The sequence below is a fragment of the Pelophylax lessonae genome (assembly GCF_965119305.1).
Source record: "Pelophylax lessonae genome assembly, chromosome: 5".
Taxonomy (NCBI): Eukaryota; Metazoa; Chordata; class Amphibia; order Anura; family Ranidae; genus Pelophylax; species Pelophylax lessonae.
In genome coordinates, this window is record NC_138772.1 from 2,168,343 (window position 1) to 2,312,521 (window position 144,179).

A 144,179-nucleotide genomic window follows, 5' to 3' on the forward strand; every position below is an offset into this window, starting at 1 on the left:
AAATAACATTACAGGCAATTTTTAGTCCATAACCACTTGACCTCCGGAAGGTTTTACACCCTTTGTGACCAGGCCAGTTTTCTGCTGTACAGCACTGCACTACTTTAACTGGCAATTGCGCAGTCATGCAACACTAAACCCAAATAGAATAGATATCATTTTTCCCACAAATAGAGCTTTCTTTTAGTGATATTTGAATACCTCTGTGGTTTTTATTTTTTGCGCTATAAACAAAAAAAGTGCAGTTTTTCTAACTGGAGTAAGGCAGAGATCCCGTTCTCTAAAAATGACGACATGATTGTTTTCAAGTTGCCAAGAGGTCGGTAACCGAGCCAATCTAGATTTATTTGGGGGAGTCTTTCCAGTGCCATCTTAAGAGCCTTATAGGCCCCTGGGCAATGCAATGCACTGGGGCCCCCTGCCTACACAATCACCCACGAGAAAGAATACACATTACAAGGAACACTATATACTACAAGAGACTCTTGTAGTATATAGTGTTCCCTGTAATATGTATATAGACTATATACACATCCATCGGTGCTCTCAGTGTGGATGGAGGAATCGGATTTCTTTTGATCAGCCCACAGACTTAAGAAAATAAATCTATATTGTACAGACAGTGTAAGGGCCCCATGATATTTACACCCCAGCCTCTGACTTATCTTCAGCTGACCTCAAATCAATCTCAGATCTTTTTTATACCATTGACTGCCTTCTGAGTCTGCAGCCCATGTACACTGCCAGCCCCAGTTGAATGATGCAGGATGCTCTCGGGTGCACTTGGGCCATTAGACTGAATAAAGGTGTCATGGTGACACACGCTGGGCATACTTAAGTTACCTTGGTGGCACAAGAAGTTCCAGGGTCACTGGTGGCACAGAATGCTCTGAGGTCACTTGGTGTCATTGGATGTTCTGGGATTACTGAGTGGCATTGGATGCTCTTGGTCATTGGGTGGCATAGTTACATACAGTAGTTAGTGAGGTTGAAAAAAATACATCATTCCATCCAGTTCAACCTATGATGTGTGTGTGTGTTTGCTGCTAACCATACATTGTATACCCCTGTATGTTGTACATTGTATACCCCTGTATGTTGTACATTGTATACCCCTGTATGTTGTACATTGTATACCCCTGTATGTTGTACATTGTATACCCCTGTATGTTGTACATTGTATACCCCCTGTATGTTGTACATTGTATACCCCTGTATGTTGTACATTGTATACCCCTGTATGTTGTACATTCTATATCCCTGTATGTTGTACATTGTATACCCCCTGTATGTTGTACATTGTATACCCCTGTATGTTGTACATTGTATACCCCTGTATGTTGTACATTGTATACCCCCTGTATGTTGTACATTGTATAACCTCTGTATGTTGTACATTGTATACCCCTGTATTTTGTACATTGTATACCCCTGTATGTTGTACATTGTATACCCCCTGTATGTTGTACATTGTATACCCCTGTATGTTGTACATTGTATACCCCCTGTATGCAGGGCCGGCGCTAAGGGGGGGGCAAACTGGGCAACTGCCCAGGGCCCCGAATGTCCAGGGGCCCCGGGCCCCGTGCAGGGCCTGACTGGCCTACCGGGACCGCTTTAAGGGCCGGCGCAGCCGCAGCGCCGCTTTAAGCATTGGGGCGGTGACGGTCCGTCCATCTTATAGTTATTCGCGTCAGCCGCTGTGAGCGGCATGACGTCACAACGCCGACGGTCATGGGCGGGCTAAACTGAGTGACTGTCTGTGGCTGGAGCTGGAGGGTAGGAGGCTGAGCCTGCGAATGACTATGTCACGGGCGCGCCGACGCCGATGATGATCCCTCCCACTGAGTGTGCACGCGGCCGGCACTGTGTCCCGACTCCCGACACAACACACTACACAGACTGAGAGTCACACGCCGCGCCAGCCAGCCAGTCAGCATGTGATGGCACTCAGTGAGGTGAGCCTGAGGTCAGTCAGACAGTCAGTGCACTGCAGAGAGCAATAAAGATTGTGCTGCTAGTTGCTCCTGTAACATGTCCATACAGCCCCTGACCTCTCCTGTAACATGTCCATACAGCCCCTGACCTCTCCTGTACCATGTCCATACAGCCCCTGACCTCTCCTGTAACATGTCCCCTGACCTCTCCTGTACATGTCCCCTGACCTCTCCTGTACATGTCCCCTGACCTCTCCTGTAACATGTCCCCTGACCTCTCCTGTACATGTCCCCTGACCTCTCCTGTACATGTCCCCTGACCTCTCCTGTAACATGTCCCCTGACCTCTCCTGTACATGTCCCCTGACCTCTCCTGTAACATGTCCCCTGACCTCTCCTGTACATGTCCCCTGACCTCTCCTGTAACATGTCCCCTGACCTCTCATGTACATGTCCATACAGCCCCTGACCTCTCCTGTACATGTCCATACAGCCCCTGACCTCTCCTGTACATGTCCACACAGCCCCTGACCTCTCCTGTACCATGTCCATACAGCCCCTGACCTCTCCTGTAACATGTCCCCTGACCTCTCCTGTAACATGTCCCCTGACCTCTCCTGTAACATGTCCCCTGACCTCTCCTGTAACATGTCCCCTGACCTCTCTTGTACCATGTCCATACAGCCCCTGACCTCTCTTGTACCATGTCCGCACAGCCGCTGACCTCTCCTGTACCATGTCCGCACAGCCCCTGACCTCTCCTGTACCATGTCCATACAGCCCCTGACCTCTCATGTACATGTCCATACAGCCCCTGACCTCTCATGTACATGTCTGCACAGCCCCTGACCTCTCATGTACATGTCTGCACAGCCCCTGACCTCTCATGTACATGTCCATACAGCCCCTGACCTCTCTTGTACATGTCCGCACAGCCCCTGACCTCTCCTGTACATGTCCCCTGACCTCTCTTGTACCATGTCCATACAGCCCCTGACCTCTCTTGTACCATGTCCGCACAGCCCCTGACCTCTCCTGTACATGTCCATACAGCCCCTGACCTCTCCTGTACATGTCCACACAGCCCCTGACCTCTCCTGTACCATGTCCACACAGCCCCTGACCTAAATGCGCCTATATTTTTGGTAGAATATAAAAAAATTTGGGGCCCCACTTTTAGGTTTGCCCAGGGCCACACTTTGTCTAAAACCGGCCCTGCCTGTATGTTGTACATTGTATACCCCCTGTATGGTGTACATTGTATACCCCCCTGTATGTTGTACATTGTATACCCCCTGTATGGTGTACATTGCATACCCCCTGTATGTTGTACATTGTATACCCCTGTATGTTGTACATTGTATATCCCTGTATGTTGTACATTGCATACCCCTGTATGTTGTACATTGCATACCCCTGTATGTTGTACATTGTATACCCCCTGTATGGTGTACATTGTATACCCCCTGTATGGTGTACATTGTATACCCCCTGTATGTTGTACATTGTATACCCCTGTATGTTGTACATTGTATACCCCTGTATGTTGTACATTGTATACCCCCTGTATGTTGTACATTGTATACCCCCTTTATGTGGTACATTGTATACCCCCTGTATGGTGTACATTGTATACCCCCTGTATGTTGTACATTGTATACCCCTGTATGTTGTACATTGTATACCCCTGTATGTTGTGGTCTTTAAGGTACCCAACTAATAGTTTTTTGAAACTATCGATGCTCCCTGCTGATACCACTGCTTGTGGAAGAGAATTCCACATCCTTACCGCTCTGACAGGAAAGAACCCCTTACTTAGTTTAAAGTTAAACCGTTTTTCTTCTAGTTTTAGTGAGTGGCCACGTGTCTTATTGAATTCCCTTTCTCTGAATAGTTTGTTCCTTATGCTAGGGTCGGCAGTACAGTATTTGTACATTGATATCATATCCCCCCTCAATCGTCTCTTCTCCAGAGAGAATAAGTTCAGTGCTTGTAGTCTTTCCTCATAGCTGATGTCCTCCATTCCCCTAATTATTTTTGTTGCCCTTCTCTGGACTTTCTCCAATTCCAGCACATCCTTCCTGAGGACCGGTGCCCGGAACTGGACAGCATACTCCAGATGTGGCCGGACCAGAGTCTTGTAGAGTGGAAGAATAATCTCTTTATTTCTGGAGTGAATCCCCTTTTTTATACATCCCAGTATTCTGTTGGCTTTGCTTGCAGCGGCTTGGCATTGCATGCCACTGCCAAGCCTGTTGTCCACCAGTACCCCCAGGTCCTTTTCCATCCTAGACTCACCCAGAGGTTCCCCCCCCTAGTGAGTAGCTTGCTTTCTGGTTTCTGGCCCCCAAGTGCATTACTTTACATTTTTCAACATTAAACCTCATCTGCCATGTAGTTGCCCACCCCGTTATTTTGTTCAGGTCTTCTTGTAAGGTTTCCACATCCTGCATAGAAGATATTGGCATGCTTAGTTTAGTATCATCTGCAAATACTGAGATTGTACTAGATATCCCCTCCTCTAGATCATTTATGAATAAATTAAACAGGATTGGTCCCAGGACAGAACCCTGGGGGACCCCACTTTCCACACCCGCCCAATCCGAGTACTCCCCATTAATCATCACCCTCTGGACTCTCCCCTGGAGCCAGTTCTCTATCCAGGTACTCACCTTATGGTCCATACCAACGGGAAACGGTGTCAAATGCCTTTGCAAAGTCCAGATACACCACATCCACAGGCTTTCCTTTATCCAGATACACCACATCCACAGACCTTCCTTTATCCAGATACACCACATCCACAGGTCTTCCTTTATCCAGATACACCACATCCACAGACCTTCCTTTATCCAGATACACCACATCCACAGACCTTCCTTTATTCAGATACACCACATTCACAGACCTTCCTTTATTCAGATACACCACATTCACAGACCTTCCTTTATCCAGATACACCACATCCACAGACCTTCCTTTATTCAGATACACCACATTCACAGACCTTCCTTTATCCAGATACACCACATCCACAGACCTTCCTTTATCCAGATACACCACATCCACAGGCCTTCCTTTATCCAGATACACCTCATCCACAGACCTTCCTTTATCCAGATACACCACATCCACAGACCTTCCTTTATCCAGATACACCACATTCACAGGCCTTCCTTTATCCAGATACACCACATCTACAGACCTTTGAGGTCACTGGGTGACACAGGGTGCTCTGAGGTCACTGGGTGACACAGGGTGCTCTGAGGTCACTGGGTGACATAGGATGCTCTAAAGTCACTGGGTGACACTGTGCTCTGAGGTCACTGGGTGACACTGTGCTCTGAGGTCACTGGGTGACATAGGATGCTCTGAGGTCACTGGGTGACATAGGATGCTCTGAGGTCACTGGGTGACATTGGGTGCTCTGAGGTCACTGAATGACATAGGATGCTCTGAGGTCACTGGGTGACATAGGATGCTCTGAGGTCACTGGGTGACATAGGATGCTCTGAGGTCACTGGGTGACATTGGGTGCTCTGAGGTCACTGAATGACATAGGATGCTCTGAGGTCACTGGGTGACATAGGATGCTCTGAGGTCACTGAATGACATAGGATGCTCTGAGGTCACTGGGTGACATAGGATGCTCTGAGGTCACTGGGTGACATAGGATGCTCTGAGGTCACTGGGTGACATTGGGTGGTCTGAGGTCACTGGGTGACATAGGGTGCTCTAAAGGTCACTGGGTGACATAGGATGCTCTGAGGTCACTGGGTGACATCGGGTGCTCTGAGGTCACTGGGTGACACAGGGTGCTCTGAGGTCACTGGGTGACATAGGGTGCTCTGAGGTCACTGGGTGACACAGGGTGCTCTGAGGTCACTGGGTGACATAGGGGGCTCTGAGGTCACTGAATGACATAGGATGCTCTGAGGTCACTGGGTGACATAGGATGCTCTGAGGTCAGTGGGTGACATAGGATGCTCTGAGGTCACTGGGTGACATAGGGTGCTCTGAGGTCACTGGGTGACATAGGGTGCTCTGAGGTCACTGGGTGACATAGGATGCTCTGAGGTCACTGGGTGACATAGGATGCTCTGAGGTCACTGGGTGACATAGGGTGCTCTGAGGTCACTGGGTGACATTGGGTGCTCTGAGGTCACTGAATGACATAGGATGCTCTGAGGTCACTGGGTGACATAGGATGCTCTGAGGTCACTGAATGACATAGGATGCTCTGAGGTCACTGGGTGACATAGGATGCTCTGAGGTCACTGGGTGACATTGGGTGGTCTGAGGTCACTGGGTGACATAGGGTGCTCTAAAGGTCACTGGGTGACATAGGATGCTCTGAGGTCACTGGGTGACATCGGGTGCTCTGAGGTCACTGGGTGACATAGGGTGCTCTGAGGTCACTGGGTGACACAGGGTGCTCTGAGGTCACTGGGTGACATAGGGGGCTCTGAGGTCACTGAATGACATAGGATGCTCTGAGGTCACTGGGTGACATAGGATGCTCTGAGGTCACTGGGTGACATTGGATGGTCTGAGGTCACTGGTTGACATAGGATGCTCTGAGGTCACTGGGTGACATAGGATGCTCTGAGTTCACTGGGTGACATCGGGTGGTCTGAGTTCACTGGGTGACATTGGGTGGTCTGAGTTCACTGGGTGACATTGGGTGGTCTGAGGTCACTGGGTGACATCGGGTGCTCTGAGGTCACTGGGTAACACTGGGTGCTCTGAGGTCACTGGGTGACATTGGGTGCTCTGAGGTCACTGGGTGACATAGGATGCTCTGAGGTCACTGGGTGACATAGGATGCTCTGGGATCGGTGGATAATAAACATTGCATTGGATCAATGGGTGACAAAGCATGCTCTGGGACAATTGGCTAACAGAGGCTGACATGATGGGCATGAGGAGACAGATAAGGGACAGCAGCTCCTAATACTTGGGTTAAGCATAGCGATGTGTTGCTCCAATGCCCAGCCATGTGTCACTACGCAATTTAAAGCCACGCCAATCGGAAGGAGCTGTCTTCTGATTGGTCTTGGCATTGGCGCTCTGGGTGAAACTGTGCAACTTTATTAATTAACCATTTTGAAAATCCCTCAAATATGTCCAATGTAGAGTTTGTAGTAAAACTGGGCAGTGCATGGTAGAAGAAAGTGCCGCACATCAGTCCCAGTCAAGCCTCCGACGCTCAGGATCCTTAATAAAGGCTGTAAAACACTGCAGCCCGCGCACTTACTTAAATGAGTGTTGTTAAGGAACTAAGACGATGCATTATTTATGCCCAGAAAATATAAAATAAACATAAGGCAATTTACTCCCGGACCAAATCCTCGCCAACAAATACGACCAGCGCGTTTTATGGCCATTAGGCAGGACAGTAAACTCCGGGCAGTGAGTAAATTTTCTCTATCGCTATTGATTGAAGAACAGAAAGGGACAAGAAAATTTCATGGAACTGAACTATTAATGTCAGACATTGTTAACAGCGTTCATTAGGTTTATATATTACCCAGAATGCCCCTTCCGTCTGGAGAACGAGTCTGGAATGAGGACTCCGCCATTAAAGATGAGATAATATTTTCTGATGTCAAACAAGAGAAGAATTCTAAGTACTCCGCAATCCGACAACGAGAAAACCCAAAACTTCTATGAACTCTCTTCTAATGACAGCCTGGAGGAGAGCAGATCAGGGAGGGTTAACTTAAAGGGTCAGTCCACCCAAAAGTGATCCTTTATGTATAGGTGGGGCCCCTGGCTTCCTATTGTATTAGATACTTCAACAGTGAGATCTTCCGGCCTCAAATCCCGGCTTTGTATTAGTCTAAATATCTCACAGGTATTGATTAGATCCCTGTGCTGAGTTCCCGGGTCTGTACACCCACTGTGCCCATTATGAGGGGTTCCCACCATCCTGTGCTGAGTTCCCGGGTCTGTACGCCCGCTGTGCCCATTATGAGGGGTTCCCACCATCCCTGTGCTGAGTTCCCGGGTCTGTACACCCACTGTGCCCACTATGAGGGGTTCCCTCCATCCCTGAGCTGAGTTCCCGGGTCTGTACACCCGCTGTGCCCATTATGAGAGGTTCCCACCATCCCTGTGCTGAGTTCCCGGGTCTGTACACCGCTGTGCCCATTATGAGGGGTTCCCTCCATCCCTGTGCTGAGTTCCTGGGTCTGTACACCCGCTGTGCCCATTATGAGGAGTTCTCACCACCCCTGTGCTGAGTTCCTGGGTCTGTACACCCGCTGTGCCCATTGTGAGGGGTTCCCTCCATCTCTGTGCTGAGTTCCTGGGTCTGTACACCCGCTGTGCCCATTGTGAGGGGTTCCCACCATCCCTGTGCTGAGTTCCCGGCTCTGTACACCCACTGTGCCCATTATGAGGGGTTAATTTTGTTTATTGGAAATTCTTACAAACAATCAACTTATATACAATAAAACCATAATAAATAAATTATAAATAACATATTTACAAAATAATTGAATATAACTATACAAAACAAGAACATAATAAATAAACCAAATTGCACACAGCATAAACCCTACGAGAGAGCCGGACTAAGAAACTTCACCATGCATGGAGCCTTTAATGAAAAATTATATTTTAGGACTGATTTTCAGCTGATAACATTATTGGTTGCCACTTTTAACAGATAATTGAGGCAGCCGTTTCTTAGCCTGACTACTCTCTCCCCCTGGAGAACCAGTGCGCTTCACTGCACCCTGCGACTCATCATCCATGGAAGATTCTGTACTCAACAAGTCCCATTCATCATCTGACAGGACCCCAAACTTATTTGTCAAAGGCAAAACCTCAGGACTGTGGGTAGCTGAACACTTTTTTTTCCTTCTTTTGCCCTTCTTTCTTTTCTCCTCCAACCATTCCGTATCATCCTTGGACAAATTGGAAATAACAGTTTCCCCACTCTTACCCTCCCCTTCACCCCCACTCTCCCTTACCTTATCTACCACCAGGCCAGCCTCTTCACCATTCTCCCCACTCCTCTGCACCCCATGGTCCCTAATAGAAGCCCTGCAATGTCTAGGGGAGGGGACTGGCACTGTACTTGATGCCCCTGCCTCAGCACCTCTTGCCGCCTCTGCAATTTTGGAAGACATAGACACAGAAGGATTGGACACATTCTTAGTAACCGATACCTTACATACAGACTGGGAAGACACTGACACACTGGGCATTGGCACAGACTGGGGCACCACAGACTGGGAAGACACTGACACACTGGGCATTGGCACAGACTGGGGCACCACAGACTGGGAAGACACTGACACACTGGGTATTGGTACAGTCTCGGAGGGAATCGCAGGCACCCTAGCTGCTGAGCTCTGAGCATCCTCCATGTCCAGACGGAAAAACTCTCTCATGAGCTCAGGCTGGTTGTGTACTGCCTCAGGACACTGGCTATAAGGATGCCCAACTGCATTGCACAAGTTGCACCTTATAATATTGCAATCCTTTGCCAAATGCCCTAAATCCTGACACAGAGAGCATTTCATTACTGGACAGGAGGATGCAAAGTGCCCTTTATCCCCACACTTATTGCACAGCTTTGGCTGGCCTGGATAGAAGATGGTCAGTCTGTCCCTCCCTAGGAAAGCTGAGGATGGCAGATGCTGGATGACATTATCAATAACCCTCAGTTTTAGCTGCACAGACCATCCCCCCGTCCATATTCCTCGATCATCCATAATTTTGTGTAAGGGGCTCAGGATGTCTCCATATCTCCTCAGCCATACAGATAAATCCCCTTGCGGTATGGATTCATTGCGCACAAGAATCGTCACCATTTTAATAAGTGGCTGACGTGACACAACTTTGGGGATGAGCCCTTTCCAGTCCGGCAGGCTCCTATACACATGTTCATATTTCTCCCAAAATATGTCCAAAGACTCCGGACGGACAAAGGACAAATCGTACTCATAGGAGCCGGTCGGACTGATCAGGGCAAAGATATCTGCAGGTTTAAAGCCCATCTGCAGAATCTTATCAACCACAGCTCTCCTATATGGCGGAATACCTTCGCCTTCCCATCTGAGCTGTACCACATTCCTCCTTTTAAATAATGAGGAAGATGAAACATTTCCATGCTCCTTCCCTGCTTGCACCCCCCTCCCAAACCCTTCAGCAGCACCAGCATAGGTTTTCCTCCCAGAAACATCAGCAATTACAGCATTGTCTTTAGACACAACCACACCTGATGACAAGGAGCCTGAATCAACCCTTGCAGTCTTTGGAGCAGCAGAGACAAGACCCACCCCCTCCCCCTTCTCTGAGCACTCAGCTGCTTTCCTGGGTTCAATCACAGCCTTGTCTACTGCAGACTCCAAAAAAGTTATAGTACTACTGCTCCCAGCATCTCCTCCACCATGCTCAGGAACAGCCACTGTATTTGGTCCAGGCAAAGCCTCTGCAATGTCCGTGGTGCTCCTCTCTGCAGACTCTTCAACCAGAAACACACAGTTTTTTCCAATTTTCTCACCACTTGCATTTAAAAGTGGAATTTTTTCAGCAGGTGTATCAGGTTGCACTGCATGCTGCACATTGTCTATGGGTGTGGGCTGACAGCCCATAGCACTACAACCCTCAGCAAGCACATTGTCATTAAAGTTCACATCACCACCTTGCACACACACTGTACCTGCTTTCTGTGTTACCTCTGCAGTGTCATGGTTAATGGCGGGATCAAACTCCCTCCTGGATGTTGCAGGCTTAATGGTGAATTTTCCTCTCTCCACAGGTCTCTCTCTCATAGGGCGAGGAACGGTATCCATCTCCTCATCTGGGGAATCTGCAGAAAAATGGAACTTTCTTCCATCCAGAGGGGATTCCAGCTCAGCGACGAACTCCAACATGCCAGTACCCCCCTCAACCTCCTGCTCAGATGTTCCACATTGCTGCTGCAGAGGGAGGGAGACAGAGGCCTCCGCCATTGGGGGCTCAGCAGATGTTTGAGGTGTTGAAGAGCTGGGCTCATCCTCCGGGCCCACTTTCTCACTCTCTGCTGACTCTGTCGGTACCTGAATCTCCTCACTGACTGGGTCACTCTCCATGCTGGAAACGGCTCCTCTCCTCATACGGCTGAAACGCTCCTCATTCCTGTATTTCTCCTGAAGTGCTTCACAGCTTTCCTTCAGAGAGCTCACCAACTCTTTCTGCTTCCTCAAAGCTTGCTCCAAGTCCTTCAATTCAGGCCTCAGAGCCGGTCTCTTCTTACTGTACAGTTTGGCACAATACAACTTTTTCTTTTTAAATTCTACTTTCAAAGTTGCCAATTTCTCCTCCTCTTTCTCAATCCGCCTCAGCTTTTCAACAGTCCTCCGTCTAAAGGTAGGCAGGGATTCACCCCTCCTTCGGCCGAGCTCCATGTCTTCCATAGTCTCAGGCCTATCCAGGGGGCCCCCGCCAGGGTCCTCCCCAGGATCCAGCATCCTTCCTGGGGCAGAGAAGCAACTCTAGCCCCTGGCTTCTGGAAGCACACGAGCTAAGGAACCAGCAACCTCGCTGTCAGGGAGTGGAATGGCAGTTTCCCACCATCCCTGTGCTGAGTTCCCGGGTCTGTACCCCCGCTGTGCCCATTATGAGGAGTTCCCCCCATCCCTGTGCTGAGTTCCCGGGTCTGTACACCCACTGTGCCCATTATGAGGGGTTCCCACCATCCCTGTGCTGAGTTCCCAGGTCTGTACACCCGCTGTGCCCATTATGAGGAGTTCCCCCCATCCCTGTGCTGAGTTCCCGGGTCTGTACACCCGCTGTGCCCATTATGAGGGGTTCCCACCATCCCTGTGCTGAGTTCCCGGGACTGTACACCCGCTGTGCCCATTATGAGGGGTTAATTTTGTTTATTGAAAAATCTTACAAACAACAACTTATATACAATAAAACCATAATAAATAAATTAATAAATAACATATTTACAAAATAATTAAATATAACTATACAAAACCAAAAACCAAACAAGAACATAATAAATAAACCAAATTGCGCACAGCATAAACCCTACGAGAGAGCCAGACTAAGGAACATCACCGTCACCATGCATGTAGCCTTTTATCAAAAATATATTTTATCTGAAAATCTAGGGGAGTGAAGCAAGGACAGAAAGAAAAGCCGCACACCCCGAGATCAACAGGCAGCAGCTACAGAGTCCTGATATTCCTCCACGCCTTTATCCAGGCCTCCTGCCGCCACCTGTCTTTCTCAAGAACCCGAATCTTCCCAACCTCACCCAGAATGTTCTGCACCACCACCTCAACAGGGAGGATTTTACTCCGTAAGGATACCTGGCACCGTGCACTCCACGTGAAATAACGGACTACTACACTAACTAAAAAAAGTGTTTCCAAATCATAATCCCGGCGAGTCTGGAATGCCCCATACACCCACTCTGCATAACTCATATGGGGGAGGAAGGGTACACTCAGAGCCCTCCCTACCCTCTTGTACACCTCTATATTAAAAGGGCACTGAAGCAAAAAATGATCCATGGACTCCACCGCACCTCCACACTCTACTCTCGGGCAGCCACGATCACTCACAGAGAGAAACTTCAGGTTGCCCTTCACATATAGTTTTCCATGGAAAGCGAGCCAAGCCTGATCCCTAAACTTCATTGGGATTCTCTCCAAATTAATCAAACGCAAACCCTCCCCCAAAACTAGGCTTGGGCAATCCCTTAAGGCCAGTGGTTCGCAAAAAACAGAGCTCATGATCCGCTTCTCAAGAAGTTTCCTTGGAAGAGATCTGATCTCCCCTGCCGTTACTTGCCACTGCCGAAGTATTTTCAAACACGGGGCAACATAAGTCGGGAGCTTATCATGCTTGACCCTCAGGCTTTTCACTGGCCCACCATTTTCCCAGTTTCGCAGAAAGGGCCTAAACCAGGACTGGAAAATACCAACCCACCCAGGCGGTCTCTCTGCCAACATGTTACCAAGGTTGTACTTTACAAACATCAGAGAGAAAAAGACTACAGGGTTGATCATTCCTAGACCACCCTCCCGCCTAGGAAGATAAGTCACACTCCTTTTGACAAGGTTTATTCTGTTTCCCCATAACAGCTGGAAGAAACAACTATAGATCCTGGTATAGAGAGACACTGGCAAAATGCAGACAAAACTGACATACAGAAAAATTGGAATCAGGTAACCTTTGATCAGATCAACCTTTTCCCTTAAGGAAAACCGCCAACTTTTCCAGCTCGCCACCTTGGCATTGGCATTCTCCAGCCTGCTCACCCAATTTGCATGACCATAGTCACCTGGGCCAAATTCAATGCCTAGAACTCTAATTTTTTGTTGGGGCTCCGGGAAGTCATCCGGGAGAACAAAGCTCTCACCTTCCACGCCCATCCAGAAAGCTTCACACTTGTCCTGGTTGACCTTTGAACCTGATGCTTCCGCATACTGCCTTGTCACTGAGACCACCTCCTGCGCTTCCCCAGTCCCAGAGACAAAAACAGAAACGTCATCAGCATAAGCCACAACCTTCAAAGGAGGCTCACCAGCGATGCCCAAAGGTACCCCACACAATGGTCCACTCTCTAGCCTTCTAATGAAGGGGTCGATTGCAAACGCATATAGCAGAGGACTCAAAGGACACCCCTGACGCACACCTGAGCCAACCACAAAGGGCTGCCCAACCCAACCATTAACCAGAGGAAAGCTTTCAGCCCCTTTGTACAAAATCTTGAGCCAATCAATGAAACCCCCCTCCAGGCCATACTTGCCAAGAAGGAGCCATAGGTACTCATGATTAACCCTATCAAAGGCCTTAGCCTGATCCAATGTCAGCAGATATTTACCCCAACCAGCAGCCCTACAACGCTCCAAGGCCTCCCGGACAGCTAACACAGCTGAGAAAGTGCTTCTACCCTGGATTGCGCAGTGCTGGTGATGGGATAACAAATCGCCTGCCACTGATGATAATCGCCAGAAAAAAATCTTTGCCAGTATCTTTCTATCGACATTAAGAAGGCTAATGGGGCGCCAATTCTCAATCATCGAAGGATCTTTGCCCTTTGACAGAAGAACCACTGCAGATTGCCTCATGGAAGGAGGGAGAGAACCCTCATGCAAACAGCCATTAAAAACCTCCGCAAGGTGTGAAGCCAGGATCTTCTTAAAACATTTATAAAATTCGGCTGTCAAACCATCTGGCCCTGGCGTTTTCCTGATGGCTAGTTTATCAATAGCCTGGATCACCTCATCTGCAGTGATTTCATCTGTCATATTCATCAAAGGAACAATATTTTCCAGACCTGGCGTAGAGTCCAAAAAACTCAACATCCCTGTCCGATCAAGGTTCTTTCCTCCCAGGAGATCAGCATAGTATGACCTGACGACCTCCAGGATCCCTGACCTAGACTTCGTCAGAGAGCCCGTACTGTCCTTCAGGCCATTGACCGTCTTAACTGCTACGCTCTGTTTACAATTCTGGTAAGGGTCAGGCGAATGGTATTTCCCATAGTCCCTTTCCTGAACCAAAGAGGCGTGCCGGTCATATTGATGGGTCCTCAGGAGGAGCTTCACCTCAGAGATCGCCCCAGAATCTCCTCCATTCGATACAAGGCGGTCAAGTTTCCTCCGCAAACGCTGGTAGGTGATATACTTATCTTGCTGTCTCTTTCTCCCTATGGCCTTGAAAAGCCTAACAGTCCGCTGTTTTATAAGCTCCCACCATTCTGACTTACTGTTGCAAAAGTCTAGGATAGTTACCTGTGCCTGAAAAAATTCCTCAAAGGATTGTCTTACTTCCTCGTCATCCAGGAGGGCCGAATTCAATCTCCAGATACCCCTCCCCCTAGGTGGCACGCCTGAGGCATTCAGAGTCAAATATAGAATACAGTGATCAGAAAACTCCACTGCCCGACAAACAGGTGCCGAAAAAGCAGAGTCCTCCTTTAAAAAAAACCTATCTATCCTACTCTGACTATTACCTCGCTGAAAAGTGAACCCCGTGCTGTCTGGGCAGCGCTTAATGTGCACATCTACCAGACCTGCTTCCCTAACCATTGCATTCAGGAAAAGGCTGTCATAGCCCAGCTTATCTCTGAAACCTCTCCTGTCTTTAGGCCTAGTAATGGTGTTGAAGTCACCTCCAAAGATAACCTGCTGAGCCGTAAAAAGAAAAGGCTTAATCTTTGTAAAGAGGCATTTCCTGTCCCATTTTGTCTGGGGACCATAGATGTTAATCAGGCGCAGGTCCTGCCCCCTCACAGAGACATCCAAAATCATGCATCTCCCAATCTCTACCTCAATTACCCGTCGGCATGTTACCATACCAGAAAAAAGGACCGCAACCCCGCTGTAAGGCTCGGCCGCAAGAGACCAAAAGGAGGGACCACGCTTCCACTCCTTCTTTGCCAGATGTATATCAGCCAGACTACTCAGATGGGTCTCTTGCAAAAACAAAATGTCAGCATCAAACTCGCTGAGCAAAAATAAGGCCATATGACGAGCACTCACTGATTTTAAGCTGGCAACATTAATGGTTGCCACTTTTAACGGAGTGGGAACTGCCATTAGGATAATTGAGGCAGCCGTTTCTTAGCCTGACTACTCTCTCTCCCAGGAGAACCAGTGCGCTTCAATGCACCCTGGGACTCATCATCCATAGAAGACGCCGTACTCAACGAGTCCCATTCATCGTCATCATCTGACAGGACCCCAAACTTATTTTTCAAGGGCAAAACCTTAGGACTTTGGGCAACTGAACACCTTTTTTTTTTTCTTTTGCCCTTCTTCCTTTTCTCCTCCAACCATTCCACATCATCCTTGGACAAACTGCAAATTACAGTCTCCCCACTCTTAGCCTCCCCTTCACCCCCACTCTCCCTTACCTTATCTGCCACCAGGCCAGCCTCTTCACCATTTTCCCCACTCCTCTGCATCCCCTGGTCCCCAATAGAAGCCCTGAAATGTCGAGGGGGTGGGACTGGCACTGCACTTGATGCCCCTGCATCAGCACCTCTTGCGGCCTCTGCAATTTTGGAGGACATAGACACAGAAGGATTGGACACATTCTCGGTAACTGATACATGCAAACGCACAGACTGGGGCACCACAGATTTGGAAGACACTGACACACTGGGAATTGGCACAGACTGGGAAATCACAGACTGGGAAGACACAGGCACACTAGGCAAACGCACAGACTGGGAAGACACAGGCACACTAGGCAAACGCACAGACTGGGAAGACACAGGCACACTGGGCATTGGCACAGACTCAGAGGGAATCGCAGGCACCCTAGCTGCTGAGCTCTGAGCATCCTCCATGTCCAGGCGGAAGAACTCTCTCATGAGCTCAGGCTGGTTATGCATTGCCTCGGGACACTGGCTATAAGGATGCCCAACCGAATTGCACAAGTTGCACCTTATAATGTTGCAATCCTTTGCCAAATGCCCTAAATCCTGACACAGAGAGCATTTCATCACTGGACAGGAGGATGCAAAGTGCCCTTTATCCCCACATTTATTACACAGTTTTGGCTGGCCTGGATAAAAGATGGTCAGCCTGTCCCTTCCCAGGAAAGCTGAGGATGGCAGATGCTGGATGACATTATCCATGACTTTTAGTTTTAGCTGCACAGACCATCCCCCCGTCCATATTCCTCGGTCATCCATAATTTTGTGTAAGGGGCTCAGGATGTCTCCATATCTCCTCAGCCATACAGATAAATCCCCTTGTGGTATGGACTCATTGCGCACAAGAATCGTCACCATTTTAATAAGTGGCTGACGTGACACAACTTTGGGGATGAGCCCTCTCCAGTCCGGCAGGCTCCTACACACATGCTCATATTTCTCCCAAAATATGTCCAAAGACTCCGGACGGATAAAGGACAAATCATACTCATAGGAGCCGGTCGGACTGATCAGGGCGAAGATATCTTCGGGTCTAAACCCCATCTGCAGAATCTTATCAACCACAGCTCTCCTATATGGGGGAATACCTTCGCCTTCCCATCTGAGCTGAACCACATTCCTCCTTTTAAATAGTGAGGAAGATAAACCATTTCCATGCTCCCCCCTACCAGATCCTGTAGCAGCACCAGCATAGGTTTTCCTCCCAGACATACCAGTAATTACAGCATTGTCCTTAGACACAGCCACACCTGCTGACAAGGAGCCTGAAACATCCCTTGCAGTCTTTGGAGCAGCAGAGACAAGACCCACCCCCTCCCCCTTCTCAAAGCACTCAGCTGCTTTCCTGGGTTCAATCACAGTTTTTTTTACTGCAGAATCCCCAACAGTTGTAGCACTACTGCTCCCAGCATCTCCTGCACCATTTTCAGGAACAACAGCTTTATCTGGGTCAGGAAAAGCCTTTGCAATGTCCGTGGTGCTCCTCTCTGCAGACACTTCAACCAAAAGCTCAAAGTTATTTTCAGTTTTCCCACCAATCGCATTTAAAGTTTTTTTAGCAGGTGCATCAGGTTGCACTGCATGCTGCACATTGTCTATGGGTGTGGGCTGACAGCCCATAGCACTACAACCCTCAGCAAGCACATTGTCATTAAAGTTCACATCACCACCTTGCACACACACTGTACCTGCTTGCTGTGTTGTTACCTCTGCAGTGTCATGGCTGATGGTGGGATCAAACTTCCTCCTGGTTGTTGCAGGCTTCATGGTGAATGTTCCTCTCTCCACAGGTCTCTCTTTCATAGGGCGAGGAACGGTATCCATCTCCTCATCTGAGGAATCCGCAGAAAAAAGTAACTTTCTTCCATCCAGAGGGGTTTCCAGCTCAGCGATGAACTCCAACATGCCAGTACCCCCCTCAACCTCCTGCTCAGATGTTCCACATTGCTGCTGCAGAGGGAGGGAGACAGAGGCCTCCGCCATTGGGGGCTCAGCAGATGTCTGAGGTGTTGAAGAGCTGGGCTCATCCTCCGGGCCCACTTTCTCACTCTCTGCTGACTCTGTCGGTACCTGCATCTCTTCACTGGCTGGGTCACTCTCCATGCTGGAAACGGTTCCTCTCCTCATACGGCTGAAACGTTCCTCATTCCTGTATTTTTCCTTAAAAGCTCCGCTACTTTCCTTCAGAGAGCTCACCAACTCTTTCTGCTTCCTCAAAGCTTGCTCCAAGTCCTTTAATTCAGGCCTCAGAGCCGGTCTCTTCTTACTGTACAGTTTGGCACAATACAACTTTTTCTTTTTAAATTCAGTTTTTAAAGCTGCCAATTTCTCCTCCTCTTTCTCAATCCTTGTCAGCTTGTCCACAATCCTCCGTCTAAAGGTAGATAGGGATTCACCCCTCCTTGGGCCGAGCTCCATGTCTTCCATAGGCTGAGGCCTAGTCTCAGGCCTATCCAGGGGGCCCCCGCCGGGGTCCTCCCCAGGATCCAGCATCCCTCCTGGGGCAGAGAAACAACTCTAGCCCCTGGCTTCTGGAAGCACACGAGCTAAGGAATCAGCAACCTCACACCTCGCTGTCAGGGAGTGGAATGGCAGTTTCCCACCATCCCTGTGCTCAGTTCCCGGGTCTGTAGACCCACTGTGCCCATTATGAGGGGTTAATTTTGTTTATTGGAAATTCTTACAAACAATCAACTTATATACAATAAAACCATAATAAATAACATATTTACAAAATAATTGAATATAACTATACAAAACAAGAACATAATAAATAAACCAAATTGCACACAGCATAAACCCTACGAGAGAGCCAGACTAAGAAACTTCACCATGCATGGAACCTTTAATCAAAAATTATATTTTATGACTGATTTTCAGCTGATAACATTACTGGGTGCCACTTTTAACAGATAATTGAGGCAGCCGTTTCTTAGCCTGACTACTCTCTCCCCCTGGAGAACCAGTGCGCTTCACTGCACCCTGGGACTCATCATCCATAGAAGATGCTGTACTCAACAAGTCCCATTCATCGTCATCATCTGACAGGACCCCAAACTTATTTGTCAAAGGCAAAACCTCAGGACTGTGGGTAGCTGAACACTTTTTTTTCCTTCTTTTGCCCTTCTTTCTTTTCTCCTCCAACCATTCCACATCCCCCTTGGACAAATTGGAAATAACAGTTTCCCCACTCTCACCCTCCCCTTCACCCCCACTCTCCCTTACCTGATCTACCACCAGGCCAGCCTCTTCACCATTCTCCCCACTCCTCTGCACCCCATGGTCCCTAATAGAAGCCCTGCAATGTCTAGGGGAGGGGACTGGCACTGTACTTGATGCCCCTGCCTCAGCACCTCTTGCCGCCTCTGCAATTTTGGAAGACATAGACACAGAAGGATTGGACACATTCTTAGTAACCGATACCTAACATACAGACTGGGAAGACACTGACACACTGAGAATCGGCACAGACTGGGGCACCACAGACTGAGAAGACACTGACACACTGGGCATTGGCACAGACTGGGGCACCACAGACTGGGAAGACACTGACACACTGGGTATTGGTACAGTCTCGGAGGGAATCGCAGGCACCCTAGCTGCTGAGCTCTGAGCATCCTCCATGTCCAGACGGAAAAACTCTCTCATGAGCTCAGGCTGGTTGTGTACTGCCTCAGGACACTGGCTATAAGGATGCCCAACTGCATTGCACAAGTTGCACCTTATAATATTGCAATCTTTTGCCAAATGCCCTAAATCCTGACACAGAGAGCATTTCATTACTGGACAGGAGGATGCAAAGTGCCCTTTATCCCCACACTTATTACACAGCTTTGGCTGGCCTGGATAGAATATGGTCAGTCTGTCCCTCCCCAGGAAAGCTGAGGATGGCAGATGCTGGATGACATTATCAATGTCTCCGTATCTCCTCAGCCATACAGATAAATCCCCTTGTGGTATGGACTCATTGCGCACAAGAATCGTCACCATTTTAATAAGTGGCTGACGTGACACAACTTTGGGGATGAGCCCTTTCCAGTCCGGCAGGCTCCTACACACATGTTCATATTTCTCCCAAAATATGTCCAAAGACTCCGGACGGACAAAGGACAAATCATACTCATAGGAGCCGGTCGGACTGATCAGGGCAAAGATATCTGCAGGTTTAAAACCCATCTGCAGAATCTTATCAACCACAGCTCTCCTATATGGCGGAATACCTTCGCCTTCCCATCTGAGCTGTACCACATTCCTCCTTTTAAATAATGAGGAAGATAAAACATTTCCATGCTCCTTCCCTGCTTGCACCCCCCTCCCAAACCCTTCAGCAGCACCAGCATAGGTTTTCCTCCCAGAAACATCAGCAATTACAGCATTGTCTTTAGACACAACCACACCTGATGACAAGGAGCCTGAATCAACCCTTGCAGTCTTTGGAGCAGCAGAGACAAGACCCACCCCCTCCCCCTTCTCTGAGCACTCAGCTGCTTTCCTGGGTTCAATCACAGCCTTGTCTACTGCAGACTCCAAAAAAGTTATAGTACTACTGCTCCCAGCATCTCCTCCACCATGCTCAGGAACAGCCACTGTATTTGGTCCAGGCAAAGCCTCTGCAATGTCCGTGGTGCTCCTCTCTGCAGACTCTTCAACCAGAAACACACAGTTTTTTCCAATTTTCTCACCACTTGCATTTAAAAGTGGAATTTTTTCAGCAGGTGCATCAGGTTGCACTGCATGCTGCACATTGTCTATGGGTGTGGGCTGACAGCCCATAGCACTACAACCCTCAGCAAGCACATTGTCATTAAAGTTCACATCACCACCTTGCACACACACTGTACCTGCTTGCTGTGTTACCTCTGCAGTGTCATGGCTGATGGTGGGATCAAACTTCCTCCTGGTTGTTGCAGGCTTAATGGTGAATTTTCCTCTCTCCACAGGTCTCTCTTTCATAGGGCGAGGAACGGTATCCATCTCCTCATCTGGGGAATCTGCAGAAAAATGGAACTTTCTTCCATCCAGAGGGGATTCCAGCTCAGCGACAAACTCCAACATGCCAGTACCCCCCTCAACCTCCTGCTCAGGTGTTCCACATTGCTGCTGCAGAGGGAGGGAGACAGAGGCCTCCGCCATTGGGGGCTCAGCAGATGTGTGAGGTGTTGAAGAGCTGGGCCCATCCTCCGGGCCCACTTTCTCACTCTCTGCTGACTCTGTCGGTACCTGCATCTCTTCACTGGCTGGGTCACTCTCCATGCTGGAAACGGCTCCTCTCCTCATACGGCTGAAACGTTCCTCATTCCTGTATTTCTCCTGAAGTGCTTCACAGCTTTCCTTCAGAGAGCTCACCAACTCTTTCTGCTTCCTCAAAGCTTGCTCCAAGTCCTTCAATTCAGGCCTCAGAGCCGGTCTCTTCTTACTGTAGAGTTTGGCACAATACAACTTTTTCTTTTTAAATTCTACTTTCAAAGTTGCCAATTTCTCCTCCTCTTTCTCAATCCGCCTCAGCTTTTCAACAGTCCTCCGTCTAAAGGTAGGCAGGGATTCACCCCTCCTTGGGCCGAGCTCCATGTCTTCCATAGTCTCAGGCCTATCCAGGGGGCCCCGCCAGGGTCCTCCCCAGGATCCAGCATCCTTCCTGGGGCAGAGAAGCAACTCTAGCCCCTGGCTTCTGGAAGCACACGAGCTAAGGAACCAGCAACCTCACACCTCGCTGTCAGGGAGTGGAATGGCAGTTTCCCACCATCCCTGTGCTGAGTTCCTGGGTCTGTACACCCGCTGTGCCCATTATGAGGGGTTAATTTTGTTTATTGAAAAATCTTACAAACAACAACTTATATACAATAAAACCATAATAAATAAATTAATAAATAACATATTTACAAAATAATTAAATATAACTATACAAAACCAAAAACCAAACAAGAACATAATAAATAAACCAAATTGCGCACAGCATAAACCCTACGAGAGAGCCAGACTAAGGAACATCACCGTCACCATGCATGTAGCCTTTTATCAAAAATATATTTTATCTGAAAATCTAGGGGAGTGAAGCAAGGACAGAAAGAAAAGCCGCACACCCCGAGATCAACAGGCAGCAGCTACAGAGTCCTGATATTCCTCCACGCCTTTATCCAGGCCTCCTGCTGCCACCTGTCTTTCTCAAGACCCCGAATCTTCCCAACCTCACCCAGAATGTTCTGCACCACCACCTCAACAGGGAGGATTTTACTCCGTAAGGATACCTGGCACCGTGCACTCCACGTGAAATAACGGACTACTACACTAACTAAAAAAAGTGTTTCCAAATCATAATCCCGGCGAGTCTGGAATGCCCCATACACCCACTCTGCATAACTCATATGGGGGAGGAAGGGTACACTCAGAGCCCTCCCTACCCTCTTGTACACCTCTATATTAAAAGGGCACTGAAGCAAAAAATGATCCATGGACTCCACCGCACCTCCACACTCTACTCTCGGGCAGCCACGATCACTCACAGAGAGAAACTTCAGGTTGCCCTTCACATATAGTTTTCCATGGAAAGCGAGCCAAGCCTGATCCCTAAACTTCATTGGGATTCTCTCCAAATTAATCAAACGCAAACCCTCCCCCAAAACTAGGCTTGGGCAATCCCTTAAAGCCAGTGGTTCGCAAAAAACAGAGCTCATGATCCGCTTCTCAAGAAGTTTCCTTGGAAGAGATCTGATCTCCCCTGCCGTTACTTGCCACTGCCGAAGTATTTTCAAACACGGGGCAACATAAGTCGGGAGCTTATCATGCTTGACCCTCAGGCTTTTCACTGGCCCACCATTTTCCCAGTTTCGCAGAAAGGGCCTAAACCAGGACTGGAAAATACCAACCCACCCAGGCGGTCTCTCTGCCAACATGTTACCAAGGTTGTACTTTACAAACATCAGAGAGAAAAAGACTACAGGGTTGATCATTCCTAGACCACCCTCCCGCCTAGGAAGATAAGTCACACTCCTTTTGACAAGGTTTATTCTGTTTCCCCATAACAGCTGGAAGAAACAACTATAGATCCTGGTATAGAGAGACACTGGCAAAATGCAGACAAAACTGACATACAGAAAAATTGGAATCAGGTAACCTTTGATCAGATCAACCTTTTCCCTTAAGGAAAACCGCCAACTTTTCCAGCTCGCCACCTTGGCATTGGCATTCTCCAGCCTGCTCACCCAATTTGCATGACCATAGTCACCTGGGCCAAATTCAATGCCTAGAACTCTAATTTTTTGTTGGGGCTCCGGGAAGTCATCCGGGAGAACAAAGCTCTCACCTTCCACGCCCATCCAGAAAGCTTCACACTTGTCCTGGTTGACCTTTGAACCTGATGCTTCCGCATACTGCCTTGTCACTGAGACCACCTCCTGCGCTTCCCCAGTCCCAGAGACAAAAACAGAAACGTCATCAGCATAAGCCACAACCTTCAAAGGAGGCTCACCAGCGATGCCCAAAGGTACCCCACACAATGGTCCACTCTCTAGCCTTCTAATGAAGGGGTCGATTGCAAACGCATATAGCAGAGGACTCAAAGGACACCCCTGACGCACACCTGAGCCAACCACAAAGGGCTGCCCAACCCAACCATTAACCAGAGGAAAGCTTTCAGCCCCTTTGTACAAAATCTTGAGCCAATCAATGAAACCCCCCTCCAGGCCATACTTGCCAAGAAGGAGCCATAGGTACTCATGATTAACCCTATCAAAGGCCTTAGCCTGATCCAATGTCAGCAGATATTTACCCCAACCAGCAGCCCTACAACGCTCCAAGGCCTCCCGGACAGCTAACACAGCTGAGAAAGTGCTTCTACCCTGGATTGCGCAGTGCTGGTGATGGGATAACAAGTCGCCTGCCACTGATGATAATCGCCAGAAAAAAATCTTTGCCAGTATCTTTCTATCGACATTAAGAAGGCTAATGGGGCGCCAATTCTCAATCATCGAAGGATCTTTGCCCTTTGACAGAAGAACCACTGCAGATTGCCTCATGGAAGGAGGGAGAGAACCCTCATGCAAACAGCCATTAAAAACCTCCGCAAGGTGTGAAGCCAGGATCTTCTTAAAACATTTATAAAATTCGGCTGTCAAACCATCTGGCCCTGGCGTTTTCCTGATGGCTAGTTTATCAATAGCCTGGATCACCTCATCTGCAGTGATTTCATCTGTCAAATTCATCAAAGGAACAATATTTTCCAGACCTGGCGTAGAGTCCAAAAAACTCAACATCCCTGTCCGATCAAGGTTCTTTCCTCCCAGGAGATCAGCATAGTATGACCTGACGACCTCCAGGATCCCTGACCTAGACTTCGCCAGAGAGCCCGTACTGTCCTTCAGGCCATTGACCGTCTTAACTGCTACGCTCTGTTTACAATTCTGGTAAGGGTCAGGCGAATGGTATTTCCCATAGTCCCTTTCCTGAACCAAAGAGGCGTGCCGGTCATATTGATGGGTCCTCAGGAGGAGCTTCACCTCAGAGATCGCCCCAGAATCTCCTCCATTCGATACAAGGCGGTCAAGTTTCCTCCGCAAACGCTGGTAGGTGATATACTTATCTTGCTGTCTCTTTCTCCCTATGGCCTTGAAAAGCCTAACAGTCCGCTGTTTTATAAGCTCCCACCATTCTGACTTACTGTTGCAAAAGTCTAGGATAGTTACCTGTGCCTGAAAAAATTCCTCAAAGGATTGTCTTACTTCCTCGTCATCCAGGAGGGCCGAATTCAATCTCCAGATACCCCTCCCCCTAGGTGGCACGCCTGAGGCATTCAGAGTCAAATATAGAATACAGTGATCAGAAAACTCCACTGCCCGACAAACAGGTGCCGAAAAAGCAGAGTCCTCCTTTAAAAAAAACCTATCTATCCTACTCTGACTATTACCTCGCTGAAAAGTGAACCCCGTGCTGTCTGGGCAGCGCTTAATGTGCACATCTACCAGACCTGCTTCCCTAACCATTGCATTCAGGAAAAGGCTGTCATAGCCCAGCTTATCTCTGAAACCTCTCCTGTCTTTAGGCCTAGTAATGGTGTTGAAGTCACCTCCAAAGATAACCTGCTGAGCCGTAAAAAGAAAAGGCTTAATCTTTGTAAAGAGGCATTTCCTGTCCCATTTTGTCTGGGGACCATAGATGTTAATCAGGCGCAGGTCCTGCCCCCTCACAGAGACATCTAAAATCATGCATCTCCCAATCTCTACCTCAATTACCCGTCGGCATGTTACCATACCAGAAAAAAGGACCGCAACCCCGCTGTAAGGCTCGGCCGCAAGAGACCAAAAGGAGGGACCACGCTTCCACTCCTTCTTTGCCAGATGTATATCAGCCAGATTACTGAGATGGGTCTCTTGCAAAAACAAAATGTCAGCATCAAACTCGCTGAGCAAAAATAAGGCCATATGACGAGCACTCACTGATTTTAAGCTGGCAACATTAATGGTTGCCACTTTTAACGGAGTGGGAACTGCCATTAGGATAATTGAGGCAGCCGTTTCTTAGCCTGACTACTCTCTCTTCCTGGAGAACCAGTGCGCTTCAATGCACCCTGGGACTCATCATCCATAGAAGACGCCGTACTCAACGAGTCCCATTCATCGTCATCATCTGACAGGACCCCAAACTTATTTTTCAAGGGCAAAACCTTAGGACTTTGGGCAACTGAACACCTTTTTTTTTTTCTTTTGCCCTTCTTCCTTTTCTCCTCCAACCATTCCACATCATCCTTGGACAAACTGCAAATTACAGTCTCCCCACTCTTAGCCTCCCCTTCACCCCCACTCTCCCTTACCTTATCTGCCACCAGGCCAGCCTCTTCACCATTTTCCCCACTCCTCTGCATCCCCTGGTCCCCAATAGAAGCCCTGAAATGTCGAGGGGGTGGGACTGGCACTGCACTTGATGCCCCTGCATCAGCACCTCTTGCGGCCTCTGCAATTTTGGAGGACATAGACACAGAAGGATTGGACACATTCTCGGTAACTGATACATGCAAACGCACAGACTGGGGCACCACAGATTTGGAAGACACTGACACACTGGGAATTGGCACAGACTGGGAAATCACAGACTGGGAAGACACAGGCACACTAGGCAAACGCACAGACTGGGAAGACACAGGCACACTAGGCAAACGCACAGACTGGGAAGACACATGCACACTGGGCATTGGCACAGACTCAGAGGGAATCGCAGGCACCCTAGCTGCTGAGCTCTGAGCATCCTCCATGTCCAGGCGGAAGAACTCTCTCATGAGCTCAGGCTGGTTATGCATTGCCTCGGGACACTGGCTATAAGGATGCCCAACCGAATTGCACAAGTTGCACCTTATAATGTTGCAATCCTTTGCCAAATGCCCTAAATCCTGACACAGAGAGCATTTCATCACTGGACAGGAGGATGCAAAGTGCCCTTTATCCCCACATTTATTACACAGTTTTGGCTGGCCTGGATAAAAGATGGTCAGCCTGTCCCTTCCCAGGAAAGCTGAGGATGGCAGATGCTGGATGACATTATCAATAACCCTCAGTTTTAGCTGCACAGACCATCCCCCCGTCCATATTCCTCGGTCATCCATAATTTTGTGTAAGGGGCTCAGGATGTCTCCATATCTCCTCAGCCATACAGATAAATCCCCTTGTGGTATGGACTCATTGCGCACAAGAATCGTCACCATTTTAATAAGTGGCTGACGTGACACAACTTTGGGGATGAGCCCTCTCCAGTCCGGCAGGCTCCTACACACATGCTCATATTTCTCCCAAAAAATGTCCAAAGACTCCGGACGGATAAAGGACAAATCATACTCATAGGAGCCGGTCGGACTGATCAGGGCGAAGATATCTTCGGGTCTAAACCCCATCTGCAGAATCTTATCAACCACAGCTCTCCTATATGGGGGAATACCTTCGCCTTCCCATCTGAGCTGAACCACATTCCTCCTTTTAAATAGTGAGGAAGATAAACCATTTCCATGCTCCCCCCTACCAGATCCTGTAGCAGCACCAGCATAGGTTTTCCTCCCAGACATACCAGTAATTACAGCATTGTCCTTAGACACAGCCACACCTGCTGACAAGGAGCCTGAAACATCCCTTGCAGTCTTTGGAGCAGCAGAGACAAGACCCACCCCCTCCCCCTTCTCTAAGCACTCAGCTGCTTTCCTGGGTTCAATCACAGTTTTTTTTACTGCAGAATCCCCAACAGTTGTAGCACTACTGCTCCCAGCATCTCCTGCACCATTTTCAGGAACAACAGCTTTATCTGGGTCAGGAAAAGCCTTTGCAATGTCCGTGGTGCTCCTCTCTGCAGACACTTCAACCAAAAGCTCAAAGTTATTTTCAGTTTTCCCACCAATCGCATTTAAAGTTTTTTTAGCAGGTGCATCAGGTTGCACTGCATGCTGCACATTGTCTATGGGTGTGGGCTGACAGCCCATAGCACTACAACCCTCAGCAAGCACATTGTCATTAAAGTTCACATCACCACCTTGCACACACACTGTACCTGCTTGCTGTGTTGTTACCTCTGCAGTGTCATGGCTGATGGTGGGATCAAACTTCCTCCTGGTTGTTGCAGGCTTCATGGTGAATGTTCCTCTCTCCACAGGTCTCTCTTTCATAGGGCGAGGAACGGTATCCATATCCTCATCTGAGGAATCCGCAGAAAAATGTAACTTTCTTCCATCCAGAGGGGTTTCCAGCTCAGCGATGAACTCCAACATGCCAGTACCCCCCTCAACCTCCTGCTCAGATGTTCCACATTGCTGCTGCAGAGGGAGGGAGACAGAGGCCTCCGCCATTGGGGGCTCAGCAGATGTCTGAGGTGTTGAAGAGCTGGGCTCATCCTCCGGGCCCACTTTCTCACTCTCTGCTGACTCTGTCGGTACCTGCATCTCTTCACTGGCTGGGTCACTCTCCATGCTGGAAACGGTTCCTCTCCTCATACGGCTGAAACGTTCCTCATTCCTGTATTTTTCCTTAAAAGCTCCGCTACTTTCCTTCAGAGAGCTCACCAACTCTTTCTGCTTCCTCAAAGCTTGCTCCAAGTCCTTTAATTCAGGCCTCAGAGCCGGTCTCTTCTTACTGTACAGTTTGGCACAATACAACTTTTTCTTTTTAAATTCAGTTTTTAAAGCTGCCAATTTCTCCTCCTCTTTCTCAATCCTTGTCAGCTTGTCCACAATCCTCCGTCTAAAGGTAGATAGGGATTCACCCCTCCTTGGGCCGAGCTCCATGTCTTCCATAGGCTGAGGCCTAGTCTCAGGCCTATCCAGGGGGCCCCCGCCGGGGTCCTCCCCAGGATCCAGCATCCCTCCTGGGGCAGAGAAACAACTCTAGCCCCTGGCTTCTGGAAGCACACGAGCTAAGGAATCAGCAACCTCACACCTCGCTGTCAGGGAGTGGAATGGCAGTTTCCCACCATCCCTGTGCTCAGTTCCCGGGTCTGTAGACCCACTGTGCCCATTATGAGGGGTTAATTTTGTTTATTGGAAATTCTTACAAACAATCAACTTATATACAATAAAACCATAATAAATAACATATTTACAAAATAATTGAATATAACTATACAAAACAAGAACATAATAAATAAACCAAATTGCACACAGCATAAACCCTACGAGAGAGCCAGACTAAGAAACTTCACCATGCATGGAACCTTTAATCAAAAATTATATTTTATGACTGATTTTCAGCTGATAACATTACTGGGTGCCACTTTTAACAGATAATTGAGGCAGCCGTTTCTTAGCCTGACTACTCTCTCCCCCTGGAGAACCAGTGCGCTTCACTGCACCCTGGGACTCATCATCCATAGAAGATGCTGTACTCAACAAGTCCCATTCATCGTCATCATCTGACAGGACCCCAAACTTATTTGTCAAAGGCAAAACCTCAGGACTGTGGGTAGCTGAACACTTTTTTTTCCTTCTTTTGCCCTTCTTTCTTTTCTCCTCCAACCATTCCACATCCCCCTTGGACAAATTGGAAATAACAGTTTCCCCACTCTCACCCTCCCCTTCACCCCCACTCTCCCTTACCTGATCTACCACCAGGCCAGCCTCTTCACCATTCTCCCCACTCCTCTGCACCCCATGGTCCCTAATAGAAGCCCTGCAATGTCTAGGGGAGGGGACTGGCACTGTACTTGATGCCCCTGCCTCAGCACCTCTTGCCGCCTCTGCAATTTTGGAAGACATAGACACAGAAGGATTGGACACATTCTTAGTAACCGATACCTAACATACAGACTGGGAAGACACTGACACACTGAGAATCGGCACAGACTGGGGCACCACAGACTGAGAAGACACTGACACACTGGGCATTGGCACAGACTGGGGCACCACAGACTGGGAAGACACTGACACACTGGGTATTGGTACAGTCTCGGAGGGAATCGCAGGCACCCTAGCTGCTGAGCTCTGAGCATCCTCCATGTCCAGACGGAAAAACTCTCTCATGAGCTCAGGCTGGTTGTGTACTGCCTCAGGACACTGGCTATAAGGATGCCCAACTGCATTGCACAAGTTGCACCTTATAATATTGCAATCTTTTGCCAAATGCCCTAAATCCTGACACAGAGAGCATTTCATTACTGGACAGGAGGATGCAAAGTGCCCTTTATCCCCACACTTATTACACAGCTTTGGCTGGCCTGGATAGAATATGGTCAGTCTGTCCCTCCCCAGGAAAGCTGAGGATGGCAGATGCTGGATGACATTATCAATGTCTCCGTATCTCCTCAGCCATACAGATAAATCCCCTTGTGGTATGGACTCATTGCGCACAAGAATCGTCACCATTTTAATAAGTGGCTGACGTGACACAACTTTGGGGATGAGCCCTTTCCAGTCCGGCAGGCTCCTACACACATGTTCATATTTCTCCCAAAATATGTCCAAAGACTCCGGACGGACAAAGGACAAATCATACTCATAGGAGCCGGTCGGACTGATCAGGGCAAAGATATCTGCAGGTTTAAAACCCATCTGCAGAATCTTATCAACCACAGCTCTCCTATATGGCGGAATACCTTCGCCTTCCCATCTGAGCTGTACCACATTCCTCCTTTTAAATAATGAGGAAGATAAAACATTTCCATGCTCCTTCCCTGCTTGCACCCCCCTCCCAAACCCTTCAGCAGCACCAGCATAGGTTTTCCTCCCAGAAACATCAGCAATTACAGCATTGTCTTTAGACACAACCACACCTGATGACAAGGAGCCTGAATCAACCCTTGCAGTCTTTGGAGCAGCAGAGACAAGACCCACCCCCTCCCCCTTCTCTGAGCACTCAGCTGCTTTCCTGGGTTCAATCACAGCCTTGTCTACTGCAGACTCCAAAAAAGTTATAGTACTACTGCTCCCAGCATCTCCTCCACCATGCTCAGGAACAGCCACTGTATTTGGTCCAGGCAAAGCCTCTGCAATGTCCGTGGTGCTCCTCTCTGCAGACTCTTCAACCAGAAACACACAGTTTTTTCCAATTTTCTCACCACTTGCATTTAAAAGTGGAATTTTTTCAGCAGGTGCATCAGGTTGCACTGCATGCTGCACATTGTCTATGGGTGTGGGCTGACAGCCCATAGCACTACAACCCTCAGCAAGCACATTGTCATTAAAGTTCACATCACCACCTTGCACACACACTGTACCTGCTTGCTGTGTTACCTCTGCAGTGTCATGGCTGATGGTGGGATCAAACTTCCTCCTGGTTGTTGCAGGCTTAATGGTGAATTTTCCTCTCTCCACAGGTCTCTCTTTCATAGGGCGAGGAACGGTATCCATCTCCTCATCTGGGGAATCTGCAGAAAAATGGAACTTTCTTCCATCCAGAGGGGATTCCAGCTCAGCGACAAACTCCAACATGCCAGTACCCCCCTCAACCTCCTGCTCAGGTGTTCCACATTGCTGCTGCAGAGGGAGGGAGACAGAGGCCTCCGCCATTGGGGGCTCAGCAGATGTGTGAGGTGTTGAAGAGCTGGGCCCATCCTCCGGGCCCACTTTCTCACTCTCTGCTGACTCTGTCGGTACCTGCATCTCTTCACTGGCTGGGTCACTCTCCATGCTGGAAACGGCTCCTCTCCTCATACGGCTGAAACGTTCCTCATTCCTGTATTTCTCCTGAAGTGCTTCACAGCTTTCCTTCAGAGAGCTCACCAACTCTTTCTGCTTCCTCAAAGCTTGCTCCAAGTCCTTCAATTCAGGCCTCAGAGCCGGTCTCTTCTTACTGTAGAGTTTGGCACAATACAACTTTTTCTTTTTAAATTCTACTTTCAAAGTTGCCAATTTCTCCTCCTCTTTCTCAATCCGCCTCAGCTTTTCAACAGTCCTCCGTCTAAAGGTAGGCAGGGATTCACCCCTCCTTGGGCCGAGCTCCATGTCTTCCATAGTCTCAGGCCTATCCAGGGGGCCCCCGCCAGGGTCCTCCCCAGGATCCAGCATCCTTCCTGGGGCAGAGAAGCAACTCTAGCCCCTGGCTTCTGGAAGCACACGAGCTAAGGAACCAGCAACCTCACACCTCGCTGTCAGGGAGTGGAATGGCAGTTTCCCACCATCCCTGTGCTGAGTTCCTGGGTCTGTACACCCGCTGTGCCCATTATGAGGGGTTCCCACCATCCCTGTGCTCAGTTCCCGGGTCTGTAGACCCACTGTGCCCATTATGAGGGGTTAATTTTGTTTATTGGAAATTCTTACAAACAATCAACTTATATACAATAAAACCATAATAAATAAATTATAAATAACATATTTACAAAATAATTGAATATAACTATACAAAACAAGAACATAATAAATAAACCAAATTGCACACAGCATAAACCCTACGAGAGAGCCAGACTAAGAAACTTCACCATGCATGGAGCCTTTAATCAAAAATTATATTTTAGGACTGATTTTCAGCTGATAACATTATTGGTTGCCACTTTTAACGGATAATTGAGGCAGCCGTTTCTTAGCCTGACCACTCTCTCCCCCTGGAGAACCAGTGCGCTTCAGTGCACCCTGCGACTCATCATCCATGGAAGATTCTGTACTCAACAAGTCCCATTCATCATCATCATCTGACAGGACCCCAAACTTATTTGTCAAAGGCAAAACCTCAGGACTGTGGGTAGCTGAACACTTTTTTTTCCTTCTTTTGCCCTTCTTTCTTTTCTCCTCCAACCATTCCACATCCCCCTTGGACAAATTGGAAATAACAGTTTCCCCACTCTCACCCTCCCCTTCACCCCCACTCTCCCTTACCTTATCTACCACCAGGCCAGCCTCTTCACCATTCTCCCCACTCCTCTGCACCCCATGGTCCCTAATGGAAGCCCTGCAATGTCTAGGGGAGGGGACTGGCACTGTACTTGATGCCCCTGCCTCAGCACCTCTTGCCGCCTCTGCAATTTTGGAAGACATAGACACAGAAGGATTGGACACATTCTTAGTAACCGATACCTTACATACAGACTGGGAAGACACTGACACACTGGGCATTGGCACAGACTGGGAAGACACTGACACACTGGGCATTGGCACAGACTGGGGCACCACAGACTGGGAAGACACTGACACACTGGGTATTGGTACAGTCTCGGAGGGAATCGCAGGCACCCTAGCTGCTGAGCTCTGAACATCCTCCATGTCCAGACGGAAGAACTCTCTCATGAGCTCAGGCTGGTTGTGTACTGCCTCAGGACACTGACTATAAGGATGCCCAACTGCATTGCACAAGTTGCACCTTATAATATTGCAATCTTTTGCCAAATGCCCTAAATCCTGACACAGAGAGCATTTCATTACTGGACAGGAGGATGCAAAGTGCCCTTTATCCCCACACTTATTGCACAGCTTTGGCTGGCCTGGATAGAATATGGTCAGTCTGTCCCTCCCCAGGAAAGCTGAGGATGGCAGATGCTGGATGACATTATCCATGACTCTTAGTTTTAGCTGCACAGACCATCCCCCCGTCCATATTCCTCGATCATCCATAATTTTGTGTAAGGGGCTCAGGATGTCTCCATATCTCCTCAGCCATACAGATAAATCCCCTTGTGGAATGGACTCATTGCGCACAAGAATCGTCACCATTTTAATAAGTGGCTGACGTGACACAACTTTGGGGATGAGCCCTCTCCAGTCCGGCAGGCTCCTACACACATGTTCATATTTCTCCCAAAATATGTCCAAAGACTCCGGACGGACAAAGGACAAATCGTACTCATAGGAGCCGGTCGGACTGATCAGGGCAAAGATATCTGCAGGTTTAAAGCCCATCTGCAGAATCTTATCAACCACAGCTCTCCTATATGGCGGAATACCTTCGCCTTCCCATCTGAGCTGTACCACATTCCTCCTTTTAAATAATGAGGAAGATAAAACATTTCCATGCTCCTTCCCTGCTTGCACCCCCCTCCCAAACCCTTCAGCAGCACCAGCATAGGTTTTCCTCCCAGAAACACCAGCAATTACAGCATTGTCTTTAGACACAACCACACCTGATGACAAGGAGCCTGAATCAACCCTTGCAGTCTTTGGAGCAGCAGAGACAAGACCCACTCCCTCCCCCTTCTCTGAGCACTCAGCTGCTTTCCTGGGTTCAATCACAGTCTTGTCTACTGCAGACTCCAAAAAAGTTATAGTACTACTGCTCCCAGCATCTCCTCCACCATGCTCAGGAACAGCCACTGTATTTGGTCCAGGCAAAGCCTCTGCAATGTCCGTGGTGCTCCTCTCTGCAGACTCTTCAACCAGAAACACACAGTTTTTTCCAATTTTCTCACCACTTGCATTTAAAAGTGGAATTTTTTCAGCAGGTGTATCAGGTTGCACTGCATGCTGCACATTGTCTATGGGTGTGGGCTGACAGCCCATAGCACTACAACCCTCAGCAAGCACATTGTCATTAAAGTTCACATCACCACTTTGCACACACACTGTACCTGCTTGCTGTGTTACCTCTGCTGTGTCATGGCTGATGGTGGGATCAAACTTCCTCCTGGTTGTTGCAGGCTTAATGGTAAATTTTCCTCTCTCCACAGGTCTCTCTTTCATAGGGCGAGGAACGGTATCCATCTCCTCATCTAGGGAATCTGCAGAAAAATGGAACTTTCTTCCATCCAGAGGGGATTCCAGCTCAGCGACGAACTCCAACATGCCAGTACCCCCCTCAACCTCCTGCTCAGATGTTCCACATTGCTGCTGCAGAGGGAGGGAGACAGAGGCCTCCGCCATTGGGGGCTCAGCAGATGTCTGAGGTATCGAAGAGCTGGGCTCATCCTCCGGGCCCACTTTCTCACTCTCTGCTGACTCTGTCGGTACCTGAATCTCCTCACTGACTGGGTCACTCTCCATGCTGGAAACGGCTCCTCTCTTCATACGGCTGAAACGTTCCTCATTCCTGTATTTCTCCTGAAGTGCTTCACAGCTTTCCTTCAGAGAGCTCACCAACTCTTTCTGCTTCCTCAAAGCTTGCTCCAAGTCCTTCAATTCAGGCCTCAGAGCCGGTCTCTTCTTACTGTACAGTTTGGCACAATACAACTTTTTCTTTTTAAATTCTACTTTCAAAGTTGCCAATTTCTCCTCCTCTTTCTCAATCCGCCTCAGCTTTTCAACAGTCCTCCGTCTAAAGGTAGGCAGGGATTCACCCCTCCTTGGGCCGAGCTCCATGTCTTCCATAGTCTCAGGCCTATCCAGGGGGCCCCCGCCGGGGTCCTCCCCAGGATCCAGCATCCCTCCTGGGGCAGAGAAACAACTCTAGCCCCTGGCTTCTGGAAGCACACGAGCTAAGGAACCAGCAACCTCACACCTCGCTGTCAGGGAGTGGAATGGCAGTTTCCCACCATCCCTGTGCTGAGTTCCTGGGTCTGTACACCCGCTGTGCCCATTATGAGGGGTACCCACCATCCTTGTGCTGAGTTCCCGGGACTGTACACCCGCTGTGCCCATTATGAGGGGTTCCCTCCATCCCTGTGCTCAGTTCCCGGGTCTGTAGACCCACTGTGCCCATTATGAGGGGTTCCCACCATCCCTGTGCTGAGTTCCTGGGTCTGTACACCTGCTGTGCCCATTATGAGGGGTTCCCACCATCCCTGTGCTGAGTTCCTGGGTCTGTACACCCGCTGTGCCCATTATGAGGGGTTAATTTTGTTTATTGGAAATTCTTACAAACAATCAACTTATATACAATAAAACCATAATAAATAAATTATAAATAACATATTTACAAAATAATTGAATATAACGATACAAAACAAGAACATAATAAATAAACCAAATTGCACACAGCATAAACCCTACGAGAGAGCCGGACTAAGAAACATCACCATGCATGGAGCCTTTAATCAAAAATTATATTTTATGACTGATTTTCAGCTGATAACATTATTGGTTGCCACTTTTAAAGGATAATTGAGGCAGCCGTTTCTTAGGCTGACTACTCTCTCCCCCTGGAGAACCAGTGCGCTTCAGTGCACCCTGCGACTCATCATCCATATCAGACGCTGTACTCAACGAGTCCCATTCATCGTCATCATCTGACAGGACCCCAAACTTATTTGTCAAAGGCAAAACCTCAGGACTGTGGGTAGCTGAACACTTTTTTTTCCTTCTTTTGCCCTTCTTTCTTTTCTCCTCCAACCATTCCACATCCCCCTTGGACAAATTGGAAATAACAGTTTCCCCACTCTCACCCTCCCCTTCACCCCCACTCTCCCTTACCATATCTGCCACCAAGCCAGCCTCTTCACCATTCTCCCCACTCCTCTGCACCCCATGGTCCCTAATAGAAGCCCTGCAATGTCTAGGGGAGGGGACTGGCACTGTACTTGATGCCCCTGCCTCAGCACCTCTTGCCGCCTCTGCAATTTTGGAAGACATAGACACAGAAGGATTGGACACATTCTTAGTAACCGATACCTTACATACAGACTGGGAAGACACTGACACACTGGGCATTGGCACAGACTGGGAAGACACTGACACACTGGGCATTGGCACAGACTGGGGCACCACAGACTGGGAAGACACTGACACACTGGGTATTGGTACAGACTCGGAGGGAATCACAGGCACCCTAGCTGCTGAGCTCTGAGCATCCTCCATGTCCAGACGGAAAAACTCTCTCATGAGCTAAGGCTGGTTGTGCATTGCCTCAGGACACTGGCTATAAGGATGCCCAACTGCATTGCACAAGTTGCACCTTATAATATTGCAATCTTTTGCCAAATGCCCTAAATCCTGACATAGAGAGCATTTCATTACTGGACAGGAGGATGCAAAGTGCCCTTTATCCCCACACTTATTGCACAGCTTTGGCTGGCCTGGATAGAATATGGTCAGTCTGTCCCTCCCCAGGAAAGCTGAGGATGGCAGATGCTGGATGACATTATCAATGACTTTTAGTTTTAGCTGCACAGACCATCCCCCCGTCCATATTCCTCGATCATCCATAATTTTGTGTAAGGGGCTCAGGATGTCTCCATATCTCCTCAGCCATACAGATAAATCCCCTTGTGGTATGGACTCATTGCGCACAAGAATCGTCACCATTTTAATAAGTGGCTGACGTGACACAACTTTGGGGATGAGCCCTTTCCAGTCCGGCAGGCTCCTACACACATGTTCATATTTCTCCCAAAATATGTCCAAAGACTCCGGACGGACAAAGGACAAATCATACTCATAGGAGCCGGTCGGACTGATCAGGGCAAAGATATCTGCAGGTTTAAAGCCCATCTGCAGAATCTTATCAACCACAGCTCTCCTATATGGCGGAATACCTTCGCCTTCCCATCTGAGCTGTACCACATTCCTCCTTTTAAATAATGAGGAAGATAAAACATTTCCATGCTCCTTCCCTGCTTGCACCCCCCTCCCAAACCCTTCAGCAGCACCAGCATAGGTTTTCCTCCCAGAAACATCAGCAATTACAGCATTGTCTTTAGACACAACCACACCTGATGACAAGGAGCCTGAATCAACCCTTGCAGTCTTTGGAGCAGCAGAGACAAGACCCACCCCCTCCCCCTTCTCTGAGCACTCAGCTGCTTTCCTGGGTTCAATCACAGCCTTGTCTACTGCAGACTCCAAAAAAGTTATAGTACTACTGCTCCCAGCATCTCCTCCACCATGCTCAGGAACAGCCACTGTATTTGGTCCAGGCAAAGCCTCTGCAATGTCCGTGGTGCTCCTCTCTGCAGACTCTTCAACCAGAAACACACAGTTTTTTCCAATTTTCTCACCACTTGCATTTAAAAGTGTAATTTTTTCAGCAGGTGCATCAGGTTGCACTGCATGCTGCACATTGTCTATGGGTGTGGGCTGACAGCCCATAGCACTACAACCCTCAGCAAGCACATTGTCATTAAAGTTCACATCACCACCTTGCACACACACTGTACCTGCTTGCTGTGTTACCTCTGCAGTGTCATGGCTGATGGTGGGATCAAACTCCCTCCTGGTTGTTGCAGGCTTTATGGTGAATTTTCCTCTCTCCACAGGTCTCTCTTTCATAGGGCGAGGAACGGTATCCATCTCCTCATCTGGGGAATCTGCAGAAAAATGGAACTTTCTTCCATCCAGAGGGGATTCCAGCTCAGCGACGAACCCCAACATGCCAGTACCCCCCTCAACCTCCTGCTCAGATGTTCCACATTGCTGCTGCAGAGGGAGGGAGACAGAGGCCTCCGCCATTGGGGGCTCAGCAGATGTCTGAGGTGTTGAAGAGCTGGGCTCATCCTCCGGGCCCACTTTCTCACTCTCTGCTGACTCTGTCTGTACCTGCATCTCTTCACTGGCTGGGTCACTCTCCATGCTGGAAACGGCTCCTCTCCTCATACGGCCGAAACGTTCCTCATTCCTGTATTTCTCCTGAAGTGCTTCACAGCTTTCCTTCAGAGAGCTCACCAACTCTTTCTGCTTCCTCAAAGCTTGCTCCAAGTCCTTCAATTCAGGCCTCAGAGCCGGTCTCTTCTTGCTGTAGAGTTTGGCACAATACAACTTTTTCTTTTTAAATTCTACTTTCAAAGTTGCCAATTTCTCCTCCTCTTTCTCAATCCGCCTCAGCTTTTCAACAGTCCTCCGTCTAAAGGTTGGCAGGGATTCACCCCTCCTTGGGCCGAGCTCCATGTCTTCCATAGTCTCAGGCCTATCCAGGGGGCCCCCGCCAGGGTCCTCCCCAGGATCCAGCATCCTTCCTGGGGCAGAGAAGCAACTCTAGCCCCTGGCTTCTGGAAGCACACGAGCTAAGGAACCAGCAACCTCACACCTCGCTGTCAGGGAGTGGAATGGCAGGGTCCCACCATCCCTGTGCTGAGTTCCTGGGTCTGTACACCTGCTGTGCCCATTATAAGTGTTTTTTCGCCATATTTTACGTGATACAGATGGAAATGTTTGCGCCATTGTTTAAATGGATATAGCCATATGTGCACCGCCACTGCCTAGTGGATACAGGCCAGGGGGGAGATGTGAACATAAATAACAAGTAGGCAGTAGCACTGGATGACCTCGGCCTTCAGTCATTCCGCACCTGCGCTGCTGCCGCCGCTGCCTAATATGGACTAATTCGAGTCTTGGTAGGCAGTGACGGCGGCGCAGGATAACCAAGGCCTTGAGTTATTCTGAATTCTGACAGTACATAGTACGCATCTCAACTCATATGCACATAAAAGTATGTATGTCGGACCTGAGCTGCTCTACAGGCCAGGATCTTGCTGCCTGTTCGATTCCGCGTACATCTCCAGCCCCCACCCACCCATGTGCATGGATGAGGCAGTATGAGGTCTTTTTACAGCGAGGGAAAAAAGTATTTTATCCCCTGATTTTGTACGTTTGCCCACTGACAAAGACATGATCAGTCTATAATTTTATTGGTCGGTTTAGAATGGTAGACAGAATAACAACAAAAATATCCAGAAAAACACATTTAAAAAAAATATTTGATCCCCGATCAATCAGCAAGATTTCTGGCCCCCAGGTGTCTTCTATACAGGTAATGAGCTGAGATTAGGAGGATTCTCTTAAAGGGAGTGCTCCTATTCTCAGCTTGTTTCCTGTATAAAAGACGCCTGTCCACAGAAGCAATCAATCAATCAATCAATCAATCAATCAATCAATCAATCAGATTCCAATCTCTCCACCATGGCCAAGACCAAAGAGCTGTCCAAGGATGTCAGGGAGAAGATTGTAGCCCTACACAAGGCTGGGATTGGCTACAAGACCATCGCCAAGCAGCTTGGTGAGAGGGTGACAACCAGGGGCAGACTGGCAACTTTCAGCCCAGGGGGCAAGTACAAACCATAGGCTCATGGTGCAGCAACTCGGCCCCTATCCCACTTTCCCTCACCCCCACTCTCTCAATCCTCCTCCTGACCCCCATTCCAATCTGAAGCCCTGCTCCAGGTACTCTCTTCTTACGGGCTGAATCCAGGTTCCCCACCTGGTCAGCAGGAGGAGGTTGGGGGGAGCTGGGACAGCTCGGTTGGTGGTGGCCAGGGAAGGAGAGTCTCCAGTGGGGCATGGAAACCAGCCTCTGCTCACAGTTTATAATATAACTATGCTAGAGGGGGGAAGACCTGCGCTCTGACCTTGTCTTCAACCTGCACTCAGTAGGTCAGCGGCAGAGACTTTTTACTTCTCTACACCAGGAATCCTTTAGACATGTCTGTGGCAGAGGCGGTGCAGCCTTTTTAGGGGGCAATTGTCCCCCTGCCTCCTTGCCCAGTCCTCCCCTGGTGACAACAGTTGGTGCGATTATTTCCAAATGGAAGAAACACAAACTAACTGTCAGTCTTCCTCGTTCTGGGGCTCCATGGAAGATCTCACCTCGTGGAGTTTCAATGATGATGGAGAACGGTGAGGAATCAGCCCAGAAATACACGGGAGAATCTTGTCAATGATCTCAGCTGGGACCATAGTCACCAAGAAAACAATTGGTAACACACTACGCCATGGAGGACTGAAATCCTGCAGCACCCGCAATGTCCCCCTGCTCAAGAAATCACATGTACAGTCCGTCTGATGTTTTCTAATGAACATCTGAATGATTCAGAGAACTGGGTGAAAGTGTTGTGGCCAGAGGAGACCAAAATCGAGCTTGCTGTGTTTGGAGGAATGCTGCCTATGACCCCAAGTACACCATCCCCCACCGTCACACATGGAGGTGGAAACATTATGGTTTGGGGGTATTTTATATACAGGACAACTTCCCCGCATCAAAGGGACGATGGACGGGGCCATGTACCATCAAATCTTGGGTGAGAACCTCCTTCCCTCAGCCAGGGCATTGAAAATGGGTCGTGGATGGGTCTTCCAGCAAGACAATGACCCAAAACACATGGCTAAGGCAACAAAGGAGTGGCTTAAGAAGAAGCACATTAAGGTCCTGGAGTGGCCTAGCCAGTCTCTAGACCAGGGGTGGGCAAACTTTTTGACTCGAGGGCCGCAATGGGTTCATATATTGGACCCGGGGGCCGGACCAAGAGTAGATGGACGGTGTGTATGTGTGAATTAATATAAATTAAATTTACATTTCAATGCAGAGATGCCAGCGTGCCCCCTTTCAATGCAGATATGCCAACGTGCCCCCCTTTCAATACAGATATGCCAGCGTGCCCCCTTTCAATGCAGATATGCCAGCAATCCCCCTTTCAATGCAGATATGCCAGCGTGCCCCCTTTCAATGCAGATATGCCAACGTGCCCCCTTTCAATGCAGATATGCCAGCAATCCCCCTTTCAATGCAGATATGCCAGCGTGCCCCCTTTCAATGCAGATATGCCAGCGTACCCCCTTTCAATGCAGATATGCCAGCGTGCCCCCTTTCAATGCAGATATACCAGGGGCCCCCTTTCAATGCAGATATGCTAGCGTGCCCCCTTTAAATGCAGATATGCCAGGGGGCCCCCTTTCAATGCAGATATGCCAGCGTGCCCCCTTTCAGTGCAGATATGCCAGCGTGCCCCCTTTCAATGCAGATATGCCAGCGTACCCCCTTTCAATGCAGATATGCCAGCGTGCCCCCTTTCAGTGCAGATATGCCAGCGTGCCCCCTTTCAATGCAGATATACCGGGGGCCCCCTTTCAATGCAGATATGCCAGCCCCCCCACCCCCCGCGAGACCAGTGCACTTACCTCAGGCAGCGCTTCTCTTCAGTCCCCCGACATCTCCTCGAGTCCTCAGTCCTCCCGCCTCCTCCTCGGCCAATGGCATGGGGTTTGCCTTTCGGCCAATCAGGAAGCGGGAGGACCCGCTTCCTGATTGGCCAGGAGGAGGATCCGTGTGACAATAACGAATTTTCATTCGCTATTGTCACACAATGGGCAGGCTCGGGGCGCACTGCTCTGTGCACCCCGGCCGCCACTGCCGAAGTTCCTCGGGCGGCCCGGTACCGTTTGATCCACGGTACCGGTCCACGGGCTGGAATAAAAGGTCTGCCGGGCCGTAGTTTGCCCATTCCTGCTCTAGACCCTAATTCCAACTGGTAAAATAAACCGACCAATAAAATTATAGACTGATGATTTCTTTGTCAGTGGGAAAACGTACAAAATCAGCAGGGGATCAAATACCTTTTCCCCCTCACTGGAGACCTTGATTCAATGTATAATTTGTAATAATTTTATGTGTAGGGGGCAGACATACAGTAGTTGCTTGGCAGGCTTTGCTTCCTGCACAATGCTGTACAATATTGATCATCCTAATATAAGCCTATCAGACAGCGTTTTTCTGATTGAAAACAATAGATTTTCTACCATCGAATACACCTACAATGCTCCTGGTAGGCACAGGTCATGTGATCTTTGCCTAAGCTTTTGTCACAGGGGAGCGGTTTTTGTTCATACCCCTCCCCCCCCCCTTCCATGACCCTGAACTGATCTTTAATGACAGGTTCACTTCAATAAATTTCTATGGCTGTACAGGCCTTTCATACCCCCATCCAGAGCACTGTGCAGCATTACAGTCCTCATCAGACCACCGTCCAGAGCACTGTGTGCATTACATCCCTCCTCAGACCACCATCCAGAGCACTGTGTGCATTATAGGCCTCTCATACCCCCATCCAGAGCACTGTGCAGCATTACAGGCCTCCTCAGAACACTGTCCAGAACACTGTGTGCATTACAGGCCTCTCATAACACCATCCAGAGCACTGTGCAGCATTACAGTCCTCCTCAGACCACCGTCCAGAGCACTGTGTGCATTACAGGCCTCCTCAGAACACTGTCCAGAACACTGTGTGCATTACAGGCCTCACATAACACCATCCAGAGCACTGTGCAGCATTACAGTCCTCCTCAGACCACCGTCCAGAGCACTGTGTGCATTACAGGCCTCTCATACCCCCATCCAGAGCACAGTGCAGCATTACAGGCCTCCTCAGACCACCATCCAGAGCACTGTGTTCCATTACAGGCCTCCTCAGACAACTGTCCAGAGCACTGTGTGCATTACAGGCCTCTTATACCACCATCCAGAGCACTGTGCAGCATTACAGACCTCCTCAGACCACCGTTCAGAGCACTGTGTGCATTACATCCCTCCTCAGACCACCATCCAGAGCACTGTGTGCATTACAGGCCTCCCGTCAGACCACCATCCAGAGCACTGTGTGCATTGCAGGCCTCTCATACCACCAGCCAGAGCACTGTGCAGCATTACAGGCCTCCTCAACAGATTTAAGAGCATTGTGTCCATTACAGGCCTCCTCAGACCTCCGTCCAGAGAACTGTGTGCATTACAGACCTCCTCAGACCATCGTCCAGAGCACTGTGCAGCATTACAGGAATCCTCAGACCACCATCCAGAGCACTGTGCCCTATTACAGGGATCCTCAGACCACCGTCCAGAGCACTGTGCACCATGCCAGGAATCCTCAGACCACCGTCCAGAGTGGCTAAATCTGTATCTGTGGGTTCGTTCAAATTTTATTATTTATGGTAATAAGGTTTAAACAAACTCACAGATACAGATTTAGCCACAGATTTTTATTTTTTTTTTCATAATAAAGTTTGGAAATTCTTTAGAAATGCCTAAATAATGCATTACAATTTAACTAAGCACATTCGATTTTAGCTGACTAAAATTATTTTATTTGACTAAAATGTACTGGAGCTTTCAGTCAACTAAAATACGACTAAAAGTAAAACGATTGCAGATGACTAAAATAGGACTAAAACTAAAATGGTATTTTTGTCAGAAGATTATAACTAAAACTAAACCAGAATTCGATGCGGATATGAACACAGCTTTAACGGCCTGGCACAGGGCTCACCGCTCGCTACAGCTGAGAATGCGTTCGATACAAAGCCACTACATTGTATTCACTCCGGTCTCGGACTGTTCGGATGTTTTCATTCATTATAATGTTCCCATTAATTTCCGGCGTTTTTAATAAGAAGCCCCCATGACGGACGGCGGTTATCCCCCTCTTTAATTAGCCTCCGAGCCCGTGTAACATCCGCAGCGCCAAATAACTTCAGTGGAAGCCGGGGATCAGCTAATCAGCTAAACATACATCAAGGTTCAGTAAACAAAGCAAATTCTGCCGGCTGCAAACACAAATACATTTATTTTATGTTAAACGCATTCAATGAACCGCGACGCCTAATTTACTGCCGAAACACTGCTTTAACCTCTTCACATCCTGCGATCAATGGGGGGGAATAATTATCATTATTTCAGGATCCTTAAGCAGAAGAGAAGAAGAATTGTTCATGGTATGGAGGAAGGATGAATGCATTGTAAAGTGCACCTGTCTAGGCAAGGCGCGGGGCTGCTGCAGGGCAGTAAATGCGTCTTTGGTATAGAAGATTCCGGACATCAGTCAGAGAAAAAGATGGAAAAATGGAGACCTATGGAACATTGGTGAGGAGAAAAGATGGAGGCCTATGGGACATTGGTCAGATTGAAAAATGGAGGCCTATGGGACATTGGTCAGGGGGAAGAATGGAGGCCTATGGGACACTGATCAGGGGAAAAATTGGAGGCCTATGGGACATTGGTCAGGGGGAAAATATGGAGGCCTATGGGACATTGGTCAGGGGAAAAGATGGGGGCCTATGGGACATTGGTCAGGGGAAAAGATGGGGGCCTATGGGACATTGGTCAGGGGAAAAGATGGAGGCCTATGGGACATTGGTCAGGGGAAAAGATGGAGGCCTATGGGACATTGGTCAGGGGAAATGATGGAGGCCTATGGGACATTGGTCAGGGGAAAATATGGAGGCCTGTGGGACATTAGTCAGGGGAAAAAAATGGAGGCCTATTAGATATTGGTCAGGGGAAAAAATGGAGGCCTATGGGACATTGGTGAGAGGAAAAGATGGAAGCCTATGAGACATTGATCAGGGGAAAAGATGGAGGCCTATGGAACACTGGTCAGGATAAAAGATGGAGACCTATGGGATATTGGGCAGGGGAAAAAATGGAGGCCTATGGGACATTGGTCAGGGGGGAAGATGGAGACCCATGGGACATTGGTCAGGGGGGAAGATGGAGGCCCATGGGACATTGGTCAGGGGGGAAGATGGAGGTCTATGGGACATTGGTCAGGGGAAAAGATGGAGGCATATGGAACATAGGTCAGGGGAAAAGGAGGAGGCCTATGGGACATTGGTCAGGGGAAAAGATGGAGGCCTATGGGACATTAGTCAGGGGAAAAGACGAAGGCCTCCCTAAAATTATGCGTGGCCAGAAGACTACCCCCTTACATCAATGTGTGACCAGCAGACACCCCCCTTACATCAATGTGTGGCCAGCATAGTCCCCCCCTTACAGCAATGTGTGGCCAACAGACTCCCCCCTTACATCAATGTGTGGCCAGCAGACTCCCCCCTTACATCAATGTGTGGCCAGAAGACTCCCCCCTTACATCAATGTGTGGCCAGAAGACTCCCCCCTTACATCAATGTGTGGCCAGAAGACTCCCCCCTTACATCAATGTGTGGCCAGCAAACTCCCCCCTTACATCAATGTGTGTCTAGAGGACTCCCCCCCTTTACATCAATGTGTGTCCAGAGGACTCCCCCCCCCCCTTGCAGCAATGTGTTCAGAAGACACCCCCCCCCCCCAACATCAATGTGTGGCCAGAAGACTACCCTGTTAGATCCATGTGTGGCCAGAAGACACCCCCTTACATCAATGTGTGGCCAGAAGACTACCCTGTTACATCCATGTGTGGCCAGAAGACAGCCCCTTACAGCAATGCATGGCCAGAAGACTCCCCCCTTACATCAATGTGTGGCCAGAAGACTCCACCTTACATCAATGCGTGGCCAGCAGACTCCCCCCTTACAGCAATGCATGGCCAGAAGACTCCCCCCTTACATCAATGTGTGGCCAGAAGACTCCCCCCTTACATCAATGTGTGGCCAGCATAGTCCCCCCCTTACCTTTCAGATAGCAGGGCAGAAGCCAGGAGACAGAGAAGATCTGGACAAATTAATCTGGTCCTATAAATCCCGGGGGTGAGTCAAACACACCATTGGTTGCTAGAGTGCCAGCAGTCCTGGCAAACAACCAAAGTGGAGGGGTGGGGTATCTGCACTGGGGACTGGAGGGGGTTTATGGCCAGCTGGTCACCATACTATAATACAGAGACTTGGATTTGAGGTCTTCCAGCTATGCCCATATCTTCTCCAAAGGATGGGAGAACTTCTCCCCAGCTTTTCCCAACCTTTGGAACTCCATACCCCAATCTGCCTGACTCTCTCCTAATCTATCCATCTTTAGATGATCCCAGAAAACCCTTTTCTTTAAAGGAGCCAATCATGCTTCTAAATAATACACTGTGTTTTTACTTTCTCCCACATCCTCCACAGTTATTACCCTTTGTATCGTAGGGATAAAAAATAGAATGGCGCTCTAGTGTGCATCATAATAGTAAATAACCCCAATGGAAGCTCAAATATGCACAATCTTGTGAAAGTTTATTAGGTATGTCCATAATAAGTTAAAACAATAAGCATGTAATCCTACCGATCCTTGAAACCTCTGTGTCTCCTGGCTATATTACAGGAATCCCTGATGTGTGTCATGGGGACCTGGTACCTCTGTAAACGATGGAGGGGAGGTAATGCTCTCAAGTTGGAAAACAATGGTCCTCAGTGGTGGCGGCTCTCACGGTCCAGTGTGCAGCCGCGTTCCCTGAACCGGAGCCTGATGCGTTGCGCTCCCGCAGTGCCCGCCGGGAGCACCGGGAGCCGCACGCTGATGACGTCACCAGAGGGAGCCAGAAGTCCGCTGAGAGTCAGTCGAAGAGACTACCCGAAAGGCGGAAGGAGCGGAGGAGATGATGTGCTCTTGACAAGTTCTTGACAAAGCTACATTCGTAGCGAAACATGTAGTTGTGGCAACGGGAGGCTCCAGAGAAGCGAGCACATCATCTCCTCCGCTCCTTCCGGCTTTCGGGTAGTCTCTTCGGCCGACACTCAGTGGACTTCTGGCTCCCGCTGGTGACGTCATCAGCGTGCGGCTCCCGGTGCTCACGGCGGGCACTGCGGGAGCGCAACGCATCAGACACCGGTTCAGGGACGCGGCCGCACACTGGACCGTGAGAGCCGCCACCACTGAGGACCATTGTTTTCCAACCTGAGAGCATTACCTCCCCTCCATCGCTTACAGAGGTACCAGGTCCCCATGACACACATCAGGGATTCCTGTAATGTAGCCAGGAGACACAGAGGTTTCAAGGATCGGTAGGATTACATGCTTATTGTTTTAACTTGTTATGGACATACCCAATAAACTTTCACAAGATTGTGCATATTTGAGCTTCCATTGGGGTTATTTACTATTATGATGCACACTAGAGCGCCATTCTATTTTTTATCCCTACCTGTCTATACACCATCCCGTGTCTAGGATCGGGCGAGCAGTGGAGCATCAGATTCATTTTCCCATTATTATTGTGCACTCTTCATACAAGGACATTATAGGAATTTCATGTCTTGGATCAACGCCAGAGCTCCTTTTTTGTATTACCCTTTGTATCACTTGACCCTCCCTCTTAAATTGTATGCTCTAATGAGCAGGGCCCTCTGATTCCTCTTGCACCAAATTGTATTGCAACTGTCTGCCCTTATTTTGTAAAGCGCTGAGAAAACTGTTGGCGCCATATATATCAAGGATAATAATATAATACCTGTGGAGTGTGTGCATGAGTACAGGTAGTGTCAGGACCTGGATCACCTGCTGGCGACTTTGTGCTTCCCAGAGTGGAAGGTTGTAGTTTTGGTATCCACCAGTGGGTGTCTCCCAGCAGCCAGATCCCAGTAATCAATCTCCACCTGATGCTGGCTGCTGGACGGGTAGCTGCTAGTGCCTCTCGCCATTGATCCTGATCTTGCCTTGTACCTGCTCCCCCTTGTTCCCGATTCCTGTTTTGGTTCCCCATTCCCATCTTCTCCCTGCATTTCCAGTTTTTTCCTGCTTTTCTGTGTTTCCCCATTTTGTAGATATTTTCAATATAGAGTGCATCCGGAAAGTATTCACAGCGCTTCACTTTTTCCACATTTCGTTATGTTACAGCCTTATTCCAAAATGGATTAAATTCATTATTTTCACAAACAATCCCCCATGTCACCATCTGGGCCTGCTCTTTTCCCATTAGGCATTAGTCTGTGTTCAAAGTACAAGTTTACTTCAAGGCTCAAGTGACATTTTAGGTCCAAAGAGTGCAGTCCAGGCACATCAAACCTACAGGTGTGCAAAGTCTTACAGTTTCTATTCTTTAGAAAACAGCCACAGCCTGAGTAGAAAAGAGAGAGAGAAGGCCAAGCGCCGATCTAAGTGTAGCAATGCAGGTTTTTAATATCACATTAAAAGAGTGTTACTCACACAATAAAGGCAGGGGACGTGCTGATCCTCAGCGGTGGTGGTGCAGCGTGGGTCTGCCGGTCGGAGGGCTATGACATCACTTCCTGGAGACACAGTAGGGATAGAATGGCGACACGTTGCGGAGCTCCACTCCTTCTTCAGGCCGTCTTCAACGACCAACGGACCCACGCTGCACCACCACCACTGAGGATCAGCACGTCCCCTGCCTCGCAACAGGAGATCACCGCTCGTTCCCCACAGCATCAGCGCTGCAGCCGAACCGGAAAAGACACCCTAGATGTGACTACAGAGACCCCTTACTGCTTTTAGATGCCTGCTTTTATGCACCTCTTGTGAGTAACACTCTTTTAATGTGATATTAAAAACCTGCATTGCTACACTTAGATCGGCGCTTGGCCTTCTCTCTCTCTTTTTGGATCCACACAGGGTTGCTTCACCCTCTACAAGCCGGCAGCCATCGAAGGGTTCAAGCAATTCCAGTGGACTGTTTCATTTTGCCCACAATGTAGACTACTGCAGCAGGCCGTATAGTCCGATCGCGCCAATCTCTCCCCCCACAGCTTGAGTAGAAAAGCCTGTCCTCTGCCAGCATGCTGTAGAATGACCCCCCCCCCCCCCCCCATATTCTGTAGGTGGGGGAAGGTGGTTTCTCTGTGGAGGTCCCACACACCAATGCTGAGTCAGAGTTCTCCAGCCATCATGAATTTTGTTGATTGAGTGACTCTAGCTTAGCGGGAGGGGTGTCAGACCTCTGAAAAGAGGCCGCTGCAACGTTTTTTCTGCTCAAGCTGTGGCTGCTTTCTGAAAACCAACTGTAAGAATTTGCACACCTTTTGTTTTGATGCACCTGGAATATATTTAGCTGATTATACTTGTAACACCCTCCTAGGTAGGTGCTAGTGAGGACATGGCTCGTTTGGTGGGGGGTGAGTGTAGCTCCCTCCTAGGTAGGTGCTAGAGGGTGAGTATAGTTTTTGGCTCTGTCTGCCAATCAAAGGAGCAGCAGGTAAATTCTATATTGCACTCTGCTTAACAGGGAGCCGGATCTGTGAGTTAGGTCTGCTCAGTGTGCCCAGCGTGTGATTCATCTGGTCTGAGGGAGTGTCCCCACTGTGCCCAATGGGGAGGCACATTGGACAGTGGAGGAAACCTGGCCAATGAGGACACAGGCTTTGATAAAGCCCCAGGGATTAGGCACAGACTGCTGTCTTGGTGCATTGTGGGGTGGGGTATAAAAAGCCAGGGGCACAGGTGTGTGGGGAGTCCCAGAAGGAGGTTGGCGGCTGCCTCCTCTTCTGAAGCAGTTGGTGTGTGGCCACAGGCGGTCGGCCTGGTGAGCCAGCGGAGTGGAGCTGAGCCCAGGGGTCCAGGAGAGCGGTCTGGAGGAGTTGAGGAACTGCAAGGATCTGGAAAGCAGTATCGTGAGTACAGAGGATCTTGCCTAAGGGTCTGCCCAGGAAGGGGACCACTCCGGAGTAGTGTAGTCAGTGGACGGGTGTCAGCTGGAGGAAAGGGGGTGCTGGGTGAGTGCCCTGAAGAGAAATACTATAAGGAACATTTACCTCAGATTCATCCAGTGGCAGGATGAAGCATCGGCCTTGCCGCATCCTCAAGTTAGAAGTCCTCAGAATTGTAAATAGTTCAAGGGTTGGAGTATCCCACTCATCCCTTCTCCCATCCCAATGTAGCAGGACTTACAGGCATTGGGCCTGATATGGGTCTGCCATGGTTACCGGTGACACCTTCAGCCCATTTAAGCTGATTGGAGACAATGACCATTCTGGAATCTTTGGTTTGTTTTGTTTATTTAATATTGGGGATGGGAAAAGGGAATGAGTGGGACACTCCTCTGGATGGGGGAAGGGAATGAGTGGGACACTCCTCTGGATGGGAGAAGGGAATGAGTGGGATACTCCTCTGGATGGGGGAAGGGAATGAGTGGGATACCCCTCTGGATGGGAGAAGGGAATGAGTGGGACACTCCTCTGGATGGGAGAAGGGAATGAGTGGGATACTCCTCTAGATGGGAGAAGGGAATGAGTGGGATACTCCTCTGGATGGGGGAAGGGAATGAGTGGGATACTCCTCTGGATGGGAGAAGGGAATGAGTGGGATACTCCTCTGGATGGGAGAAGGGAATGAGTGGGATACTCCTCTGGATGGGAGAAGGGAATGAGTGGGATACTCCTCTGGATGGGAGAAGGGAATGAGTGGGATACTCCTCTGGATGGGAGAAGGGAATGAGTGGGATACTCCTCTGGATGGGAGAAGGGAATGAGTGGGATACTCCTCTGGATGGGAGAAGGGAATGAGTGGGATACTCCTCTGGATGGGGGAAGGGAATGAGTGGGACACTCCTCTGGATGGGAGAAGGGAATGAGTGGGATACTCCTCTGGCTCAACTAAGTACAACTGGGACACTCTGCAGAAAAAATGCCCGTTAGCGCTGTCTTGACGCCAGCTGGATGCCGACCAACGCTTACTGGCGCTTGAAAAATGCTGGACTGTAGTAAGACTTGAGACTCTTGACACACTGTTTAGCTCAAAAGTCCTGGAACAGCTCCCTCCAGGCCTTCACTGACTGAGGTAGCTCCTTGTAACTGCTGGTGCTGCTGCAACTCTCAACACTGCACACTCAACTCTTCAGGGCCCAACCGCTGGCACCCCCTTTACACTTTAGGATCCTCTCTCTAGGCACCCCCTCTGACACTTCAGGGTCCTCTAACTATTCACCCCCTCTGACACTTCAGGGTCCTCTCACTATTCACCCCCTCTGACACTTCAGGGTTCTCTCACTAGGCACCCCCTCTGACACTTCAGGGTCCTCTCACTAGGCACCCCCTCTGACACTTCAGGGTCCTCTCACTAGACACCCCCTCTGACACTTCAGGGTTCTTTCACTAGGCACCCCCTCTGACACTTCAGGGTCCTCTCACTAGACACCCCCTCTGACACTTCAGGGTCCTCTCACTTGGCACCCCCTCTGACACTTCAGGGTCCTCTCACTCTTCACCCCCTCTGACACTTCAGGGTCCTCTCACTAGGCACCCCCTCTACACTTCAGGGTCCTCTCACTATTCACCCCCTCTACCACTTCAGGGTCCTCTCACTATTCACCCCCTCTACCACTTCAGGGTCCTCTCACTAGGCACCCCCTCTACCACTTCAGGGTCCTCTCACTAGGCACCCCCTTTATCACTAGCTAGCTCCTGGATCCCTTGGACCTTCACCGGAGCCGTCCCCTCTCAGCTAGGCAAACCCCCAGGGGCAGTTACAGTACTCAGGAACTTGGAATACTTTCCTGAAACTGGTCCCCCTCTACTCCACTGGTCCTCGGCACACCGGATCCTCTCTGCAGCTCAGCTCTCTCTGTCCCCTCAGACAAGCCGCCTGGGACACCCGATCCTTCTGACAGGAGGAGAGACAGCCGTACTCTCCCTCCTGGGACTCTGCTTCCTGCTGAAGACGCTGCGTCATGCTCCCCTCAAACTTCTACCCACTCCCAGAATCCTGTGCGGCAGAATCTACCTTCCTGGGGTAAATACAAGCCTGAATGTTCCACTGATTGGGTTTCCTCCACTGCCCAATGAGAACCCTCTCATGGAGCCAGTGGGGAGACTCCCCAGTCTCAATGGCAACACCTGGGAGACATGACAGCCCAGCTGAAAATCATGGCCCTGCTGTTAGGCAGCCAAGACCCACTATAATTTGCCTAGCACCTACCTGTAGGGTGCTACATCAATATAAAATAAAAACCCCTAGACTGGTCCATTGACTGAGCCAAGAACCTCAAGTGCTCAGATTTCTGCTTGCAGTTGCTATGGGTAACCTAGGGGAATCCAAAAGTGTGTAAAACCAGCAACCCTCAAGGGGGCAGTGCTACATACTGAAATGGGCTAGTGACAATCTGGTACCTCTCCGGTGACAAATCCATAACACATATTCTTTGCTTGTTATACTTTATTTTTATTTGGTTAACACAAAGAACACAGATAAAGTTCCAGCCATAAATAGAATATATGTCAGTGAGGCTGATGTATAAAACACAAAAGAAACGATTTTGTGGGTAATCCAGCACCAACCAATCAGATGCATGCTTTCACTCTCTAACCCACCCTAGAGGTTCCTGTGTTCTCATACACCAGCCTGAGTGTCAGTTATCAGTAGTCGGTCATATCATAGTCACAGTGAAGATAGGGGAAAACTCGGGGACTACAAGGGGATTAAGCCAATGAAGGGAACACAGGTCGGAGTCCTCCGCTAATTTTTGACGGAGGCGACGATGATAATGATGACCACAAGGAGGACGAAGAGTCCGGTGGAGATGAGGCAACATTTCACCTTTCTGGCACGTCTCTGGAAGACAAAAGGGGAGAGGAACATGACCAAGAGATCACAATATGTATCAATCAGTTCATTCATATATTATATACATTGTGTCTTCAGTCCAGTCCCTATACATTGTATCTTCAGTCTGGTCTCTATAAATTGTATCTTTAGTCCAGTCCCTATACATTGTGTGTTCAGTCCGGTCCCTATACATTGTGTCTTCAGTCCGGTCCCTATACATTGTGTCTTCAGTCCGGTCTCTATACCTTGTGTCTTCAGTCTGGTCCCTATACATTGTGTCTTCAGTCCAGTCTCTATACATTGTGTCTTCAGTCCAGTCCCTATACATTGTGTCTTCAGTCCAGTCTCTATACATTGTGTCTTCAGTCCGGTCTCTATACCTTGTGTCTTCAGTCTGGTCCCTATACATTGTGTCTTCAGTCCGGTCCCTATACATTGTGTCTTCAGTCCGGTCCATATATATTGTGTCTTCAGTCCGGTCCCTATACATTGTGTTTTCAGTCCGGTCCCTATACATTGTGTCTTCAGTCCAGTCCCTATACATTGTGTCTTAAGTCCAGTCCCTATACATTATTTCTTCAGTCGGATCCCTATGCATTGTATCTTCAGTCCGGCCCCTATACATTGTGTCTTCAGTCCAATCTCTATACATCGTATTTTCAGTCCAGTCCCTATACATTGTATCTTCAGTCCAGTCCCTATACATTGTGTCTTCAGTCCAGTTTTTATACATTGTTTCCTATTGTCAAGTCCTGATGAAGGACTTTCTTGTACAGTCCTCCACCTATGTATAGTGCAATAAACGTGTATCTGGACTATGACCTCGTGGTGTGGTCTTCAATCTCAGATATATTATATACATTACAAACCAAGGTAACCATGGGAATGGATTGGTGTATAGAAGAGACCATTCCGGAATCCAGACACCCTGTATATATATCACTGCAAGACCAAGAGGACCATTCCAGGGTTCCAGCACTACCTATCTATTGCCCCCTCACCCCAGGAACACCAGGTAGATAAGGGAGGTCCAGGTAGATAAGGGAGGTCCACGTAGATAAGGGAGGTCCATGTAGATAAGGTAGGTCCAGGTAGATAAAGGAGGTCCATGTAGATAAGGGAGGTCCATGTAGATAGGGGAGGTCCAGGTAGATAAGGTAGGTTCAGGTAGATAAAGGAGGTCCAGGTAGATAAGGGGGGTTCAGGTAGATAAGGGGGGTTCAGGTAGATAAGGGAGGTCCAGGTAGATAAGGGGGGTTCAGGTAGATAAGGGAGGTCCAGGTAGATAAAGGAGGTCCAGGTAGATAAGGGAGGTTCAGGTAGATAAGGTAGGTTCAGGTAGATAAAGGAGGTCCAGGTAGATAAGGGAGGTCCAGGTAGATAAGGGAGGTCCAGGTAGATAAGGGAGGTTCAGGTAGATAAGGGAGGTTCAGGTAGATAAAGGAGGTCCAGGTAGATAAGGGAGGTCCAGGTAGATAAGGGAGGTTCAGGTAGATAAGGGAGGTTCAGGTAGATAAGGGAGGTCCAGGTAGATAAGGGAGGTCCAGGTAGATAAGGGAGGTCCAGGTAGATAAGGGAGGTTCAGGTAGATAAGGGAGGTTCAGGTAGATAAGGGAGGTCCAGGTAGATAAGGGAGGTTCAGGTAGATAAGGGAGGTTCAGGTAGATAAAGGAGGTCCAGGTAGATAAGGGAGGTTCAGGTAGATAAGGTAGGTCCAGGTAGATAAGGGAGGTTCAGGTAGATAAGGGAGGTTCAGGTAGATAAGGGAGGTCCATGTAGATAAGGGAGGTCCAGGTAGATAAGGGAGGTCCAGGTAGATAAGGGGGGTCCAGGTAGATAAGGGAGGTCCAGGTAGATAAGGGAGGTCCAGGTAGATAAGGGAGGTTCAGGTAGATAAGGGAGATCCAGGTAGATAAGGGAGGTCCAGGTAGATAAGGGAGGTTCAGGTAGATAAAGGAGGTCCAGGTAGATAAGGGAGGTTCAGGTAGATAAGGTAGGTCCAGGTAGATAAGGGAGGTTCAGGTAGATAAGGGAGGTTCAGGTAGATAAGGTAGGTCCATGTAGATAAGGGAGGTCCAGGTAGATAAGGGAGGTTCAGGTAGATAAGGGAGGTTCAGGTAGATAAAGGAGGTCCAGGTAGATAAGGGAGGTTCAGGTAGATAAGGTAGGTCCAGGTAGATAAGGGAGGTTCAGGTAGATAAGGGAGGTTCAGGTAGATAAGGGAGGTCCATGTAGATAAGGGAGGTCCAGGTAGATAAGGGAGGTCTAGACCAGGTGGAATGACTTCCCAGCACAGACTAGAGGTAAGTGTGTCCAGAGCTACCAATACAGAGGAAATGGAAGAGTCTAAATAGAAAAGATTTAGAAGTCAGCCAATGATGGGATCACAGCGAGAAGAGGAAAAGGCAGAGATGATACATAAGGTGATGGAGATCTGCGAGGTGCAATGATTGGAGGCCACCAAATGACATCCGCCAGCCTCGCTTAGGGGGCAGAAAACTCCAGCAGTCGTCTCATCACCCCATAAATTCCATTTACAGCTCCTCACCATCCATGATTACAGGTCAGGAGAAGACAATGTACCCTGCTGGGGAAAGTCATGTGACTGAGGGAGAACTCCGGGGACAGCACAAATACATTTACAGTATGAAGAGCCGATGTGCAGAACATCAATTATAATGTTTTCAGATGCTTGGCAGAGAAACGTTGTGTGTCCCCAGAACTGTCCTTTACTTTGACCCCAATCCTTCTGTCCTCTTCCCTCCTCAGTGGTCGCTTTTTTTGGCCTAATGTATACATCTATATATAACATTCGATTGCCGACCTGCCGCAGTACATACACTAAGGACGGGAGGCTCGTACAGACACATTACTGTACCTGTATGTTGCGGCTTTCTTCTGGCTTCAGGGCGTGTGCGCCCGCCCCTGCCTGCTGACTCTGCTGTGATTGAACAATTGAATGATTTATGGGCAGGACCTGCTGACCAGCTATGTCCAATCACAACCCAGAGCTCTGTACAGAGGAAATGCTCTCCCTGTTTCTCTTCCCTGCAAAGCAGAGATAAGAAACAAAGAGATCTTTAGTAGAAAGTAGTGATCGACCGATATCGGTTTTTCGTTGCCAATACCGATACCGATATTTTGGCCACTGAATATCGGTATCGGCCGATATTTTCATACAATTGAAAAACTTTTTTTAATTTTTTTTCTTTGACAGGTACTGTTGTGGAGGGATCTGGGGGTCTAAAAGACCCTAAACCCCTCCTTTTGAATGCTGTCATTTTTTTAATCTGGCGCCGAGTACCCGGAAGTGATGTCATGACATAATTTCCGGGTTCTTGCATGGAGACCCGATCAGAGCCGAATGCGGCTTTGATCGGGTCTTTGGCGGCCGTGCAGGCTGGTTGCCCGGGTCTCCCGGTGAGACGGGAGACCCGAGCGAGCTGTGGAAGGCGGCGGGAGGGGGGGGGGGGGACCTTTTATTGTGGCCAGCCTAAGGCACACCTGTGCAATAATCATGCTGTCCAATCAGCATCTTGATATGTCACACCTGTGAGGTGGATGGATTATCTCGGCAAAGGAGAAGTGATCACTAACACAGATTTGTGAACAATATTTGAGAGAAATCGGCCTTTCGTGTATATGGAAAAAGTCTGAGATCTTTGAGTTCAGCTCATGAAAACTGGGGGTAAAAACAAAAGTGTTGCGATTATAATCTTGTTCAGTGTAGATATCCAGCCTGTCAAGATTTAAAACTGCCCATGCAACAAACTGCGGTACCATACATTATTTTTCCATAAGTGACACAGGTCATCAGTTCAGTTACCGGTGAATAATGGTCTTGGAATGATTCCTCTCACTGCAGTGTGTGCGGCGATATATACCTCAATTGATGTTTTCTCATGTAGGTGCCCCTCCGAGATGTTTATTTTTGTATGTATGTGGGGGAAGGGTTTAGTTGCTTAGGTGTAACTATTTTTCTTTTTAATTAAAACTTTATATATAAAGGGGACTTGATTCACTTGTTGTGGAGATGTCCAAAGTTGCACAGGTACTGGTCCACGGTGATATCTGCCATTAATGGGGCTCTGGGGGTGGACATCCCTAGGGATCCCAGACACTGTATTCTTGGGATACTGGAGTCGATAGTGGAGGATAGGTTTCTGAGAGAGGCCGCCACTTGGGCGCTCTTTCAGGCCCGTTTAATCATCCTGAGACACTGGATAACACAGGAAGCAACTACGTATAGGATGTGGCTGGAACAGATGGGTTCTACTTTACGTATGGAGAAGGTTATCTACCAGCATCGGGGGGTGCCTCAGAAATTCTCAAAGGTATGGGGAGTATGGTTGAACAGTCCGGGCATGGCCCCTGATGATCTCGTTCTGGACCGTTTGTTATTGTAATTCCTTGGGTGGTACTTCTGTTGATTTCTGGTTCGAATGTCTGGGGTGGGGGAGTTCCCTGCATTTCCATATACTATGTTCTCTTCTCTGTGGATGGAACTGTACCTATGTGTGATAAACTTGGGGGGACTGTGGCATGGTGTGGACTATGTACTGTTTATGGTTTGATGCTGCCATCCGACAGTGTTTCATTTATTCAATGTAATGGTGTGATTTTTTCTCAATAAAGCTTTTTCTTGATTTAAAAAAAAAAAAAAAACGTTATATATATATCACATAGGGAACTGTACCATTTTGTTGTGACAAATTCTCTTTATGGAGAGATCCGAGGTTTATTAGAGCCCTCATGTCTCACCTGCCCTGGGTTGAGGCCAAGGCCTGGATCCCACCAATGCGGTTTGCTTTTGATCCATTTCTACAGTGCTTTTTTGATTTGGGAACAATATTGGAGAGAAATCGGCTTTTGTGTACGTAGAAAAAGTCTGAGATCTTAGAGTTCAGCTCATGAAAAATGGGGGCAAAAACAAAAGTGTTGCATTTATAATTGTGTTCAGTGTATATTGTGGATAATTTGTAGCTAATAGTCCATAATCATCTAGCAGGGCTCCTCACATGGATGAAGGAGCAGATTTTCGGGACAGAGGGGACAATCGAGTCTTTAATTCTAGGAAGCGACGATTTTTCGCAGACAGAACCCAGCCGGATATTACTCAGAAGCAGAAAACAGAAAGATGGGAATATTGTAACCGATTACATGAATGACAATTCTCACTTCAATGGTATCTCAGGAACAAAGGGCGGAATGTGTGTGATTAGGAGAATCCGGGAGGTTTCGGAGAGACATCAATAGCGGCATATGTAGAAATAATAAGCCGAAGCACGCCACATGTGTGCCATTAGGTAGTTTGGCGCTCGCTGTTGCTGGATTGGAAGCGTGCTGTAAAACGCCATCTGCGTCCTCACTATTACAGGTTTACACACATTATTTTTTTGGGGCTCCAGCAATTTATCCTCCCTGTAAGGTACCAGCAGGGAAAACGGGGGAAGGGAGGAAGGGGAGGACGACCATAAAGACAGCGCAGTCTTCAACTGGGAGAGGAGACTTACGGGAAAATGTCCCCCTTCTGGGGCTATTCATGGGACTTAAAGTCAGTGAAAACCCTAAATGAATTATTATATAGGAATTTCTAAAAGAACTGGGGGCCGTTATCAATTGTCTTTGTTGTATCTCAGTGCTGCTGATCTCCTAAAGCCTCTTTGCAGCCACTTCCTGTCTACATGCACTCCATGGCCTTTCTCGGGGCGACCACTAGGGAAGCACCGATACATTGGCTAAAGATAGGGTTATCAGAAAAAATGGTGATCCCAAGGACTCAGCGATCACAGAGCATGCCACCCACACATCCCAGGGGGCACGTAAGCAGCGCGATCACGGGAGGACTTCTATCGACACCCTCCCAGCACTGAAAGCACACACCATAGCCGTCATTCCACTATAGCAAGGGCGGAAAGTGGTTAAACAGTCCATTTAGGTTTTGGTTTTCGGCCAAGTGCATCCTGAATTTTCGGTTTTGGTCCACAATTTTTATTTTGGTGCACCGCTAGCAACCACAGTGGACTATGCCTGTGTAATGTAATATGAATGGGCTGCCTACATACAACGCGCATGTGTTTAATGTGTTGCAGAAGATTGGGCTTGCATGAATGGGCTCTTATAGTTCTACAAACCCCATTCCAAAAAAGTTGGGACACTACAAATTGTGAGTAAAATAGGAATAGACTAATTTACAAATCTCATAAACTTATATTTTATTCACAATATAATATAGATAACATATCAAATGTTGAAAGTGAGACATTTTGAAATGTCAGCCAAATATTGGCTCATTTTGGATTTCATGAGAGCTCCACATTCCAAAAAAAGTTGGGACAGGTAGCAATAAGAGGCCGGAAAAGTTAAATGTACATATAAGGAACAGCTGGAGGACCAATTTGCAACTTATTAGGTCAATTGGCAACATGATTGGGTATAAAAAGAGCCTCTCAGAGTGGGCGTGTCTCTCAGAGTGGGCGTGTCTCTCAGAAGTCAGGATGGGCCGAGGATCACCAATTCCCCCAATGCTGCGGCGAAAAATAGTGGAGCAATATCAGAAAGGAGTTTCTCATCATCTACAGTACATAATATCATCCAAAGATTCAGAGAATCCGGAACAATCTCTGTGTGTAAGGGTCAAGGCTGGAAAACCATACTGGATGGCGGTGATCTTCGGGCTCTTAGACGGCACTGCATCACATACAGGAATGCTACTGTAATGGAAATCACAACATGGGCTCAGGAATACTTCCAGAAAACATTGTCGGTGAACACAATCCACCGTGCCATTCCCCGTTGCCGGCTAAAACTCTATAGGCCAAAAAAGAAGCCAAATCTAAACATGATCCAGAACGCAGGCGTTTTCTCTGGGCCAAGGCTCATTTATAATGGTCTGTGGCAAAGTGGAAAACTGTTCTGTGGTCAGACTAATCAAAATTTGAAGTTCTTTTAGGAAAACTGGGACGCCATGTCATCCGGACTAAAGAGGACAAGGACAACCCAAGTTGTTCTCAGCGCTCAGTTCAGAAGCCGGCATCTCTGATGGTATGGGGTTGCATGAGTGCGTGTGGCATGGGCAGCTTACACATCTGGAAAGGCACCATCAATGCTGAAAGGTATATCCAAGTTCTAGAACAACATATGCTCCCATCCAGACGTCGTCTCTTTCAGGGAAGACCTTGCATTTTCCAACATGACAATGCCAGACCACATACTGCATCAATTGCAACATCATGGCTGCGTAGAAGAAGGATCCGGGTACTGAAATGGCCAGCCTGCAGTCCAGACCTTTGACCCATAGAAAACATTTGGCGCATCATAAAGAGGAAGATGTGACAAAGAAGACCTAAGACAGTTGAGCAACTAGAAGCCTGAATTAGACAAGAATGGGACAACATTCCTATTCCTAAACTTCAGCAACTTCTCCTCAGTCCCCAGACGTTTGCAGACTGTTATAAAAAGAAGAGGGGAGGCCACACAGTGCTAAACATGGCCTTCTCCCAACTTTTTTGAGATGTGTTGATGCCATGAAATGTAAAATCAATTAAATTATACATTTTCTCAGTTTTAACATTTGATATGTCATCTATGTTGTATTCTGAATAAAATATTGAAATTTAAAACTTCCACATCATTGCATTCTGTTTTTATTCACAATTTGTACAGAGTCCCAACTTTTTTGGAATCGGGTTTGTACTTATTCTCATTTCCTCCTCTGCTGTATGAAGTCATATAAGTATTTCCCCCCCCCCATCTATTCCCAAAACATCCTGTATTCCTTTTCAGCCCATTTGCACCATGTGATTGGCTTTGACCAATCATGGCTAATCAAAAAAACTGAATGAATCAGTTTCATACAGTAAAATGCTTGCTTATAGCAATGTATTACACTGCTATAAGCAATCATAATGTAAAAAAAAAAAAATCCTGATCATTTCCCCAGAGTAGTACAGTGTTACTATGGTAACATTATATTGCTCTGGTCACAGTGTGTGTGTAAAAAAAAAATAAATAAATAAAAGTAAACACAAAATGTAATAGAAAAATAAAAAAAATCAGAAAAATAAAACATTTTTTTTTTCGTACGGTCACGCTACACCCATTATTTGATAACGCTGTACTGCACTGAGAGAATGTAAAAAAAAAAAAAATAAAAATTTTTTTTTTTTAAATTTCTTCATTTTCCACAATATTAGGACAAAAAAAAAAAATACGACTTCAAAAAACTTGCCATGCCTCTTACTCAATACCGTGGGCTGTCTACTTCCAAAAAATGGGGGGTGATTTGGGGGGTATTTGTACTGTCCTGGGGTTTTCGGGCCTCAATGAGATCAGCCATCAGTACATCAGGATTAATGGATTTTCAGATGTACAGTGCCTTGCAAAAGTATTCGGCCCCCTTGAACTTTGCGACCTTTTGCCACATTATTTGTTTACAAAGTTTGAAATATCCAATAAATTTCGTTCCACTTCATGATTGTGTCCCACTTGTTGTTGATTCTTCACAAAAAATTACAGTTTTATACCTTTATGTTTGAAGCCTGAAATGTGGCAAAAGATGGCAAAGTTCAAGGGGGCCGAATACTTTCGCAAGGCACTGTATATCCTATAGTTTGTGGACTTTCCTACAGACTAAAATAATATACACTGATTTGGGTTATTTTCACCAAAGAAATGTAGCAGAATACATTTTGGCCTAAATTTATGAAGAAAGATTTTTTATTTGCAAAATTGTATACTAGAAAAGAAGAAAAATGCATTTTTTTTTTTAAATTTCGGACTTTTTAAATTTATTTAGCAAGAAATAAAAACCTCCGGGGTGATTAAATACCACCAAAAGAAAGCTCTAGTTGTGTGAACAAAATGATAAAAAATTTTTATGGATACAGTGTCACATGACCGCGCAATTGTCATTCAAAGGGTGACAGTGCTGAAAATCGGCCTGGGCAGGAAGGGGGTAAAGTTTTCGGTATTGAAGAGGTTAAAGCGGAGTTTCGGGCCTCAAATACCTTTTTTAACTAAAAATACCCCTATAATACTAATCTATCGCCCTTTACAGAACCGCTATTCTCATACTTACATGTACATGTACATACTACATACATACATACATGTACATACTGTACAGTATTGGATTTTAGTCAAAAAAACGCTGTCTGGGTGCGGCCATCTTGGATGTGGGCATCTGAAGCCACAGTGTAATCTGCTGTGTCCTTCTTCCTGATTCCAGGGAGTGTTCTGGGAGTTCTTCCTGATTCCAGGGAGTGTTCTGGGAGTTCTTCCTGATTCCAGGGAGTGTTCTGGAAGTTCTTCCTGATTCCAGGGAGTGTTCTGGGAGTTCTTCCTGATTCCAGGGAGTGTTCTGGGAGTTCTTCCTGATTCCAGGGAGTGTTCTGGAAGTTCTTCCTGATTCCAGGGAGTGTTCTGGGAGTTCTTCCTGATTCCAGGGAGTGTTCTGGGAGTTCTTCCTGATTCCAGGGAGTGTTCTGGAAGTTCTTCCTGATTCCAGGGAGTGTTCTGGGAGTTCTTCCTGATTCCAGGGAGTGTTCTGGGAGTTCTTCCTGATTCCAGGGAGTGTTCTGGAAGTTCTTCCTGATTCCAGGGAGTGTTCTGGGAGTTCTTCCTGATTCCAGCCTCCTGAGAGTGATGACAAACAGCTCCCAGGATGCAATGCAAAGGCGGAAGTGATGTCGGTGGCCGTGGCCACAGAGGGGGGAGAAGGAGGAAGTACAAGGGACCCCCGAAAAAAAATGCCCAATTGTTGATCAGCATAGCGAGCAATCCAGGAATCACTAAAGTTGCAAAATAGGCCAGAACTCCACTCTAAGCAATGTAGGTTACTGTGAGAGGGGGGGACATCAGGTGAGGATTTCGGCCAATTTATCTTCAGCCTCAAAAAGGAACCAAAAAGTCCACTCATGTGCAAAGCTACATCTATAGTAGTGTGAGGGTCCTGCATATATAAAATAATATCCTCGACGTGAAGGCCACTCCTTCCTGTCCTGCCCCCCGGTGGTTACGCCTTAAAGAGTTGGGTTTGCCGAAATCGCAGAGCCAGAGGTTCTATCACATTAGCGAATAATAGAAGGGACAATGGGCATCCCTGTTGGGTCTTCTGTACAAAGTCAACAAAGGTCATAGGATACCATTTATGAGAAGATTAGAGCCGGGGTGCGAGGATAGAATGGAAACCAGTCTTCTAAATTTGTCTCCAAAGCCAAAGCGAAGATTGTAAGAACGGCCACTCTATGGAATTGAAGGTCTTGGAATTGTCAGGAGAAGACAAGGCACTCGATTCAGGAGAAAACCCGTGCAATTGCGCCCAGATCTGCATCCTGCGGGGGTTTATAGATGGGGATTTGTCAGGCATAAAGCCCATTTCATCAGGGGGGGTAATGGAAAGAATTGCCCAGTCGAGTCTCATGGCAAGAACCTTAGCCAGTATTTTATAGTCTGTTTATTGGCCGATACTTATGCCACCGGATACGTATCCAGTTTAGGTAATAGGATAACCGTGGCGGTGTACATTGAAGGTGGAAGCTCATTTTGCTGGAAGGCTTCTGCATATACTTCAGTCAAGACGGGCAACAATATCTATGTATAGAGTCTAAAACTCCAAAACTGCGTCCCTTTAATTGCTTTTATTCAGCCCTTGGGGCACCATTCCATCCCCTGACACCAATGATGGGGCATATCTCCTGACACTGAGACCAACAATGGGGCACTATTCCTCCCACTGACACCAACAATGGGGCACTATTCCTCCCACTGAGACTATCAAAAGGGCACAATTTCTCCCACTGACACCAACAATGTGGCACTACTACTCCCACTGACACAGATGGGGTAGCATTCTTTCCATAGACACACGATTGGGAACTATTTCTCCAACTGACACCAACAATGGGGCACTATTCCCCCCACTGACTCCATCAAAAGGGCAAAATTCCTCCCACTGACACCAACAATGGGGCATAATTTCTTCCATTGATACCAGTAATGGGCCACTATTCCTCAAACTGACGCTATCAATGGGGCACTATTCCTCCCACTGATACCAGTGAAAGGGCACAATTCCTAACACTGACACCATTGGGGCAGAATTATTTCCAATGACACCAATGATGGAGCACTATTCCTCCAACTGACACCAACAATGGGGAACTATTCCACCCTCTGACACCATCAAAAGGGCACAATTCCTCCCACTGACACAAACAATGGGGCACTATTCCTCCCACTGACACCAATAAAAGGGCACTATTCCTCCAACTGACACCAATAATGGGGCACTATTCCTCCTACGGACACATACAATGGGGCACTATTCCTCCAACTGACACAAACAATGGGGCATAATTCCTCCCCCTGATACAAACAATGGGGCATAATTTCTTCCATTGATACCAATGATGGGTCACTATTGATCTTTTATTGAAAAGAATCAAGCAACATATTTTATACAAAAGTAAAAAACAGAACTATAGTACAATATTCCAACAAAAAAAAAACAAAGGAATTCACATCCATGTGCAGAATATATACAATATATACATAATCCACTTCCAACATTCTTAGAAAACTATTTACATAAAGCAGCAGAGAGGGCCTAAGAGGCACAACCCATCACCTATGTATGCAGCCATTTATCAAAAACTGAGCATTAAGAAAAAATCTAGGGTGATAAGAGACAGAAAGCCACACCCGGGAAAGAGACTCCTGGCAGTCAGGGAGGCTTGAAACCCCTCCACGCCTTCAACCAAGCCCTCTGACCCCACTTGTCTCTCTCAAGCGCCCGAATCTTCCCCACCTCATGCAGAATGTCACACACCACCACCTGAACAGGAAGGATTTTACGCCGAAGGGTGACCTGACACCGTGCGTTCCATGTGTAATAACGGACTACTAAACTAACTAAAAAAAGTGTATCCAAACAAAAGCCCCCACCAGTATTGAATGCTCCGTACACCCACTCAGCATAACCCAGCCTGGAGAGGAAAGGAACACCGAGGGCCCGCCCTACCTGTTTGTACACCTCTATGTTAAAAGGGCAACGAAGCAGAAAATGGTCCATAGTCTCCTCCTCACCTGCACATTCCTCCCGAGGACAACCACGATCCATCCCACTGCGGAATTTCAAATTGCCCCGAACATAGAGCCTCCCGTGGAAGCACAACCAGGCCAGATCCCTGAATTTAAGGGGGACTCTAGCCAAATTAATCAATCTTAACCCTTCCCTCAAAATTGGGCCTGGGCAATCCCTTAAGGCCAGTGGGTCATGAAAGACTTCACTCAAGACTCGGCTCATAAGGACTTTCCTCGGAGCGGATCTGAGATCTTCAGCCGACAGTCGCCACTGCCGCAGCAACTTCAGACACGGAGCGACATAGGCTGGGAGCTGACCACGATGACCCCTGAGATTCTTCACTTGGCCACCTTCTTCCCAAAGTCGCAGAAAAGGCCTAAACCAAGATCTAAACATGCCTGCCCATCCAGGAGGTTTCACTGCAAGCATACTACCAATGTTAAACTTGAGAAATAGCAGTGAAAAGAAAAGAACGGGGTTGACCATACCTAAGCCACCCTCCCTCCTGGATAGATAGGTGACATTCCTCTTGATGGGGTTCAGTCTGTTCCCCCACAGCATCTGGAAGAACACACTATAGATCCTAGCATAGAGAGACACTGGCAAGATGCAGACAGGGCTGACATACAAGAAGATCGGTATCAGGTAAGTCTTAATCAGATCAACCCTTTCCCTCAGAGATAACTTCCATCTCTTCCAGCTGACCACCTTAGTATTGGCAACTTCCAGCCTGCCTTCCCAGTTTTTGAGGCCATAATCGCCAGGTCCAAATTCAATGCCTAATATCTTAATTTTTTCCTGGGGCACTGGAAAAGTGTCCGGGAGATCAAACCCCTCACCTTCCTTTCCCATCCAAAAAACGTCACTCTTTTCCTGATTGATCTTGGAGCCTGATGCTTCAGAGTACCGTGATGTCAGAGAGACCACCTCCTCCGCTTCATCTGTCCCAGTGACAATCACTGACACATCATCCGCATAGGCAACAACCCTCAAAGGCGGCTCACCCGGGATTCCCACTGGTACCCCACACAACATGCTGCTCTCTAGTCTCCTGATGAAGGGGTCGATTGCAAACACATAGAGCAGGGGACTCAGCGGACAACCCTGGCGCACCCCAGAACCAACCTCAAAGGACTGTCCAACCCAACCATTAACAAGAGGGAAGCTTTCTGCCCCCTTATACAAAACTTTTAACCAATCGACAAAACCACCCGGCAGACCGTACTTACTAAAGAGCAACCACAGGTACTCATGGTTGACACGATCGAAAGCCTTTGCCTGATCCAATGCCAGTAGATACTTTCCCCAGCCTGCAGCCCTGCACTGCTCCAAGGCCTCCCGGACAGCTAAAACCGCTGTGAAGGTGCTCCTACCCTGGATCGAACAGTGCTGATGGCGAGAAAGCAAAGACTCTGCTACTGCCGATAGGCGCCAGAAAAGTATCTTCGCCAGCACCTTTCTATCGACATTGAGAAGGCTGATGGGGCGCCAATTCTCAATCATCGAAGGATCTTTACCTTTTGAAAGAAGAATCACAGCTGAGTGTCTCATGGAAGGGGGAAGCACCCCCTCAGCAAGACAACTGTTAAAAATCTCTACCAAATGTGGGGCCAGAATAGACTTAAAGGCTTTGTAAAACTCAGCCGTCAGACCATCCGGTCCAGGTGACTTCTTGATGGCAAGCTGTTCAATTGCCCTCGTCACCTCTTCAACTGTGATCTCTTCTGTCAAATTCATCAAAGGGACATCTCCACCATTTAGACCTGGAATAGAGTCCAAAAAGCTTTCCATCTTGTCTCGGTCAAGCTCCTTCCTCCCAAGAAGTTCAGCATAAAAAGACCTCACGACCTCCAGGATCCCTGACCTGGACTTTGTCAAGGAACCTGTACTATCCTTAAGGCCAACGACCATCTTAACAGCTACACCCTGTTTGCAGTTCTGGTAAGGGTCAGGCGAGTGGTATTTCCCATAGTCCCGCTCCAGAACCAAAGAGGTATGCCGGTCATATTGACACTTCCTGAGGAGGATTTTCACTTCAGAGATTGCCCCAGGATCTCCTCCTCTCGAGACAAGAATATCCAGCTTCCTCCGCAAACGTTGGTAGGTCATGTATCTATTAAAATGTTTTTTATTGGCTAGGCCCCTGAAGAATCCAGCAATCCTCTTTTTGGTCAGCTCCCACCACTCAGCCTTGCTGCTACAAAAGTCCAGGATGGTCACCTGTGCCTGAAAGAATTCCTCAAAGGATTGTCTAACATGTTCTTCCTCAAGGAGAGTCGAATTTAATCTCCAGATGCCTTTGCCCCTCTGAGGGAAATCTGAAGCATTCAAGACCACAGATAGCATACAGTGATCAGAGAACTCCACCGCCTGCACCACTGGGGGTGAGAAAGCAGAGGCCTCCTTCAAAAAAAACCTATCTATCCTACTCTGACTATTACCTCGATGAAAGGTGAACCCTGTGTCATCCGGGAGGTGCTTAATGTGCACATCCACAAGACCAGCATCCCTAACCAAATATTTAAAAAAACGCTATCATATCCCAGCCGGTCATTGAAGTCCTTCCTGTCCTTGGGCCTAGTCACAGTATTAAAGTCACCTCCAAAAACCACTTGCCGGGATGTAAAAAGAAATGGCTTGATCCTTGTAAAAAGGCATTTCCTGTCCCACTTTGTGTGCGGCCCATAAATATTAATTAGGCGCAGGTCCTGCCCTCCCACAAGAACGTCTAAGACCATACATCTCCCAATCTCCACCTCAATAACCCGCCGGACAGTTACCATGCCGGTTTTAAACAACACCGCCACCCCGCCGTAAGGCTCGGCCGCAAGAGACCAGTAAGATGGACCATACCTCCACTCTCTCTTGGCCATATGAATATCTGCCAAGGAGGTGAGCCTAGTCTCCTGCAAAAATAAAATTTCAGCATCTAATTGGCTGAACAAAAATAAGGCCATAGAACGAGCTCTTACTGACTTAATACTGGCGACATTTATTGTCACCACTTTTAACGGAGGGGGAACCGCCATTTGGGTTATTGGGTGGATTGCTTCTTAGCTCCCCTCTGCTGCTCATCACCAGAAGCCTCTCTCTTTCTTGAAGCCTCCTCCAACTCCATTTCAATATCTGAATTCTGCTCAGAAGAATCCCCAGATGAGGAGATATCCCAAGCAGAAGCCCTAGAACGGTTGGGGACAGACACTGAGGCATCCTGTCCCTGTTCCGTCCTCACCGTCTGTCTCTTCCGCCTCACAACCTTCCTTCTCTCCTCCAGGTACTGAAGGTCAGATTCAGAGATGCTTTCATCTCTTGTTTTCTTCTTCTTCTTTGAAGTCTTCACAGAAGACTTATTTACAGAGGAAGCCGCAGCAGCACCCTTTTTGGTACCCTCTACCACTCCTGGTGGGTGGGGGGCTTCTTTAAGGTCACACTTAGGAAGGGAAGACTGATCGGGAATAACTGACTCAGGGGGCACAGACTTGGCAGATTCTGACACAAGAGGAGCCGGTACAGTAGGCTGGGGGGACACAGGGACAGACACAGAAGGAAAACTTACAGATACAGGAGGGGTGGGCACAGGGACTAGGGAGGGATCCTGCACAAGACCAGGGGGGTCAGTCACCGCAGAGGAGGGTGGTACAACAGGGGCCTCATCCTCCATCCTGTCCAGCCTTAACAGATCATCTATCACCTCTCTATCCATATTATGCCAGGCTTCAGGACATCGGCTGTAGGGGTGGCCAAGGCGCAGGCACAGGTTGCACCTTATCGCCTGGGTGCAGTCCCTGGCCACATGACCCTGTCCCCGACACACTGAACAGATCAGTGCTGAACAAGAGGAGCTAAAATGCCCCTTTTCTCCACAGCGGTGACACAGTTTTGGCTGACCGGGATAAAAAATAGTCATCCTATCCCTCCCTATAAAAGCAGAGGAGGGCAGGTGACGGACAACATTCCCATCCCTAGCCAACCTGACCGTTACCGACCAACCCCCAGTCCAGATGCCACGCTCATCATGAATTTTATCCGGCCTGGTCAAAACATCCCCATAATTTCTCAACCAGACCTCTAAGTCCCCAGCAGGAACACTCTCATTTGTAAGGACAATAGTAATTTTCTTCACTGTTGACCTTTGGGAAACTGCCACTGGCACCAGACCTTCCCATTCGGGTCTTGACCTGCACCGAGCCATATATCGTTCCCAGAACAAGTCAAGACCCTCTGGTCTGGTGAAACTAACTGTGTATTCCCGGCTTCCAGCCACATGTATCAGGGCATATAGGTCATTAGCCCCAAAACCCATATCTAAGATCAGGTCCACCACCATACGCCTTGCTAGAGGGACTGCACCACCTTCCCATTTAAGGAGGACTACGTTCCGCCTTGGACCCCCAGCAGAAGCCATAGATCCAATACCAGATCCAATGGTGCTCATAGTGGCAGCCCGCGAGGGAAAACCCTGATTAGAAGCAGAGCTCCTCCTTGATTGTAACCCTGGCTTGGTGATATTGCCAGGAGCACAGCTTACCACCTGTGCAAATGTAGGTTTTTTAGGGCCAAGACCCCACACTGATGTCACATTATCAGGTACACTACTATTATTATTTTTACCAGCTTGGCCTAAACAAGCAGCATTATCAGTTCCACATATAATGGTGGGATCCACCATGCCTGCAATGTTATTAGGTATAACTGTTTCTGATGCAGTACCAGATGTTTCCTGCTGCTGCGCTGTAGAGTCCTGTTCAACAGTGACTGAAATAGTTTTAAGCTCAGCAGAAGGGGGGTTAATCGGCTCTTCTGGGTTTTGTGGTTCTTCAGCAGAAATGTCATTTTTTAAACACAACTTTTCCTGTTTAGAGACATCAGCAGCAGGCACAACATTGCTGAGCATAGGGGAATCACCCGGAGTGTCAATAGGAAACCCATCACTAGGCAAGGTGCTAAAAGGCACAAAAACTGTTTTATCTGTAAGCTGGGGCTTTATATACTTTACTTTATCAGGTACACTCTCAGGTAAGTCCTCCACACCACCAAACACCAGCTGATCTTCCTGCATTGGAGACTCCATTACCTGTATAACTTTCAACATGCCTCCTGAGCCCTGAGATGGCAATGGGCTGCTTACCTCACCTTGAGGGGGAAGGGGGTCAGAACCGGGGGTCTCCTCCTCCACCTCCATCTTTGCAAACCTCCGTTCATTGCAAAACTTCTCCCTGAAGGGACCATCCCTGCCTTCCATCATGGCCACGATAGTTTCTTGATGATCCACACGGACTTTCGCTAATTGGACCTCTGAATCCATGGATCCACGGTTCTTGCTGAACAAGCCTTCACGCTGCTTTCTCAGGCGCTTTAAATCCGCTCTAAGCTTGTAGAGCTTGTCTCTTTCCTTATTGAGGACTTTGATCCCGGCCACCACTCGCTCCCGAATGGATCCAGCATCTTCATCCTCACCAGGTGCAGAGAGATCACCAACCACGGGCTGCACAGGAGCAGGGGTGCCATCCATCCGCCCAGGGGATGTCTGAGAGCCTCCAGCAGGAGAGGCCCTGCTGGCCTCCATGGCTTCCCCAGAAGGGGGCCAGGAGAGCTGGGAGGGATTTCACCTCACACCCTCTTACACAGATCACCTGGAGCAGCAACAGACACACAGCCAGAGAACCTTCCAGCAGCCACACCCGAAGCTGAATGATGGGAAACGACTCCTCCCACTGACACCAATGATGGGGCACTATTCCTCCCACTGACACCAACAATGGGGCACTATTCCTCCAACTAACACTAAAAGGGCACTATTACTCACACTGACACCGATAGGGCAGAATTCTTTCCATTGACACCAAGGATATGGCACTATTCCTCCAACTGACACCAACAACGGGGCACAATTCCTCCAACTGACACCAACAATGGGGCACATTTCCTCCCAACGACACTGATGGGGCAGAATTCTTTCCATTGACACCAACAATGAGGCACTAGACCTTTTACTGACACCAAAGATAGGGCATTGTTTACTCCCACTGGACGCCAGGACATTTTCTACTCATATTGGCCCTAGTCCGGCCACCCTAAAGTCTGAAGGACAGTCAACTGGCCCTTTGTTTAGAACGTTTGGGGACCTCCTGCTCCAAGCAATGTAGGTTGTATATTTTTCTTACATTGGTTAGGGTGGAGGTAGGTGGACAGAAGGACCCTCAGTCAAGTTGTCTGTTAAACATTTCCTGATGTACTTATCTGCAATATTACATACAGAAGTGAGGCCATGGGGAACATCTGGGGGTCTCATTCCATTTATTATCATTATAAACCATTGAGGGTTATAAGAAAGAAGTCGGGGGGCTCATAAGATCCAAAAACAGTGAGCTTAAATTTCTGCTTTATGTTGAAGATATTCCATAAACAAGTCCTGCTTATATTGCACCATATCGGAACTCGGCCATCAATTGCTCGGAACATTCGCACACACCTGACACGTATTTCTAATTAGCCCGAAATAATTAGTTGTGTATCGTCAGCGCTAACAGTTTGGTAATCATAGCCATCCATCAGAAATTGTCTACAGCAGGCGGAGGACCTATAGGGGGGCCATGGTGATATATGGATGAGGAACGTCTTCATTGAGGAGGGGAGGAGGGAGATCAATGTTCGTAACACACCGAAGTCAAACACTTTCATCAGGATTAAAGGTGCCAAATATCACAATGATGTTATTGGTAAACACCAGAGAAGGTCTACAAAACCAAACATGGGTTCCTTATTGCAGTCACTGGGGGATGAACCATGTGTACATCAATGACGGGAGCTTTCAATCCTCGGCAGTGCTGATTAGGAGCCAAGTAGGTTCTTTAACTGGGAGCAACATCTCTGTATGATGGGGCTAGTTTGAAACAAGAGCACTACAAATGCTCCAGCCCAATGACCCAATCCAGGAGTTAAATGACCCAACCCAAGAGCCCAGTGACCCAATCCAAGAGCCCAGTGACCCAATCCAAGAGCCCAATGACCCAATCCAAGAGCCCAATGACCCAATTCAAGAGCCCAATGTTCCAAGCCAAGAGCACAAAGACCCAACCCAAGAGCCCAGTGACCCAACGCAAAAGCCCAAAGATCTAATCCAAGAGCCCAGTGACCCAATCCACGAGCCCAATGACCCAGCCCATGAGCCCAATCCAGGAGCCCAGTGACCCAATCCAAGAGCCCAATGACCCAATCCAGGAGCCCAATGACCCAATCCAGGAGCCCAATGACCCAACCCAAGAGCCCAATGACCCAACGCAAGAGACCAATGACCCAACGCAAGAGCCCAAATATCTAATCCAAGAGCCCAGTGACCCAATCCACGAGCCCAATGACCCAATCCAGGAGCCCAATGACCCAACCCAAGAGCCCAGTGACCCAATCCAAAGCCCAATGACCCAATTCAAGAGCCCAATGACCCAATTCAAGAGCCCAATGTTCCAAGCCAAGAGCACAATGACCCAATCCAGGACCCCAATAACCCAACCCAAGAGCCCAATGACCCAACGCAAGAGACCAATGACCCAACGCAAGAGCCCAAAGATCTAATCCAAGATCCCAGTGACCCAATCCATGAGCCCAATGACCCAACCCATGAGCCCAATCCAGGAGCCCAGTGACCCAATCCAAGAGCCCAATGACACAACCCAAGAGCCTAACGGCCCAATCCAAGGACAGGCAGAGGTCTCCAATCTTTGGTGGGACCTCGCACTGATGAGGCAGCCATCAGTGCTGCCTCATCAGTGCCCATGAGTGCCTATCAGTGCAGCCTCATCAGCGCACATCAGTGAAGGAGAAAAATTACCTTTTTGCAAAATTTTATAACAGAAACTAAGAAAAACGGTTTGTTTTTTTAAAATTGTTGGTCTTTTTTGGTTTGTTTAACTAAACATAAACCCCCAGCGGTGATTAAAACCATAAAAAAGTTCTATCCGTCTCACTGAAAAAGATAAAAATGTCATATGGGTTCAGTGTGACTGCGCAATTGTCATTAAAAGTATGACAGCGCTGAAAGCTGAAAATTGGCCTGGGCAGGAAGGGGGTGACAGTGCCCGGTATTGAAGGGATTACTTTTTCCTGCCTCTAGACACCCCTCTATATTAGCCTAGGTGTCCATGCGCGGGCGTTTAGTGTCACAGTGTTTAGAGGCGTGGGCCTTTAGAGGCTTAACTTTTTTTTTTTAAAATGTAATTAATGTAGTCGGGGGATTGCACTGAAGTCACGCAGAAAACAATGAAGTCAATAGGGGGCATTTTTGCATTGAAGTCAATGAGACGCGATTTTGCATTGAAGTCAAAGGGAGGCATTTTTGCCTTGAAGTCAATGGTTTGGATTGAAGTCAATGGGACGCAATTTTGCACTGAAGTCGATGGGAAGTGTTTTTGCATTAAAAGGCAATGGGGGGGAGGGGGGTTTACATTGAAGTTTTTCATTGAAGTACATTGATTTTGCATTTAAGTCATCGGGACGCCACTTAACACTGAAGTCAATAAGGGGTGTTTTTGTATAGAAGTCAATGGGATGCAATTTTGCATTGAAGTCAATAGGGAGTGTTTTTTCTTGGAAGTCAATGGGACGTAATTTTAAACTGAAGTCATTAGGGAGTATTTTTGCATTGAAGTCAATAGTGAGCATTTTTGCACTGAAATCAATAGGGAGCGTTTTTGCATTGAAGTCAATGGGACGCGATTTTGCATTGAAGTCAATGGGACGCAGTTTTGCATTGAAGTCAATAGTGAGCGTTTTTGCATTGAAATCATAGGGAGTGTTTTTGCATTGAAGTCAATGGGACGTCATTTTGCATTGAAGTCAACGGGAGGCAATTTTGCATTGAAGTCAATAGTGAGTGTTTTTTGCATTGAAATCAATAGGGAGTGTTTTTGCATTGAAGTCAATAGGGAGCGTTTTTTTTATCGATGTTAATAGGGGGCGTTTTTGCATTGAAGTCAATGGGACGCAGCATGCCATTATTGGCACCTTTTTTTTGAAGGCAGAACACAGATAACCCCATTTTTGATGATAATAGGGTCACACTGACACATTACTGAAGATACTGCATGACAAATATATCTGATGACAGGTACACTTCCAAGTAATAATTATAGAATAAACCCCCGAACGATCGGCCAGGAACACTCGGCACACTCCCTTTAGGGGGTGCAGCCATGTTGAACTCCACAAATCACAAATCCACAAGCCAATCTATGTCAGTAAAGATATTTTAAGTGGAAAACGTGTAGAGAGAAAAACGATAGAGAGAATTACACTGGAAGTCTCTCTCCCTCCCCCCCTCTCCCCCTCCCTCCCTCCTATTCTCTCTATCTCCCTCCCCCCCTACCTCTTCTCTCTCCCTCCATCCCTCCTCTTCTCTCTATCTCCCTCCCCCCCTCTCCCCCTCCCTCTTCTCTCTCCCTCCATCCCTCCTCTTCTCTCTATCTCGCTCCCCCCCTCTCCCCCTCCCTCTTCTCTCTCCCTCCCTCCCTCCTATTCTCTCTATCTCCTCCCCCCTCTCCCCCTCCCTCTTCTCTCTCCCTCCATCCCTCCTCTTCTCTCTATCTCCCTCCCCCCTCCCTCTTCTCTCTCCCTCCATCCCTCTTCTTCTCTCTATCTCCCTCCCCCCCTCCCTCTTCTCTCTCCCTCCCTCCCTCCCCTTCTCTCTATATCCCTCCCTCTCTCTCTCTCCCCCTCCCTCTTCTCTCTCCCTCCCCCCCTCTCCCCCTCCCTCTTCTCTCTCCCTCCCTCCTATTCTCTCTATCTCCCTCCCCCCCTCCCTCTTCTCTCTCCCTCCATCCCTCCTCTTCTCTCTATCTCCCTCCCCCCCTCTCCCCCTCCCTCTTCTCTCTCCCTCCATCCCTCCTCTTCTCTCTATCTCGCTCCCCCCCTCTCCCCCTCCCTCTTCTCTCTCCCTCCCTCCCTCCTATTCTCTCTATCTCCTCCCCCCTCTCCCCCTCCCTCTTCTCTCTCCCTCCATCCCTCCTCTTCTCTCTATCTCCCTCCCCCCTCCCTCTTCTCTCTCCCTCCATCCCTCTTCTTCTCTCTATCTCCCTCCCCCCCTCCCTCTTCTCTCTCCCTCCCTCCCTCCCCTTCTCTCTATATCCCTCCCTCTCTCTCTCTCCCCCTCCCTCTTCTCTCTCCCTCCCTCTCTCCCTCCCCTTCTCTCTCTCCCTCCCTCCCTCCCTCCCCTTTTCTCTCCCTCCCTCCCCTTCCCCCTCTCTCCCTCCCCTTCTCCCTCTCTCCCTCCCTCCTCTCTCTCCCTCCTCTCTCTCCCTCCCCTTTTCTCTCCCTCCCTCCCCTTTTCTCTCCCTCCCTCACCTTCTCCCTCTCTCCCTCCCCTTCTCCCTCTCTCCCTCCCCTTCTCTCTCTCTCTCCCTCCTCTTCTCTCTCCCTCCCCTTCTCTCTCCCTCCCCTTCTCTCTCCCTCCCTCCCCTTCTCTCTCCCTCCCTCCCCTTCTCTCCGTCCCTCCCCTTCTCTCTCTCTCCCTCCCTCCCCTTCTCTCTCTCTCCCTCCCCTTCTCTCTCTCTACCCCCCTCTCTCTCCCTCTTCTCTTTCTCTCTCTTCTCTCCCCCTCCCTCCCCTTCTCTCTCTCTACCCCCTCTCTCCCTCCCTCTTCTCTCTCCTTCTATTTCTCTACCTCTCTCTCTCCCCTTCTATCTCTCTCCCCCCTCTCTCTCCCCCTCCTCCCTCCCCTCTCTTTCCCCCTCTCTTTCTCCCCTCTCTCTACCTCCCTCCCCTCTCTCTCTCCCCTTCTCTTTCCCCCCTCTCTCTCTCCTTCCTCCCTCTCTCTCCTTCCCCTCTCTCTCTCCTTCCCCTCTCTCCCTCCCTCTCTCCTTCCCCTCTCTCTCTCCCCTTCTCTTTCCCCCCTCTCTCTCTCCTTCCTCTCTCTCTCTCCTTCCCCTCTCTCTCTCCTTCCCCTCTCTCCCTCCTCTCTCCCCCCCTCTCTCTCCCCTTCTCTCTATCTCTCTCTCTCTCCCCTTCTCTCTCTCTCCTCTCTCTCCCCCCTCTCTCTCCCCTTCTCGCTCTCTCTCTCTCCCCCTTCTCTCTCCCCTCCTCTCTCTCTCCCTCCTCTCTCCCCCCTCTCTCTCCCCTTCTCGCTCTCTCTCTCTCTCTCCCCTTCTCTCTCTCTCTCTGTCACTTTTAAGGCTCCCAAAAAAAAAAAAAATGCTCCATCAGCGGAAAATAAAATTACCATTTAGACGTGAAACGCGGCCAATATGAAAGAGCGTTATCAGTTTTTCGGGGACGACAACTGACTTCCTCGGATTAGCGGCGAATCCCTCATGAAAGAGGCAGCGCGGAATAAATTATTTATCCTGTAACTGCAGCTAATCAGCGACTTTGTTATCGCCGCTCTTCAGGCGTCTTTTAGGCGATAAGCGATTATCCGTCCGGAGCCGGGGCCCTCGTTCACGTCTGGACGCTCAGAAATGGCAGAATTCACACAGTTCACAGGCAAAGTGGCGCGGCTATTGTCAGCGCCAGGATTGAGGGGGAAGAATCATTCAGATGTTCCAACCGGGGAACTTGAAAAGTCCCATGAAAGAATCTCGCCGAGCGCCGGATAGATTAGAATTTCCACAACGACAGACAATTAATAAAAAAAAAAAATATATATTTTTTTTTTTATCCATTTACATATAGAGCTCGCCGAAAAATAGCGAACGCACGCCGGAACATTCCTAAGATACGATTATAAAGGGAAGCGGAAAGAAAAGCTCTGAGAATATAGAAGAAATATCCAGAAAATAATTATTATTTTTTTTTCTTCCATGAGGTTTCCAAAAGGTGAATTCTACATAAAATTCCGCTTTAACCGCTTGTCTGCCGGGGGGCATTTTTTTTTACTTTTTTGCAAACATGTTTAAAAAAATACACTTCTTGCTAGAAAAAGTAAATATTTTTGGAAAACGGAGACCCTGAAGAATAAAATGGCGGTAGTGGCAATTCTTTTATGTAGCACGATATTTGTGCATCAAACGCATATTTAAAAAAAAAAATACACTAAAATGAATTTCAGAGCAAACAAATACAATATAATACCCAATGTGTTTTTGGTAAAATATAAAGATTGGGTTACATGGAGTACATAGATACCAAACATGACCAGTCTTAACCAATTGATCGCTGAAAGATGGCTACAGAGCGGGCTTCAAATGCCAGGAGGGAGTACATGGGCGTCGCCCTGTTCTCACGCCAGCGAGTCCTTGGGACTTGGCTGATCACAGATTGGGATAAAGGGCCAATCACAGCGAGCCCTTTACCATGTGATCAGCTGTCAGCATGAAGGGACATCGGTCCCCTAAGTGCCGCTAATCAGTGCCCTCCAGTGCTGCCAATCAGTGCCCACCAGTGCCATCTTTCAGTGCCAATCAGTACTGCTAATCAGTGCCCACCAGTGCCACCTATCAGTGCCCATCAGTACTGCTAATTAATGCCCACCTGTACTGCTAATCAGAGCCCACCAGTGGCACCTATCAGTGCCCACCAGTGCCACCTATCACTGCCCATCAGTACTGCGAATCAGAGCCCACCAGTGCCACTTATCAGTGCCCATCAGTACTGCTAATTAGTGCCCACCTGTACTGCTAATCAGAGCCCACTAGTGCCACCTATCAGTGCCCACCAGTGCCGTCTTTCAGTGCCCATCAGTACTGCTAATCAGTGCCCACCTAGCAGTGCCCATCAGTACTGCTAATCAGAGCCCACCAGTGCCACCTATCAGTGCCCATCAGTACTGCTAATCAGGGCCCACCAGTGCCACCTATTAGTGCCCATCAGTACTGCTAATTAGTGCCCACCTGTACTGCTAATCAGAGCCCACTAGTGCCACCTATCAGTGCCCACCAGTGCCGTCTTTCAGTGCCCATCAGTACTGCTAATCAGTGCCCACCTAGCAGTGCCCATCAGTACTGCTAATCAGAGCCCACCAGTGCCACCTATCAGTGCCCATCAGTACTGCTAATTAGTGCCCACCTGTACTGCTAATCAGAGCCCACCAGTGCCACCTATCAGTGCCCACCAGTGCCATGTTTCAGTGCCCATCAGTACTACTAAACAGAGCCCACCAGTGCCACCTATCAGTGCCCATCAGTACTGCTAATCAGAGCCCACCAGTGCCACCTATCAGTGCCCATCAGTGCTGCCAATCAGTGCCCATCCATGCCCCATCATCAGTGTCTCCTAAACAGTGCCCACCAGTGCTCTCTTTCAGTGCCACCTCTTAATGCCGCATATCAGTGCCCTCTCTCAGTGCCCATTAGTGCCACCCAGCAGTGCAGCCTCATCAGTGCATACCAGTGCCGCCTCATCAGTGCCCTGATAGGCACTGGTAGGCTGCACTGTTGGGCACTGGTAGGCTGCACTGATGGGCACTGATAAGGCAGCAGTAATGGGTGGCACTGATAGGCAATGACGGGCAGCACTGAAGGGCACAGGTAGGTGGCGCTGAAGGACATTACGGCTCCATTCACACCTGGGCGTTTTCAGCTCCAAAAACGCTCCAAAAAAACGTTTCCAAAACGCCCAACAAGTAAAATCCCATTAATTTAAATGGCCCCTGTTCACATCTGAGCGTTTTAACGCCTGAAGCAAAACGCCCAACGCTCAAAAAAGTACATGAGCTTCTTTTTGGGCAGATTACAGGCGTTTTCCATTGTTCTCTATTCAATCTAAAAACGCCTGCACAAAAAATGCCTGAAAAAACGCCCATAAAAACGCCTGAAAAAACGCCTGAAACAAAAACGCCCAGGTGTGAATGGAGCCTAATAGGCGGCACTCATGGGCACCAATAGGTGGCACTGATGGGCAATGATAGGCACTGGTAGGGGGACATGATGGAGCACTGATAGGTGGCACTGGTGAGCACTGATAGGTGACACTGGTAGGTGGTGCTGGTGGGCACTCGTAGGTGGCACTAGTGGGCACTGGCAGATGGCACAGGTGGGCACTAGCGGGCACTGGCAGATGGCACTGGTGGGCACTGGTAGGTGGCACTGCTGGGCACTGGTATATAAAAATTGGTGGGTGACACTGGTGGGCAGTAGTAGGTGGCACAAATAATACCTCTCCTCTTTGGACCAATGTCCCTCTGACAGCAGAGACAGTGTGAGGAGAAAAAACGGCTGATCGCCGGCTGCTGTTTACTTTACATGATCAGCTGTCATTGGCTGACAGCTGATCACGTGGTAATGTGGCGGGACCGCCCTAGATCTCCGATCTGTGATCAAGCGAGTCTCATGGAGTGAGCCGGGCGCTCCCCGCAGGGAGCGCGCAGGCCGCTCATTGCAGAGAGGACGTCATTGTACGCCCTCCCAGCAATTCAGTTCCCCGCTGTACCTGTCATTCGGACCCCAAGTAGTTAAAAGCCTTTACAGGTTATCAGTTTTGAGTTAACCAGTTGAAGACCGGGCATTTTATGGCACTTTTTGTTGCCGTGAAAATCCGTTTTTTTGCTAGAAAATTATTCCCAACCCCCAAACATGATATATATTTTTTTAAAGCAGAGGCCCTAGAGAATAAATTGGTGGGTTTTGCAATTTTTTTTATGTCACGTGGTATTTGCTCAGCGTTTTTTTGAATGCAGTTTTTTGGGGGGAAAATACACTTTTTAAAATAGATTTTAGTTAGGGGTATCAGAGTAAAGGGGGGTGAATACAAATGCCCCCCCTCACACTTTTCACAGATTTATTTGTATAATTTATTATTTTCCTTCCACTTCACAATTATGGCCACTTTGTGTCGGTCTATCACATAAAATCCCAATAAAATACATTTACATTTTTGGTTGTAACGTGACAAAATGTGTGAAATTTCAAGGGGTGTGAATACTTTTTCAAGGTGCTGTATCTTGGCACAACGTAATTTTTATATATTACCAAAAAAATTATATATATATATATATATATATATATATAAAACTATATTACTATATATATAAATAATATATTATACTTAATGCACTAAAATTCAGCTAGCTGCATTTTTTCCCCTGAAAATTTGTGTTTAATAAACGGCTGTGCAATAAAAACCTGCCTCTGCTTAAAAAAAATATATATATATACATACAGTATATATATATAATGTCTAGATTGTAAGCTCTAAGGAGCAGGGCCCTCTGATTCCTCCTGTATTGAATTGTATTGTAACTGTATGGTCTTCCCTCACATTGTAAAGCGCTGCGCAAACTGTTGGCGCTATATAAATCCTGTATAGTAATAATAATAAATGGATTTTTGTAAAATCTTACCGTAAAATCCTTTTCTCTTAAGCTCATTGACAGACGCAGTCCTCTTGATTAATATCAAATTGGGTTATACTGCCCTCTACAGGAGTAGGACACTAGGCAGAAGGAAAACGTTCTGGCCACACCTTAGGGGCAGTCCCAGAGGGTATATCCTCTCTCTCCCTGCTACAGGATGTCAGTTATGTCACAAAGCAGTGTCAGAGAATTTAACCCAACCCAAATCAAAAGTAGAGGGGCGGGTACTGCGTCTGTCAATGAGCTTAAGAGAAAAGGATTTTACGGTAAGATTTTACAAAAATCAATTTTTCTCTGTCGCTCATTGACAGACGCAGTCCTCTTGATTAATATCAAATTGGGACGTCCCAAAGCAGTGCCACAAATGAGGGGTGGGATAACAGAAATCAAAATTTAAATCCAGAAGGCCCAACCGGTGCCGACTAGAAGTCTTAAAGGCTCATCAAACCAAAGGATGAGACTCAACTGAAAACCCAACAGAAAAAAACCCTCGAGGTAGACCAACGGTCTCCTCAAATTGCGGCCTGCAAAACCCAACAGAAAAAAAACCTCGAGGTAGACCAACGGTCTCCTCAAATTGCGGCCTGCAAAACCTTGCGGCCAACACATCAACTTTATAAAATTTTGTAAAGGTATGTACCGACGACCAGGTAGCCGCCTTGCAAACCTGGACCACTGACGGCTGATGGCGGAAGGCCCAGGAAGCACTAAGCGCCAGAGTGGAGTGCGCCTTAACAGGGAACGGAGGATTCCGACCCTTAATAGAATAAGCCTGCACCACCGTCTGTCTGATCCATTTGGAGATAGTCGCGGCAGATGCAGGCAACCCCTTTTTGGGGCCATCCGTGATCACAAAAAGTGAATCCGTCTTACGGAACGATTCCGTAGTTTTCAAGTATACCCTGATCGCCCGGACCACATCCAAGGAATGTAACGCAAACTCCCGATGATGGCTGGGCTTAGGACACAGGGACGGTAATACAATATCCTCATTCAGATGAAACTCTGAAACCACTTTAGGAAGGAAGGATGGATTCGGACGAAGAACCACCTTATCCCTATGAACCACCAGATATGGGGAACGACAAGATAATGCGGCCAGTTCTGACACCCTGCGTGCAGAAGTAATGGCCACCAAGAAGGCCCCCTTCTGGGATAACATAGGAAGGGAATCTCCCTGATATTTTCAAAGGGAGGTTCCTGAAGAACCGACAACACCAAATTAAGATCCCAGGGCGGTAAGGGCGCTCGCACTGGCGGAGCCAAGTGCCGCACCCCCTGGATGAAATTCCGCACCAAGGAATGGGTAGCCAAAGGTTTCTGAAAGAAAATTGCTAACGCTGAAACCTGACCCTTGACAGTACTCAAGGCCAGCTTCTGCTCAACCCCCTGTTGCAGAAAAGCCAAGATTCGGGTCACCGAATAGGCACATGGAGGAAATCCAAGGGATTCGCACCACGCAATATAAGACCTCCATGTGCGATGATAGACTTTTCTGGAAGTCGCTTTCCTTGCTTTAATTAAAGTAGGAATAACTGAAGTTGACAATCCCTTGTCCTTCAGCACCTGAGTCTCAATAGCCGGGCCGTTAAAGCCAGCGATTGTAAAGCAGGATGGAAGATCGGTCCCTGAGACCGCAGATCCTCCCTGAGAGGAAGTCTCCAAGGAGCGTCCGCGACCCGCCTGCCCAAGTCGTCCTACCCGGGTCGACGAGGCCAGTCCGGAGCTACCAGGATAACTGGAATTCCCTCCACCTCTATCCTGCGAAGAAGTTTCGGCAGCAACTTGAGAGGAGGGAAGACATACAGTAGCTGATACTGTCCCCACGGGGCGACCAGCGCGTCTGCTGCGTCCGCTCGAGGATCTTGGGAGCGGGCTGCAAACCTCCGCACCTTCCTGTTGAGCTGAGCTGCCAACAGATTCACCTCCGGGGTGCCCCAATGAAGGCACAACTGGTGAAATACCTCTGGATGAAGAGGTCATACCCCTTGATCCAGAATCTGACGGCTGAGATAATCTGCCTTCCGATTTTCCACCCCCGGAGTGAACACCGAGGAGAGAGCCGGAACAAACCGTTCCGCCCAATGAAGAATGCTGGCCACTTCTATGACCGCCAGGGCACTCTTGGTGCCCCCTTGGTGATTGACATAAGCCACGGCCGTGGCCTTGTCCAACTGGATCCAAACCGGGCTGCCCTGAAGCTGCTCAGTCCAGTAAATCAGACAAAGTCTGATCGCTCTCAGTTCCAATACATTTATCGGTAACCTGGATTCGATCGGAAGAAAAGACTTCCCCTGGCTGAGCATCGGAGACCGAAGCCACCAGACCAGAGACTCCCTGGTCCGCTCGCTCAACCGGATCCGATTGTCCAGAGAATCGGGATTCCGATTCTATTTGAAAAGAATCTCCTTTTGGAGAATTCGGGTATGAGACTGGGCATACGGTACTGCCTCTAAGAAGGCCACCATTAGTCCCAGTATCCTCATGCAAGTCCGAAGGGAAGGCCAGTTGACGGACAGTAACATCCGAATCGTTCACTGACTCTTCCGGAGCTTCTCCGTAAGGAGACACACCCTTGCCAAGGATGTCTCCAAAGTTAGGCCCAGATATGTTTAGATGGACTCCATCTTGAATTCTTGTACCCGGACAAAATGATTGAGTGCTCTTAAGTCCAGAATTGGACGCACCTTGCCCTCTTTTCTGGGTATTGTGAATAGGTTCGAATAGAACCCCTGAAAACGTTCTGCTCAAGGAACGGGAACTCCCGCTCCCTGTTGCATCAAGTCCATTACTGCCTCCCGCAAAGCTTTTAAGCGATCCGGGGATAGTCGAATGTTGGAAGGGAAGAATCGCACCAGTAGAAGGGATCAAAACTCGATCTTGTATCCTGACCGTATGACCTCGCGAACCCCTTTGTCCGGGATTCTGGAAAGCCATGGATCCGGAAACCGGTGAAGACGTCCCCCCACCCCAGAGATGGGTGGGGGCGCACCTTCAGGCTGTATTGGTCTTATCTTCAGGTTTGGCTGAGCCGGACCTTTGTTTACCCGACCAGCGCCCTTTGAAACCCCCTGAAGGGGCTTTGGAGGGCTTCCCCTTATCGCCCGCCCCAGCGGAGCGAACAAACGTTTTATGAGCGGAAAAGGAAGGTCCTCGCCTGTTACGAGGTCCTTTACCCTTAGTAGTCTGTGGCAAGAAAGTGCTCATGCCCCCAGTGAGATCCTTTATAATCTCATCTAAGGTGGCCCCAAACAGGCGATCCCCTTGAAAAGGGAGATTAGCCAAAGCTTTTTTGGAACCTTGATCCGCCGACCAGCACTTTAACCACAACACGCGTCTGAGGACCAATGCTGAAACCGATGCACGCCCTAGCAAGGGAGTTGCGTGTTCAGGGCGGCGTCACAGATGAACTGTAGCCCTTGTATAATCTGTTCCAGCAAATCTGATACTGCCGAGGGGATACTTCTCCCCTTTATCCAAAATGGCCGCCCCCATGCTGGAGACACGAGGCTACGCCAAGATGGCGGCCCCGCGCGACCTGCGGGAGGATGGCGGCCTGTAGAAAGATGGCAGCGGCCTGCTGCCTTGAAGATCTCACAGGAACAACTGGAGAAAAAAGCTGCCTAAAAAAATTTTCTAAAAAAATCTTGACAGGACCAAAGATCCCAGCAAGGAACTTAGATCCTTACTCCTGACTAGACAGAAAAAAACTGACATCCTGTAGCAGGGAGAGAGAGGATATACCCTCTGGGACTGCCCCTAAGGTGTGGCCAGAACGTTTTCCTTCTGCCTAGTGTCCTACTCCTGTAGAGGGCAGTATAACCCAATTTGATATTAATCAAGAGGACTGCGTCTGTCAATGAGCGACAGAGAAAATAATGTTTGGGGGTAATTTTCTATTAAAAAAAAAATTTTAACATTTAAAATTGCCCCTGACAACAAGTGATAAATCACTGATTTATAAGATTTATACAAATTATTTCAAATAAATAAATAAATAGTAAAAAAAAATAAAAAATAAAAAAAAAATATAACAAAAATACATAAATAATTAGCCCTAAACCGTTCCCTTTAATCTGGAAGATTCAGGCAGTGGGAAGAAGAAGTGACTGGAAGGAGCTCCTGGTCCTCTCGCCATCCCTCTCCTGTATTTCTCTGCCCTCTTGACTGAAGTCTTTTCACAATCGGCGGCTCCTCAGGCGTCCTTCCATGTTATTACCTCTCCAGCAAATTTAAATATTATGTCACCTGCTGTTTACTGTCACCCGGAGAGCGCTGATTACCTTCCTTCTCTATATCATTCCCATCAGACAGGCGCGGTGAATAATGGCACAATTATATTAGCTGTCCCCTCACATCTGACAATGTAAAGCTGACATTAATTGGGCGACAATCAAGGCAGTAATTCGGGATAATTGGATTGCCACAGTCAGAAGCTATAAACCTGTTACAACATGCAATTGTTACGGCACAACAATTAACCACAGAAAAGAGAAGACAAAAGGCACCTGGGATTTACTGCGCGGCAACGCAAATGACAGGCGGCCTCTCCGCAGAGATAACGTGATAAAATTCCACCGCTCATCGCCGCGCCGCATCACCCCATACAATCCTCTTCTCTTCAATTAAAGGCAATCTATACTTCCCCTCCAACACAGATCTTAGAATTATCTTCTGGTTTGGGGTCAATTTTAGTAATCTCTTTATAATCTTGTAGGATTTTTTAAGTGATGTTTTATATATATATATATATATTTTTTTTAATATTGATATAAAATCCTTATTTAGCATTTGATAACAATAGTATCATGAATTAAACTGCAGATTTTTTCAAGAGACAGCACAGCAGCTGTTTGCCTTCAGACCCTCTCTAACTAGAATTCCATACCCTCTCCTGTAAGATTTTTATTTTTTTTTTTAAATGGTTTTATATTCTTTTATTTATTATTATTATTTTTTAATCTATAACATTTTTATTCAAGTAAAAAGCATATACAGAAATTTGCAAAAAATACGGTATTGCTTAACCACCTAAGTCCCGGAGGATTTGGCTGCTCAAAGACCAGGGCCTATTTTGCGATTCGGCACTGCGTGATTTTAATGGACAATTGCGCGGTCGTGTGACGCTGTACCCAAATTAAATTGACGTCCTTTTTTTCCCACAAACAGAGCTTTCTTTTGGTGGTATTTGATCACCTGTGCGATTTTTATTTTTTGTGCTATAAACAAAAGAGCGACAATTCATAAAAAATAACAATATTTATGCACATTTTTTATATATGAAATTCCCCCCAAAAAAATGTAAAATCAAAATTTTTTTACATTTTAGGCCAATTTGTTTTCTGCTACATATTTTTGATAAAACAAATCACAATAAGCGTATTTTGTTTGGTTTGCACAAAAATTATTGCGTTTACTAACTACGGGAAAGATTTATGTCATTTTTATAGTTTTTTTAAACTAGTAATGGCGGCGATCTGCAATTTTTTTTGCGGGACTGCGACATTGCGGCGGACAGATCGGACCCCTGACTAACATTTTTGGGGGTACCAGTGACATTACTACAGTAATCAGTGCTATACATATGCACTGTTACTGTAAAAATGACACTGGCAGGGAAGAGGTTAACTTTATTAGTGATCAAGGGGTTAAGTGTGTCCCTAGGGGTGTGATTCTAACTGTGGGGGGGCGTGGCTTGTGATGTAACCACAGAGACATACGATCCTACATAGCAGGATCGTATGATCTCTGCAGTTACACCAGGGAGAATGACAGGCGGCTTTGTTTACATCAGCCGTCTGCCTTTCTCCCTCTCCAGCGGGAGATCGCGAGTGACCGGAGGACAGCGGAGCCACCGTGAACGAGCGGGGGCGGGAGCGCGCCTCCGGCGGTGCGCCCTCGCCCCCTACAGGCTCCTGGGCGAGCGACCTAGTACTATGTCACTTTGCCCAGGAGGGGCTGACCGCCGCAGTAAATGTCCTTCCGGCGGTCGGCAAGCGGTTAATATAAAATAATTGCACAAAATCGAGTAACAAACATAAGGCCATTATAGGATGGTCATAACATATTCAACTCGTGAAACCAAAAGTTGCAGTCAAAAAGTTAACAGGGAAATTGTCACGACAGTTGTTTGGTTATAGCAACAGAAACTGAATGAAGATAAAATGTTTCCGTTGAAAAATAGATTCGGAAAAGTGCGGGAAAGGAATTAAGCAAATGTTAGGAAGGAGGGGAAGTAGTAGTGTGGTGAAAAAGCGTTGGGAACTTACCAACGTTGGGATATAGCGGAGAGGAGTATTTTGTTTTATTATTGATATAAAATTCTTATTAAAGAGTAAGGCTCCTTTCACACGGCCGCTCCGTGTGTCCGCAAATCATCCCATCTGTTTGCGGATGATTTGCGGACATAATGTAAGTGAATGGCACTGCGGGTGTCAGAGGAATACCATCCGCTAACACCCGATTTTCCTCCTTTCAGTTCTGTTCCATTTTTACGAACGGAACAGAACCCCATTTTTTCTTCCGTGTAAAAAACGTAAAGGAAGGAAAATCGGATGTCAGCGGTGTCATCCACTGACATCCGCAGTGCCATAGACTTACATTATGTCCGCATATCATCCGCAAACGGATGGGATGATATGCGGGCACACGGAGCGGATGACACAAATGTCATCCGCTCCGTGGAAAAAAAAAAAAAAGTCCCGCAGCGGACCTTTCACACGGAGCGGCCGTGTGAAAGGACCCTAACTCCACTTTTGTTGAGAAAAAAACTCCCCCTCTGGGTGATCTCTGTACATTGCAGGGATTGTAACAAACTTTGTTGCAGATTTCTACATTTTTGTTATTCTGAAGAAATCATTGTTTGTTCCTCTGTGCTGAGTGGGTCTAATGGGAGTGGTTTCATAATTATCTATCAGCTGTGGCAGCTGCAGAACACTAATGAGGAAATCTGCTGGGCCTGCATCCCTTTAGATGTGTTCCTATTGGGAGTATCCCACAAAAAAATAAAATTTTTGTTGCAGGGGATGCTAGAAATCTGACTTGTATCTTAGGCTGGCCATACACTATACAATTTTCTTATTCAATTTCCTTTAGATTTACCTTAAACTATGTAGTGCAAGGGCCTGCCTGATTGCATACAAATTGAAAGTGTTTAGGTTTGACCTCATATTACATGGTTTTGGTAAATCTAAAGGAAAGTTGAACAAGAAAATTGTATAGTGTATGGCCAGCTTTAGTTCCTTCAGACCCTATCTATCTAAAAAAAATTCCATACCCTCCCTTATACGTTTTTTTTTTTAAATTATGTTTTAAATCCTTTTTTAATTTATTTTATTATTGATATAAAATTTGTAATAAGCATTTGATAAAAATTATTTTATTGATTAAACTTCTTTGCTAAAGAGACAGCAAAGCAGCTGTTTGCCTTCAGACCCGCTCTTTCTGAAATTCCATACCCCCCCCCCCCTTTCTGAAATCCCATACCCCCCCTTTGAAGGATTTTTTAAAGTGATGCTTTATATTTTATTTTATTGATAATCAAATCCTTACTAAGCATTTAATAACAATGGTGTGTCATGAACTAAACTGCAAGTTTTCTCAGGAGACAGCGCAGCAGCTGTTTTCCTTCAGACCCTCTCTATCTGAAATTCCATACTCTCCTTGTAAGATTTTTCTTTTTTATAATTTTCTTTTTATATATGGGAAACGACAACGTCACATCATCAAAAAGTTGCAAAATCAGGAATGTATGCAGACAGTGGTACACCAGTAAACCCGGAGGCCAAAAGGTTTGAACAGATTACATATATTTATCAAAATGACACAAATGTAGAGAACTGGGACATGCGCCACCTTACTGTACAGCATACTATCTAGAATCTTTCCAAATGTTGTACCCACATTTTCTTAAATATTGCAAAAATAGAAGTAAAAACTTTAAGGGGAAAAATGGGAGGAAAAACCCCCTTAAAAATTAAAAAAGTAAGATTTTTTAAACTGATGCTTTATATCCTCTTTTATTGATAATAAATCCTTACTAAGCAAAAATGGTATCATGGATTAAACTACAGGTTTTCTCAAGAAAAGAGCACAGCAGCTGTTTGCCTTCAGACCCTCTCTATCAGGAATGCCATACCCCCCATAAGATTTTTTTGGTAACTGATGTTTTATATCCCTTTTTATTGATAATAAGTCCTAATTAAGCATTTAATAACAATGGTATCATGGATTATACTGCAGGTTTTCTCAGGAAACAGCACAGAAGCTGCTTGCCTTCAGACCCTCCCTAACTGATTGCAATTCCATACCCCCCTTCTGAAAACAGCAGGGAGGGGGAGGAGCCAGTTGTCATCTAAGTTCTATGCGTTTGAAATTAAGCTTAAGCTACTGAACTATGTAAGCAAACATTTTTTTTTCTTCAGGAAAGCAGATAAAGATATTTAGCAAATTATGTCAATCTAAATATCACCATTTAGGGGTTTGACATAAAAAATAGGACGTTTTTCAGGGGCAATAATAATATATTTTTTAAAAATCACTATTAAAAAGAAGGAATATTCTACACCTAGGGTGTCAAAGTCAATTTCATCGCAGGCCACATCAGCAGTATGGTTGTCCTCAAGAAGCTGGTTGTATCTGGGGTGCACTACGCACAGAGCAGGGTTCAGGACTGGGTTATTTGCAGAGTGCGGAGTTTATGGGTGTGCTATGTGCAGAGTTCAGGAGTGCGCTATGCACAGAGTGCAGAGTTCAGGAGTGCGTTATGTACAGATTGCAGAGTCCAGGAGTGCGTTATGTACAGAATGCAGAGTCCAGGAGTGCGTTATGTACAGAATGCAGAGTTCAGGAGTGCGTTATGTGCAGAGTGCAGAGTTCAGGAGTGCGTTATGTACAGAGTGCAGAGTTCAGGAGTGCGTTATGTACAGAGTGTATTGTTCAGGAGTGCTTTATGTACAGAGTGCAGACTTTTGAGGTGTGCTGTGTACAGAGTGCTGAGTTAAGGAGTGCGTTATGTACAGAGTGCAGAGTTCAGGAGTGCATTATGTACAGAGTGCAGAGTCCAGGAGTGCATTATGTGCAGAGTGCAGAGTTCAGAAGTGTGTTATGTACAGAGTGCAGAGTTCAGGAGTGCGTTATGTACAGAGTGTATTGTTCAGGAGTGCTTTATGTACAGAGTGCAGACTTTTGAGGTGTGCTGTGTACAGAGTGCTGAGTTAAGGAGTGCGTTATGTACAGAGTGCAGAGTTCAGGAGTGCATTATGTACAGAGTGCAGAGTCCAGGAGTGCATTATGTACAGAATGCAGAGTTCAGGAAAGCGTTATGTGCAGAGTGCAGAGTTCAGGAGTGCTTTATGTACAGAGTGCAGACTTTTGAGGTGTGCTGTGTACAGAGTTCTGAATTCAGGAGTGCGTTATGTGCAGAGTGCAGAGTTCAGGAGTGCGTTATGTGCAGAGTGCAGAGTTCAGGAGTGCGTTATGTACAGAGTGCAGAGTCCAGGAGTGCGTTATGTACAGAATGCAGAGTTCAGGAGTACGTTATGTGCAGAGTGCAGGAGTGTGTTATGTACAGAGTGCAGAGTTCAGGAGTGCATTATGTACACAGTGCAGAGTTCAGGAGTGCGCTATGTACAGAGTGCAGAGTCCAGGAGTGCGTTATGTACAGAATGCAGAGTCCAGGAGTGCGTTATGTACAGAATGCAGAGTTCAGGAGTGCGTTATGTGCAGAATGCAGAGTTCAGGAGTGCGTTATGTACAGAGTGCAGAGTTCAGGAGTGCGTTATGTACAGAGTGTATTGTTCAGGAGTGCTTTATGTACAGAGTGCAGACTTTTGAGGTGTGCTGTGTACAGAGTGCTGAGTTAAGGAGTGCGTTATGTACAGAGTGCAGAGTTCAGGAGTGCATTATGTACAGAGTGCAGAGTTCAGGAGTGCATTATGTACAGAGTGCAGAGTTCAGGAGTGCGTTATGTACAGAGTGTATTGTTCAGGAGTGCTTTATGTACAGAGTGCAGACTTTTGAGGTGTGCTGTGTACAGAGTGCTGAGTTAAGGAGTGCGTTATGTACAGAGTGCAGAGTTCAGGAGTGCATTATGTACAGATTGCAGAGTCCAGGAGTGCGTTATGTACAGAATGCAGAGTTCAGGAGTGCGTTATGTGCAGAGTGCAGAAGTGCGTTATGTGCAGAGTGCAGAGTTCAGGAGTGCGTTATGTACAGAGTGCAGAGTTCAGGAGTGTGTTATGTACAGAGTGTATTGTTCAGGAGTGCTTTATGTACAGAGTGCAGACTTTTGAGGTGTGCTGTGTACAGAGTTCTGAGTTCAGGAGTGCGTTATGTGCAGAGTGCAGAGTTCAGGAGTGCGTTATGTGCAGAGTGCAGAGTTCAGGAGTGCGTTATGTACAGAGTGCAGAGTCCAGGAGTGCGTTATGTACAGAATGCAGAGTTCAGGAGTGCGTTATGTGCAGAGTTCAGGAGTGTGTTATGTACAGAATGCAGAGTTCAGGAGTGCATTATGTACAGAGTGCAGAGTTCAGGAGTGCGCTATGTACAGAGTGCAGAGTCCAGGAGTGCATTATGTACAGAATGCAGAGTTCAGGAGTGCGTTATGTGCAGAGTGCAGAGTTCAGGAGTGCATTATGTACAGAGTGCAGAGTCCAGGAGTGCGTTATGTACAGAATGCAGAGTTCAGGAGTGCGTTATATGCAGAGTTCAGGAGTGCGTTATGTACAGAGTGCAGAGTTCAGGAGTGCGTTATGTACAGAGTGTATTGTTCAGGAGTGCTTTATGTACAGAGTGCAGACTTTTGAGGTGTGCTGTGTACAGAGTGCTGAGTTAAGGAGTGCGTTATGTACAGAGTGCAGAGTTCAGGAGTGCATTATGTACAGAGTGCAGAGTCCAGGAGTGCGTTATGTGCAGAGTGCAGAGTTCAGGAGTGCGTTATGTACAGAGTTCAGGAGTGCGTTATGTACAGAGTGTATTGTTCAGGAGTGCGTTATGTACAGAGTGCAGAGTTCAGGAGTGCGTTATGTACAGATTGTATTGTTCAGGAGTGCTTTATGTACAGATTGCAGACTTTTGAGGTGTGCTGTGTACAGAGTGCTGAGTTAAGGAGTGCGTTTTGTACAGAGTGCAGAGTTCAGGAGTGCATTATGTACAGAGTGCAGAGTCCAGGAGTGCGTTATGTACAGAATGCAGAGTTCAGGAGTGCGTTATGTGTAGAGTGCAGAGTTCAGGAGTGCGTTATGTACAGAGTGCAGAGTCCAGGAGTGCGTTATGTACAGAATGCAGAGTTCAGGAGTGCGTTATGTGTAGAGTGCAGAGTTCAGGAGTGCGTTATGTACAGAGTGCAGAGTCCAGGAGTGCGTTATGTACAGAATGCAGAGTTCAGGAGTGCGTTATGTGCAGAGTTCAGGAGTGTGTTATGTACAGAGTGTATTGTTCAGGAGTGCTTTATGTACAGAGTGCAGACTTTTGAGGTGTGCTGTGTACACAGTGCTGAGTTCAGGAGTGCGTTATGTACAGAGTGCAGAGTTCAGGAGTGCGCTATGTACAGAGTGTATTGTTCAGGAGTGCAGACTATTGAGGTGTGCTGTGTACAGAGTGCAGAGTTCAGGAGTGCGTTACGTACAGAGTGCAGAGTTTAGGGGGTGTGCTGTGTACAGAGAATAGGGTTCAGGGGTGCACTATGTTCAGAATGCAGGGTTAAGGGGTGCTCTACATACAGAGTGCGGAGTTCAGGGGTGTGCTGTGCCCCCCCCCCCCGCAAACATCCTCACATTTTTCTCTCTTATGTAGCCCAGCTATAGTACCTCCCTGTATACGTGGCACGCATGGCAAGGGAACGTTCTCTCTTTCTCTTTGGAGAGCTGTCCCTGATGTGAGTGCACTTTCTGGCTGCAAATCTGGGTGCAAGGGCCACATGACAAGGCCTGACGGGCCAGATTCAGCCCGGGGGCCTTGTGTTTGACATTAGTATTCTTCTCGATTAGTTCTACAAAAAGCAATGTCTATATTAGATGCCTGGACCGCAGAAGATCTAATCCATAATACACAAAATCTAAACAATGCAAAATTAGATGGTTTAGAGGTGGGTGCTCAACTTATTTAAGAGCACGGGGGCCACTTAAGTGATATGGCAACTGGTCGCCGGCCACTATGAAATTAAAAGGTTCAGAAATTAAAATTTTGACTGGCATATTGATGATTGTAAACAGCTATCAGGATCATCGTTTTTCATGGGACCAATCCCTGTTGGATGTTTACCCAAAATCACAAAAATCACGTTTTTTATTAACCAGATCCCCATTCATCTCTCTCATATTCAGGTGTGACCAGCCAAAAAAACCTCAGAACCGGGGATGCAGCCTTCACCTAATCAGGGTCTTTGTAGCCACCCCTTGATTTTAAAATACAAGGACTGTGGACAATCTAACTAAAAAGTAACAGACCAGGAAAGTGCACGCTCTAGTAGTGCAATAAGATAAAATGACACATAATGCACTCACGTGCTTCTGGAATGACACCAAGTTCATCACACAACTGTGAGAATCCACCTTCACAACCCCTGTACAGATGCCACTAGGTGGAATCCACTCAGATAAAGGCTCCCCTCCCCGGGTCTATGTGCTGGGGAAGGAGGAGAGAAGCTGGGAGTTGGCCGCAATAGCAGCTTTTGGATTATGGAGGAACGGCAATTATTCAGTAGAGCTCCGTGTACCTGTGTGGGTTGCCTTAGGTTTGAGGTCAAGTGCCACATCAGATGGTTCTGCGGGCCACGGGTTGAGCATGACTGGTTTAGATTTTAATATTTACCTAACTAAAAAAATTTTACCCCTTCAGCTTTTGTACCTTAATATCGCTTCCCATTCATTCACTGTCCAGTGCAGCTGAGGCTGAGGATTGGGGGAGGCTCTGTCCTCAGTCCTAATCTCTGTCTCCAAATTGAGGTCTGTTTAATCCCTAGATATTTCACCAAAGGCCCACTATGGGGCTTCTAAAAAATAGTAAAAAAAAATATTGCAAAAAACAAAAACAAAATTAAATTGCCAAAAAAAAAAAAGTCCACTGCTTTACTGAATGACACCAACCATCCATTGCCCTACTGACACCAACCCTCGACCCTACTGACACATCCACTGCTCTACTGAATGACACCAGCCATCTATTGCCCTACTGACACCAACCTTGACCCTATTTACATGTACACTGCTCTATTGAATGACACCAACCATCCATTGTCCTACTGACACATCCATTGCTCACTGAATGACACCAATCATCCATTGTCCTACTCACTCCGGCCTCTACCCTACTGACATGTCTAATGCTCTACTGAATGACACCAATCATCCAATGTCCTACTCACACCAGCCTCTACCCTAATGAATTACACCTACCATCCATTGTCCTACTGACACGTCCATTGTTCTACTGAATGACACCAACCATCCATTGTCCTGCTGACACATCCACTGCACTACTGACACCAACCTCTACTCTATTGACATGTACATTGCTCTATTGAATGACACCAACCATCCATTGTCCTACTGACACATCCACTGCTCTACTGAATGATACCAACCATCCATTGTTCTATTCACACCAACCTCTACCCTACTGACATGTCCACTGCTCGACTGAATGACACCAACCATTCATTATCCTACTGACACCAACCTCTACCCTACTGAATTACACCTACCATCCAATGTCCTACTCACACCAGCCTCTACCCTACTGAATTACACCCACCATCCATTGTCCTACTGACACGTCCATTGTTCTACTGAATGACACCAACCATCCATTGTCCTGCCGACACCAACCTCAACACAACTGACACATCCAGTGCTCTACTGAATGACACCAACCATCCATTGTCCTTTTCACACCAACCTCTACTCTATTGACATGTACATTGCTCTATTGAATGACACCAACCATCCATTGTCCTACTGACACATCCACTGCTCTACTGAATGATACCAACCATCCATTGTCCTATTCACACCAACCTCTACCCTACTGACATGTCCACTGCTCGACTTAATGACACCAACCATTCATTGTCCTACTCACACCAACCTCTACCCTACTGACATGTACATTGTTCTACTGAATGACACCAACCATCCATTATCCTACTGACACATCCACTGCTCTACTGAATGTCACCAACCATCCATTGCCCTACTCACACCAACCTCTACCCTACTGACACATCCACTGCTCTACTGAATGACACCAACCATCCATTGTCCTACTCACACCAACCCACACCCTACTGACACGTCCGCTGCTCTACTCACACTGTTCATGTTTTTAATAGATTTTAAAATGTTTGTTTACATTTCTTTATAAGAGAGTGTCTGCTGTGGCCATATCATCGTGCCTGGCACCATTTTACATATGTTGGGAATGAGCCGAGACTGTACAGTACACCGCATGAACAGTACAGTATCCACAGGAGGGAAAAAAAAAGGCACGAAGGCCTGATGACCGAAACGCATTGGCTTATTTGACTGTTTACCTGCATTAATAAAATGTTTTAGCCGACTTTCATGGGACCGGCCTTTCTCTCTTTTTTGCACGGAAAAAAAACTAGGGGAAAGAGGAAGACGTTTTTAGCAATTTTAGGTTTTGTTTGCCCCCAACATCCAGCAATTTATTATTTTTTTAATTTCATTCCGCTTTAATTTCCTCCTAGACTTCAGCTTTAAGTTCATTTTGAAAAGCAACGGTGGTATGAAAATGATAACTCCAACGCACATTCATTGCAAGATGGCGGTGCCATAGATCGCAGACTTTTCAATGCTGCAAAGGAAAAACTAGTAGCAGGTAAGACCGCCCTGATGTGACTACATATCATGACAAGAGCTGCCGCAATCACCCCCCCCCCCCCAGTTCTTCTTTTAGAAGGGGTTCGGCAGTCTGAGCGCAAAATGTTGAGGCCTGGAAAGAGCGAGCCTTTACTTTGTTTTGTGAATAGCACACAATTAACAACGTTGGTTTTGTTCTGGATGTTATTTTTCTCTGGAATTTTTTTATTTCAGCAGCCAAGTTAAAAAAAAAAAAAAAAGAAAATATGCTGCTTGGCTGAAAGACTTTCCTTTCCTAAATAAAAAAAAATGTTTCTGTCTCCAACTGAGAGCGTCGCTCTGGCTCGTGGATCAGAGGAGTCGGAGCAGGTGGACGCCGAGCTCAGTATGGCGTGTGTCAGCGCTCCACACTGCCGCGCATGATGCACACCACTAAAAGGCGATAATGAGAGGCAGACAGGAAGGGCTTTGTTGCTGGGCTAGCGAGATCGTTGGAGCATCAACACTGTTTGAGCTGGCAAGACGGAGCCCTTCAGCGACGCACTGCCCAGGCTTGGATATGTTAACTTAGAGTGGCTTCAAATCACAGCCTTGAGCGATCGCTGGAAAGCTCCCTTCACAAAGAGAATGAAATTTCCCAACATGAAAGACATTGACAAGCTTCTGCACAACTAGGCTTTGCTTTCCAACGTCGCATACAAAGTCCAAGGAGAGAAGGAAACCTTGCTGCTTTGTAGAGGAGATTTAAAGGTCTCGGAAATATGCCAGATGCCGAAATCTGCTTCAAGCACTTTTAAAGCTGAACTCCAGCCAGATGAAAAAAAACAAAAAAAACCTAAACACCAATGAATGCAGTTATATACAATACATGGGCAAACATGTGCGGACTCTTGACCAACACACCTATATGAGTTTGTTGGACATCCCATTGAAATGACCATGGTCATTCATGTAGAGATCTCCTCCATTTCCATGAATATGGAGATCCCCCTTCCCCCTGGTCATTATTTGGAGATCCCCCTTCCCCCCTGGTCATTATTTGGAGATCCCCCTTCCCCCCTGGTCATTATTTGGAGATCCCCCTTCCCCCCTGGTCATTATTTGGAGATCCCCCTTCCCTTGTGCACGCTTCTGGGCTTTTGCAGTATGTCTGTGGGAATCTGTGCCTATACAGTCGGCTCGCCCTTCAGTAGGGTTGAGGTCAGGTTTCTGTGCAGGACACTGCAATTCCTCCACACCAAACTGGTCACACCACGTCTTTATGGAGTCATAATGGAACAGAAAAGGGTCTTCAGAAAACTGTTATCACAAGGTTGGAAGAGCACGATTGTCTACAATGTCTTTGTCTGTTTTTGCATTACCAGTACCCTTCACTGGAGACACCTGAACTCAAAGACATCGTAGGCAATTGCGCTCTCTCAACCTGGTGGTAACAGTTTGGTGAAGACCATTTTCTGTTCCAGTATGACTGTGCCCCCCCTGTGTACAAAGCCAGCTCCATAAAGACATGGTTTGACCAGTTTGGTGTGGAGGAACTCGAGCCCACTCAGCCACAAGAAGATTTGTGCTCAGGTACGGAAGTTGGATGAGAAGACTTGGCTCACAATCGCATTCCAAATCATCCTAAAGGTGTTTAGTAGGAATGAGATCAGGGCTCTGTGCAGGACACTCGAGTTCCTTCACACCAATCTGGTCACACCATGTCTTCATGGAGCTGGCTTTGTACACAGGGGCACAGTCATGCAAAATGTCTATAGGGCCAGCACAGCACTGGGTGTAGTGTTTTCATGTGGAGGGGGAAGGGGAAAGGATGTGGCGAGCTGCATCCCCATCACATGCACCATATATCCCAAACCCTCACAAATTTCCATCCCGAGCCCTCAAAATACTCTGCTCTCATCTCGTGCTCCTCTGGCAGTGTGCATGGCAAATGAGGGGATGGCCAGGACTTTGGCATCATCATAGAGTGGGCACTAGGTCAGGGGACGTCAGGAATAGGACAAGAGGTGGCAGGGACGTTCTATTGAGAAAGTAATAAGGGTCTGGGGGAATGTGGGGGGGGAGAGGTTATGTAGGAATAAGTGAGGATTTGGGGGGGCTCAGGAGTGGCGGTCCCCTCGACTGATACACACAGGATGCTATGATGTGACAGGAGCTGATGCCCCTGGCCAGGGCAGCCATCAGGGGGGGACAGCCCATACACATGTAGGGGGCCCGGGCATTCCGAGGGGCCCGGCCGCCCAGACCCCCAACCAATGAGACCGAGTTGTTGCTGCTGTAGTAGCTAGCAATTCCTAAAGCAGGGCTGCTGCAGAGTAAGCCGATGCAGCTGAAGGGATGTCTCTTTGCTAAATTGCTCTGTCTCTGCTGAAAATATGAGGCTGTCTCTTTGCTGGATTGGGATGCCTCTTTGCTCAATATATGAGGCCGTCTCTTTACTGGATTGGGATGTGTCTTTGCTGAATATATGAGGCCGTCTCTTTGTTGGATTGGGATATCTCTTTGCTGAAAATATGAGGCCGGCTCTTTGCTGGATTGGGATGTGTCTTTGCTGAATATATGAGGCCGTCTCTTTGCTGGATTGGGATGTGTCTCTGCTGAATATATGAGGCCGTCTTTTTACTGGATTGGGATGTCTCTTTGCTGAATACTGTATATGGGGATGTCTCTTTGCTGGCTTGGATTTATTTTCATATATTAAGTTTTAAGAGTGTTAAAATAGAAGTGGGTGCATTGAAGGACTCAATGGGCGAGACGGCCAGAGGGCCGGCCCTGCAGAATGTTGGTGGTCAGGCTCGAAGGGGCCCAGGCCTAAATCTGTGTAAGGGGGCCAAGAATTTCTGATGGCTGCCCTGCCCCTGGCACCCAGTCACAGCCCCTTGTTTCTCAGGAAGAAAAATTGATTGCTAGCGGAAACTGGTTGCTCATTGGCTTCAGATATGTGTGTTAGACCCTGACAGAGGAAGATAGGGGTGATGTTATACACAGAGGGATGGGAGCAGCTGAGAAATGATTGTTAGCCCAACGACCTCACCTGACCCGTGCCGAGATCACTGCCTTTCATTTTGTGCCGAGGTTCCTGACTTTCATTGGGAACCTGGCTGGTCCAGTGCTATTCACCATCAGCTCATGGAGACCGGCAGAGAACACACAACAGGAAGGTCCCACAATGTCACTCCTGGGTCCATGTGAAATCCTATTGGCAAAACCAAAGCTGCAAAGTGATGCTGAAACAAGTGCTGTCACAGCTGGGAGTGAGGGCTGTATTCAGCATTATCACTTTGGGTGCTGGATGACCTTGTCATTGCAATGGCAGGCTATAACGTCTTTGTATGCTGCTCTATGTGCGCAGTGGTGTCATTCATTGGGAGTGGCACCCCAATACATTGTACTGTAGAGTCCAACACAGCACAATGAATATAACTTGCATTGTAGTGCGCTGTGTTGTTAAAAAGAGCCACACACGTTTTTCATCCATTGTGAAGCACTGGCAGTCCATAATAAAGTTTTTAACTTGAATTCAACTATTTACTATAGCAACAGTATAGCCTTATGCAAGCTCTCACTGACTTGTGTTGCTACAGACACTGTGGAGTAATTCATTCTTAAAGTTCATAGCAGAGACGTTGAAGTAGTGTTCTCAGCAACACAAATCTCCCTGCTATCCGTCCCAGTACTCCCATTCAGTTCTTACATTACAAGGCTGTAAGGCTGCCTGGTCAATGCCGGGAGGGGGAGCTGAGCTGCTGAGCACTGCTAGTGCTGCTAAATCACTGATGGAAGGAGTAACTAATGGGAAGTGGAGTAGGGGGAGCATAGCCGCAGAGTCCCTGTAGGGAGGTGAAAACAGGGGAAGGTGAGGTGCTGGGGCCCTGTTTCGGAGAGGGAGCAGGGTGAGCCAAGCAATTAGTCCCACACTGTTTACATAGTTGATCATTGTGATTGGTCTTAACAATGACTGCATGGCACAGAGCCACTCCAATGTGCTCTGTGCCTTTGGTCTATCTCTCTGCTGTCTAATGCAGAGAGTGTGCATAGGCTGTAACAGGTCGAGACTGTATCATGGTGAAAATGGTAATTTAAAGCGGAGTTCCGGCCTCAAATACCTTTTTAACTAAAAATACCCCTATAATACTAATCTATCACCCTTTACAGAACCGCTATTCTCATACTTACAAGGTGTACGGTATTGGATTTTAGTCAAAATCTTACTTTTAAAAACGCTGTCTGGGCGTGGCCATCTTAGATGTGGGCATCTGAAGCCGCAGTGTAATCTGCTGTGTCCTTCTTCCTGATTCCAGGGAGTGTTCTGGGAGTTCTTCCTGATTTCAGGGAGTGTTCTGGGAGTTCTTCCTGATTCCAGCCTCCTGAGAGTGATGACAAACAGCTCCCAGGATGCATTGCAAAGGTGGAAGTGATGTCGGTGGCCGTGGCCACAGAGGGGGGAGAAGGAGGAAGTACAATCAAAAATGCCCTGAAAATAAGGTAAGGGACCCCCGAAAAAAATTGAAAATGCCCAATTGTTGATCAGCATAGCGAGCACTCCAGGAATCACTAAATTTGCAAAATAAGCCGGAACTCCGCTTTAAAGAACACAGAGTGTGCACATTGGCTCCATGCAGAACTACAGAGTGTAGATGTGCAGAGGAGAAGACTGCTTTTGCAGCTTTCTCCAGGTTTTGGTATACCTGGATGGGGCGCTGTAGTTTTGAGATTTCATAGTGTCTTGGGTGGGATTGGAATCTCCAACCCTGTGTCCATGTTCTGCGAATAACCAGCAGGGGGTGTGCTAAGGTGCAAACAGCCTTTATAATGGAGGTGAAGGATTACATCAGAGCTCCCAGTTGGAGACGGCTCCACCCAAGGGAGAAAGGAGGTCTCTAGGAGTCAGAGGCTGCAGGTGGCAGCCAGAGCACACGTGTGTCTGCAAGAGACAGGTGACGGCCTGAGGACTAAGGCCAGAGTGAAGCTGTCAGCTTCAGAGAATCCATGCTCTGGGGACCAGCACAAAGAGCAGAGGTACTGCAACTGAAAATCTGAGTGAGAGCTTAAGAGCCAGGTGGGCTAGCATCTTCTGTTTAACATATATTGACTGGAGAAGAACCCCTGCATGGGAAACCCTATATCAGTGATGGCGAACCTTGGCACCCCAGATGTTTTGGAACTACATTTCCCATGATGCTCATACACTCTGCAGTGTAGTTGAGCATCATGGGAAATGTAGTTCCGAAACATCTGGTGTGCCAAGGTTCGCCAACACTGCCCTATATGTTATGGACTTTTTTAATGCCTTTTAATAAAAATGGGCTGCCATGCCCTAAAACCAAAGTGCTGACTGACGTGAACGTCTTAAAAAATGAATCTACCACTAGAGATAACTGCCCCCCCCCCCCGTGTTACAACGCATAAATGAAAGGACATACAGGTACATTCACCCAACCTAGTGAGGGCGCTGTCTGGCTGTTTATTTACAGAACCCGGAATTAACCACTTAAGCCCGGAAGATTTTACCCCCTTCCTGACCAGGGCCTATTTTGCGATTCGGCACTGCGTAACTTTAACTGACAATTGCGCAGTCGTGCAACGCCGTACCCAAATGAAATTGACGTCCTTTTTTCCCCACAAACAGAGCTTTATTTTGGTGGTATTTGATCACCTGTGCGATTTTTACTTTTTGCACTATAAACAAAAAAAGAGCGACAATTTTGAAAAAATAACAATATTTTTCACATTTTTTTACATGAAATTCCCCCCAAAAAAATGTAAAAATCAAAATTTTTTAACATTTTAGGCCAATTTGTTTTCTGCTACCTATGTTTTGTAAAAAAAAAATCGCAATAAGCGTATTTTGATTGGTTTGCGCAAAAGTTATTGCGTTTACTAACTACGGGAAAGATTTTTGTAATTTTTATTGGTTTTTTTTTGTAACGAGTAATGGCGGCGATCTGCGATTTTTTTTGCGGTACTGCGACATTGCGGCGGACAGATCGGACCCTTGACTGACATTTTTGACGCTTTTGGGGGTACCAGTGACATTACTACAGTAATCAGTGCTATATATATGCACTGTTACTGTAAAAATGACACTGGCAGGGAAGGGGTTAACTTTATTAGTGATCAAGGGGTTAAAAGTGTCCCTAGGGGCATGCTTCTAACTGTAAAGGGGCGTGGCTTTTGATGTAACCACAGAGACATACGATCCTACATAGCAGGATCGTATAATCTCTGCAGTTACACCAGGGAGAATGACAGGGGGCTGTGTTTACATCAGCCGCCTGCATTTCTCCCTCTGCACCGGGAGATCGCGGGTGACCAGTGGACATCGGAACCGCCGGTCACTCACGCGGACATGTCAGGGAACGAGCGGGGGCGGGAGCGCGCTTGCCCCCTAGAGGCTCATAGGCGAGCGACGTAGTACTACGTCACTTTGCCTGTACGGGGCTGACTGCCGCAGTAAATAGTTGTGCGGCGGTCGGCAAGTGGTTAATAAAAAATGGGCTGCCATGCCCTAAAACCAAAGTGCTGACTGACGTGAACGCCTTAAAAAACACATCTACCACTAGAGCTAACTGCCCCCCCCCCCGTGTTACAACGCATAAATGAAAGGACGTGCAGGTACATTCACCCAACCTAGTGAGGGCGCCATCTGGCTGTTTATTTACAGAACCCGGAATTAAGGAGGTTAACTGACAGACAGAAAAAGAACGAGTACAATAGCTGCTCTCCGCTGTTGTCAACACAATCAAAGTCTTCTACAATGTTTAAAGACTTGGGCCAAAAAAGATAAAAGTAATCTATCATTTACTCACCTGTAAGGCAGGAAGACATTTACAGAGGTAGAAAACAGGATGAGAAGTCATTTGGCCAATCTGAACAATGTTCCACTTGACAACCATTTGCATAATAAGCCTTTATCCCAATAACGCCGGCAATTTCCACTCGAAGGTTTGAAAGAAGAGTGCGCTATTTTCTCTGCCTGCCATTGGCCTCCGATACACATTTCCCTGTAAAGTTGTGCGTCTGTAATGAATTCTGTCACTCTGAATTGTGCGCCGGAGCGGCGAGCTGGCAGAGAAGTTTGCATTTTGAATATAAAGGCGCCGTCAGTTTCCATTATGAGTAAAGAAAAAAAAAAAAAAGAGGCATTTCCATTGGAAAGTTTTAAGGCACTTACAAGCTTCAGTTTCATCGTCGCTGCCAATTGATCAGCCTGTCAAATGCCTCGTGGGGAGACGGATACGTTTAATCTGCTGAACGGTTTTGCTATCTTAACAACGAGAATAAACCAACACTTTATAAGATAGTGCTGTCACTCATTGTCAGACACACAAACATCAAAGATGAAAATCTGCAGAGAAGGAAACACAACCTTCCCATTCCGACTTCGGTGGTATAATACGTATGATTATTAAACTGGAAAATTAAAGTGAGGCTTTTGGGTTTTGAGGAACAGGTGACCTCCCACATATGACCCTGCTTGGGCCTGAGCATCCAATTATAGGGAATGAGGGGCACTGACATATTCCACTTGGGTAAGCTCCAACACCATCTAATACTGGAGTTTACCTAGGGTGGACTCCTACATGTCTTGAAGGTTCCACTTGGGTAAGCTCCAACACCATCTAATACTGGAGTTTACCTAGGGTGGACTCCTACATGTCTTGAAGGTTCCACTTGGGTAAGCTCCAACATCATCTAATACTGGAGTTTACCTAGGATTGACTCCTACATGTCTTGGAGGTTCCACTTGGGTAAGCTCCAACACCATCTAATACTGGAGTTTACCTAGGGTGGACTCCTACATGTCTTGGAGTTTCCACTTGGGTAAGCTCCAACACCATCTAATACTGGAGTTTAACTAGGATGGACTCCTACATGTCTTGGAGGTTCCACTTGGGTAAACTCCAACACCATCTAATACTGGAGTTTACCTAGGGTGGACTCCTACATGTCTTGGAGGTTCCACTTGGGTAAACTCCAACACCATCTAATACTGGAGTTTACCTTGGGTGGGCTCCTGCATGTCTTGGAGGTAATGGAACTTCTTTGCTAACAGATGAATGTAGGCCCTAGTGAGGTCCATGGACCAGGGACTAAAGAACTTCCCAGTGTTCACCAGAGCACTCTACAAGGATGATGGGTTTTGCTTTGGATGGCTCCCAGGTTGTGGCCTTCAGTAACACTACAACTGGTAACAGCTAACAAAAACTAAACGTGGTAGGTAGGTTTTGCAAAGGTTGGTTGTAAATGAGTATCAAAACTGGAACACAGAGACGACGGGTATAGGAGCATGGGAATGCATATTTAGGGAGGTCTATGCTAAACAACTCCCATATCATGGAAATAACGGAACTTCTGTGTTGCCAGATGAATGTAGGCTCTAGAAAGCTCCCAGGTTGTGGCCCTCAGTATGACTCAAACTGGTAATAGCTGCCAAAAATGAAGGGTGGTACAAAACCAACAGGCAAGGTTACAATGAATCAAAGGGTCCAGGCAGGAAGGCAGTCTTACTCTACTAGCAAAAAAATCTGAGGCCTCCTTCTTTAATATTTTGGAAAGGTCTATTTAACAAGGCACTGCCATTATATAGAGCTATATATATATTTTCCCAAAACAAACATTTGAAAAAGTTTGGCACAGTTGGATGCCTTCTACATCTACACTCAATTGAGGCTCTCCTGTTGACACCTGGATAGTATCTACTAATTACTGCCCTCCCTGACCCTCAGGCATATTTGTTCTAACATTCTGACTCCAGGCTTTGAAGCACTTGCCATCTGACTAAGGGTACTATGATGTCTTATGTGTACAACCTCCATAGTTAGGTCCTCTCTTTAATTGGACTGGGGGACGTTATCCTTCTTGCTCCATCACTAAAGGAATGCCGCACTGGCAGGAGAGTGGGGTGGGAATGGGGTGGGTTTGGTATTTTGGGGTTCACCACTCTGTTGGTGGTTAGTTTGTCTTGCTTTGCTGGCTTGGCCAGTATGATCTGTGCCTTGGTACACTGTATTGTTTTGTATGTCAAGTGTATGCTTGTTGTACTATTGTTAAAGCAATTAAGAAAAAAAAAGTCAAGGCAGGTGGATAACAAGGATCTTGAGAAACAGCAAAAGGTCAGCAGAGGTCATAAACGGGTATCAAAACTGAAACAGAGAAGAAGGGCAAAGGAGCATGGGAACGCATAGTCAGAGAAGTCTTTGCTCAACAACTCCCAATCAAACGGTCAATACAAGTGGATTACCAGAATCTTTGAGAAACAGCAAAGGTCAGCACAGGTCGTAAATGGGTATCAAAACTGGAACAGGGATGATGGGCATAGGAGCATGGGAATGCATATTCAGAGAGGTGTTTGCTCCACAACTCCCATAATACATAAATAATGGACCTTTTGTGTTGCCATACGAATGTAGGCCAGAGAGAGGACCAAGGCCCAGGGTCTAAAGAACTTCCTAGTGTTCTCCAGAGCACTCTGCAAGGGATGATGGGTTTTGCTTGGATAGCTCCCAGGCTGTGGCCCTTGGTAAGACTCAAACTAGTAACAGCTGACAAAATTTAGGGATGGTACTAAATCAGCAGGCAATGTCGGGATCAAACAGTCAAATGCTCAAGACAAGCAGATAACAAGGATCTTTGAAAAACAGCAAAGGTCAGCAGGGGCTGTAAACGGGTATCAAAACTGGAACAGAGATAATTTGCATAGGAGCATGGGAACGCATATTCAGAGAGGTCTTTGCTCAACAACTCCCATAACACAGAAATAATGGACCTTTTGTGTTGCCATATGAATGTGGGCGCAAGGGAGGGCCAAGGCCTAGGGTCTAAGGCAGTGGTCCTCAACTCTGGCCTACAGGGCCCACTAACAGGCCAGATTTTAGGTATTACCTTGGGGAGATGCAGACTAGAGTACTGCAATCACTGAGCAGCAAATGATATCACCTGGGATGTATTTCAGTTATCTTGAAAATCTGGCCTGTTAGTGGGCCCTGTAGGCCAGGGTTGAGGACCACTGGTCTAAGGGACTTTCTAGTGTACCCCAGAGCACTCTGCCAGGGATGATGGGTTTTGCTTTGGATAGCTTCAGTGTGGCCATCAGTAAGGCTCAAATTGGTAACAGCTGACAAAAACGAAGCGTGGTAAAAAATCAACAGGCAAGGTCGTGATCAAACCGTCAAAGGGCCAAGGCAGGTGGATAACAAGGATCTTTGAGAAACTGCAAAGGTCAGCAGAGGTCGTAAATGGGTATCATAACTGGAACAGAGATAATTGGCATAGGAACACGGGGACACACATTCAGAGAGGTCAACAAACCCCAAGAGCACTGAGCAGGCTTTATTCGCTTTCTCAGACATGACATCAGAGGAAGAGCCTAGCAATAATTCTCAATGAGAACAAGCATGGGGAGAGTTCAAGAACGCCTAAACACACGCACCCCATACATTTTAGGACATATTTCTGTAAAGGTTCTCATTTTTTCAGGCCATGGTAAAGCTAATAGTACTTGGTCACATTCCATTCAACTTGACTGTAATCCTGAAGATGTTTTGTAACTTCTCCAAGACGCCTCCTAAATTTTTGGACAGTTTTCCAGGGAGGGGGAAAACCATTGCAAAGGTATAGGCCAGGAAGAATCAAGCATGGGGCTTAGGTGAGAAACGGCAGATAGATCCTGCAGAGACTCAGCTACAACAGAAGCAGCACAGATGGGTTTCCGAAGACAGCAAACTGTGACACTGTGGTGGGACGGCAGCCGTGCTGCATGGACTGGTCCTTGAAGGTGGGCTATCAGAAGGCACTGTCATGGGCAGGTGGTAGTGGCTGTTTAGATACAGATAAAGGATTCTAAAAGCACTATGGGTAACGTAATAAAACAGCACAACAGACGATTCCCTTCTTTAGGCACCATGTCTCAGACTGAAAACTCTCCTTGAGCCATTAAAGTTGGGGATTGAGCCACCACTATGATTGTATAAAATTAATCTTGAGCTATTGATCTCTGTAAATAAGAGGCTTTTAACAACAGATAAAGATGAAAATATGTAAAAATGACCTTAAAACTCCACCTGCTAGCTGGACATGAGAATGCATAATATTTATAATCTAATATTTCATATTTAGCCGACAAAATATTTCTTTACATAAATTTTAGTCCTAACCATAATAAAGAAAAGAAAGTAAAACACCACTGCACATTCTCTGTCATATTACTCAACATTCCCATCCTGCATCATGATGATGTACAGGCATGCAAGCCACGTACCCTAAAACTGACAATAATATAATTGAAACATGAAAACAAAAATAACACGGGACCCATTGATTACAATCCTAGAGAGAGGACACGTAGTCACCCTGAGAACTGCGCCGTGTATCTGTGGGATTTGCCTAATTAATCCCTGCGACCTTTTATCTTATTAATAAGGCATGCATTGGGTTCCGCAAATTCTACGGCAGATGGCCCAGTCTGTTTTCAAGCCTCGGATAAAAATCCACAGAGGACGCTTCTGACAATTCTTACAGCAGGCGATCCATCCATCGAACAGTTCTCACCCAGGCTTCTGTCGGGGAGACAGGACCATTTGATGTCTCTATGTAAAGCAGAACTCTGGGCAGATCTGAAAACAAATCCACATGGTAGAGTGTCCGCTGTGACCAAGTCATTTGTAAACTCTGTTGATATAATCGGCTTCTAGCAGCTGACACACAATTTAATGACAGACTTTATCTAGTGGATAGAAAATGATATAGAAAGTAGACTCTATTTCAAAAAAATTGGTGGATACCTGATCATCACACCTTGGACATCCCATTCCAAAACCATGGACATTCATATAGTGTTGGTTACTATTGAGTTCTTCTTGCCCCAGTGGCAATTAATATGGAGTTGCCCCCAACCATGGTCATTAATATGGAGCTGCCCTCAACCATGGTTGTTAATATGGAGATGCCCCAAACTATAGTCATTAATATGGGGTTGCCCCCAGCCATGGCCATTAATATGTGGTTGCCCCAACCATGGTCATTAATATGGAGTTTCCCCAAAACCATGGCCATTATTATGGAGTTGGCCCCCATTGTGTCTGTAACATTCTCTACTTTCCACAAGATTTTGGAGGGTTTCTGTGGGAATATGTCCAAGGTGAATGTGTTGCGCTAAATCATAAATAAATACATGTGATAATATGGTTCAACAATAAAAAAATGTGAAAAAAGTCCATAAATTCCAAATAAGTGATAATAGTGCTAGATAAGCCCCTTAGGGTAAATATTCTAAAGTCCACGTGTAAAAACAAATAATAGTGCTGTGATCAATTAATTCCAAAAGACACCTCCGTGATTATAAGGATCCGTCACCAGATATACAAGCCTCTCACCTCAGTATCTGACCCAGGAGCCACCCCAGGGTCAGAAACAGCAGTCCCTTGCAGGGGTGATATAAAGCCAGCAAAACGATATCTCAGGCGAGTCCTGGATCATAAAGCCCATAAAACAGCGGATGAATATGAGGACAGAAAACAAACAATCTAGTGCTCTCTGTCTATAAATCAATCAGCAAATGTTTATTTGAAGAAAGGGGTACTCACAATACACTCAATGGAGTCAGGCAAGGCAAACAAACAAGTCTCCAAGCGAGAGGAAAGGGAGTGATGTCCGCAGCACGGCTCCGCCCCCCTGTACACGTTACGTCGGCGCTAAGGGCTGTGACTTCTTCAGCAATAATCGACTCACACCAAGAAATGTAGCCTTTCCAGGTACGATGGTGTATCTTGCTGGAAGATGACTTTTTCACCTTCCCCACAGTAGGGATCACTGATCCAGACAAACCTCTATCCCTCAGTACCTGTCTTTTAATAGCTAGGCCATTAAAACCAGTGACTGTAAAGCAGGTTGGTAGATTAGCCCTTGGGACAACTGGTCTTCTCTGAGAGGAAGCCCCCAAGGAACCTTTACGGCCACCAGGATGATTGGAAGATCCTCACTCTTGATTCCTCGCAGGAACTGCAGAGGAAGCCTGAGCCGAGGATGATACTGGCCTTACAGTGGCCCTTGGATGCCTGGGGCGTCTGCCAGAGGGACCCGTGATCTCGTCACAAACTTTGGTATCCTCCTGTGGAGCCGACCCCGCTAAAGGAGCAGCATGTAGGACTGCACAAACAGAACTGTCGTAAAGGTGGATATCACTATAGACAGAACCTGCATGCAAATAGGGAGAGAGAACTATCTGTGTGACAGCAGCCGGAGAATCACGGCCTGTGGTTCCTGAAGTTTGTCCAGAGGAAGGACCACCCTGGTCAGAATTAGAATCAGACCTAGGTAAATCAATTCCCTGGACAGGGATAGGGGGGGCCTTAGGTAGTTCGGACATCACCTGAACCTTTGCAGGAAATAAATCCACACAAGGAGACTCAGAACCTAGAAAACCTGAAAAGAACAAACTTTGTCCCCCTTTCTGGTTACCCCCAAAATAAACATTTTGTGGACCTCCTTGACGCTCATAAAAGAAGTCCAGGGGGCCAGAAACCAGCAAGGATGTCTCCCCACCCCAATAATGGGTGAGGACAGACCTTCATGCTGAAGGGGTCTTGACTGCTGGCCTGTAGAAGCTAGCTCTAGGCTTACCAGACCAATGTTGCTTGGAATCTCCCGGGGAAGATTTAAAAGATCTATTTCCCTTAGTCACCGTCTCAGAAGCACAAAATAATTTTCTATGGGTTGAGGAGGAAGGGTCCCTGTCTGCAACGAGGCTCCTTCCCTTTCCTTGACTGTGGCAGGAAGGTACTCTTCCCCCCGTGATACCCTTAACCACTTGCCAACCGCTCACATGGAGCTGGACTCCTCCCCTTGTGGGCGGCGCGCGCGCCGCCGGAGGCTCGCTCCAGCTGTATTCAGACACAGCGGGAGTCGGGCCAGGGGAGGAGATGCGGTGATCACCGCCGCTCTTCCCCGATCGTCGGGGATCGAGTGAGGAGATCCGCCCGCTTGTGTAAACAAAGCAGGCGGATCTCCTACGTGACAGGCAGGGACAGATTACAGGATTCAGCATAGCTCAACCTGCGATCTGTGTCTGTGTCACACAATCCCCTCCCCCCACACACGTCAGTAAGCACCAGGCATACATTAACCCCTTGATCACCAATAAAGTTAACCCCTTCCCTGCCAGTGTAATTTTTACAGTAACAGTGCATATTTTTAGCACTGATTACTGCAGTAATGTCACTGGTACCCCCAAAAGTGTCAAAAATGTCAGTCAAGGGTCCGATCTGTCCGCCGCAATGTTGCAGTCCCGCAAAAAAAAATCGCAGATTGCCGCTATTACTGGTTAAAGAAAAAAAAACAATAAAAATGATTAAATTTCACGTAGTTAGTAGCTGCGATAACGTTTGCGCAAACCAATCAAAATATGCTTATTGCGATTTTTTTTACCAATATATGTAGCAGAAAACAAATTGGCCTAAAATGTTAAAAAATTTAGATTTTTACATTTTTTTGGGGGGAATTTCATATAAAAATATGTGAAAAATATTGTTATTTTTTCAAAATTGTCGCTTTTTTTTGTTTATAGCGCAAAAAGTAAAAATCGCACAGGTGATCAAATACCACCAAAAGAAAGCTCTATTTGTAGGGAAAAAAAGGACATAAATTTAATTTGAGTACAGCGTTGCACGACCGCGCAATTGTCCGTTAAAGTAACGCAGTGCCGAATCACAAAATATGGCCTGGTCAGGAATGGGGTAAAATCTTCTGGTCTTAAAGCCGTTAAAAATACGCTCATTGAGAATTTTTTTGTCAAAGACATGTAGCTAAATACATTTTGGCCTAAATATATGACAAAAATCAAATATATTGTATATTTTTTAACTGTCAAAGTAGAAAAATATTGTTATTTTTTCAAAATTGTCGCTCTTTTTTTATTAATATCGCAAAAAAATGAAAAATGCAGAGGTTATCAAATACCACCAAAAGAAAGCTCTGTTTGTGGGAAAAAAAGGACGTAAATTTCGTTTGGGTACGGCGTTGCATGACCGCGCAATTGTCAGTTAAAGTCGCACAGTGCCGAATCGCAAAAAGTGGCCTGGACGTAAAGCAGGAAAATCCTCCGGTCCTAAAGTGGTTAATGCCAGTAATCCAGGGTAGCCCCAAACAGGCGATCACCTTAAAAGGGCAGATCAATGAGAGCTTTCTTAGAGGCTTGGTCTGCGGAGCAATTCTTAAGCCACAGCACGCGCCCAATCACCACCGCTGAAACAGAAAGTTTGGACAGCACAGGAGCTGCATCCAAAGCTGCATCACAAATAAACTGCAGCCGATTAACCAACCTGTCGGCTAAATCAACATAAGCAGTGGGGACCTGCTCACTCCTCAGGCCCTGGCGCAAATGCTTGGCCCATTCAGTTAGGGTCTGAGACACCAGGGCTGAGGCAAAGACTGGCTGCAATGCCAAACCAGCCATAGTAAACATTCTGCAGCCACAGCCTCCGCTTTCCTGTCAGCCGGGTTCTTAAAGAACGGGGATTCCTCTACTGGAATCATGGTTGCTTTATTCAACCTGAAAACAATTAGGTCCACCACTGGTGAACTAGTCCACTTTTATAAAAGTGACTCCTTAAAAGGGTAAGGTACAGCAAAATGTTTGGGGACCACAAAGGGTAATTTTGGTTGTTCCCATTCCTTACAGGAAAACCTGTCAATATAAGGCACACAAGGAAACACCTTTGGAGTACGAGGTGACTTATGCGTACCAAATGACACAGCCACGTCCTTGGCTACATCTGTCGCATCCTCCATTTTTAAAGTCTCACGCAGTGCAGTGATGAGTGCGTCTACCAGCGCTTTTTCATTCGCTGCTGCAACCATGGAGGAATCATTCTCACTATCGGATGGATCTGGGGGTGTGATATTAAGCGCCCCTGGATAGGCCACGTCCATGGTGGCATCAGGCTCAGAATCAGATGAGACAGACTGAGCAGGGAACTTTTCCTCCTGGGCCTTTGCCCACATGGCACTTCCACCTGGGACACTAAGGACTGCAGGCCTGTCGTCAGTGCAACCATGGGATTCTGAGGGACCTGCCACCTCCATGAGGGGTTCAGTGGAGGAAATGTGACCCTGAGGCTCCATAAGGAAAAGAAGACCTTGCAGTACAAAAACAATATTTTGGCACCACTAAAGGATCTCCTCAAGGCTCAGGGTACCTATCAGCAGAGAGAGAGAGATAACAGGGACCCCCAAGGACTCACCCTACCAACCGGAGGAGACCTGAGAATTCGAACCCAGCATCATCATGGACACCATCCCTGTTCATATGTCTCGGGTACAGGAAGAGGAAACTGAGGAGGAAGAGGGGGAGCTTCGGCATCCCCACGAGGCTTCGGGCGTCTCCAGTGTCTCCCGGACTAAGGGAACATGGCCCTGTGACATCATCGGGCTACACAAACATGGCCGCCAAACGGAGACCAGCGAGACTAAGGGAAAATGGCCAGCTACAGCATGCTTCCAGGATCTTCCCTGTGCCCTCTGCAAAGCTGCACCCTCTGCAGGGGCACTCTGCACCAGTCTCTGCACCGGGACCCCCCTGCATTATACCCACACTGTAAACAGTAAGGCCTGCACCTAGGGGTCTCCTACAGTGGGACCCCTCCAGACTACCAGGGCAGGACGCACACTATCCCAGGACCCTTACAGGGTGGGGATAGTGGGGGAGACCCCAAGGGTCTCTGCTGAATACTCAGCCTAGGGACCCCCACTAGACTCCAGGTGCAGACAAGGGGGAAAGGGAGTGGGGGAAGCGATTTAAGGATGGGATGAGGGAACCCGCAGGCAGGTCCGACTGTCCCTGGAGTTTACCTGTGTTCACCCCAAAAACTGCCAAAAGGGGAGAGGGGGGACTGTACTTACCCTTCCATGGTGCAGGTAATGCTCCATACAGAATCCTAGTCACCAAAGTAGGGGAGCTGTCGGCCAAGGGACTTCTGCGACTCAGACTCAAGCCTGGTCGTATGTGACCTTGCAGGACATTTAACTTGTGGGCCAGCCTCTGTCCATGAGGCTATGTCGTGTTCGACCTAGCGCGTAGCTGCGGTCTGCACGCACTCGCTGGCTGGGCTGGGTGGACCACTGGATCTAGATTATCCAGCCCGTTGCCCAGCCCGGCAGTTGATTGTAGATCTCCCGAGAGAAAAAAACAAAAAGATGTAAGGAAGAAGAAAAAATTGCTAGGACCAGAGAGATCTCAGCCAGGAGCCCAGGTCCTTACTCCTCACTAGACAGAATAAAACTGATTACCTAGAGAAGAGAGGGGGGTTATATACCAAGCTGAGAATGGCCCATGGGCGTAGCCAGGTGGTTTTTGTTCTGCCCAGTCCTACTCCTGGAGGAGGCAATACAACCCAGTAGTTATGATTCATGGAGCGCTGTGTCTGACGATGGACAAAAGAGAAATGTGAGTTTTTTAAAAATATTACATGAAAAATCTCCTCTGGTGTTGTGAGTGCTGCCTGTAGGGCTGGGACAAGGGGTGTAAGCATTGCCGCATTTGGTGTCAATGGGAGGACTAGTGCCCCATCATTGGTATCATAGGGAAGAACATTGACCCATCATTGGTGTCAGTGGGAGAAATGGAGTCCCATCATTGGTATCATAGGGAAGAACATGGCCCCATCATTGGTGTCAGTGGGAGGAATAGTGCCCCATCATTGGTATCATAGAGAAGAACATCGCCCCATCATTGGTGTCAGTGGGAGGAATAGTGCCCCATCATTGGCATCATAGGGAAGAACATCGCCCCATCATTGGTGTCAGTGGGAGGAATTGTGCCCCATCATTGGCATCATAGGGAAGAACATTGCCCCATCATTGGTGTCAGTGGGAGGAATTGTGCCCCATCATTGGCATCATAGGGAAGAACATTGCCCCATCATTGGTGTCAGTGGGAGGAATTGTGCCCCATCATTGGTATCATAGGGAAGAACATTGCCCTATCATTGGTGTCAGTGGGAGATATGGAGTCCCATGGTTGGTGTCAGGTGGCAGAATAGTGGCTTGTATCAGTGGGAGAAATAGTGACCCATAGGCCAGATAAAGGCAAGCAAAGGGTCACATACGGGCCCTGGGCCACAGTTTGGAGACCACTTATCTACAAGAACCTTTTCTGTCCTTGGACAAAGTTGGTTGATGGTGAAGAGATGTCGTAACTTCTCCAAGCCACTTCTTCAGTTCTAATGAAAGTCAGGAAGATCCCCCAACATTTATAACCACGCAATGAACACCAACACCTTCATCCAATCACCATGGATTTCCCAAGAACAGAATGGGAGATGTGCAAGTTGTGAACCCCCCCCCCTCCTTCCCCGTTCTAGTTATGATGTCCCATCCTTGGGCTGCAGTGTGTTCCTGACACTCATTAGAACTGAAGAAGTGGCTTGGATAAGCTAAAAAACGTCTTCAACAATCCAGAACGAGTCCAGTTGAATGTGACCACCTACTAGTTGTGGTTTTTAACTGAAATTGATTTTGGCTTCATAACAAATCTTCAGTTTGGGTATAAAATAAAACAAACCTTTGAGACTCGATACCTTGAGGCTGAACATCTACTTTTGTAAAAAAAAAAGCAGTAGAATGATAAGACTATTCCTGCCATTGATCTGCAGAGAATTACATTTAGAAAGGCCAATTTAAAATCCAAAGAACTATCTTTTCCAGGAAATCTATTTATGTCAGTGGTATTAATTAGGTTAAGGTCTGATCGATTAAAAAGAGATCAGGAGCCTTGCCTGCTGGAGAGTTGAGAGAATTCTCTGTCAGTGATTCCGCAAATTACATCAGGGGAACATTAAAGAGACTCTGTGGCTGAAATCTAAACTAAAGGGCTCACTGAACAGCGGAACTTCGATACTTCTCTCTTCTACAGCCGTGGCCAATAGTTTTGAGGACGACACAAATATTCATTTTCACAAAGTCTACTGCCTTATGATGGCGATTTACATATACTCCAGAATGTTATAAAGAGTGATCCGATGGATTGCAGGTAATTGCAAAGTCCCTATTAGCCATGACAATTAACTTAAACCCATAAAAAACATTTGCACTGCATTTGTGAAGGCGGCTTTAGGGCGTCAAAGAAAGTCCAGCAAGCGCCAGGAGCGTCTCCTACAGTTGATTGAGCTGCGGGATTGAGGCACCACCAGCACAGGGCTTGCTCAGGAATGGCAGCAGGCAGGTGTGAGTGCGTCGGCACGCACAGTGAGGAGAAGACTTTTGGAGGACGGCCTGGTGTCAAGAAGGGCAGCAAAGAAACCACTTCTCTCCAGGAAAAACATCAGGGACAGACTGATATTCTGCAAAAGGTCCAGGGATTTGACTGCGGGAAAGTCATTTTCTCTGAGGAATCCCCTTTCCCATTGTTTGGGGCGTCCGGAGAAGAAAAGGTGAGCGCTCCTATCAGTCCTGTGTCATGCATCCTGAGGCCATTCATGTGGGGGGGGGGGGGGGTGCTTCTCAGCCAAGGGAGGGGCTCACTCACAATTTTGCCATGAATAAAGAATGGTACAAAAACATCCTCCGAGTGCAACTTCTCCCAGCCATCCAAGAACGGTTTGGTGAGGAACAATGCCTTCTCCAGCATGATGGAGCACCTTGCCATAAGGCAAAAGTCATAACTAAGTGGCTTGGGGAACAAAATTTGGAAATTTTTGGTACATGGCCAGGAAACTCCTCAGGTCTTAATCTCATTAAGAACTTGTGGTCAATCTTCAAGAGGTGGGTGAACAAACCCCCCCCCCCCCCACAAATTCTGACAAATTTCAAGCATTAAAGTCATGAGGCTTTCACACTATCACTAAAGTGAAATAATAAATCTCTAACAGACATCAAACACCAATTAACCGGTTGCCGACCGCCGCACGACTATATACGGCGGCGGTCAGCCCCGGCCAGGCAAAGTGACGTATATATACGTCACTAGCCTGGAAGCCAATAGCGAGGGAGCGCTCGTCGCCAGAGGCGCGCTCCCGCCTCGGCTCGTTCACAGACACCTCCATGCGTGTCACCGGCAGACCCGATGTCTGCCGGTCACTCGCGATCGTCCGCTGTGCAGGGAGAAAGGCAGACGGATGATGTAAACAAAGCCGCCTGTCATTCTCCCCTGTGTAAAAGTACAGATCATACGGTCCTGCTATGTAGGATCGTTGATCTGTGCTGTTACATACACAGCCACATCCCTGCACAGTTAGAAGCACGCCCCTAGGGACACACTTAACCCCTCCCTCTCCAATAAAGTAAACCCCTTCCCCGCCAGTGTCATTTTTACAGTACCAGTGCATATGTATAGCACTGATTACTGCAGTAATGTCACTGGTACCCCCAAAAGTGTCAAAAATGTCAGTCAGGGATCTGATCTGTCCGCCGCAATGTCGCAGTCCCACAAAAAAAATCGCAGATCGCCGCCATTACTCGTTAAAAAAAAAACAACAAAAATGACAAAAATCTTTCCCATAGTTAGTAAACGCAATAACTTTTGCGCAAACCAATCAAAATACGCTTATTGTGATTTTTTTTAACCAAACATATGTAGCAGGAAACAAATTGGCCAAAAATTTATTGGGGAATTTCATATAAAAAAATTTGAAAAATATTGTTATTTTTGCAAAATTGTCGCTAATTTTTTGATTATAGCGCATGATCACAAAATCGCACAGGTGATTAAATACCACCAAAAGAAAGCTCTGTTTGTGGGGAAAGAAAGGACGTCAAAAATTAGTTTAGGTACAGCGTTGCACGACCGCGCAATTGTCCGTTAAATTCACACAGTGCCGAATCGCAAAATACCCCCTGGTCAGGAAGGGGGTAAAATCTTCCGGGGCTTAAGTGGTTAAGCAAACCCTGGGCTAATAAAATGAAATAAATAAATGTAAGGTGCTGCACTGTTAAATTTAGCATTGTATGCACAATATCACTTCATCAATCTGTGTGAAAAAATGAAAAAGTACAGGGATAATACATATAGAATCCAGATAAAAATACTGCATTCAAATATACTTCATATAGTGCAATAATATACAAAGCCAAAATACCGTGCTGTGAATAAAAAAAGGAATAAATAGTGACATATGATAAATAATATGGGTGCAAACAGAAAGTCTTTCATATATCGTCAATCACAGAGTGCCCCTTCCCCTTGTGATAAATGATAATAAATATGTGGTGACTCCAAAAGTAAATCTTCAATATGGTGACACCACAGTGCTCACAGGCAGCTCACCTTACTGCTGTAAGGTAACAGCATTGGATAATAAAAAAGAAGGGCAGGGCAGGGCAGCTGTAACCAGCACCTCCAATCTCATCTCATTGATTGGACTCCAGTTGGCTGACATCTCACTCCAATTAGCTCTTGGAGATGTCATTAGTCTAGGGGTTCACATACTTTTTCCACCTGTACTGTGAATGTTTACATGGTGTGTTCAATAAAAACATGGCAGCAACATTTCATTCTTTGTGTGTTATTAGTTTAAGCAAAATGTGATTGTCTATTGTTGTGACTTAGATGATGATCAGATCACATTTTATGACCAATTTGTGCAGAAATCCATATCATTCCAAAGGGTTCACATACTTTTTCTTGCAGCTGTATGTGGATAAAAGATGAAGCTCCATAGCGCATTACCGTTTATAAAATGTTATTAGTGAAGTAGCAACTATGTACTCATATTTTAAAACAGCAGACAGTCAATACATCAGGGGATCACCCCCTGATGCAGTCATGTGGGTGTGACTTCATAAAGGAATCATGCCCTGATGAAGTCACATGGGCCTGACGTAACGCGTAGGGCAGAGGATACCGGAAGTGACGAGTTGACGAGTTTGGTGCTCACAGATGTATTGAATGTCTGTTGTTTTTAAAAGTGAGTACCTAGTTGCTACTTCACTAATAAAATTTTATAAACGGTAATGCGCTATGGAGCTTCATCTTTTATCCACATATATTATGAAGCCTATTAAAGATTAAAGGAAGAGGATCGCAGAGGTGACATTTTTACCCCAGTTATAAAAACAACAGACAGTAAATACATCCACGAGCGCCGAGCTTGTTAACACGTCACTTCCGGTATCCTCTGCCCTACGCGTTACGTCACGCCCACATGACTTCATCAGGGTATAATCCCCTGATGTATTTACTGTCTGCTGTTTTTAAAAGTGAGTACCTAGTTGCTACTTCACTAATAAAATTTTATAAATGGTAATGTGCTATGGAGCTTCATCTTTTATCCACATATATTTCAGAGCCTTTGAAATAGTAAAGGAAGAGGATCACAGAGGTGACATTTTTACCCCACTTTAAAAACATCCACGAGCGCCAAGCTTGTTAACACGTCACTTCCTATACATCAGATGACCATCCCTGATGAAGTCACGTGGGCGTGACTTCATAAGGGAATCATCCCTGATGAAGTCACGTGGGCGTGGCGTAACGCGTAGGGCAGAAAATACCGGAAGTGACGAGTTGACGAGCTTGGTGTTCACGGATGTATTGAATGTCTGTTGTTTTTAAAAGTGAGTATCTAGTTGCTACTTCACTAATAAAATTTTATAAACGGTAATGCGCTGTGGAGCTTCATCTTTTATCCACATATATTATGGAGCTTATTAAAGATTAAAGGAAGAGGATCGCAGAGGTGACATTTTCACCCCACTTTTAAAAACAACAGAGAGTAAATATATCCACGAGCACCGAGCTTGTTAACACGTCACCTCCGGTATCCTCTGCCCTACACGTTACGTCACGCCCACATGACTTCATCAGGGTATAATCCTCGGATGTATTGACTGTCTGCTGTTTTTAAAAGTGAAGAGGATCGCAGAGGTGACATTTTTACCCCTAGACATGCTGAGAGGGAAGGATCTGCACAGAAAAGTTTATTTTCCAATGCGGTTACCTTACAGCAGGGAGGGAGCGGCCTGTGAGCACTGAGGGGTATATTGAAGATTTACTTTTGGAGTCACCACATATTTATTAGCGTTTATCACATGGGGAATAGGCACGCTGTGATTGATGCCATATGAAAGACTTTTCGCACCCATATTATTTATCATATGTCACTATTTATTTATTTTTTGATGCACAGTACAGTATTTTGGCTTTGTATATTATTGCAATGTATGAAGTATATTTGAATGCAGTATTTTTATCTGGATTCTATATGCATTATCCCTGTACTATTTCATTTTTTCACACAGATTGATAAATTTAACATTGTATGCATGATATCCCTTTAACAGCGCAGCACCTTACATTTATAAATTTCAAGTATTAATTATTCAAGAATAGGAGGCGGCCATCAGTCAGGATGTGGCCCAGAAGTTGATTAACCACTTAAAGACTGTCCGCCGCAGTTTTACTGCGGCAGGTTAGCGCTGATCGCGAAATGACATAACTGTACGTCACTTCGAAGGACCACCATCGGGGGCGTGCGCACGTGTGCCCATTCACCACAGAAGAAGCCGATCAGCAGGTCCGGCGGCCGCGATTGCTCCCCTTGGAGACAGAATGGCGGTCTGTTGTTGTAAACACGGCAGACCGCTGTTCTGTCAGTAATGAACACAGGGTTCCTCTTATTTAGGAACACAGATCTCTGTCTTCATGCAGCAAGCCCATCCCCTGCAGTTAGAAAGCACCCTCTAGGCACAAATTTAACCCTTTGATCACCCCCTGGTGTTAACCCCTTTCCTGCCAGTGTCATTAGTACAGTGACAGTGCATATTTTTTAGCATTGATTACTGTAGTAATGTCACTGGTCCCCCCAAAAGTGTCACAAATGTCAGTTAGGGGTCCGATCTGTCTGCCGCAATGTCGCAGTCCCGCTAAAAATAGCAGATCGCCGCCACTAGTAAAAAATAAATAAAAATGGCATAAATCTTTCCCATAGTTTGTAGACGGGATAACTTTTGCGGAAACCAATCAATAGTCACTTAATGGGATTTTTTTTTTACCAAAAATATGTAGCAGAATTCAAATTCGGCCTAAAACGATGAAAAAATTTGATACATTTTTTTTATTGGGAATATTATATAGCAGAAAGTAAAAAACATTTTTTTTTCAGAATTGTCGATCATTTTATTGTTTATAGCGCAAAAACAAAAATCGCAGAGGTGATCAAATACCACCAAAAGAAAGCTCTATTTGTGGCGAAAAAAGGACGTCAATTTTATTTGTGTACAGCGTCGCACGACTGCGCAATTGTCAGTTAAAGTAACCCAGTGCTGAACCGTAAAAAAAATGGCCTGGTCATTAAGGGGGTAAATCCTTCCGGTCCAGAAGTGGATGACACCATGCCGGGGAGAATTGCAGAGGTCAGGAAAAAGAAGGGTCACCACTGCAAATATTGACTCTTTCCATAAACTTCATGTCATTGGACACTTATGAAATGTCCAATGACATGAAGCTGGAAACTTATGGAAGCCACTCCTCAGTAAAAGTCACATGACAGCCCGCCTGGGGTTTGTCAAAAGGCACCTGAAGGACTCTCAGACCATGAGAAACAAAATTCTCTGCTCTGATGAAACAAAGATTCAACTCTTTGGCCTGAATGGCAAGCGTCATGTCTGGAGGAAACCAGGCACCGCCCATCACCTGGCCAATACCATCCCTACTGTGAAGCATGGTGGTGGCAGCATCATGGTGTGGGGATGTTTTTCAGTGGCAGGAACTGGGAGACTAGTCAGGATGGAGGGAAAGATGAATGCAGCAATGTACAGAGACATCCTTGATGAAAACCTGCTCCAGAGCGCTCTGGACCTCAGACTGGGGCGAAGGTTCATCTTCCAACAGGACAACGACCCTAAGCACACAGCCAAGATAACAAAGGAGTGACTACGGGACAACTCTGTGAATGTCCTTGAGTGGCCCAGCCAGAGTCCAGACTTGAACCCGATTGAACATCTCTGGAGAGATCTGAAAATGGCTGTGCACCAACGCTCCCCATCCAACCTGAAGGAGCTTGAGAGGTCCTGCAAAGAAGAATGGGAGAAACTGCCCAAAAATAGGAGTGCCAAGCTTGTAGCATCATACTCAGAAATACTGGAGGCTGGAATTGGTGCCAAAGGAGCTTCACCAAAGTATTGGCAAAGGGTGTGAATACTTATGTACATGGGAGTTTCTTCAATTTTTATTTTTAATAAATTTACAAAGATTTCAAACAAACTTCTCTCACGTTGTCATTATGGGGGATTGTTTGTAGAATTTTGAGGAAAATAATGAATTTAATCAATTTTGGAATAATGCTGTAATATAACAAAATGTGGAAGAAGTGAAGCGCTGTAAATACTTTCCGGATTCACTGTATATCCCATCTGATCAATGTTTATAAACAATGTTACTTTGCATCTCTCTATCTCCCGTCTGATCAATGTTTATAAACAATGTTACTTTGTATCTCTCTATCTCCCGTCTGATCAATGTTTATAAACAATGTTACTTTGTATCTCTCTATCTCCCTTCTGATCAATGTTTATAAACAATGTTACTTTGTATCTCTCTATCTCCAGTCTGATCAATGTTTATAAACAATGTTACTTTGTATCTCTCTATCTCCTGTCTGATCAATGTTTATAAACAATGTTACTTTGTATCTCTCTGTCTCCCGTCTGATCAATGTTTGTAAACAATGTTACTTTGTATCTCTCTATCTCCCATCTGATCAATGTTTATAAACAATGTTACTTTGTATCTCTCTATCTCCCGTCTGATCAATGTTTATAAACAATGTTACTTTGTATCTCTCTATCTCCTGTCTGATCAATGTTTATAAACAATGTTACTGTGTATCTCTCTGTCTCCCGTCTGATCAATGTTTGTAAACAATGTTACTTTGTATCTCTCTATCTCCGTCTGATAATTTGTTTATAAACAATGTTACTTTGTATCTCTCTGTCTCCCGTCTGATCAATGTTTGTAAACAATGTTACTTTGTATCTCTCTATCTCCGTCTGATAATTTGTTTATAAACAATGTTACTTTGTATCTCTCTATCTCCCGTCCGATTAACGTTTGTAAACAATGTTACTTTGTATCTCTCCATCTCCCGTCTGATCAATGTTTATAAACAATGTTACTTTGTATCTCTCTATCGCCCGTCTGATCAATGTTTATAAACAATGTTACTTTGTATCTCTCTATCTCCCGTCTGATCAATGTTTATAAACAATGTTACTTTGTATCTCTCTATCGCCCGTCTGATCAATGTTTATAAACAATGTTACTTTGTATCTCTCTATCTCCCGTCTGATCAATGGTTATAAACAATGTTACTTTGTATCTCTCTGTCTCCTGTCTGATCAATGTTTATAAACAATGTTATTTTGTATCTACATTTCTGAGATGGGTTTTTCTCGATGTTTGTTCATTGTAAGACAATTGACAGACATATTGTGAGTCCTGGCGGGGAATTAATTCAGGCCCTCGATGCTGCTGGCTGCAGAGCTGGCCACTAATCCGCTGCGCCCCCATAGCGGTCCCAATGTCTGCACACAGAAGGTTCTGCTCTGTAGCGGGGGCTGGGATTGTTCTTGTAATGAAGCGGTCCCAGGATTGCGGGGCCCATGTTGTGTTTGTTTAGCGCAGACAAGGTATATTAATCATCGCTCCCTCCGTCCGTCTCTAACACATATGATAATGTAAAAGATGTATTCATTACAGGGAGGGAGATGTCACTGACACAATGGATCGATGAGTCGGCATTTCTGAGAAGCGCCCGCCGCCTTTCTGTGTGACAATAAAAATCTTTTATGAAAACGGCGTTATTTACAGTGTAAGAGTTTCGGGGATAAAGGTCTCCGCCAGAGAACAGATTGACATTAATAAATTGCTCGACGCGCTTCGCAAGTCCACGAGAAAAAAAATTACCAGTTCAAGGATTTCTGAAAAAAAAAAAAATACCCGGGCTGGATTAACCCCGCACACGCCTGTCCTATCAACACCAATCAACGAAGCCAATCCCTGACCATGAATAGCAAAAATCATCCATTTAGTACATAGATATTGGCAGCTGCTGTGATAGGCTAAACAAGGACACAAATTCCAGAGCTACAATAGGGAGAAATATTAACATATAATTACCAGATCAACTCTCACCCCTGTACACCCCCTACAGACCACAGCAAGCATTACACTTCTGCTACAGGCCCTACTAAGAATGCTCCTTACATTGGTGGTCAGTGGGAAGAATGCTCCTTACATTAGAGGTCAGAGGGAAGAATGCCCTCCCCCACAGACCTTACATAGTTACATAGTTAGTGAGGTTGAAAAAAGACATCAGTCCATCCAGTTCAACCTATGATGCGCGCATGTGTTTGCTGTTAACCGTACATTGTATACCCCTGTATGTTGTACATTGTATACCCCTGTATGTTGTACATTGTATACCCCTGTATGTTGTACATTGTATACCCCTGTATGTTGTACATTGTATACCCCTGTATGTTGTACATTGTATACCCCTGTATGTTGTACATTGTATACCCCTGTATGTTGTACATTGTATATCCCTGTATGTTGTACATTGTATACCCCTGTATGTTGTGGTCTCTAAGGTGCCCATCTAATAGTTTTTTGAAACTATCAATGCTTCCTGCTGATACCACTGCTTGTGGAAGAGAATTCCACATCCTTACCGCTCTTACAGTGAAGAACCCTTACGCATTTTAAGGTTAAACCGCCTTTCCTCTAGTTTTAGTGAGTGGCCACGTGTCTTATTGTATTCCCTTACTCTGAATAGTTTGTTCCTTATGCTAGGGTCACCAGTACAGTATTTGTACATTGATATCATATCCCCCCCCAATCGTCTCTTCTCCAGAGAGAATGAGTTCAGTGCTTGTAGTCTTTCCTCATAGCTGATGTCCTCCATTCCCCTAATTATTTTTGTTGCCCTTCTCTGGACTTTCTCCAGTTCCAGCACATCCTTCCTGAGGACCGGTGCCCAGAACTGGACAGCATACTCCAGATGTGGCCGGACCAGAGTCTTGTAGAGCGGGAGAATAATCTCTTTATTTCTGGAATGAATCCCCTTTTTTATACATCCCAGTATTCTGTTTGCTTTGCTTGCAGCGGCTTGGCATTGCATGCCACTGCCAAGCCTGTACCCCCAAGTCCTTTTCCATCCTAGACTCACCCAGAGGTTCCCCCCCTAGTGAGTAGCTTGCTTTCTGGTTACTGGCCCCCAAGTGCATTACTTTACATTTTTCAACATTAAACCTCATCTGCCATGTAGTTGCCCCCCCCCCGTTATTTTGTTCAGGTCCGCTTGTAAGGTTTCCACATCCTGCCCAGAAGATATTGGCATGCTTAGTTTAGTATCATCTGCAAATACTGAGATTGTACTCGATATCCCCTCCTCTAGATCATTTATGAATAAATTAAACAGGACTGGTCCCAGGACAGAACCCTGGGGGACCCCACTTTCCACACCCGCCCAATCCGAGTACTCCCCATTAATCACCACCCTCTGTACTCTCCCCTGGAGCCAGTTCTCTATCCAGATATTCACCTTATGGTCCATACCTATCTTCCTTAGTTTGTACAGTAAGCGTTTGTGGGGAACGGTGTCAAAGGCCTTTGCAAAGTCCAGATACACCACATCCACCGGCTTACCTTTATCTAGGTGGCTGCTCACTTCATCGTAGAAGGTTAATAGATTGGTTTGGCAAGAACGATTTTTCATGAATCCATGCTGATTACTACTAATAATACCGTTTTCATTACTAAAGTCTTGTATGTGGTCCCTTATCATCCCCTCCAAAATCTTGCAGACTACAGATGTTAGGCTGACCGGCCTATAGTTACCCGGGATACACCTCGGCCCCTTTTTAAATATTGGTACCACGTTGGCTTTTTTCCAATCAGCTGGCACCATACCCGTCTGTAAACTATCCTTAAAGATCAAGAATAATGGTCTGGCAATCACATGGCTGAGCTCTTTAAGAACCCTTGGGTGCAAGCCATCCGGTCCCGGTGATTTATTTATGTTAAGTTTCTCTAGTTTAGCTCTAAGTCTATCTTCTGTTAGCCATGGCGGCACTTCCTGAGGTGTGTTGTTTAGTTCGGCCTTACAAGCTAGGTTCGTGTAGCCCCCCGATTCTTTTGTGAAGACTGAAGAGAAGAAATTATTTAACACTTCCGCCTTTTCTTTGTCCTCAGTGGCCATATTTCCTTTGTCATCTTTTATGGGGCCAATGTGTTCTGACCTCACTTTCTTACTGTTTATATACTTAAAGAATTTCTTGAGTTCTTTTTACTCTCCTCCGCTATATGTCTCTCATGTTTTATTTTAGCCGTCCTGATTTCGTCTTTACATTTCTTATTACACTCTTTGTAATGCTTGAATGCTGCCAATGACCCCTCAGTCTTGTATTTTTTGAAGGCCTTTTCTTTAGCACTAATATGCATTTTTATGTTGGAGTTTAGCCACCCAGGGTTTAATTTTGCTCTTTTAAATTTATTTCCCTTTGGAATGCACTGGTCAATCCCCTTGTTAAGTATGCTCTTGAAGCACTCCCATTTTTCTTCCGTGTTCTTTGTTCCCAGGGTTCTATCCCAATTGATATTTTCTAGCAGCGAGCGCAGTTTTGGGAAATTGGCTCTTTTGAAATTCAGCGTCCTGATATTACCCCTCTGCTTCCTATAACTGTAATTAATACTGAAACTAATTGACCTATGGTCACTGTTTCCTAAGTTGCCCCGTATTTATATATCCGTGAGCAGGTCTGTATTGTTGGTAATCAGTAGGTCAAGTACCGCATTGTTTCTTGTCGGTGCATTCACCATCTGACCCATGAAATTATCCTGCAAAACATTTAGGAACTGCCTAGCCTTGGCTGAATGCGCGGTTCCTTCTGCCCAGTCTATATATGGATAATTAAAGTCCCCCATTATAATGACATTTCCCATCCTTGCTGCCAATCCTATCTGTAAAAGGAGGGCCGCCTCACCCTCCTCCCTCTGGTTGGGGGGCCTATAGCATACACCCAATATTACCTTCCCCACCGTGCCTTCCCTTTGAAGCTCTACCCATAGGGATTCTGCCTCGTCCATAGCTCCATTATTAATATCATCCCTCATATTTACCTGTATACTGTTCTTAATATACAGACATACCCCTCCCCCTTTTTTACCTTCTCTATCTCTGCGATAAAGGGAATACCCCTGAATGGTCGCCATCCAGTCATGGGAGCTGTCGAACCAAGTCTCAGTTATCCCCACAAAATCTAAGTCCTCCTCAAACATCAGCAGCTCCAGCTCTCCCATCTTGTTGGCCAGGCTTCTGGCATTGGTATACAAACCTCTTAATCTTAACCTTTAAAAAGATCACTGGGATAACGCCCATGGCTCGGCCAAGTGGAGTTGGCCCCCACACTATGAAGGCACCATTAGATGAGAGGTCTATCAGCCACAGCTCAAGAAACTCCTGGAAAACTGTGGAGGGACCCTGGCTGAGAATGGCTGCAATGGACATTGGATGTGTAGGAATTGTCTGCCTGAACCAAATGTCTTTGAGATTTCCTTCTAGAAATGAAATATCATTTTTAGTTGCTGTTGTCCTTTAAAGGAAACACACTGAGGAAAATAAGGAATAAGCCTTTGCTAATATGATTCTGAAAAAGCCAACTGCCTGGCTGCCTCTGGCATTATTGCTTTTTTTTTTTTTACTAACCAAGAGCAAATGCACAGCTACCCAAAACTCCCAATCTGCACTCTGGTCCCAGGTCAGGAAGTAATGAAGCCATTGGTTTGGCACATCAAGTTGTAGTGATGGGTAAGAAGTCAGTTGTAGATGTGGGTGTGGAGTCAGTTATGGTGGTAACAATTCAGTTATTGGGTTAAGTATGAGCAAAGTTAAATTGGCAGGCATAGGGTCAGTTGTAGAGGGGGGGGGGGGGGGTAGGGACAGAGTTTAGTATGGAGTCAGTTGAAGAGTTAAGTAAATATTCAGAGAAAGAGGTGGTTATAGATTAGTTTGTTCTGATGATGGATTCAGTTGTGGATGTAGATACGGAGTCAGCTGTAGAGTTTGGAATGCAGTCAGCTGTAGAGTTGGAAATGGAGTCAGTTGTAGAGGTGGGAATGGAGTCAGTTGTAGAGGTGGGAATGGAGTCAGTTGTAGAGTTGGAAATGGAGTCAGTTATAGAGGTGGGAATGGAGTCAGTTGTAGAGTTGGGAATGGAGTCAGCTGTAGAGGTGGGAATGGAGTCAGCTGTAGAGGTGGGAATGGAGTCAGCTGTAGAGGTGGGAATGGAGTCAGCTGTAGAGGTGGGAATGGAGTCAGTTGTAGAGGTGGTAATAGAGTCAGCTGTAGAGGTGGGAGTGGAGTCAGTTGTAGAGGTGGGAATGGAGTCAGCTGTAGAGGTGGGAATGGAGTCAGTTGTAGAGGTGGGAATGGAGTCAGCTGTAGAGGTGGGAATGGAGTCAGCTGTAGAGGTGGGAATGGAGTCAGTTGTAGAGTTGGAAATGGAGTCAGTTGTAGAGGTGGGAATGGAGTCAAATGTAGAGGTGGGAATGGAGTAGGCTGTAGAGGTGGGAATGGAGTCAGCTGTAGAGGTGGGAATGGAGTCAGCTGTAGAGGTGGGGATGGAGTCAGCTGTAGAGGTGGGAATAGAGTCAGTTGTAAAGTTGGGAATGGAGTCAGCTGTAGAGGTGGGAATGGAGTCAGCTGTAGAGGTGGAAACTGAGTCAGCTGTAGAGGTGGGAATGGAGTCAGCTGTTGAGATGGGAATGAAGTCAGCTGTAGAGTTTGGAATAGAGTCAGCTGTAGAGTTTGGAATGGAGTCAGCTGTAGTGTTTGGAATGGAGTCAGCTGTAGAGTTTGGAATAGAGTCAGCTGTAGAGTTTGGAATAGAGTCAGCTGTAGTGTTTGGAATGGAGTCAGCTGTAGTGTTTGGAATGGAGTCAGCTGTAGAGTTTGGAATGCAGTCAGTTGTAGAGTTGGAAATGGAGTCAGTTGTAGAGGTGGGAATGGAGTCAAATGTAGAGGTGGGAATGGAGTCAGCTGTAGAGGTGGGAATGGAGTCAGTTGTAGAGGTGGGAATGGAGTCAGCTGTAGAGGTGGGAATGGAGTCAGCTGTAGAGGTGGGAATGGAGTCAGAGGTGGGAATGGAGTCAGCTGTAGAGGTGGGAATGGAGTCAGCTGTAGAGGTGGGAATGGAGTCAGCTGTAGAGGTGGGAATGGAGTCAGCTGTAGAGGTGGGGATGGAGTCAGCTGTAGAGGTGGGGATGGAGTCAGCTGTAGAGGTGGGGATGGAGTCAGCTGTAGAGGTGGGGATGGAGTCAGCTGTAGAGGTGGGAATAGAGTCAGTTGTAAAGTTGGGAATGGAGTCAGCTGTAGAGATGGGGATGAAGTCAGCTGTAGAGTTTGGAATAGAGTCAGCTGTAGAGTTTGGAATGGAGTCAGCTGTAGAGGTGGGAATGGAGTCAGTTGTAGAGGTAGGAATGGAGTCAGCTGTAGAGGTGGGAATGGAGTCAGCTGTAGAGGTGGGAATGGAGTCAGTTGTAGAGTTGGAAATGGAGTCAGTTGTAGAGGTGGGAATGGAGTCAAATGTAGAGGTGGGAATGGAGTAGGCTGTAGAGGTGGGAATGGAGTAGGCTGTAGAGGTGGGAATGGAGTCAGCTGTAGAGGTGGGAATGGAGTCAGCTGTAGAGGTGGGGATGGAGTCAGCTGTAGAGGTGGGAATAGAGTCAGTTGTAAAGTTGGGAATGGAGTCAGCTGTAGAGGTGGGAATGGAGTCAGCTGTAGAGGTGGAAACGGAGTCAGCTGTAGAGGTGGAAACGGAGTCAGCTGTAGAGGTGGGAATGGAGTCAGCTGTAGAGATGGGAATGAAGTCAGCTGTAGAGTTTGGAATAGAGTCAGCTGTAGAGTTTGGAATAGAGTCAGCTGTAGTGTTTGGAATGGAGTCAGCTGTAGTGTTTGGAATGGAGTCAGCTGTAGAGTTTGGAATGCAGTCAGTTGTAGAGTTGGAAATGGAGTCAGTTGTAGAGGTGGGAATGGAGTCAAATGTAGAGGTGGGAATGGAGTCAGCTGTAGAGGTGGGAATGGAGTCAGTTGTAGAGGTGGGAATGGAGTCAGCTGTAGAGGTGGGAATGGAGTCAGCTGTAGAGGTGGGAATGGAGTCAGCTGTAGAGGTGGGGATGGAGTCAGCTGTAGAGGTGGGAATAGAGTCAGTTGTAAAGTTGGGAATGGAGTCAGCTGTAGAGATGGGAATGAAGTCAGCTGTAGAGTTTGGAATAGAGTCAGCTGTAGAGTTTGGAATGGAGTCAGCTGTAGTGTTTGGAATGGAGTCAGCTGTAGAGGTGGGAATGGAGTCAGCTGTAGAGGGGGCAATGGAATCAGTTGTAGAGGTGGGAATGGAGTCAGCTGTAGAGGGGGCAATGGAATCAGTTGTAGAGGTGGATATAAATGTATTTGTAGCAGTGGGTATGGTTTGTGTTGTAGAACTGGGTTGGGTTCATTTGTAGAGATGGGTAAGAAGTCATGAGTATAGTTGTTGAATTACAGTAAGTATGAGCTGAGTTGAATAGGTAGGTATGGGCTCAGTCATACAGATGGGTATGAAGTCAGTTGTAGAACTGAATATGGGTTCAATAGTAGAGGTAGTTATGGCATTGGTTCTAGACATTGGAATAGACTTAGTTGTAGTGGTGAATATGATTTATGTTGTAGAACTTAATATGGGTTCAGTAGTAGAGGGGGATTTGTAGTAGTAGAGTATGTTGTAGACATTGGTATAGATTTAGTTGTAGTGGTGGATATGGTTTACGTATGGTTTGTAGAGCTGGAAGTGGGTTCAGTAGTAGAGGGGAGTATGGAGATGGTTGTAGACATTAGAATAGATTTAGTTGTAGTGGTAGATATGGTTTACGTTGTAGAACTGAATATGGGTTCAGTAGTAGAGGTAGGTATGGAGAATATTGTAGACGTTGGTATAGATTTAGTTGTATTGGTGGATTTGGTTTATGTTGTAGAACTGAATATGGGTTCAGTAGTAGAGGGGGGTATGGAGTACATTGGTATAAATTTAGCTGTAGTGGTGGATACGGTTTACGTTGTAAAACTGAATATGGGTTTAGTAGTGTAGGTGGGTATGGAGCCAGTTATAGATGCTGGTATAGATTTAGCTGTAGTGGTGGATACGGTTTATGTTGCATGACTGAATATGGGTTCAGTAGTAGTGAGGGGGTATGGAGCCAGTTGTTGAGCAACAGCCGGGTAAGAAGCATGTTTAAAAAGTGAGTTGAGCAATGGCATCCTAGGTCTTCTCTGCAAAGAAGCAAAAAGAAAATGAAGAACCATACTATTTTTTCTATAATAAGAGCCAACGCCTTCCAAGAGCTTCAAAAGCCCCCCTCATCAAGGCCAAAAATGGTTATTTTCTGCAAAGCAATAAGAAAGGGGGTATGGGTTCAGTAGTAGAGGTGGGTATGGAGTATCTTGTAGACGTTGGTATAGATTTAGTTGTAGAGGTGGATACGGTTTACATTGTAGAACTGAATATGGGTTCAGTAGAAGAGATGGGTATGGAGCCGGTTGTAGAGGTTGGTATAGATTTCGTTGTAGTGGTGGATATGGTTTACGTTGTAGAACTGAATATGGGTTTTGTAGTAGAGGTGGCTATGAAGCCGGTTGTAGAGGTTGGTATAGATTTAGTTGTAGTGGTGGATATGGTTTACGTTGTAGAACTGAATATGGGTTTTGTAGTAGAGGTGGGTATGAAGCCGGTTGTAGAGGTTGGTATAGATTTAGTTGTAGTGGTGAATATGGTTTACATTGTAGAACTGAATATGGTTTTAGTACTAGAGGGGGGTATGGAGAATATTGTAGATGTTGATATAGATTTAGTTATGGTGGTGGATATGGTTCACGCTGTAGAACTGAATATGGGTTCAGTAGTAGAGGGGCTTATGAATCCAGTTGTAGATGTTGGTATAGATTTAGTTGTGGTGGATATGGTTTACGTTGTAGATCTGAATATGGGTTCAGTAGTAGAGGTGGGTATGGAGCCAGTTGTAGACGTTGGTATAGATTTAGTTGTGGTGGATATGGTTTACATTGTGGAACTGAATATGGGTTCAGCAGTAGAGGTGGGTATGGAGCCAGTTGTAGACGTTGGTATAGATTTAGTTGTGGTGGATATGGTTTACGTTGTAGATCTGAATATGGGTTCAGTAGTAGAGGTGGGTATGGAGTACGTTGTAGATGTTGGCATAGATTTAGTTGTGGTGGATATGGTTTACGTTGTAGAACTGAATATGGGTTCAGTAGTAGAGGTGGGTATGGAGTACGTTGTAGACGTTGGTATCGATTTAGCTGTAGAGGTGGATATGGTTTATGTTGTAGAGGTAAATATGGGTTCAGTAGTAGAGGTGGGTATGGAGCCAGTTGCAGAGGCTGGTATAGATTTAGTAGTAGTGGTAGTTATGGTTTACGTTGTAGAACTGAATATGGATTCAGTAGTAGAGGGGGGTATGGAGTCAGTGAGTTAACAGCCGGTTAATTAGCATTTTTGAAAAGTGAGTTGAGTAATGGCAGCCTATGTATCTTCTCTGCAAAGAGGCAAAAAGAAAATGGGGAGCCATACTATTATTCCTAATATAAGAGCCAGCGCCTTCCAGGGGCTTTAAATGCCCCCTTCATCAGGGCCAAAAAAGGTTATTTTTTTGCAAAAAAAAAAAAAAATAAGAAAAGTATTTTCTCTCTGAGGTTTCCTTTATGGAGGGACGATGCCATTGATGAGAGAACTTTAACAATGGTATTGAATAGAGCCCCAAGCTGATTTTATCTGTCGCCGCGCGTCTGTTGAATGGACAATTGACGTATTATACATTGTTTACTTAGAAAGCTTAGCGGTTCATCTGGTTTGTGAAAATTGCGAGGAATAACTCCTACATACATATTTCTAACGATTCAATTACAATGCTGCGCTTATTATTTCAAATGAAAAAAATAAAAAATAACGATATGTACAAAATCTTAATCGCTGTCATTTCTGATCTTCGTGGCACCTTCACACCCGGCATAGCGCAGCAACCAAATTGCTTCAGCCTGTAATTATCTGCTCCGTGCAGATTCCATTGTATGCAGGCTCGTCTGATGTCTCTCAGCTTCGTGCACCAAACGCGCGGTCTAGACAGCGAGCCAGCGCTGGGCGGCTGTGGGGAGCCGGCAAAAAGGCTCAAAATGCCTCTTTTATGCTAGATAATAGATTTGCCGTATTATTGAGCCGCGCACACACAAATGTACTACAGCCCGTGCATTAAGGTGTTTTCAATCCCTCTTTAATATGCCCCCCGCTGTGCGCTGTTGTCACACCGCATGATTTAAGAGCGCGAGAACAAAACATGGAAGACAAAAAAAAAAGGAAAACATTTCATGCCTTGTTCACGCTATCGCCTTCTGTTCCAGATAAAACGCAACCTTCAAAGAACGTGCGTCAAAGCTCGGTGTTTACATTGTCGTGCGGAGAGGTCTGATGTAAATACCATCCCTTCCAGCTATTGGAATTATGTAGGACAAATACCTAATTCCGAGACCGAACCGGCTGCAATGCCTTCGCTTCCATCAAAAGATCAGAAACCTAAAGTAGGCGGATGAAAGGAGAGGCGGTCACGAAGGGAAATTCCACAAACTTCAATGTCCATTCCACACCAACGTACCATTTAAGCCTACGCAGAAATCCGAGATTGAGGTGTTGATACGTAAATTAACTTTCTCTTTTTCAAACATGAACTTTCAGAAGGTAAAGAGATCCTAAAGAGACCTTTCATTTCATCAACAAGAAGAAATAAAAAAAGTCAAATCACCACCAGAACAGAGCGAAGTGCCCGACTCCTATCTGTCCGTCCAATGTTCACCGACACAAAGTAGGCAAATGCAGGCTTGCTGCTTTCTACACAAGATTTATTTTTATTTTTTAGATATATACATTAGATTACCAAAAGTATTTTTCTGTAAATATTTTATTCTATCTTTTCATGTGACAACACTGAAGAAATGAGACTTTGCTACAATGTAAAGTAGTGAGTGTACAGCTTGTATAACAGTGTAAATTTGCTGTCCCCTCAAAATAACTCAACACACAGCCATTAATGTCTAAACCGCTGGCAACAAAAGTGAGTACACCCCCATTGAGCACAAAGTGTCGATATTTTGTGTGGCCACCATTATTTTCCAGCACTGCCTTAACCCTCTTGGGCATGGAGTTCACCAGAGCTTCACAAGTTGGCACTGGAGTCCTCTTCCCCTCCTCCATGATGACATCACAGAGCTGGTGGATGTTAGAGACCTTGCGCTCCTCCACCTTCTGTTTGAGGATCCCCCACAGATACTCAATAGGGTTTAGGTCTGGAGACATGCTTGGTCAGTCCATCACCTTTACCCTCAGCTTCTTTAGCAAGGCAGTGGTCATCTTGGAGGTGTTTGGGGTCGTTATGTTGGAATACTGCCCTGTGGCCCAGTCTCTGAAGGGAGGGGATCATGCTCTGCTTCAGTATGTCACAGTACATGTTGGCATTCATGGTTCCCTCAATGATCTGTAGCTCCCCAGTGCCGGCAGCACTCATGCAGCCCCAGACCATGACACCCCCACCACCATGCTTGACTGTAGGAAGACACACTTGTCTTTGTACTCCTCACCTGGTTGCCCCCACACACGCATGATACCATCTGAACCAAACCAGTTTATCTTGGTCTCATCAGAGCACAGGAGATGGTTCCAGTAATCCATGTCCTTAGTCTGCTTGTCTTCAGCAAACTGTTTGCAGGCTTTCTTGTCCATCATCTTTAGAAGAGGCTTCCTTCTGGGATGACAGCCATGCAGACCAATTTGATGCAGTGTGCGGCGTATGGTCTGAGCACTGACAGGCTGATCCCTCCCCCACCCCTTAAACCTCTACAGCAATGCTGGCAGCACTCATACGTCTATTTCCCAAAGACAACCTCTGGATATGACGCTGAGCACGGCACTCAACTTCTTTGGTTGACCATGGAGAGGCCTGTTCTGAGTGGAACCTGTCCTGTTAAACTGCTGTATGGTCTTGGCCACCGTACTGCAGCTCAGTTTCAGGGTCTTGGCAATCTTCTTATAGCCTAGGCCATCTTTATGTAGAGCAACAATTCTTTTTTTCAGATCCTCAGAGAGTTCTTTGCCATGAGATGCCATGTTGAACTTCCAGTGACCAGTATGAGAGAGTGAGAGCGATGATGCCAAATTTAACACACCTGCTCCCCATTCACACCTGAGACCTTGTAACACTAACGAGTCACATGACACCCGGGAGGGAAAATGGCTAATTGGGCCCAATGTGGACACTTTCACTTAGGGGTGTACTGACTTTTGTTGCCAGCGGTTTAGACATTAATGGCTGTGTGTTGAGTTATTTTGAGGGGACAGTAAATTTACACTGTTATACAAGCTGTACACTCACTACTTTACATTGTAGCAAAGTGTCATTTCTTCAGTGTTGTCACATGAAAAGATAGAATAAAATATTTACAAAAATGTGAGGGGTGTACTCACTTTTGTGAGATACTGTGTATATATACACTCACCAGCTACTTTATTAGGTACACCAGTTCAATTGCTTGGTAACACAAATTGCTAATCAGCCAATCACATGGCAGCAACTCAATGTGTTTAGGCATATAGATGTGATAAAGAAGACTTGCTGAAGTTCAAACTGAGCATCAGAATAGGGAAGAAAGGGGATTGAAGTGACTTTGAACGTGACATGGTTGTTGGTGGCAGACGGGCTGGTCTGAGTATTTCTGGGATTTTCACACACAACCATCTCTCTGGGTTACAGCGAATGGTGGGAAAAAGAGAAAATATCCAGTGAGCGGCAGTTGTGTGGAGGAAAATGCCTTGTTGAGGTCAGAGGAGAATGGGCAGACAATAGATTCCAGATGATAGAAAGACAACAGTAACTCAAATAACCAATTATTACACCCAAGGTATACAGAATACCATCTCTGAACGCACAACACATCCAATCTTGAAGCAAATAAGCTACAGCAGCAGAAAATCACACCGGGTGCCACTCCTTTTAGCCAAGAACAGGAAACTGAGGCTACAATTCGCACCGGCTCACCAAAATTGGACAACAGAAGACTGGAACAACGTTGGCTGGTCTGATGAGACTCGATTTTAGCTGTGACATTCAGAAGGTAAGGTAAGAATTTGGTGCATGGATCCATCCTGCCTTGTATCACCAGTTTAGGCTGGTGGTGGTGGTGTAATGGTGTGGGGGAGGAGGGGGGGGTAATGGTTCAGGCTGGTGGTGTAATGGTGTGGAGGAGGAGTGGGGGTAATGGTTCAGGCTGGTGGTGGTGGTGTAATGGTGTGGTGTCTTGGCACACTTTGGGCCCTTTAGTATTAATTGAGCATGGTATAAACCCCATGGCCTACCTGAGTATTGTTGCTGACCATGTCCATCCCTTTATGACTGCAGTGTCCCCATCTTCTGATGGCTCCTCCCATCTTCTGATGGCTCCTCCCAGCAGGATAATGCACCATGTCACAAAGCTCCAATCATCTCACCACTGGTTTCTTCACCATGACAATGAGGTCACTGTCCTCCAATGGCCTCCACACTCACCACATCTCATCCAAGCACCATGGATGTGCAGCTGACAAATCTGCAGCAACTGCGTGATGCTATCATGTCACTATGGAACAAAATCTCAGAGAAATGTTTTGAACACCTTGTTGTATCTATGCCGATAAGAGGCTGCTACTAGAAGGTGGACCCAATAAAGTGTCCGGTGAGTGTATATATCCACCACTGACAGGTAAAGTGAATACCACTGATTATCTCCTTACAATGGCACCTGAATGTTGGTGGGATATATTAGGCAGCAAGTGAACATATCCCTGAAGTTGATATTTGAAAGCAGAAAAAATGGGCAACACAGTTTGTGGTGTATGGGGCTGTTTACCTGACGACCGGTCAGGGTGTTCATGCTGACCCGCGTTCCACAGCCAAAAGTGCTTCCAATGGGCACGCGAGCATCAGAACTGGAGCACAGAGCATTGGAAGAAGGTGGTCTGGTCCGATGAATCACGTTTTCACACATACAAATGTGAACCAAGCCTAAGAGGACTCCAAGACTTATAATCTACATCCTAAGTCCTTAAAGAGACCCTGTCACTAGACCAGTGGTTGTCAACTTATGAGCTATAGGAAGCCTCAAATGTGGCCCCTGACATCACCAAAGGGCCGCACATAATGTTCAATATATGTATTGCTGGGGAGGACTGTAAGACCTAAATGAGGTTAAGAGACTGCAGACCTAAATGAGGGTCAGAGACGGCAGACCTAAATGAGGGTCAGAGACGGCAGACCTTATAGAGGAAATGAGGGTCACAGAGTGAGAACAGGATACATTGATGGCTGGGGAGATGCTGCAGAAGACAATATGAAGCTGGGAACATGTTACATGAGGTAAGTAGAGATCAATGCTATTACCCTAATCATTCTTCCCAAAACAGACTGCTAAGGTCCAGGGGGCGCACATTATATACCAAAGGGTGCATGCAGCCCTTGGGTCACCGTCCATTAATGCAGGACCATTAATTTTAACAAAATCATGCCATAAGATGATATGTACATAACATATTTTTTGCATGTTACTTACCTGTTAAATCCTCTCTTGTGTAGACATCCAAAAGCCCAGAGACTGCTGATGGTTTCCGCCATCTTGGATGTGAAGACAGCAAATTCAAGTGACACTATAGTATTCCCCTTATGTTAGTAGGAGGGGCAGAGGCGCTGGGCCAGCACAGAAGAGGAACGGAGTAAGATCTGCTCAAATTTTCTTGCAAGTTCAAAAGCACATTGCAAGTGCCTAAAAAATGATTTATGAAAGGAAAAACACTGCAAGTGAGCATTTAAAATATTTTATTTTCCTGTGCATTCACTTGCATTTGGTGTGCTTGTAAGCAGGCATTGCTTAGGGTTGTTCACTAGCGGTAGGCAGTTTGGTGGTCTTTGTGTAGGGTTGTTCACTAGCGGTAGGCAGTTTGGTGGTCTTTGTGTAGGGTTGTTCAATGGCTGTAGGTGGTTTGGTGGCCTTTGTGTAGGGTTGTTCACTGGTTGTAGGTGGTTTGGTGGCTTTTGCTTAGAGTTGTTCACTGGTTGTAGGCTGTTTGGTAGTCTTTGTCTAGGGTTGTTTACTGGCTGTAGGCGGTTTAGTGGTGTTTGTGTAGAATTGTTCACTGGCTGTAGGTGGTTTGGTGGCCTTTGGTTAGGGTTGTTCACTGGTTGTAGGGTTGTTCACTGGGTGTGGGCGGTTTAGTGGCCTTTGCTTAGGGTTGATCACTGGCTGTAGGTGGATTGGTGGCCTTTGCTTAAGGTTGTTCACTGGCTGTAAGCAGTTTGATGGCTTTTGTGTAGGTTTGTTCACTGGCTGTAGGTGGTTTGGTAGCCTTTGCGTAGGGTTATTCACTGGCTGTAGGCAGTTTGGTGGCTTTTGCTTAGGGTTATTTATTGGCTGTAGGCGGTTTGGTGGCTTTTGCTTAGGGTTGTTCACTGGCTGTAGGCGGTTTGGTGGCTTTAGCTTAGGATTGTTCACTTACCGTACATGGTTAGGTAACCTTTGCTTGGGGTTATTCTCTGGCCGTAGGCAGTTTGGTGGCCTTTGTGTAGAATTGTTCACTGGCTGTAGGAGGTTTAGTGGCCTTTGCGTAGGGTTGTTCGCTCGCTGTGGGTGGTTTGGTGGCCTTTGCGTAGGGTTGTTCACTGGCTGTAGGAGGTTTGGTGGCCTTTGCGTGGGTCTGTTCACTGGCTGTAGGTGGTTTGGTGGCTTTTGCTTAGGGTTGTTCACTGGCTTTAGGTTGTTTGGTGGTCTTTGCGTAGGGTTGTTCGCTGGATGTGGGTGGTTTGGTGGCCTTTGCGTGGGTCTGTTCACTGGCTGTAGGTGGTTTGGTGGCCTTTGCTTAGGGTTGTTCACTGGCTGTAGGCGGTTTGGTGGCTTTAGCTTAGGATTGTTCACTTACCGTACATGGTTAGGTAACCTTTGCTTGGGGTTATTCTCTGGCCGTAGGCAGTTTGGTGGCCTTTGTGTAGAATTGTTCACTGGCTGTAGGAGGTTTAGTGGCCTTTGGTTAGGGTTGTTCGCTCGCTGTGGGTGGTTTGGTGGCCTTTGCGTAGGGTTGTTCACTGGCTGTAGGAGGTTTGGTGGCCTTTGCGTGGGTCTGTTCACTGGCTGTAGGTGGTTTGGTGGCCTTTGCTTAGGGTTGTTCACTGGCTTTAGGTTGTTTGGTGATCTTTGCGTAGGGTTGTTCGCTGGATGTGGGTGGTTTGGTGGCCTTTGCGTGGGTCTGTTCACTGGCTGTAGGTGGTTTGGTGGCCTTTGCTTAGGGTTGTTCACTGGCTGTAGGCGGTTTGGTGGCTTTAGCTTAGGATTGTTCACTTACCGTACATGGTTAGGTAACCTTTGCTTGGGGTTATTCTCTGGCCATAGGCAGTTTGGTGGCCTTTGTGTAGAATTGTTCACTGGCTGTAGGAGGTTTAGTGGCCTTTGCGTAGGGTTGTTCACTGGCTGTAGGAGGTTTGGTGGCCTTTGCGTGGGGTTGTTTGCTGGCTGTGGGTGGTTTGGTGGCCTTTGCGTGGGTCTGTTCACTGCCTGTAGGTGGTTTGGTGGCCTTTGCTTAGGGTTGTTCACTGGCTTTAGGTGGTTTGGTGGCCTTTGCTTAGGGATGTACACTGGCTTTAGGTGGTTTGGTGGCCTTTGCTTAGGGTTGTACACTGGTGTAGGTGGTTCAGTGGCCTTTTCTCAGGGTTGTTTAAATAGCTGTGGGTGGGTCCTGACCAGGGGCTGTATAACTATACCCATCCACAGAAGGAAGTTACATCACTGGTCACCGATCTCTTTCAGGAAAGTAGACATTAGAAGAAATGTGATCGGGATATGTTTTTCCTTTTTGCGACAAACAGCAGTGCCTGGACACAAGAACAGGAAGCCAGGAGAAACAAGCAGCTTAAGGGACCAGCTTGGGGGAACAGAAAAAAGGTCAAACTGGACTGAAAAAAAGTGTTATCTGGAGTGCGGCTTTATTTGTTATTCACTTATGTAAATCTATTGGTTCATTCAACACTAACCTCTCCACGGGGTGGCAAAGCTGCTCCTCCATATGGTTCAATAAATGAGCGTTGTGTCCCTAGCACAAAGTGTGTTACTGGCAGGATCACCAGTTGAAAACGAAGAAATGCAGCTCTCACATCTCAAGACTGGTATGCTGCAACCTATGACATTTTGGTTTTTGGATGTACATGCACTTTAAGTTCCTCTCTGATCCATTGTTTGTAGAGTGAATGGAAGCGGAGTTGTACAAGTCGAGAACGGGAAATTGATAAAGAAGGGACTCTGAATGCAGAACCTGCCTGGCGAAGCTGCTCCTTTGTGCCATTTCTGGGACAACTCAGGATCTGAAATTGCAGAGACATAAATGTATTCATGGCCCCGGAAAGGTTCCTTTATGGCTCCTAAGTAAAGATGTTCCTCTCGGTATTTCTGTTAGCGTACGCCTGTACGTACCCCACAATGGCGGCCCGAGCCACTCAGCGCTGCATAGCGGCACATCCAGAGAAAAGATTCATTGTCATCAGACTAGAAAAGGAAAATAATAAACCGTATAACCTCAGCACAGCTAGGAGGACTTGTCCCCAACCGCGGGGCGCAGTCACCGCACTGGGAAAATTACGGCTCATGTCCGCAGAACAGACTAACCGAGTTTTGTTTTTGTCCCTGGATGAAAGATTAGCGATAAAACATGCTGGGATGAAGAGATCTACTTCACTCATAATTTATAACTTGTGGGGCGAGCCATGAAACTGACCAAGACGGGTATAAAATACGACTTCCAGACAATATCACCCTCTGACATTATATGGAGCTACAATATTACACAGCCAACACATCGGCTGAGTACAGCATGGCTGACAGGGGCTACATACAGTCACCAACACATGGAGGCAGGGGCAACAGCCGTCAGTATTTTTACTGGTAGTCAGTAAAAAATGGACACTTTCCTTCTGCCAGTAACAGGAAAAGGTCACCAGTAAAAAATATAGTTGGGACGCTCGGCTTGGAACTGCACATGTGCGGTTCGGTCTGGAGCCAGCGGAGATCATCTGAGTGCCTTCTACAGTATGTTTGGGCAGTGCCGGTGGGGGGGGGGGCAAGTCTGGCATAGGCAGTGCCTGAGAGTGTTGCATGCATTCATGGTGTAAGGGATGATCGGAGCAGGCGGATACTCGTGTGTGTGTGTGCGGGATGGGAGCAAGGCAAGCTTGGAGTGGGACTTGAGTGGACTGAAGGGAGCACTATTGTGGAGAAAAGACTGTCACTGTGGCTCAGAATGGGAAGGGGCGGAGATCTGTAATTCTGCACACTGCTGTCAGTATGTGCACCACCCATTCTAATTTATTGCCCTCCTGAGTCCTATCCCTTAGCTACTTACTTACTATACTACCAAAAGTATTGGGACACCTGCCTTTACACACACATGAACTTTAATGGCATCCCAGTCTTAGTCTGTAGGGTTCAATATTGAGTTGGCCCACCCTTTGCAGCTATAACAGCTTCAACTCTTCTGGGAAGGCTGTCCACAAGGTTTAGGAGTGTCTATGGGAATGTTTCACCATTCTTCCAGAAGCACATTTGTGAGGTCAGGCACTGATGTTAGATGAGAAGGCCTGGCTCGCAGTCTCTGCTCTAATTCATCCCAACGGTGTTCTATCGTGTTGAGGTCAGGACTCTGTGCAGGCCAGTCAAGTTCCTCCACCCCAAACTCACTCATCCATGTCTTTATTGACCTTGCTTTGTGCACTGGTGCGCAATCATGTTGGAAAAGGAAGTGGCCACCCCAAACTCGCTCATTCATGTTTTTTATGGACTTTGCTTTGTGCACTGGTCCAAATCATTTGGTGGAGGGGGGATTATGGTGTGGGGGTTGCGTTTTCAGGGTTTGGGCTTGGCCCCTTAGTCCCAGTGAAGGGAACTCTTAAGGTGTCAGCATACCAAGACATTTTGGACAATTTCATGATCCCAACTTTGTGGGAGGAGTTTGGGGATGGGGACCTCATCCAGGATTCACTGTTGTGCATTGGGAGTCATCTTGGATGTGCTCCCACTTCTACGAAGAGTAGTCACAGCATAAAGCTGTCTCCATTTATAAACAATGTGTCTATCTACTGACGGATGCTTGAACACTTTGAGCTTGCTTTGAATCCCTTTACAGCCTAATGCAGATCAACTACTCTTGATCGTATGTCTTCAGAGAGCTCCTTTTTGCAAGGTATGGTCCACAGCAGCTGATGCTTCTTATATGAACAGCAATCTTAAAATATTTGAGTACCATTTCATTGATTGGACTCCAAACTACTGACACTTAGTTTTGTTGATGTATATGGGTTCACTTACTTTTTCATCCAGCACTTGTTTAATGGTTGTGTTCAATAAAGACACAATAGATTAGAATTGTGCCAGGATCAGCACCTGAACCTGGGACCTCTGCTATATCTGGCAGTAACTCTTCTCGCAGAGCCACCTGAGATGCTGGGCAGCTTCCTGCCTGATTACTTAGACAGCCCTGCATTAGGTCTTGTTTTTTGTGAACCTTGAACTCTTTGCTCTTCCCATGAACCTCCTGATTGAAGCAATGTCTCTGCACTTCCTGTTTGTCAGATTATTGTGCTCTCTCCAGCCAATATATTGCTCTTGGCACTCCGTCCGTATCTTCACTACCACTCCTTACCGACCTTTGGTGTGTTCCTCGACTATGCTTCTGCTTGCACCCAACCTGTAATCACATGTTACCGACCTTTGGTGTGTTCCTCGACTATGTTTCTCCTTGATCCCAACCTGCACTATCTTGTTACTGACCTTTGGCTTGTTTACTGACTACGGTTCTTCTTGATTCCTACCTGCTATATCTGCTACTGGACCCAGACTTGATCACCTCCTATGCGGGCGATCCTGAGGACAGCGACCTGGTACTAACACACTATCAGGAGCTCTGGTGAACACTGGTTAATGCTTAGACCCCACACCTCGGATGAGCCCACGTCATCCACCAGGGTGACCTGCTTGTATAATTTCCGCTTGATTCCAACCTGCAGCCACTTGTTTCCAATCTTTGGCTTTTTTACTGACTTTGCTTCTGCTTGATCCCTACCTGCTACATCTTCTACTGGACCCCGTCTTGCTCACCTGCAGGTGGTGCAATCCTGAGGACCGCGACCTGGTACAGAGCTCCCTGCTATCAGGAGCTCTGGTGAACAGTCCTTGGACCCTGAAACTCAAGTGAGTCCATGTCTCCCACCAGAGTAACCTGCTTGGACACTTATCAAGCTGGTCGGTGGAGCCTCTCTTGGGATTCACATACTTTAGTCATTTTAGTAAATTCCTTTTGGGATTAATAAAGTATTCTGAATCGGAATACTTTTTCCTACCACTGTACTGTATATGCTTTTAACTCAGAAAAAGTTCCTTCTAAAGCTCCCAACCTCATCCAGATCTACAAATTACTTTCTGCTTAGCGGGTTCGGCCCTTTATACATGGTTGGCAGTCTTTAATGCCTCTCTGAAAAGTTATCTGTGGTGAATCGATTTTCAGAGGTAGTTGAGTGACGGTTTTCAGGAGTTCTGTAGATACTGCCACCTCCTAAATATTTTCTTATTTTTTTATTCCAAGGTGGATTTTACATTGAAATACTGTGTGGCAATATGCGGTTGCGGTACAGTCCCATTAACTTAATTTGCCATTTGTAAAGTGGCAACACCTGCCCAACACGACATGCCAAGTTAAATATGCCGCACCAGGAAGCAAAGTATCGTGGCCACAGAAATCTGTACAGACCTGAGTGGCCATCATGTAAATTTGAAAGTAGGTGATCTGGGAGCGGTAAAAACATGAATCAGCTGTCCATTTTTACCGGCTGGTAGAACTTTATCCTTTGCCCCAGTGCAGCCATTGTCAACCAAGGTTCTGTGGAACCCTAGGGTTCCTTCACAGGTTGCTAGGGGTTCCTTGAGCTGTGATTGATTGACCTCCCATCTGACTGTGCCTACGATGCCTTAAAAAAGTATTCACACCCCTTTAAATTTTCCACATTTTGTCATGTTACAACCAAAAACGTAAATGTATTTTATGTGATAGACCGCCACAAAGTGGCCATAATTGTGAAGTGGAAGGAAAATGATAAATGATACAAATAAATCTGTGAAAAGTGTGGGGGGCATTTGTATTCACCCTCCTTCACTCTGATACCCCTAACTAAAATCTAGTGGAAACAATTGCCTTCAGAAGTCACCTAATTAGTAAATAGAGTCCACCTGTGTGTCATTTAATCTCAGTATAAATACAGCTGTTCTGTGAAGCCCTCAGAGGTTTGTTAGAGAACCTTAGTGAACAAACAGCATCATGAAAGCCAAGGAACACACCAGACAGGTCAGGGATAAAGTTGTGGAGAAGTGAAAAATGGATTTTTGTAAAATCTTACCGTAAAATCCTTTTCTCTTAGCTCATCGACAGACGTAGTCCTCGGTGATACACCACCTTCGGGTTATGTTACCTCCGCAGGAGCAGGACTAGACAGGAAATTAAAAAGCTCTGGCCACACCCTAGGGGCAGTCCCAGAGGGTATATCCTCTCTCTCTCTGCCTCAGCAAATCAGTTATGTGAAAAAGCAGTGCTTAGAGAATTTAACCCAACCCAACTCCAAAACAGAGGGGCGGGGACTACGTCTGTCGATGAGCTAAGAGAAAAGGATTTTACGGTAAGATTTTACAAAAATCCATTTTTCTCTAGCGCTCATCGACAGACGTAGTCCTCGGTGATACACCACCTTCGGGACGTCCCAGAGCAGTATCACAACTGAGGGGTGGGAAAATGGAAATCAAATCCCAATCTAGAAGGCCCAACCGGTGCCAACTAGAAGTTTACAATGCTCATCCTTAATGATGAGACTCAACAAAAAAAATTTTTCAAACAGAAAAAAACCCTCGAGGTAGACCACCGGTCTCCTCAAATTGCGGCCTGCAAAACCTTGCGGCCAAATGAGGCATCCGCCGATGCCGTCACATCAATTTTATAGAATTTAGTAAAGGTATGTACCGACGACCAAGTGGCCGCCTTACATACCTGGACCACTGACGCCTGATGGCGAAAGGCCCAGGAAGTACTGAGCGCTCGAGTGGAGTGCGCCCTAACAGGGAACGGAGGACTCTGACCCTTAATAGAATAAGCCTGTACCACCGTTTGTCTAATCCATTTGGCAATGGTCGCGGCAGATGCAGGCAAACCCTTTCTGGGGCCATCCGTGATCACAAAAAGTGAATCCGTCTTACGGAATGATTCCGTAGCTTTCAGGTATACCCTGATTGCCCGAACCACATCCAAGGAATGCAACGCATGTTCCCGATGATGCTTGGGCTGAGGACACAAGGAAGGTAGTACAATATCTTCATTCAGATGAAAATCTGAAACCACCTTAGGAAGAAAAGATGGCTTAGGATGAAGTACTACCTTATCCCTATGAATCACTAGGTATGGGGACTGGCATGATAATGCAGCCAGTTCTGACACCCTGCGAGCAGAAGTAATAGCCACCAAGAAGACCACCTTCTGGGATAAAGTAAGCAAGGGAATCTCCCTGATGTTTTCAAAGGGAGGTTTCTGTAGAACCGACAAAACCAAATTAAGATCCCAGGGCGGTAAGGGCGCGCGGACTGGAGGAGCCAGGTGCCGCACCCCCTGGATGAAATTCCGCACCAAGGATTTGGTAGCTAAAGGTTTCTGAAAGAAGATTGCTAATGCTGAAACTTGACCCTTGATGGTGCTCAAGGCTAGCTTCTGCTCAACCCCTTGTTGCAAAAAGGCCAATATTCGAGACACCGAATAGGTACGTGGAGGAAATCCTAAAGATTCGCACCACGCAATATAAGTCTTCCATGTGTGATAATAGACTTTGCTGGAAGTCGCTTTCCTTGCTTTAATAAGGGTAGGAATGACAGAAGTAGACAAACCTCTGTCCTTCAGTACTTGGGTCTCAATGGCCAGGCCATTAAAACCAGCGACTGTAAAGCACGAAGGTAAATAGGTCCTTGAGACTACAGACACTCCCTGAGACGAAGTTCCCACGGAACGTCTGCGACTAACCTGTCCAAGTCGGCCAGGCCGCCTTGAAGAGGCCAGCCTAGAATTTCTAGGACCACTGGCGCTGATTGGATCTGAACCAGGCGTCCCTAGAGGTATCTGGCCCCGACCATCCGAGAAAGTCTGGTCGTTTTCTGTTCCCACACATTTATCAGATACCTGATAGTTATCAGGCAAGGTGATCTTTTCTGGTTGAACCTCAGGGACCGAAGTCACCCGACTAGAGGCTACTTGGCCTATCTGGTCAATCAGATCCGATTCCTGTGAGGTATCGGGACTAATCTTAGGAAAAGGTAAAGGAAAAGATCTATACAGGGAACGGTAACTACCGCTTCCTGTACTTAAATGTTGGAAGGGAAGAATCGCACCGGTAGTAGTGGTTGATGCTCGATCTAATGTCCTGAATACCGGTGAAAACGTCCCCCCACCCTGAAATTGGGTGGGGGCGCACCTTCAGGCTGTGTACTCCTTTACTTCGGGTTTGGCTGGGTTGGTCCTCTGCTTGTCCGACCAGCCCTTCTTGAACCCTCCTGGAGGAGTCTTGCCTTTCCCGGAAGTACCAGCCGGGCGTCCTTTATGGGCGGTAAAGAAAGGTCCTCGCTTGTTGCGAGGTTCCTTAGCTTTTGCAGCCTGTGGCAAAAAAGTACTCTTGCCCCCGGTGGCATCCTTAATGATTTCATCTAGGTTGGCTCCAAATAGACGATTCCCCTGGAAAGGGAGATTGGTCAAAGTCTTTTTGGAACCTAGGTCAGCTGACCAGCATTTTAACCACAGAACACGTC

At 46.8% G+C, this 144,179-nt stretch overlaps 1 long non-coding RNA gene across 1 annotated transcript; it reads right to left on the bottom strand.

Annotated features, from left to right (window-relative positions):
* Positions 1-51,624: 51,624 nt before the first annotated feature.
* LOC309555482 lies at positions 51,625-101,345 on the bottom strand. The gene is made up of 2 exons (XR_014225272.1): positions 101,019-101,345; positions 51,625-52,034 (listed from the first exon to the last, which is right to left on the bottom strand). It is a non-coding gene; the product is annotated as an uncharacterized lncRNA (long non-coding RNA).
* Between the last annotated feature and the right edge of the window lie 42,834 nt (positions 101,346-144,179).